The sequence below is a fragment of the Suncus etruscus genome, chromosome 7 (assembly GCF_024139225.1).
Source record: "Suncus etruscus isolate mSunEtr1 chromosome 7, mSunEtr1.pri.cur, whole genome shotgun sequence".
Classification (NCBI taxonomy): Eukaryota; Metazoa; Chordata; class Mammalia; order Eulipotyphla; family Soricidae; genus Suncus; species Suncus etruscus.
Window position 1 is genome coordinate 27,493,613 of NC_064854.1, and position 144,179 is coordinate 27,637,791.

Genomic DNA, 144,179 nt, shown 5'->3' on the forward strand with positions numbered 1-144,179 from the left:
CAGCCATACCTCCACATACTGTGGTATCATCTTGAGAAATTGTGACTTTCAATTAGATATCTACGATGAAAGTGCTAAAACAGAAGGAACATCTGAGTGAGGGACAGCTAGGGTGCAGAAGACACAGTCTTTCTTGATAAGGTGATCCAAGGTCATGATTCTCCTAGCTTTAGTAGGAGCTAAAAAGGCCATAGGATTGTAGATAATAACTGGGAACTCTCTTCCCACAGCTGTAACAAAATGTTGTTAAATAAAACATCACTCAAAAATCTGAGGTGAAGAAATAGTAATATATGGTTCATAATTTTAAAGAATTATTTTTGCACAATATGGAAGGAGAGTGAAAATTGGCAGATCAATTTGGAGACTATTGATAGTGTTAATAATAATGCAATAATAGGATTAATGATCTAGTACAGTGGTTTTCAACTGTTTTAACACCTGCAGACTGGCAGTTAAAATCCATAGGAGTACTGGTTATATAGGCATCTAAGACCAGGTGGTAACTATTGGGGAGAGTCAAGGCTAAGCTGATGACATGGGTTATAAGTAGAACCAGCAGAATTTGCTAATGGATTGGACTTGGAAATGTGAGAAAGTACTTAAAAATTTTTTTTTATAAATTTTTGGCTTGAGCAATTAAGTAACTGGTATATTAAACTTCTAAGTCAAGAAAAATGGTGCAATAAAGATTGTTACAGAGAAATTTAGAGAACAAAAGAAAGGAAGGAAAGAATGAACAATGAACGAACTTATTATGAATACCCAAACTATTACTACTACTATAATTAAAAAACAAAATTCGCAGCAGCCACTGGGGCAGAGGCAGCTCCTGGGCAGTGGTGATGGCCAAGTGCCACACCACCCCCCGTGCCCTTCCAGCCCAACCCACTCTCTGAGAACCCTCTGGTCCCAAGATGCAGGCGGTGTCCAAGGGGGACAGAATGTGGGTCCTGGCGGTTTTCATCTCCGACAGTTGCAGCTGTAAAAGTAGAGGCAAAAATTAAGAGAATAAACAAGGAGCTGGCAAACATCATATCCAAATTTAAAGGGGGAAAGGTCCTGAATGGCTACAGCAAGATGTCTGCAAACTGCTTTTCATCTTCCGGCTAGGCCACGACATTGGATTGGGATGCAGGGAGGCCATCAACCTGCTCAGCTCCAACCCAATACATGGAGAAGCAGATTGGCTATCTTGTCATCTTGGTGCTGGTGAACTCCAACTCAAGCTGATCTGCCTTTGCTAGGGAGATCCCCAAAATCCTGGTAGTGGGGATAGCATGAAGCAGAGTGCTATCCTGTGCTTGCTGCTCCTCTACCTCAAGTCTCCCGACCAGGTGCCCATGGGAGACTGGACCTCGAATATGGTACATTCAACGACCAGCACCTGGGTATGGTGACCACTGCCACCAGCCTCATCACCACTGTGCAGGACGACCCTGAGGAATTCCGCTTGTGTGTCTGGCTGTCTCCAGGTTGAGCAGGATTATGACTTTGGCCTCCATCAACCTCCAGGACTACTACTACTTCATGCCCGCGCCCTGGCTCTCAAATGACATTGCTGCCACTGCTGCAGTTGTATCCCCTGCCAGAAGAGCCAGCAGTGCGTGGCCACCTGACCGAGTGCCTGGAGACTATCCTCAAAGTGCAGGAGCTGCCCAAGTCCAAGAAGGTGCAGCACTCGAATGCCAGAAACACGGTGCTCTTCGAGGCCAACAGCCTCATCATCCACCACAACAGGGAGTCCAACCTTCTGGTGCATTCCTACAACCAGCTGGGCCTGCAGCTGGTTCCTGCAGCACTGAGAGACCAACCTGCACCACCTGGCACTGGAGAGCATTGTGCACGCTGGCCAGCTCTGAGTTCTCCCAAGAGGACATCAAGATACGTGTGGTTACTGCCATCAACACCCTCAAGACAGAGTGGACGTGGGGCTGGAGAGATAGCACAGCAGTAGGGCGTTTGCCTTGCATGCAGCTGATTTAGGACAGATGGTGGTTAGAATCCCAGCATCCCATATGGTCCACCTGTGCCTGCCAGGAGCGATTTCTGATTGCAGAGTCAAGAGTATCCCCAGAGCGCCGCAGGGTGTGACCCCAAAACAAAACAAAAAAGGAAAGTGGATGTGAGCATGCAGCAGCAGACCGTGGACCTTCTCTATGGAATGTGCAACCACAGCAACTGCGCAGCAGATAGTGGCCGAGATGTTCAGCTATCTGGAAGCATCCGACTACTCCATCAGGGAGTTGATCGTGGCTAAAGGTGGCCATCCTGGCCGAGAAGTACGCCATGTACTACGCGTAGTACGTGGACACCATCCTCAACCTCATCTGCATTGCAGATGACTATGTGAGTAAGGAGGTGTGATACTGTGTGATCCAGATCATCATCAACCACGACAACGTGCAGGGCTACGTGGCAAAGACATTGTTCGAGGCCCTGAAGGTCCTGAGCGTGCCAAAAGAACCTGGCCAATTGGGGAGCTACATCCTGGGGGGAATTCAGCAACTTGATTGCTGGGGACCCGAGATCCACAGGCCTCCTGGGTCTCCATGTCCTTCCTGCCCCTGCTGGTGCCACCCCTCCACCCTTAACGATGGGAGGGTTGTTGGTGGACTGTTCATGGACTTGCCCACCGTTGCTCCACTGGCTTTAAAGACAACTTTGCCAGATTAAGCGTGTTATTTGAGAACCAATTGCAACAGTTGGCCTGAAGTCAGCATTTCGGCAGAACTTAGGCTGCATGTTCATCTTCTACGGGAAAAGATTTCCACGCAGTTCCTGAATTTCACCCCCACGCTGCTGTGCTCCGACAAGCTCAGGTCAACCTGAGCCTGCAGACCAAACCCCTGAACTCCACAGTAAATGGGGGTGCACAGGTGCAGTAGATGATGAACATCGAGTGTCTCTCTGACTTCACGGAGGCACCTTTCCTCAACATCCAATTCAGGTTGCAGAATATGTCCATTAAGCTGCCAATTACACTCAAGTTCTTCCAGCCCACAGAAATGGCCTCTCAGGACTTTTTTCAGCGCTGGAAGTAGTTGAGCAGCCCCCAGCCAGAGTGCAGAACATCTTCAAGGCCATGCACCCAATGGACAGGAAGAGATCACCAAAGTCAAGATTATTGGGATTGGTTCCACACTCCTCATAGAGGTGGATCTCAATCCTGCCAACTTTGTGGGAGCTGGGATCATCCATACCAAGACCACTCAGATTGGCTGCTTGCTGCGTCTGGAGCCCAATGTGCAGGCCCAGGTTTACCATCTCATAGTACACGCCAGCAAGGAGAGCGTCTAGCTGTGCTTGTGCCAAATGCCGACCCAGCAGTTCTAGAAACCATTAATGGTGGCAGCGCTCGCCTACCTCCTCCTTCATCCTCATCATGTCTCATCTCGATTCTTCGTGCACACAAGCTCCCACCACACTCCAACGGGCTAGGGAGGGCGCCATGTGGATTTCCCCTGCCTGCCCACCAGCCTGAGGAGCCAACGGCTCTGAGCAGTTCTCCTGGAATCCAGGCAGTTCTGCGATTGTTACGCACATTAAAGGGAAATGACGCTATTACAAAAACAAACAAACAAAACTATTGAGTTGCTGGAGAGATACTACAGTGGGTAGGGCATTTGCATTGTGTATAACTGACCTGGGCTTGATCCCCGGCATTTCTATGCCTGCCAGGAGTAATTATTGAGTGCAAAGCCAGGAGTAATCCCTCAACACCACTGGATGTGTTTCAAAAAACAAAACAAGAAACAAACAAAAATACCTATTGAACATTTACCCCCAAAATAGAGGTCTGACTCAAAAATGACTATAAGCTCTGAAAGTGGAGAGACCACCAAGGCCACACCTGACAATGGTCACTGTCCATGCAGTGTTGGGGACAGACTCAGAGACTTGCACAAAGCATGTGCTCTAATCCTTTGAGCTAATTTTTTAGTTTAATTACCTGTTTGTTTGTGCTTTTTTTTCTGTTGTTGTTGAAAAAAATCTAGTATGTTGATTGCAAATCATTATTAACTATTTTTAAAGCCATCATTTAGGAATCATTTCTTAATATTATATTAGGACTCATAGCACTATCATTCAGTTTCTAAATCGTATTTTGGTTTTGTTTTGTTTTGGGGACACACCCGGCAATGCTCAGGGATTACTCCTGGCTCTGTGCTCAGAAGTCGCTCCTAACAGGCTCTGGGGACCATATGGGATGCCGAGGATTGAACCTGGGTCTATTCTGGTTCAGCTGCCTGCAAGGCAAATGCTCTACCATCACTCCAGCCACAGTTTCTAAATATTGTTATCTATCCACCACTCTCAGAGTTAAACTGCTGGAGCTGGGCCCTTGCTGCTGGTGTCCACAGGGCCTTGCAGGCAAGACTCTAACAAATCTGTCTGTCTGTCTTTTTTTTTTTTTTTAATAAAGGAAGCCCAGGGGCCTATGACAAGCCTGTAAGCCAGGAGAGAGAGAATGAGGGAGGAGAGAGGTGTTTTGGGACGAGGGTAAGGTCAGATTGAGAGCCAGGTGAAAGGAATAGGTATAGAATGTAAGCCAAAATGATACATCCAAAGGTAGCCAAAGGTCCATCCAAAACAGGGAGAAAAGCCACAGCCAAGGATAGAAACAGTTCAATCCGATTGCTCCTTCAACTGTCTCTTTTAACTGCCAACAGTTTTCCACATCAAGCCTTCCCCGATTGGTGGGTGGTGGGTATAGATTGAACCAGCCAATCACGATTAGGGTCTTATTAAAGGGGCAGACCCCTTTTATGTCTGGCTGGTGCTGGACTGTAGAACTAGATATTTTTTTGTCTTGCCCTACATAATGTTTACCGGATGAGATGCAAAATGATTTGCTTGGATATATATTGATGTATTTGTTGTTTTTATAAAAGATCAAATAATAATTTTCCTCACATGAATGATGACATAGCTAGACTTAAATTTTTAGGGTCACAAACTTTTCCTTCTGAATTCTGTTGTTTACTCTCTATAAAGAGTTGATTAAAGAGTGGGTTCAAGGTAATTTGTTGAGACCTCCTTGTTATTCATTATTTCTGCTTCCCCTTATGTATTTCTATTTAGTCTTGTTCCTATTTCATCCACTATGAATAAAATATCTCTTTCCACTTAACCATTTTGGAATTACTTTCCCCTTTTAAACATCCTTCATCTCGTCTCAGTTGATGCCATTTTTTCCATCCTTCATATCATATCCAAAATTCTACCACCCCATAGAACATTTGTCATTCACTTTAGTCCAACTAAAATAAATTTTCTCTTCCTCATTTTGTTTGTCATATGCTTTTGTATTTCATAATATCCTGGCATTTTTATATCTGAAAGACATCTAAGGGAGACAATCCAGTTTTCAGATAAAAAATCATAAAATGTGGTCAGTGAACCTTGTGGTCAGTGAGACCTATAAGTAACCCAATTGAGGACATTTGGGAGCTGACCTGGAATATATATATTTACAAATATATAAATATATATTCAAATATATTTATTTCTTTTTCTCAACAGGAAAAAGCTTTTGTGGACTTATGTGGCCGCAAAACACCCCCATAATTTTAATTCTGATTTCCCATTAGGAATACACAACATATTAAGAAATTTATTCCTATCTGCCAAGGAAGGGGCAGGTTTCAGAGAGGCTGGGAAATGGAGGACCAGGGTGGAAGGATTGTTTCATTGGTGATGGAATATTGAATACCAGAAATAACTGTATTCTGAACAACTCTGTAAACCCAGTATCTAAAAAAAATAAATTTAATTTAAAAAAAGATGATTTTTGAATGTCAGTCCCCAAGTACTTTCAGAAGACCTCCCTCATGTTTCTGTGACTGACTGTGTACTACATGTGCTTTCCTCCTTTGTACGTCTGATGTGCCCTTTGGATGTCATCTTCTCTCCCAGAATCATGTCCTAGAAACCTACAGGCTTAATGTATAAGATAGACTTTTCCTGAATACTTATCTCCCCAAAATTGGGAGTCTGAGAGGCTGGAAATACAAAACAGTGATAAGGTACTTGTACCTTGCATGCTGCTGACCGGGGTTCAATACCTAGCATTTCATATACTTCCCTCCACCCCAAGTTCTGTCAGGAATAATCCCTGGCACAGAGTCAGGAGAAAACCCTGAGTCTAAGACTTGAGAATGAGCAATGTGACCTTGGTGACTTAGATCCCTTCTAAATTAGATGTTACAAGCAGCAGGCCTGTTGAATAATAAGCCTGTTCTAAATTTAGCCCTACTGTCATTTTCACTCCAGTGGGAGGTCATGGTTCATTTCTCTGTCTTCTCTTTTCTAACCCTACAAATGATGTTACCTTATTTAGAATAATCTTTACCTCTGTACTGAGAGTATTTGTTTTCTCCCTGACCAAAGAAAACCCTGCATAGGAGTCATGAGTTGTATTATCCTTATAAGCCATATATGAATGAGTTCCCCAGGTTTTATAATAGTATTCATGACCTGCTTAGAGTCCTATAATTTTTTCTTATATTATAATCATTTCCCCAGAAACAGACTTTATCCAGCCTTATATTTTTTTTTCGTTTCTCTTTTGGGGGGGTGTAAGGGGAGGTTCATACCTGGCGATGTTCTGGAGTTAGTTACTCCTGGATCTGCAATCAGAAATTACTCCTGGCAGGTTCGGGGAACCATATGGGATACCAGGAATTTAATTGGGGTCCTTCCAGCATTGGCTGCGTGTAAGGCAAACGAAAACATCCTACTGTTATGCTTTCACTCTGGTTCCATCCAGCCTTATATTTTATGTGTTGTTTACTTATTTTTTGAGTATGTTTGTATATGTTGGGAGAGAGGGGGTACTAAGCAGTGGTGATTTTGGGGATACTTAGCTAACTGGTTCCAGATAGTTTAATGAGAGAGGCTGAGAATGTAGAGCTGTTTGTGTCCTGAGATGCCTTGAATCAGGGTCACCCCAACAATGCTGAGACCACTGGGCTATACCTGACAGTGCTCTGGGAGTTACATAGTTTTGATGATTCAACTGGGGTCCCACATATGCCCTAACCCCTAGTACTTCTATTGATTTTTTTCATTGTTTCACATGTGCATTTCCTCTTTTTACCAGAAAAAGTATAATTGAGGGGCCAGTGCAATAGTACAAATTGGTAGGAAGTTTGTCTTATATGCGACTGACCTGAATTTGATCCCCAGTATTTTATATGGTCCCTGAGTACCACCAGAAGTGATCTCTGAGTGTAAAGCCATAGTAAATTCTTAACACTGCTTGATGTAGTCCCAAAACAAAACAACAAAAGTGTAGTGGTTAAAAAGGAGATATTATCAGGATCACATACATGCTTGATTGTGGTGCCTGCATTTTTAGGGGGTCACACATATTCTGTTTATAGAACTGACACTCCTGACCACTGGGATTGCACATCTTTTCAGTTGTTATGCTACTGGGGTGGGGATGAGGTGCACTCTTTAGTTGCAAAATGGTAAACACTTGGTTATGGGATGGTTGGAAATCACTGGTAGCTCCAGGGAATCTCAGGCAGCAAAACTGCCAGCCACAATCAACAGAATCCAACAGGATCAATCTCAATGCGACTATTTAGTACCCTGGATGCTTAATTCACAGCTTCACACTTGTAACAATTGGTTAAGCTGCTAATCTATCACCGGACACCCCCCCTTTGCTACATTGATATCTGAAGTGATTATACTTTGCTTTTTATTTTATGATGAATAAATTTTGTTTATTTACCTTTTGGGATAAAAAAGGAGATATTAATTAATGAAGCTGTCAGGATATCTAACATATATAGTTATTCAAAGAGTCTTACATATTGACACATATTCTATGTATAACACATATATAATTTATATGTAATATACATATACTTCTTATGTATCACAAAATTATTTTATATGTGATATACATGTAATTCTTATGTATTATAGTGCTATATGTTATTTAATTAAAACCTATTACATGCCAGATGGAAGTGCTTGATATAAGTGGTTTCTGATCCTCTCCTTAATCCTTTGCAATAGGTATTGTTATTCATACTGTACAGAAAAGGAAACTGAAATTAAACCTGCTTATGTAACTCATTGAATTGCACATGGCAAAGCTGACAAACTAGATCTGTTCATTGCATCACCCTTCACTCTTCCTACCATACCTTAAGGGTTCCAAAGACACCAAGGTTGAAAACTGTCAGTGACAGTTTTTAAATGAAAATTTATAATGCACTTGGTGAGCAGTGATCACATCATTTTCATAAGATTAAATTATCTTTAGCTTTCAAAATGCCATTCATTTTTTATGATTTTAAAAAGTCAAATGTGGGGCCCGGAGAGATAGCACAGCGGCGTTTGCCTTGCAAGCAGCCGATCCAGGACCAAAGGTGGTTGGTTCGAATCCCGGTGTCCCATATGGTCCCCTGTGCCTGCCAGGAGCTATTTCTGAGCAGACAGCCAGGAGTAATCCCTGAGCACTGCCGGGTGTGACCCAAAAACCAAAAAAAAAAAAAAAAAAAAAAAAAAAAAAAAAAGTCAAATGTGAATGATTTTAAATGCTCAAGTCTTACATTTTTCTCTTTGCATTGTAGTTTGATCCAATAACAATTGAAGTCAAGAAAGCTGCAACAGTGGTGTTAATGCTTAATTCTCCAGAAGAGGAAATTTTGGCTAAAGCATGTGAAGCCATTTATAGATTTGCTCTAAAAGGTTTGGAATTTTTTCAGTTTATCTTTCTAGTCATTAATTCTTTAAAATATGTACTCTTGTCTTGAGTACTTCCCTCTCTATGTTTTAGCCAACTTTCTGTCAATTCTTTTAGACATCCAAACTGTCACTAAGGTACATTGCAAAGTAATAGCTCTCCCTCCACGTGCCTAACTAAGTCCCGCAAGGAATAATTTTAGTGACTGAGTAACTAAAATTTTATTATAGTTTTACAGATTGCCAATGTCACAGGAACTCCCTATAGTTAGAACAATTTGAGCAACAAAATAAGCAGTATTGGATTATAACCTGAAATAGCAAATACATTTCTATGAGTTGATACTGATAGAACTAAATGCAAAATAAATAAGTAGGAGAAAAAGGGCATTTGCGATGCACAAATTCCAAATAACTTATATTAGTATACCGCCTTTGAGGAAGCACAGTACCATTTCCTCCTCTTATCGTGAGCTATGCAGGATTACTTTTTCCTGGAATCAAGGACAAACACTAGATGGGCCAGAGAAATCGTTCAAGTGTCAGAGCATATGTCCGCACATCCAAGTCCGTGAGTTTCATCCCTGCCACCTCATAATCCCAGAAACTCTACCAGATATGATTCAGTGACCCCCAATATGATCTAGTGTACCATGGGCCTAAATACCACTGGTTTCAGGGGAGTAGCCTCGACCCTCTGAAGATTTTTGGATGTGAACTTTTTTGTTTGTTTGTTTTAAAAAATTACAACTTTCAGGCCAGAGCAATAGCATAGGGTAGGGTGCAATAGCAATTGCACAGGGCCAACATGGGGGTTCCCAATCATCTCATATGACCCCCAGAGCCTGTCAGAAGTGATTCTTGAACTCAGGACTAAGAGTAACTCTTGAGCACCACTAGGTATGACTCAAAAACCTAAATAAGAAAAAAACCGGGGCCGGAGAGATAGCATGGGGGTAAAGCGTTTGCCTTGCATGCAGAAGGTCGGTGGTTCGAATCCAGCATCCCATATGGTACCCCGAGCCTGCCAGGAGCAATTTCTGAGCATAGAGCCAGGAGTAACCCCTGAGCTGCCGGGTGTGACCCAAAAACCCGAAAAAAAAACCCCCACAACTTTTATACTAAATAAAAATACTTTAGAAATGATGAAATATTTTATTATATAAATCTCATAAAGTATACTGGTTATTTTGAGCAAAAGTATTATTGATCTATTTAGTCAGAAGTATATAGTATTCCATAGCAAGAGCACAAAGTTTGGAAGCAGAAAATGAAAGTATAACTTGCAAACCCTTGTATTATATGTGAAGTGGCATACTGCCCTTGAAAGTAGACTATAATAAATTAAGGATCAACTACAGACACTAGTACAACTAGTAAAATACTAAAGAATATTATTAAATAAGTCAACAAAGGTAATAGAATTGTGGGGATAAAAACCACGAAAATCATAAAAAGAAGGCAAAAATTAAGAAAAAAAAGACAAATAATAAACAGACCATGTGCTACAAAAACTATAAAATGGTAGATTTTTAAACCTAATTTTATCAAAAATAAAATTTACTGTAAGTGACCTAAAAGCCTTTATCAATAGGTGGAAAGAGTGTTAACACTAGGTAAAAAGCCAGGCTAAAGTCTAGGCCAACTTAGAGTAATATATAGAATATAATGACAGATAAGTAGAATAAAAAAAAAGGTGAAAAAGATAGCCTATGGTAGTACTATTCAAGAGTACTATTCAAGAGTTATTATTCTAATAGCATAAAAGTAGACAGAGAGAAGAGTGATTTTGTGGAGGAAATATTTAAAAAGGTTCTTTGAGTGCATAGGCACTGGCTGGCCCTTTGCAAGGCTTTGAGCACAGACTGCTGTATGAACCCTGGTGAGCTCACCACTCAGAATGTCTGCAAGCCCCCATAGCTAAAGGATGGCAAGCCCTAGTGAGTGCATGGAAAAAAAGTTACAAAGAAAGGGCGGCTTTCTATGGCTGAAGCCATAGTACAGCAGGGATGGTCTTTGCTTTGCAAGCTGCAAACCTCGATTCGATCCCAGGTACCCCATTTTGTCACCCAAGCCCTTCAGGCAAGATCCCTGAGTGCAGAGCCAGGAGTAATCCCTGAGCACTATCAGCTGTGCCCCCCCCCCCACATAGGGCATGGCCTCTGTGAGTACCCAGGGACACGTGTGTGGGCACTATAACCAAGAGTGTGAAGGGCTTGTACGATAAAGCACAGCAGGCTAGGACACTTGCCTTGCAAACAGCCAACCCCGAGGTTGATCTCAGACATCTCATATGGTTCCCCTGAACCCGCCAGAAGTGATTCCTGAGTGCAGAGCAAGGAACAACCCCTGAGCATGACTGGATGTGGCCTTCTAAACCAAAAGCAAACAAGCAAATAAATAAATAAATACATAAATAAATAAAAGAAAAAAGAATGTGAGTACTGCTATCACCCATATATGACACTACCACCCACAACATTGCAACAATGGAAGTATTAGGAAAGGGGCATATCAGGATATTGGAATATTGAATATTGGCTATAAGGATATTGGGAGGAATTATAAAGGGATTTGGTTGAGTAATTAAGAGCAACTGAAAAATTCTATGTTTCTATGTTCTATGTCAGACTTTCACAGTATACAAAGCTAGAAGTGCAAATAAAAATAGAAATCCTTCTTTGTGAATTTAGGAGTTCTGTTTCCTCAGGGTCATTTTAATCTGTCTTCTGTGTTTGGTGGTCTTGGCCCTTGTGCTGAACCTCGGATGGAGTCTGGGATATCGTCTTTTGTTATGTTTCCAGAAGACCCATTCAGTTGCAATTGCCTCAGTCAGATCTCTGGAATTAGAGATCATGGTTGTTGTGCAGGTCGTAGAACAAACCCTAGACTAGGGCTTTCTTGTTGGTCCCAGAATACATACTGCCCGGTCATGGTTCTATCAGCCAGTCATCTGTAGATCACGTTCTTGGCTTTTGCACAGCCCAAAGTGTGACAAGTCTTCTGATTTTGTCTTATCATTAGTTGGTGAGGTAGGATAACCTGTTCTTATGTCCATTTGTTCCCAATTTCCTCGTTGTCAGGTTATCATATTAGAGCTGGCTCATGTTGACCTGTGCAGAGACTGAGATCTCTAGATATAGAGGTCTGATTTTATTATTCAGATTGGAGCAGAAGTCTTCCATACACCACAAAAGCACCAAGGGGAGAGTAAATGAGTTCATTGAAACTTGTTTCAAGACACAAATTCCCAAAGTTCACTACACACACACACACACACACACACACACACACACACACACACACACACACACACACCTAAAAGCCCTAACCCTGTATCTATTACAAAAACTGAATGTGTGGTTATAAAGCCAGGTTAAAAATGAACTTGAAAGGAGTCTATAGATAATCCCATGACAATATGTTCCAAGGGTGGAGAAACTCTGTATCTCTTAGGCCAAGGGGATTCCCTTTTTGAATGAACCCAATATTTACTGTGCTATGCAGGAGGGGGAATAAAAAGAGACAAAAAGCAAAAAGTAATCTTTTTTTTCTCTTTTATCTAGTTTTTGTCGATTTCTTTGTTTTGGGGTGGATATTGAAGTAGTTGTCCACTTTTTATTTATATATTTACTTTTTCTTTCTTCTTTTCTCTTCTTCCTTTTTGCAGTCTGTCATGTTTTTTATCTCAAGACCATGGCAATTATGTGGTGCATATCTTTATTGCTGCAGTGCTCACTGGATATCTTATTTGATACTTCTTTCTGAACTGTTGTGGTGTTTCACCTTCTTTTTTCCCCCTTCGTCTCTCAAACTGAGGATGAGAGCCTCTAGAGAAGGACTCTGCCCATTGTTGACATAGTTGATTTTTACCCCACTTTATTACTTTTCTCTTCCTCAAACAAAACCACATAACTTGAACTATCTAGTCCCACCTCCCAATTAGAGGGGGAAGTAATGGAGGTACCAAGACCAAACAGTTATAAGACCATTAAGTAATAAACTAGACACAGAGGGGACCACTTGTTCTAGCAGCCCCTAGGATGAGGGTGGAGGATATGGGAGGCAGGATGGGAACGGAGGTGGAGGGAGGACAATTCAGTGATGGGATTTCCCCTGATTCAATGTTAATATGTACCTGGAATATTACTGTGAACGATATGTAAGCCACTATGATTAAAATAAAAATTATATTAAAAAAATAGAAATACACAGCTACATATCTGGGAATTTTAAAATACCCCTCTTAGGGTAAATAAAGAACTTATAGAAATCTATAAGGGTATAAAAGGTTTAGATAGCAATATAAATTCATTTAACCTAATTGGTATTTATAGAATGCTCCAAGAACAGCAAGAGCATACATTATTTTCAAGTGTGTATAGGACATTTATCAAAATAGACATTCTCTGGGCAAGAAAGCAAGCTTCAATAAATTTAAAGAATTCCAATTACACAAAATATGTTATACCACAATAGAATTAAATGAAAAATCAATACTGCAAAGAACTTGGAAATCATTAAATAGTTAGAAAGTTAATAATGTACTTCTAAATAACCCATGAGTGAAAGAAGAATTCAAATGGAAAGTCAGAGTTTAAAATGAAAACAGCATATAAAATACTTCAGGCTGCTCTGAATGAGTTAGTAGGGAAATTTATTGCATGCAAATGTCTTTTAGAAAAGGAGGACTCGAGTCAACGGACTCCGCTTTCTCTTCAGAAACTAGAAAATGAACAAATTAAAACCAGTTACTAGAAATAGTAATCTAATATCTACCAGAGTAGAAATCAATAAAATAGAAAACAAAGTTAAAAACAAAAAGCTGGGGCCGGAGAGATAGCATGGAGATTAGGTGTTTGCCTTTCATGCAGATGGTCATTGGTTCGAACCCCGGCATCCCATATGGTCCCCCGAGCCTGCCATGAGCGATTTCTGAGCGTGGAGCCAGGAGTAATTCCTGAGTGCTGCTGGGTGTGACCCAAAAACCAAATAAATAAAAAATAAAATAAAATAAAAATAAAAAGCTGGATTAAAAAAAAAGATAATCAAAGAACCTTATCACTACCTTTTTAAAACAAGGACAAATGATTTGTCAGATAGTTAAATAAAAAGAAGACAAATGATCAATATCAGTATGAAAGAGCGTCACTATGTAGATCCTACACATATTATAAGGATTATTTGACTTCCAAATGATTTAATTCTAATAAGTTCTACAACTTAGTTAAAGCAGTTAGTAGAAACTTGTTTCAAGACACAAATTCCCAAAGTTCACTACACACACACACACACACACACACACACACACACACACACACACACACACACACACACACACACCCCTAAAAGCCTAACCCTGTATCTATTACAAAAACTGAATGTGTGGTTATAAAGCCAGGTTAAAATGTTTTCACTGATGAATTCTATTTTGAAATTGAAAGAATCACTAATACCAATTGAAAGACAAGAGTTTCGAATGCTGACAGGCATGTAAGCACCAGGAATTCACTCATCCCCATTATCTGATGTAGAATCCAGAGAGTAGAGCTACGCTGGGAGACTATTCGGCAGTTTCTTAGAAAACTGACAATCAATTTAACCATATGATGCATCAATACCTCCTTGGTATTTGCCCCAAAGATTTGAAAACTTATGTGCACAGAAAAAAATCTTTTTGCTTATAACAGCTTTAGCTCTAATTGCCAAAACTGAAAAGCAACCAACTTGTCCTTCATTCAGTGAGCTGACAAACAAAATGTGAAACATTCATAGCAGCTAATTTTGTGATTTGGAGTGGGGGGAAAGAGAGGACATTCTTAACAGGGGGCCAATTTAGCCAGTTTGATTACAAGGGCAATTACATGGTCTAAAGGAAAATCAAGTTTTTCTTTGGATGACTGCTTTTCCAGAAGATGAGCCTATATATTGAAGTGCAAAATAATTTGGTGCAGTAGCTGAGGCAAAAAAAGAGATGGACTTTATTCTAGTCTCAAGTTCGTTTTCAAAGGGAAACGGAAATATTCAGAGTCCAGTGAAATGGAAAAGCTGAAATGAATCAGAGCTTCAAGTATTCCAGGATGTGGAGGATGAGAACCCACTCAGCAGGGGAGGGATAGATTGCTCTGGCCTTCACTGACCTTGCTGCCTTCCTTCCTCCTACCGTCAAAGATCCCCAACGTACCCCCAAGATGGATGCAGGCCCACCCATCTTCATGCCATTAGAGGACCTCTAACCCCACTGGTTCTAAAGTGATAAAGTGAACCCCCTACAAATTCCATCACACACTTGAATTAGCAGGAGGGAGATTATGTACTTCATTGATTTTTACAATTAATTATAAGTTATGCAATCCACTGCCTGACTGATCCTTTTGCAAGGCACAGCGATAGGACGAAATAGAGGGAAAAGGGTGTGTGCCTTAAGGGGAAGTTAAAGTATAGGGAAGCAGAAAGTGGTGAGATAGCACGAAGGAAACAAGGAGAATGAAAGGAAGACTTGGGTGACCTGTAGGCCAGGTGCAATGTGAGCCAAGGCCTGGATGGATGATAAGAGGAAGCCAGTGTTGTTTGTTACCACCTGTAGCAGCAAAGGGAAATCCAAAGGCAAATGCTAGGAAATTGCAATGACTTACAGAGATGACCAAGAGTGTGTGGTGGATGCCCATGGATGACACTATTCTGTATTTGTTTATTTGAGGGAGTGGGTCATATTCCTTGATGAGATTACTCTGGATCTGTATTTGGGGGTCACTCCACAAAGTGCTGTGGTAACAGTGTGGGGCTTAGAGGATCCAACTGGGGTTAGCTGCATGCAAGGCAATTGCCTTAACCCCTGTCCTATCTCTCTGGCCACCATGTATGATTTTATTTTACTGTGATTTCAGGTGAAGAAAATAAAGCAACCCTCCTTGAACTGGGGGCTGTTGAACCCTTAACTAAACTGCTTACTCATGATGACAAAATTGTTCGAAGAAATACTACCATGATATTCGGAATTCTGGCTTCTAACAGTAAGTATGAATTCTAAAATGTTATCATATCATTTCATATAATATATTTTATCTTTCCTTTAGATGTAAATTGAAAGGATTTTTTTAAAAAATTATTTGAAATAACTTTAAGGAAAAGTTAAATAAGCATACTGTAACAAGTTTAATTTTGAGTTTTACGAGATATTTATAATATAAAAATATGTGAACAGACTCATGAAAAAAATTTTGAAATTGATAGTACAATGTATTCCAGTCATACTGAAAGTTGGGAGAGCAATTATTGATTTTTAATTAAAATAGTTTATTTTTTGAGTCAGTATATAATTTGTCTGCTCTGTATGTAATTTCCACTTCATATATAGTTTATATAAATAAATCCCAAAGTAAAAAGCTTTGACATTTTTATAGTTTTGAAGCTACAAGCAACATTTTGCCAAAAACAGATTTAGGATTTTTTATCAGGCCTGCTGCTTCCTTGAGTATAGATACATAGGAAACATGATAAAGTAAAAATACGAGTTTGACCAAAAGAAGGCCATTGAAGGCAGCCACCTTTATTATCTGTGTACATGTTTGTGGTGTGTGCAAATGTGTGTGCATGTATATGTGCCATGTGTGTCACATATGTGTTGTGGTGGATATATGGATGTATGTGACATGTATGGGGTATGTGACATTTGTGTATGATGTGTGAATGTGTGATGGGATATGGGGGAGGCTGTAGATTGGATCCCTCCAAGTTGCTGATGTGGCAGCACTGGTGGAGGCTACCAGGAGGGAGCTCTTGGTGTTTCAGGTGGCAGATGAGGTCCCTGAGGGCAGTGATGAAGACCATAGGCCTTGACCGTGATCATGAATTAATCCTTTAGCAGGGTTACCAGTCCTGCATGCTGGAATTAAATCACAGAGTGGGTTTGTGTTGTTTTATTCCCTTTTCATCCTAGACAACTGAGGCTCAGCGAAGCCCCCCACCAAATAGCGATCATTGGTCCTTGTGAGGTCTTCATGAATTGATTTCAAGAATGGCCTAGGGGCCGGAGAGATAGCATGGAGGTAGGGCATTTGCCTCGCATGTAGGACAGTGGTTCGAATCCCAGCATCCCCTATGGTCACCCGATCCTGCCAGGAGCGATTTCTGAGCATAGATAGAGCCAGGAGGAACCCCTGAGAGCTGCTGGGTGTGACCCAAAAACAAAAACAATGGCCTAAAGTATATTTATAACCCCAAAATTTCAAATGTTCTCCTCCCTTTGTCTCCTCTCTCTCTTTCTCTCTCCTCTCTCTCCTCCCTCTCTTCTCTCTCTCTCACTCTCTCTCTCTCTCCTTCTCTCTCTCTCTCTCTCTCTCTCTCTCTCTCTCTCTCACACACACACACACACACACACACACACCCCACCGATTTTTATGTCACAGAATTAGGTGCTTTGTTTGAAGTGCCTCTTCGGCACATAAAGCTCTCACTTTATCATCTGTTGGGGTGGGGGTGGGTGGGAGTTTGGATCCACAGCACTCCTCAGGGGCTGTTCCTAGGTCTCTGTTCAGGATTGGACAATGGTGGGGGTAGGAGCACAGGGATCAAACTGGTGGTCTGCATGCAAGGCAAGTGTCTTACCTATCCAGTCCTAAGCCCTCATTTTAAAATTAGAAATAAACCCTTAAAAATCTCATTACTTTGCTCAGAATTCTGTAAGGTGGCTAGTGAGCAAAAGGCCATGCGGGCTAGAGCAAGCTCCTGCCTCTCAAGGTCACAGCCAGTGGCAACATCCTTACTGTTCAGAGGCCACTAAGTTCAGTTCGCCCTTTGTTTGACTCATGGTAGCCTGTCATGTTTGGAAAGGAGAGAAAGTTTATTATATAAATTGTTTCTTCTCATGTAATGTTTAGATCCCTTGAACCTTTCTTTGCTTAGTTTTGTTCTGAATTATTAGTGTTCGTTTTATTTAGTAAACGTTTACATATCTTGAGTTACAAACTATTTTCTCATCTTTCAAATAGGAGTTTATAACCTGTGAAGTTCTCTAACTGGTTCACAAAATTTTTATGAGCAGGGTTTAAAATAAAATTTCCTGAGTTTCTAAAGTAGCCAGATCGGAAGAAGCAATCTCTCTTGCAAGGGCCAATGTGTAGCTCAGTGGCAAAGTGCTTGCCTGGCACGTATAAGGTTCTGGATGTGAGCCCTGGAACTGCAAGGAATAAAAAATAAGAAGAAAAGAAATGCTGTTGTATTTGGATGTGACTGGGCTTTGCAAACCACCCTGCCCAGCATTAGGCCAGGCTCTAGGCAGTGCCAGAGGCAGACCGCACAGCTTGGCAAGGGGGCAGTACTTCTCTGTGCCTTCACCTTCTCCACTGAGTGCTTGGGTCTCCAGACTGATGAATGAACTTCCAGAGCTTTCTTTGAATTGCATAAATCAGGTGGGGGAAGAAAATAAAACCATTATTGGAATGAGCTGTATTTTCTCTTTGGCTTCTCAGTTGACACAGATAAAATACTGACCTCTTCAAGAGCTTGGAAAATTCCTTTTTGTTAATAGAGCCAACATACTGGGGCTGGAGAGATGGTACAGCAGGTAAAGTGCTTGCCTTGTATACAGAGAACCTGGGTTCCATCCCTGACACGATATGGTCCCTAGGCGTCATTCCTGAGCACAGAACCAAGGGTAAGCCCTGAGCATAGCTGATGTGACACATACACCAAAAAGAAAAACAAAAGAGCCAACAGAGTAAGAAAAATGATTTAACTTTTGATTTTTGTTCCAGGAAAGTTAATATTAAAAAAAATTGTCTATGGGGCCAGAGTGATACACAGTGGTAGGGCGTTTGCCTTGCATGCGGCCTACCCAGGACTGACCTGAGTTAGATTCCTGGCATTCAATATGGTCCCCTGAACCTGCCAGGATCGATTCCTGAGCACAGAGCCCTGCAGGACTAACCCCCGAGCACCACTGGGTGTGACCTAAGAAAGTCCCTCCCAAATAACGCCTAGGTGCCAGGCGGTAAGGCATTGGCCTTGCATGAAATTGTATTAGCCACATGCTGGTTTGAAGCCCTGGTACCACATATGCTCCCCATGGCCTCAAAACCAAAAAGTCACCATCCATTCATCCATCATCATCATCATCATCATCATCATCATCATCATCATCATCAGCTGTGCTTTTGGATGCAGAAGCAGCAAATACATTTCTGCAGCCTAGGTCATCAGCTTCAGGCAGGCTTCCTAGACAGATTTTTCTGTGGACACTTTTATCTTCTCCTACTTCTTGTAGTGGACTCAGAGCTAACATATATTCAAGAACAGATCACCTGGGGCAGGAGCAATGGGGCAGCAGTAGGGCATTTGCCTTGCACGCGGCTGGTCCAGGATCCCCAGTGTCCCATCTGGTCCCCAAGTCAGGAGCGGTTTCTAAGCGCATAGCCAGGAGTAACTCCTGATCGTCACAGGGTGTGGCCCCCAAAAGCAAAAAAGAAAAAAACAAAACAAAAACAAACAAAAAATAGATTACCCAATCAAATAGTGCCTCCCCCAAAAATTCCAGGTGGCATTTAAAATAAATGTTTTAAAACTTGCGATGAGCCTCATCCTTCTTAGCAGCCATGAGCCCGTTCTTCCTTCCTTCTTCCTTAAATTTTATTATTTTGTCTATAGCCAGAGTGACTGAACTATGCACCTCTATACCAAGTCTGACTCACTCAAGACATTTAAGTTCCTTTTTCCAAACTTTTGTAAAAAAGAAAATCAAAGTGCTACTGCTGTCCTCTTTGACTGTTGTTTGTATTTAGTTCAATAATGCCATATGATACTGCCTTTTTAAATGAAGCCCACTAAAATGAATTCATCAGAATCGTTGGGAGAAATATAACCTTTGAAGCTGAGACATACATTGCTTCTGCCAATCTGAATAGTTTGCCTTCCAAGGAAAAGTGTATGTGTGGGCTTGAATATCCTAGATGGTTATTACGATGAAATCAAGATTTATGAAGGTCCAGAAGGACAGTACAAGGGTTAAGGCACATGATCTGGAGGTAGTCAAACCAGATTTGATCCCCACACTACCTGGTCCCCTGAACATCATGGGTATGACCATGATAGTCTTTGAGGATTACTGTTTATGCTCCTGGAACTCCCTTGAGCACTGCCAGGGTGACCCAGGGTGTTCCCAGCACCGCAGGACCTAGGTAGCATGCTGTCCTTGGGTCCTCGTAGTGAACTGTCAGGATGGTCTTTTTTTTTTGTTTTTTTTTGTTTTGTTTTTTGTTTGTTTTTGGGTCACACCCGGCGTTGCTCAGGGGTTACTTCTGGCTGTCTGCTCAGAAATAGCTCCTGGCAGGCACGGGGGACCATATGGGACACCAGGATTCGATCCAACCACCCTTGGTTCTATATCGGCTGCTTGCAAGGCAAACACCGCTGTGCTATCGCTCCGGGCCCCAGGATGGTCATTTTTTAGGCATCACTTAGGAGACTAATAAAACAACACCAGAGTTCATGAAAGTTAACCAGGAAGTGAAGGGGCTGGCAGCTGAAAAACAATGTAAAATTGTCCATATCACACTGTTCAACTAGAACCACAAGTCAGAGTTTCCATTCAGTTCTCTGAACATCTGCGTGTTCTCTGCTAAGAAAGATGGGGACAGAGGTTAATATTGTGCTATGGAAGAGTAGTAGCTCATCCCAGACTTTTGCTGATTTAACTTCAGGAAAAAGATTCTTCGAACAAGCTGGTGTCAAAAGCCAAATTGGTCAACTGTGCCACCAAGAGTCAGTTCATACACTGATTCATAAGAAAAAGCCCGAGGAGAAAGATCAGGTCCAGTGTTGAACATCACTTGCTATTTGGACTTAATTATATCAAGAATTTATTTGGCACCAAGAAGCCTCTGTGAATGCTTTTCACATGCATCGATGGATCATGACCCAGGGACAGAAAAGAACCTAGCAAAGGGATTAGGCCACATGGGAGCAGATGCTACAGTGAGATGAAGAATCCATAACTCAGGAGCTTTCTTGGCCTCGTGGTGAGCACAGAGAAGTGTTGGGAGTAAAAGGAAGACTGGGATACTGAGTGCAGGATGTACTTGGAGATCTGACAGGTTAGGAATATTTCTGTGAAGCCAGGGAAATAAATGTTGGTCATGGGCCCCACAAAAATCAGCCAGTGATCTATGATGGATGCTCATGTGTGAAAAGAGAATCTCAACACACTTTTCCACTGTTTGCACCTCTGTAGAATTCATCAGCCCATAGAAGAGAGCGTAGTTTTATACCAAAGAGATGGGGCCCATGCTATAGAGGTAATGCTTTTTATTCTGAATGAGTTTATGGAAAATTGATGTTCTCTACTCTTGCCAGAAATTTGGTTAGTTTGTACTGCAAGGTTATTAATTTACATAGATTGGGCTGGACTTTGCTGGCCCTGTTTTAGTCATTTTGAGCAGAAGCAGAGAAATTAGAGATTTTGACAGATTCAGAAACAGCTACATCTCTGGATCCCACAGGAGAAGGTGTCCAATGAAAGCCATGTACTCTATATCCACTGCTGAATGAAGAAGAATTCATTGCGAGACCATCTGCTTCTGAGGCTGCAAAATGAACTTTTCCAAAATGCTGGTAATGCTAATCTTGGCTGACAGACAAAGAAGATTGACCAAGAAAGAAAATTGCAGAACTAAAGGAGCAATTATGCCTTGTTTCTCAAAAAAAAAAAAAGTTTGTGTGTGGGAGCTGGAGTGATAATACAGCAACTGGGAACTTGCCTTGCTCATAGCCCACCCAGGTTTGATATCAAGCATTCTATATGGCCCCTCCAGTCTACCAAGAGATATTCCCCCCAAAAAGGAGAGAGGAGTTAATAATGGCAAAAATAAACAGGGGCGTAGGTATATTTAATTTTCAAACATTAATGAAATGAACTTATTTTATTTTATTTTTTTGGCCACACCCGGTGATGCTCAGGGGTTAGTCCTGGCTATGCACTCAGAAATCGCTCCTGGCTGGAGATTATGTGGGACACCAGAGATTGTACCAAAATTCATCATGGATTGCCTCATGCAAGGCAAATGCCCTACTACTGTGCCACCTCTCCGGGGCCTACAAAATGAACTTTAAACAAAGTTATCTTAAAGCAATTTTGATATTTCCCAGTCGTCAATCATAAATAAATAATAAACAAGATATATTAATTTAGAAAAATGAAATATAAATCCTATTTGTATTCTGTATAAAATAAAACAGAGGATAGAAAGAAAGATAGCTCTGAGGATAAGGTGCTTGTCTTGCACATGGCTAATACAGATTTGAACACTGAAACTCCATATGTCCCCTGAGATCTGTCAGGAGTGAGCTCTGAATAGAGCCATGAGAAGCCCTAAACAACCCACACACCTACAGGATATGGCCAAATCCCTCCATCCCCAGCCAAACTTTAAAAAATTTAAAAATACCTTCCCAACAAAACAAAGAATGATTACTATAAAATTAACTAGTGCAGGTTCAATGATTTGATCTTGCCGAGAGGTGGTCTGGCATGCACCTCTGATGATCATTGTTCCTTGTGCTGTAGAATGCAGTAGAACTCAGTGGTCAAGAAACATACACTGGAGTCAGTTGGGTCAGGCAGATGTGGAAAGGAAATCTGAATCCATCATTTAATTTCTGGAAGAATTTGAGCCTCAATGTCCTTATCTATAAAATTGGATAATAATAGCACGGGTGGGGAAGGCAAAAAGATAGCACATCAGTAGGGTGTTTGCCTTGCAAGCAGCCGATCCAGGATGGATGGTAGTTCAAATCCCGGCATCCCATATGGTCCACTGTGCCTGCCAAGAGTGATTTCTGAAAGCAAAGTCAGGAGTACCTACTGATCGAGGCTGGGTGTGACCCAAAAGCCAAAATAAATAAATAAAGTGCAGTTATTTAAATATTTAAAAATAGCACTAAATGACCCTTATTCTATTGAATAAGGGTCATTTTTCAGAAGCTGTCATTGTGATTATTATCATACATAAAAGGCTAATATTTAGTACTTCTTTTGTAGGTGATGTTAAAAAATTGCTGAGGGAATTAGACATCATGAATTCTATCATTGCTCAGCTTGCTCCAGAAGGTAACTATACATCCTCTACTTTCTTTATTGATTTGTTATTTGGGGTTTGGGAGCTACTCTATGCTCAGTGGGGTCCCAGGAATCAAACTGGGACCAGCCATGTGCAGGGGAAATTCCTTCACCTCTGTACTCTCTCTCCCTGGCCATATGTTTCAAACATGAAACTGGTTGTTTTTTTCCACAATTGATTATATTTCTTGTAGATAATGTATTTATGAAAATCATTTGTGGTTACTTGTCATTAAAATCTCTAAGACCCAAGTGGGCTACAACCAAGATAAGACTTGAGCAGAGCTTTGGATCTTTGGCATGCTTTTGAGCATGGGTTGTAGAAGCAATTGGCATACTTGTGTTATTTATTTTTGATATGCAGAAGAAATTGTTATCCATGAGTTTGCTAGTCTTTGCCTAGCGAACATGTCTGTCGAGTTTATGGGCAAAGTGCAAATATTTGAGTGCGGTGGATTGGAGCCACTTATCAGACTGCTGAGCAGTCCAGACCCGGATGTGAAGAAGAATTCCATTGAATGCATTTACAACCTGGTACAGGTATGGGGCCTTCTGCTAGCATTTTGGGAAAGCCTAATTATAGAATAAAAGTCTTTTAAAACTCAAGAGTTTTCACTCATTCACTAATTCTTGAAACTACTTAGGAATTATTTTTTAGAAAATAAACAATTTCATATAAGTGTGTCTTTCTTCCCATGTTTTCCTATATTTTTTACCAAGTGGAAATGAGAAGAGTTACTCTACTTCCCTAGCAAGAATGGTTTAGCAGAGCATTCATCTCCTAGGGTGGGGTAACCAAGTGCTAGTCCAAGTGGCATCAGACAATAGTGTTTTCCCACCTAGTCTTAAAAGCTGGAAGTTTGTGATTATGGACTCTGTGGGGACAAGCTCCTTCCATGACACAGTTTAGCTCCTCTTTGTCTCTTCCTTGCCTCTGTTTCTAGCTGTCCACCCTCAGCAACTTTGCCATTTTTCCTTCTGTTGCTCCTCCTCCTCATGAAGACACCATCTTTTAGGGACACAACTGAGTGTCAATCCTTTCCAGATCTGGATTTCAAACAAAACCATCTTTAGAGATAAGGAGGATTAGAAATTCAACATTTTGGGCCTGGAGATATAGCACAGCGGTGTTTGCCTTGCAAGCAGCTGATCCAGGACCTAAGGTGGTTGGTTCGAATCCCGGTGTTCCATCTGGTCCCCAGTGCCTGCCAGGAGCTATTTCTGAGCAGACAGCCAGGAGTAACCCCTGAGCACCGCTGGGTGTGGCCCAAAAACCAAAAAAAAAAAAAAAAAAAAAAAAGAAATGCAACATTTCATTTTGGGGTGATATGGTTATTAACCTCCAATAGGAGAACAATGAACCAACAGAAAAGTGTGTGTTTGAATAAAGCAAGTAATAGAATTGTGTGTATTTGGGAATAGCATAAAATTGAAATTTAGGGAATATGTATTAAAGTTGAAATGTAAAACATGGCTGGGGGTGCTAGAGAAAGAGCTAAATGGGCTGGAGCACATGTTTTGCATGTAGGAGGCCCGGATTTGATCCCTAGGCCCACACAGTTACCCAAGCACCACTATGAGTGATCTTCAAACACTGAGTTGGGAGTATCTCCCAAGTACTACTAGATGTATACTCCCCCACCCTCCTGGGGGTAGTTCCAGGTTGAAGACAAGAGTAAACGTATTTTCTCAGCTGAGGCTTTCTTGTGCTGTATTTCAGTACGGTACCAGTTATATTGCTTTCCATGCATTGCAACCTTTAATAAAGATCAACCTATAAGTATACTATCTGAAGGAACAATACTGGAGCTCTGTGGAAGGCTGACTATAAAATGTTAAACAGTGGAACATTTTGCATTCCTTTACCTTGACCCTGTTTTGATGGAAAAGGTCATGACTGAATAGTTGGGGTTGGATGGCTTTGCATGCCTTGTCCATCCATTGCTCACCCCAACCACACCCTACTCCACCACACCCATAAAGTGAAAGGTACACAGTAAAGAGCTGCTTGTCTAGCTCCTGAAGAACCTCAGTAGTAAACGTTCCAACTAAAGGTCATGTGTCAGAACTCAGCCTGATAGAAACTCAAATTCACAGAGCTTGCCAATAGATGATTGTGTGCATGTAATTATTTCTAGACAGTCCATCTGAATGCAGATGGCCAGAAATTAGTGTCCACATTTTATTTTTATCAAGGACTATTTGAAACAAAATGTAGAGTGTAAAAAGCGTTATATTATTTATAGATTTGATTCTAGGCAGAGGAATTTCTATATTAAAACAATAACCACAAAGTGCCAACGTTCATAGTTCATGTCTATTTCATGTCTATTTTATGTCATGTCTGCTTTGTTTAAATATTTTAGTATTGCCAACTTAGAGTTTACCTACTTTTTTGTGTGTTATTTTTGAAGGGAATATAGGATAAAAAATGGGGATACTTATAAATATGTATTTCCTTTTAGAAAAGAGGGGTCCTCCATTCTTGGGAAAGTGGTCTGCTATTTTATTTTTTGTATTTTTTGGCAGGATTTTCAATGTCGAGCTGCACTTCAAGAGCTAAATGCAATCCCACCTCTATTAGAACTCTTGAAGTCAGAATATCCAGTTATTCAGTTGTTGGCTCTCAAAACTTTAGGTCTTCTTACATATGATAAGGAGACACGAACAATGCTAAGAGATAATCAAGGAGTGGAGCAACTTAACAAGATCCTAGAAACCAAGGTAATTTTACTTTATGAAGAAATGTGGTTATAAAGTGTGAATTGTCTTAAATAAAATTGTGTTCTAGTTGAATATGGAGCTATGAATATAAATATATAATTGGCTTACTGATATGTAATTAATATGCATAGTTAAGTTAGTACAAAATACTTTTTTAATTTTCTGAAAGATTCCTTAAAAAGTTAAAAATAGGACCAGGAAAGTGGCTCAGTGGTAGAGCACATGTTACATATGTAAGACCATGGGTTCAATCCCTGGCACCACATACACATTTAAAAAAAAGATTTTAGATTTAAAGTTTAAAATAGGATTCTGTGAATAGTACAGTGGGTTGATGCATATCTGGCACATACCAGTCCCAGATTTCCATCCTTGGTAACATAGGCCACCTAAGGCATTACTAGATGTGGCCCTGCAGGTCCCTGAACACCTTGGAATAAACTGAATAAACACCAGCACAGGGCCAGGCAGCAGCATATCTTCAGATCCTGGCACTGAACTAGATGATTGGTCAAATAGTGTGAGGGGTGATTGAATATATTTACCAAAGCCAGTATATGGAAACAATTGTGCAACTGATAGATGAATGAAGACAATGTGGATTATATGCTCGCTCTCTCTTTCTCTCTCTTCTCTCTCTCTCTCTCTCATCATGAATACTAGCAGCCACAGAAAGGACATTATGTCACCGCAACAATTTGAGTGGACCCTGAGAGTGTTGGGCTAAGGAAAATAAGGCAGAGAGGGGAAGACAAATAGCAACTAATCTCACTTACATGTGGAGCAAATGGTTAGGCAGGGTGATGTCACTTTAGAAGCAGAACAATCTCTTTGTGGTCTCTGTCACAACAAACTTAATCACACTGTGTTCTTTCTACTGTCCAGTAGTCCAATTTAAACTATGCAAATTTCTTTTCGCACAACTTTCTGAAGTTGTGTTTGCTTTTACTATTAGGAATGGAATGACCTTCATATAGAAGCCCTTGCAGTGGTGGCCAATTGCCTTGAAGATACGGAAACTATGTGGCTGATTCATCAATCAGGTGGTCTTAAGAAACTACTAACATTTGCAGAAAACTCTACAATTCCTGAAATTCAGAAGAATGCAGCCAAAGCAATCACTAAAGCAGCGTATGATGGTATGCTTCATTTACATAAACCAAAGACACATATTCCCCCTTATATTCTTGATTGTGATGATATTGGAATAATTACTTTTAAGTAATATTTACTTTTCATAGTATTTACTTTAAATTAATTTAAAATAACTTCATTTTTTAAACTGTTCATTCCTAAATTAAGTTCAAAACTCTTCCTTTCTCTTGGTGTTGAAAATATACAGAAAGTAGGCTATATTTGTGATACTTAAAATATTTCAATAAATCCACATTTGGAAAAATATCTATAGAGTAATTTCAAGTTTCAGCTGGAGTCTAGCAGTGCATGTTACAGAGCTGTGAAAAATAATATACTCATACTATGTACATAATGGAATTTTCATTTCACTGGCAAGCTGTGTTGACATAAATCTGTAAAATGAGAGAGATTAATTATGTCACAAGCACTGAAGATAAAATTGTAGTCTTAATTTATGTATATTTGGGGTATTTTGTTTAATCAAGGGCATGATTTTATTTTCTCTCTTCCATATAACTTCTCTTATAAATGATGACAATTTTGACTAGTCTAGTTATTTATAGCTAAACATATAGACTTACATTTGTGTATATGTCTACATGTATATGGTAGGAAACACTCCCTTTTCAGCCTATACTGGAGTCCCTCAAGGCAAAGTTTTAATTCAGGAAGCCATATTTTTCTGTCCAGTACATGGCTAATAAAGAGGACCTCACAAATTACAGTACAAATGCCAGGTCTAAAGATAGCCTATAAAATTAGATTTTTGGACCTTTTCAAAGATGATCAGTTCTGTTTTCCATCAACCTCAGTCCTTCTTGGCTCTCTCAAAGGAGAGCTCAGTTTTTTTCATCTTTGGTCCAGGAGATCTGTGCCATGTGGAGACTGTTCCACCCTTTTGGGGATAGTGAGTTTCTGGACTTTCTTACTCTCATGTGAAGTAGGAATGAAAAGAGCCCTGGATCAAGTTTCTGGTCTTCCAATGTGCTACTAATTTCACTAACTCACTGAATTATAGATTCTATGGTCTTAGCTAGTAATTCATTTATTATTTATGAAGCCCCCACTTCCTTTCCATAAAAACCCAGCAAGTAAAGAGGCAATCACAAAGTAATATTAAATTGTTTGGTGACAGAAGAATAGGGTCTCCCAGAGGGCCATGTAATACAGACTAAGAGCAGACATGTCTTCCTGGAATGGGTGATTTACAATTTAGTACCTAGAGGAAGTCAGAGAAATTGGAAGGTCCTGGTTGGATGGGGAAGCTCACTATTGTTCTAAGGACAAGACAGTATGCGTAAATACTAGAGAAGGAAGAGAATATGGAATGTTCCAGAAAGGAAAGCTTTCAAGAAAAACTTCATGAATAGAGGGCAGCAAAAAACAAAGTTAAGCTGTAGAAGTAATGAGGTACCGAGGCTCATGTGGCTTATCTATCAAGTTGAGGGCTTCAGGCTTTATTTTGGTAGTAACAAAGACTCATAGAAACTACTTAGAAATCTCACTCTTGAAAGAAAGAGCAATTTTTCTGCATAATGAAAAAACTGGAAGGAAGCAAGACAAAATAGACAAGGAAGGGAGAGGCTGTCAGCAATAATGTAGGTGAGAAGATATCATGAAACAAGGTGGAGTGATCAGGATAAATTCCCAGGCAGTTTCATGAAGAATCACCAGCTCAAGGCTTGGGAAGGGTCATAATTCCTGAATCCTGGGTGGAAAAGAAGAAAGTAATTTAAGGACAACTTCAGCGTTCTAGTTAAGGAAACTGAGCTCAATTCACAGAAACGAGGGATATCAGAAGAGGGGGCAGTCTTTGGTAATGGAAATAGATTCCTTTATAAACACTAATTAAAATATTTTAATACATTAAAGTTATCATCATAACTCTTTCAATGACATGAAGTACATTGATATTGTTGCAAATATATTAACCTCTATTTCACCACAACACTCACAACACTTTTTTTTTTAATTTTTGGGTCACACCCAAGAGTGCTCAGGGGTTACTCCTGGCTCTACGCTCAGAAATAACTCCTGGCAGGCTCGGGGGACCATATGGGATGCCGGGATTCAAACTACCATTCTTCTGCATGCAAGGCAAACGCCCTACCTTCATGCCCACACAACACTCTTTTAATCTTGCAAAACTGACATTGGTACCCGAAAACAATAACTCCCTACTTCTCTTTCCCTGCATCCCTGGCAACCAACATTCCTCATTTTCCGAATTCTCACCTAAGTGAAATCACTTAATATTTATCCTTTTGTGACTGTTATATTTCATTTAGCATGGTGGCCTCAAGATTCATTAATGTAGGCATATGTACCAGAAGTTTCCTCCCTGTTAAGACTGATTTATATTATACTGTATGTCTATGTTTTTTGTTCACTCATTCATCTGTTGATGATGAATACTTGTGTTGTTTTGAGTTTTTGATGTGTGAACAATGATGTACAAATAATTGACTCTCTAGTTTCAATTGTTTTAAGTAATACTCCAAAGTATGGCAATTTTATGTTTAACATTTGAGAAATTGCCATTCTATCTTTCCATAACAATTATGATCTTTTAAATTCTCATCAATAGGACAGACTTCCAAAGTCTTCACACACTTTATTCATATTTATTATATCCTGGTTCTTGATAGTAGCTTTCTTAATGCATGATAAGTGGTTTATCTTTGTGTTCAGTTTTGTAATTCTCGGGTGATTAGTGATGTTGAATATTGTTTTCCTGTTTTGTTGGCCATTTATTTTCTTTGGAGAAGAATTCAAATGAAGTCCCCATTTCTCAATGGGTGGAATATTATTGAGTTGGGGTTCTTCACATATTCTAGACATTGATTATTCCCTCTTCCTTTTCCTTTGCTGTTGTGATGACTGGGAATAACTGTGCATACAAACATATACACATACAGTTTTGGTGCTTAAACACATGGTTTAGTGCCTGCCCAGAGTTACACAACAGGTTGTGGTGGTTGCAAATTTGGCTATGTTGCTCACCAGGAGCCACATACTTTTATTTGTGGTGCTTATACATATGACCACCAGGGGCTGCACTCTTAGTTGTGATGCTCTCACACATTCTGGTTATAGAGCTTTTTGAAGCTCACTGTGATGCTCACTTCATGCCAAGTGAAGATCCCTCATCTGCTCATAGCTTCACACATATATTTCAGTTGTGCTATTGAGATTTCTCCATTACAATTGTCATGCTATGTGTACACACTTGGCTGTGTATTGGAGATGACATTCTCTACCACAATGTCAACAATCCCAAACAGCAGAGTCTGAAGCATATTTGATACATGGGAAAGTAATATGAAGAATAGAACTGGAGGCCTCATGCTTGCAAGACAGGTGCATTTTTGATCAATGACCTATGCTAGGACCCCAGATGTTGATTTCTTACCTGATAAATGATTTTACCTATTCATTGACCATATCAACATATACTTGATTTCACCTGTTCCTTTTCACTCATTTTTATGTGCGTTTGAATACATAAACATTCTTACTTTTGCATAGTTCAATTAATTTTTTTGGTTCTTGTTGCCTGTGCTTTGGGTGTTATATTCAAGAAATCATAACAAATACAATGACATTTTCTTTTAAAATCTTTATAGACTTCCTCCACTAGGTCTTTGATCTATTTTGACTTAGTTTTATGTCTGGTATAAGGATCCTATTTCATTCTTTTTGCACATGGATATTTAATGTTTTCAGCACCATTTGTTGAAATCCATTCTTTATTTGTAACACAAAGAAATTCCACCAGATAGTCTTTAAATCCCATCTGGCAGTTAATGCTTTATGAATCTACTTCCTTATGCTAGTTCTAAAATCACTAAATTTAGATTTCAAATTATATCACCTTCCTTTCTATTTTAGAATCTAACAATCAAATCTTTATTTGTTTTACTTGTGAACTTTCTTTATTTTTTTAATGTTCCTTCAACCATCTTTCCAAACTACTTTTTCCAAACTAAAGGGTACTAATTGTGTTTCCCCATATATATTGTGCTCAGAATATCCTACAATTAATCTCACTTAAAATATATTTCATTTTTGGGGCCGGAGAGATAGCACAGTGGCATTTGCCTTGCAAGCAGCCGATCCAGGACCTAAGGTGGTTGGTTCTAATCCCAGTGTCCCATATGGTCCCCCGTGCCTGCCAGGAGCTATTTCTGAGCAGATAGCCAGGAGTAACCCCTGAGCAATGCCGGGTGTGGCCCAAAAACCAAAAAAAATAAATATATATTTCATTTTTAATGATACATATAATAAATAGCATTTTAAAAGCCTGTGCCATATTTTGTATGGCATTTAAATAAGCTACTTAATACTGATTTTCCTCTTTAGTCTTATGAAGGTAAATATTCTTGTGAGCCTTTGACCATATCAGCACATTGAGTCCAACTATATGAGAGAAAAGCCAATGATGAACCCCAGGTCCCCATTTCTAGATTCTTCTTAATCAGGACCCAGACTTCAAAGTCTTTTTGTTCTAAACGCTAACATTTCTTTAACATGTAGCTTTTTTCAAATCGCAAGTTTTGCTTTGCACTTTTGCCAAAAGCTAGCCGATGATCTATGTATATAAGCATTTCTTCTATGAATTTTTGAAAAGATATACTCTCTGTTTACTATTTGGCAAATATTTATTGTGTGTGCTATGTGCAAGGCATCTTTCAGAAAATAAGGATAAACAAGGAATGATATCAATGAATAAATATTTGTTTAACAGACCAAAAATGGATGTCTTTCTTGTAGCATTTGCTATTTATCCTTTAGATGAGCTTTACTAATGATATTGCACAGTCCTTTGTGTTTAAATGTGTTTTATGTCAACTTTGAAGGATCACAGTGGTATGTGGGTAAGTGGTATAGTAGACGTTTTCTATGAGGTTATTTCTCTTGATAGTATAGTCTCTTGTAGTTTAAAATGATTAACTTTGCTTTAATATTACTATTTTAAAATCATATTACTTTTTAGCTTCAAATTTCAATGGGATTTTAAGATTTTCATGAGTGGGGTCTGAGCGATAGCACACAGCTGACCCAGGATGAACCTGGGTTCAATTCCCAGAGTCCCATATGATCCCTGAATCAGGAGCCATTTCTGAGCGCATAGCCAGGAATAACTCCTGAGCATTACTGAGTGTGGCCCAAATTCCCCAAAAAAAAAAGATTGTCATGAGTGTTCAAATACGGTCTTGATAAAATCAGCTATAATATACCAGATGGTTTAAATAAAGAAACAAAGTGACTATTTTCATAAAATATAACTAGAATTCAGGGAATGAGAAAGATGCCCATGAGCAATATAGGCAAAAACTTCATGGCTGGGAATCCAAAGGTAGGAGATGAAACACTGATTTTCTTTTAGGGTACTGTATTTGACTTTCTAAATTCATGTTTTTCCCTTTTAATTTTTCTATGCTGTTTTCTACATTTTCTTATATTTTCTTTTGTTTTTTTTTTCAGCTTTCTATTTTCAGTCACTATTTTGAGGAAAAGTTATAGCTATTTAAAATAAATTAGCAATTTAGCTTCCATGATTTTTTCCCTTTTTGATGTTTGTAAATATATTCTGTGTTTAGGGATTCTCTTATCAACTCTGTATTAACCTCTCTGAAAAATAAAAACACTTCAACTCTATTCTATTTTAACCACATTTATTATTTAGTAAATTTACCCACATTAACCCACATTTACATTTACCATTTAGAGTTAGGTTCTATCATATCAGTTTAAAAAAGTCTATTATAAATTATCATTAAAGAACATGCCCCATTCTTAAGATTTTATTTTTGATTAATTTCTCAAATTTCAGATTATTTTTCAATTTAAAATTTATTTTATGAACAATCAAGAATGCTTTTGTTTGTTTGTTTGTCTTCTGTTTTTCTGGGTTTGTTTGTTTGTTTTTTTAGATCTTTACCTAATTGTTGTCACTTGCCTCTAAGCATAAATGACAGATTGACTGAGTTGGTAATTGTTGCTTCATAATATTTTCTCTCTATTATCTATGGGAGACTGGGGTGTAACTTTGTATGATAGCACCTGCCTCACAGTTTTGAGGCCCTAAGTTCAATTACCCAAACCTACCTCCATCCCTCCCCATCCCATTGATTTAGTTATTTATTCTGCTAAGGTGGTTGCCTGGGGGTAGTTTATGGTTTTCTTTGGGATTCTGGTCCTGGCCTTTGTTCCTGAACTTCTCAGTAAAGGTTTCAGTCTTCTCTGGTCCTATAGTGGCACCAGCCCACCCCACCTGTGAACATTTCATTTGAGCATCCGAATTCAAGGGTAGCTTGATTTCTTGTTTTTATATAAAATATTGTATATGGGATAGAACGTTTTATCCTATGAATTAAAATTTTTTTGCTAATGATATGGGTCTGAACTCTCTCTCTCTCTCTCTCTCTCTCTCTCTCTCTCTCTCTCTCTCTCTCTCTCATTTGCTCTTTTTTTTCCCTCACCTTTTGGATCTCCAGAATAATTTTTTCTACCTTGGGGCCAGAGCTATAGCATATCAGTGGGGCATTTGCCTTGCATGTGGCCAACCTGGAAGAACCCAGATTTGATTCCCGGCATCTTATATGGTCCCTCCAGCCAGCTAGGAGCAATTTCTGATCACAAAGCCAGAAATAACCCCTGGGTGCTGCCAAGTATGGCACCCAAACAAAACAAAACACAAAGAAAAAAATTTTTTTTCTACCTTAACTTAAGACAGTCTTTTTATTACACCTTTGACTTATTGTTATTTTAATTATAATTTTCCCAGGAATATTTATTATATTAGGCTATTTCTTTCATACATACCTACTGCTGTACAGTTTTTATACTTTTGGCTTTTAGTGTTTAATAATATAATGGGGAGTGTGTGATCCAGGCCTGGTTGTTAATAAACAGATCAGGATTCTGAGCTGCCCTTGGCCTGTTTTACCATCGGAAGACTCTTGTCTCCCAGTTTTTCCCAAATGTGACATTGCATTTCTCAAGTCCTAGTCTCTCCAGGTCCTACATGCAGATCCATAGGAATCCCAAAGCCCTCACTCTCCACCTGCATCAACTTACCCCCACTTCTAGATTCCCCCTGCTTTGCTTCTCAGCCTGTCCCTCTCTTTCACAGCTCTGGTCTCTCTTAAGCTCTTGACTTACATGTTTTACTCTTACATCAAAGATAGAGCTAAACTCTAAATAATAATAAGGTGAACCAAGTTGTGTCCTAAAATAGTTATGCCAAAGTCAATGATCACAAAATGGTTTTGGTAAAATCATTTTCCACTCCAAAAACTTCATTTGTAAGTAGTTTTAACAGATGTAACCATCTGGTGTTCATTGGAGGCATTTTTAAAATTTTTTTCATCAGCATCAACAAATTCCCCCCACTCCCCATCCTCCGCTAAGCTAGGTCATAGTCAGCTGGGTCATCGTCACTGCCTAGCAAAAACACAGGTTCAGCAAACATCCTGGGAAGAGTTGCAAGATGCACGTCTTTACCATGGAAAGCCCAAACCAGTTGCCTTTGACTGGACACCAGAAGGAAGAAGGTGTTAATTACCATGCTGCGGGGCAGGCGGTTTATGAACTGGCATTAACATCTCAGCAGGAGCTAAGGTGGCTGCAACTAGCAACTTGCAGACTGGCTGAAGAAAAGCACCATTACATACAGATTTATTTTCAGTGACAGAGCCTCATGCTTTTTATTTGAGCAATACTGCATAAGTGTTCTTTTTAAAGGACATTACTCTTAGTCACACAATTACCTTGCCATCTTTATTATCTGAGTAATTAAAACACAAATACTTCTCAGTGTGGCAATTCAGAGAAGGTACTTGGTTAATATGCTAATTCATCTCCTAAATCTATTATAGTCACTCCGTAGCCAGCACTTTTGAGGTTTGGTGAACACAGCTGGATTTGCAGAACACTCCCAGCAGGGCTGAAAACCTAATTGCTTATATTTCTTTAATATTGTTTATTAAACTACATTTCCTTATAGTTTTTAAATCATAAAAATCTTTCCAATAATTGCATCTATACTGTTTTTTTTGGGGGGGAAGGGTGTTGGATGGGGTGATTTTCCTCATAGAATATCCATGTCCTTACTTAATATTTTGTTTTGGAGAGTTGATTAAGGACTATATAGAAAGAATTGTTTAATCTTAAGCATTAAAGTCAGAGACTCGAGGAAAGTTTTAAATCTTATTTGTTCCGAAAACTAAGATGACACCATACATTTTAAAACAGGTTTGGAGTCATCTACTTGAGATTTAAGTATAAATTGCAGCATTTTAATGAAACAGTTATGGCTTTCCTGAATTCTGATTTTAAACGAAAGGAGCAAGGGATTAAAATGATAGGATTACAGGACACGGTTCATGATTAGTTTAAGATGAATGAAGAGAAGTGTGAGTAACTTGTGCTAGTTATGGTCATATCGTGTGGCAGACATCTGGTATCTGATAATCAAAGGTCCAAAGTATTTGCAAAATGGGACCATCTGAATGTGATGTTGCTTCTATGGAAGGGCAATTTTGAAAAGTGCTTGCTAGAAGACAGAAGTTAGATGTTAACTTTAATACAGAAACCTAGTTGTAATAATTTCTAAGAATATTGCTAAAATAAAAGCCTCGGGCTAATCAAATTATATTTAAGGAACTGTTTATTGCAGGTTAGCATATGGTTGTTCTCTAAATTAGTAGTGGCAGCCCTTTGGGCAGAGATTTTTATTCTCTAGATAATATTTTTATTTTTCCAATTTCTATTTATAAACTTCCATTTATAAGTTGCCCTTACAAAGGTTAACTGGAGAATCAAACCTATGACAACTTTTAAGGAACTCTGTAAATAAATTAGTAAAGAGTTATTTATAAACTGTTTCTAGTTAAACTAGTCTCTGATGGATGGTGTTAAAATTAAGTTCACTCTCATGCCTTTTCCTAGTACTAGCTTCTAGTATATAGTAATATTTAAAATAAATCATAAAATACCAGACAAGAGTGGGCTTTTGGTTTATGTAATTTTTTTTGTTTAAGCAACTTCATTTCAGTATGTAGTAAAAAGTTATTCATTATTAAAATAGCAAGCTAAGTCATCTAGAAGCAGTTAGGGAATGAGAAGTACACTCTAAGAATTTTGACTCTTAATTTAGTGTTTTTTAATGAGATTAAGGTGGAATATACTTCAAAGTGTGACTTGGTTTCCAAAGAAAGAAAGTTATGCCATAATACAGGTTGAAATTAAATTTATAATAACTAAAGTGAAAAATAATTACTTATCTTTTACTTTGGCAACTGCACATTGTAACTAAAGATAAAAGAGGATTAGACTTCCTTTCACATAAGGTGATCGATCAATTTCTCAAATCTTGGGACCACCCATCATTGATCTTATTTTTACTCTCCTCTCTTCTCTTAAGCTACCAACTCACTAATTTGTACTTCTTAGATTTCCTTAAGTGTTGGCTTTTTTCACTTAAAAATTATCTAAATAAGTTTTGGTGGATGTTGGTATTGGTGCTGGTATTGAGGGCAGAATACAGAGCCTTGTGTAGACATGGTGGTACTTTACCACTGAACCAAAATCCTGGCCCTTAACTAAGTTTTTATGTTTAATGAGATGACAGGTCTAAATATGGCATCATGTCAAGCAAATGATTAGTGTTAAATAAGTTCTTGTGAAACCTAAACCCTGATATTAATAACCTATAAAGGAATAGAAAAGCAAATCCCATAATATCCATGATTCACTTTTTTGCAGAATTGCTTTACTTTAATGGAGAAATAGGTACATATTTTGCTTTGTCTGGACTGTTTATGGCAAACCTAGCAAATAGTCTGAATTCCTTCCATAGTTGGCTGAAGAATTAGCTATCCTTTCATAGCTTTTTGCAATTAAATAATTTTTTTTCTTTTTGTTTGGTGAAAGCTGAAAACAGAAAATTTTTCCATGAACAAGAGGTCGAAAAATGTCTCATAACCCTTTTGGGTTCTGAGAATGATGGAACTAAAATTGCCGCTTCCCAAGCTATTTCAGTGATGTGTGAAAATACGAGTAGCAAAGAATATTTCAACACTCAGGGTAAGCAGACTGGAGAAAACTCTTTGGAGTGCTTTGAAATTACTGCCTTCTAATTTGTGCAGGTGTTCTGTACAGTCATAGTTCACCTTTCTTTCTGTTGGTAGGGATCCCTCAGTTAATTCAGCTGCTTAAAAGTGAGAACGAAGAAGTGAGGGAAGCAGCTGCTCTTGCATTGGCTAATCTGACCACTAACAACCCAGCTAATGTCAAGTAAGTATGTCCATAGAGCCATTTAGCACTGACTCTGGTCGTTTGACCATCCTAGATATTTTCACTGCTACTCTTTTTGCAGCAGTTTCTATATTCTTTCACTTGGCCTAAGATTATTCCACAGCAAACCTTAGAACCATCTAAGGCCTGTTTCCAATTATATTAGAAAAACCTCAACAGTTTCTCAGCTCGTTGGGAAATTGTGGGGTCATTTGATGCAAGAAACAGGCTAACGTCTGTGGAAAGTTCCCATACAAATCACACTGGCTAATGCTGGAACTATCTGAGAGAACATTATATAAGCATTTGCAAAATCTAGGGAAAAAAATAAAGACCTATTTGAAAAGGACAAAGCATTAGATAAATCTAAAAGACTATTCAAAGGGCCAGTTGGAATTTATTCTGAATATGAAGACAGATTTTTAAAAAAGTCAGGTGTGTGGTATGTGATCTGTATTCACTTAAGTGGTATTTATCAGGATTATCTGCCAGCAGAGCAGGAAACTGACACTTTATCAGACAGCCTAATTTTTCTGGGTGCACAGAGTTATTAAAGTAGCTGAGCTGAGGCTGAAGTCATGGCTCAGTGAAGGAGCATTTTCTTTGCATGTATGAGATCTTAGGTTTGATTTTCTGGCACCGCAGAGTCTCTTGAGCACATATTAGCAGTAGCTCCCAAGCACTGCTTGTTGTGGCTCTGTATTAGCAACTCCTTCAAAATAAAACGGTTTTAAAATAACAATAGAATAACTGAGCTGGACATTATACCTAGGTCTATCGAATTCTCAAATTGGTGAGGTTTTTTGGACAGAAAACTACATTATTAAAAAAATTTTTTGTGTTGTTGTTATATTGTTGTTTGGGGGCCTCACCCAGCTGTACTCAGGGTTTATTCCTCCTGTGGCCAACTATCACTCCTGGTAGTGCTCAGGGTATTGTATTCAGTGCTATGAATCAAACTTGGACAGGCTGAAGCCTTACGCACTGTACTATCTAAAATATCTGGTTCCTAAAAAACATTTTTTGAAGACAACTTTCAAAAATATGACTTATTCTTTCTGTATTTTATACAGCTATTAGGGCTTTCTACAGAAATAGAATCAATGGGGTAATATTACAAATACAAAGTTTAAGGTTGCACGTTTGCCTGTGGGTTCTGCCCCCTGCAAAACAAAACTAAACTAAACTAATGAAGAAAAAAGCTTTGAGTGACTTTTAGAGATCAGAGTGGCTTTATTCAATGACTCACGAATCAGATAGCACCCATGACTAGCAGGTAGAAAGGAGCCTCTGGGCACCTTACAAAATAAAAGAGTTTTCTGGTAGAAGGAAATTGGAATCAGGAAGTTGCACTAGCAACAAGCAGATTGGTCATGATTTCACTAGCAAGGATTTTTTTTTTTTGCTGGAAGAGGTTGAAACTGGAATTAATTCTCATTGTAGTGTCATGGGGTATAAGCAGCTCCATTTGGGGCCATGCTGTACTGTTTCTAGGTAGGTAGGTAGGTAGGTCAGTTGGTTGGTGTGTCAGTCAGCTGAGAATAGTTACTAGAAATTAATAATAATTATGAATGTTAAGAAATCCCCAAATCTGTGGACTATGCACTATTACACTGTGGAGGGACAAAGTGGATGGGCACTCAGGTCACTAATTCAAAAGCTTATCTCATCTAGAAACATTGGCACAGACACACTCAAAAATTGTGTTTTACCAACTCTGCTTATAAGAGTCTAGTCAAGTTGAAACATACTGGCTGAAGCCAGAGTGCACCTGTCTTGTACCATATATGGTGACCTGAACCTGACCAGGATTGAGCCCTGAATGTAGTGTTAGGAGGAAACCTGGGTGTGGGCTACTTCCTCCACTCAAAAAAGTTGACAGGCCGGCGAGGTGGCGCTAGAGGTAAGGTGTCTGCCTTGCAAGCACAAGCCAAGGAAGGACCTCGGTTCGATCCCCCGGCGTCCTATATGGTCCCCCAAGCCAGGGGCAATTTCTGAGTGCTTAGCCAGGAGTAACCCCTGAGCATCAAACGTGTGTGGCCCGAAAAACCAAATAAATAAATAAATAAATAAATAAATAAATAAATAAAAAAAAAACAAAGAGGAATTTAAAAATAAAGTTGACACATATAATTAACATCAATTCATTATTAACTTTTATCTGTTTCATGGCATTGTGGCTAACATGATCCTTTCCTCATTGAAATAAATCCTTCTCCCACTACCATTACTTAATCTTAATAATTCACAATCATTATTTCCTTCTCTCCCACATAAATATTTCATAAGTCATTTCTTAATGGGATGACTTAAATATCTAGCATGCAGAATAAAAACAGCTGTAATGGTTAAACATCAAAACAAAATTGTGGGGTTTTTTTGACACAGTAATTTTCTAAATTCTGAATAATTGTCATCTTTATGAAAGCACACATTTTAGTATATTGAGTCATAGTAGAATTTGAAAATAGCATATTTGAAGTCCCCCCGTGGTGCAAAAATCTTATCAGCACCCTAAAACCTTCCTACTTTATCTAGAATGCTGTAGTGTGTGTAGATGTCTTGATTTGATGTGTGCTTGTCTAGATTATATCAGTTTATAGTTTCATAAAAAATATAGAATAAGAGGATGGAAACTAATTCTAAAAGAGGTTCTCTTAAAGTTTCCTTATAAATAAATGATTTGTTTCACAGACGTGTCTCATCTGGTTCTGTTTTAGTCTCATTTTATCAATACAAAGAGCCCAGTTCAGATTACATGGTGCCTAACTTTTCCTCTATCACAATCAACTTTAGCTTTTAATTTAATTTAATTTTTTAAAATATTTCATTGCCTTAACATATTATGCACTACCACCCATTATTTCTCCCTAAATTGTATTTAGACAGAGAAGCTGTTTTTATGAATGTCCTTAGGTGTCTCTGTAGTTTTTACTTCAAAATTTTTATATCAAAAAATGTTTTTTGAGGACTTAAAAAAGGTTTTTAATGGAATTAATATTTGACATATTTGTACCATACAATGAAGAGGACTTGAAAAAAATTCTATAATCAATCAAAAGTATAAAAACAAATAAACTACATGACTGCCTATTCAAGCAGAACTCAGATTAAAAAAAAAAAGCTAAACAAAACAAAAGAGGCAAGAAAGAGGATTGGTTGATTATTTTCTTTTAAAAATCATTTTATTGAAATAACATTGGTTTATAGCATCATATGTTTCATATGTCCAGTATTTGAACTTGACATCTGTGTAAACTACATATATCATGATCACCACCAAATGTTGAATTTCCATTAATCACTCATGAGCTCTTTCACGTATTTCACACAGCCTCTATCTCTCCCAACCTACCCACTATACTGATAGGTAACCAGACTGGTCAATAGAAGTATTTTCTGCTTAGATATTCTTAGAAAAGATGACTGGCTCACTTTGAGTGGTTCCAGTATCATCTTCCCTGGCAATGTTGCCTCAGTTCAAGCTGGAGTCCCAGCTCTGCCAGAATCCTAGTTAGATGGGCAGTTTTGAGGGGTGCAAAACAGCCTTTCATCCTATCCAAAGCAAGACCCCAGAGATAATGTCTTCCAGGGCATTTGACAGCTATTTGAATATCTGGTAGTTGCTGGCCTGATTTTCATAATGCAGGTAAGCATTACAGATAAATTTTGTGTGTTAATTCCTATTCCCTTCTCCCACACTCAAAATTCCTGTGTCTCAAAAATGCTTTTCTAGCACTAATTATCAGGGTTTATATAATAAAGTCAGGAATCAAAAAAAAAAAATCACCCAGAGGAAGAAAAGCCATAGATTACAACTGCTTTCAGAAAAACTAATGTTTTTTTAAAAATCATTTTATCACCTAATATCACATAACATACCAAGATAAATATATAATGTGAAATCTCTGTAATACCCCTGGGTGACTTAACCTACTGCTCAGAGGCCACAAAGAACCTTAGTACCACTGTGTAGATGAGATCTGACACTTTTCCAAGGTCCTGCCAGGGCTACAGTGCTTGTAATTGCACCCTCACACCCATCTTCTTCATCTTCCTTTCCTGCTTCCCTCTGTTTGGTTTGGTTTGGTTTGGTTTGGGATACAACCAGCAGTGCTCAGGCTTACTCCTGGCTCTGTTCAGGGATCACTCTTGCTTGGAGCCCTAAAGGGCCAGAGACCAAACCAAGCAAGGCAAATCCCCTACCACTGGGCTATGGCTTAGCCTCCTGCTGCCCTTTATTATTTCACAATGCTCACAGTGTACTAAAACACAATGTGACCTACCTGTGTTTGTTTCTATTTTCCCCCTCTTCTCACCTACACCCACAAAGGGAACCTCTTCATTTAATGCACTAAGAGACAACAATTATCTCAAGCAGTGGTACTTGTCCTCCCACAGAGAGGTATTGGTAGAAACCAGGCTTACAACACAGGACAACACAGGAACACACAAAGTAGAAAAGTTTGTGACATCAGCCAATGCCTATTAAATATGTTGTGTCATATGGAACATAGAAGCAGCAATAGAAGGACTGGAGAGATAGCATGGAGTAAGACGTTTGCCTTGCATGCAGAAGGTCGGTGGTTGGAATCCCAGCATCCCATATGGTCCCCTGAGCTTGCCAGGAGCGATTTCTGAGCATAGAGCCAGGAGTAACCCCTGAGCGCTGCCGGGTATGACCAAAAACCAACCCCCCCTCCCCCAAAAAAAGAAGCAGCAATAAAGAGTTGCATCTTAAGAAAAAAAAAAACTTCTCTTAGTACTTTTCATTCCACAATAAGAGACTAAAGGTAATTTAAAGCAGATTTTGAAATACAAAAAGGCAGTGAATAAGATAAAAATAAAATAACTAGTTGAGGGTATGAGAAAAGAAAAGAAGAACTGAATGACTACTTTAAAGTACTAGATAGTAAAAAATATAAAATTATTTTTACATGAATGAATAAAAAAAATGAGATGGCTTAAACTATTTCCATATATAAAAATAGTTGAAATCAGAAACCCAGAAGACTAAATGTTCTATTAAAATGCCATCCACTTAGTGAATTTGGGTTCCTTTCTTGGTTTACTGCTAATCTTTTTAATTTTTTCTTATCATTCTCCATTTATTGTACTTTTTGGGGAAGGAGAAGGTAGTTAATTTTTTAATAGAAAATATTGTTTTCACATAAATTGAATGCCATGTTCAACTTGTTTTTTTCTACCCAATTAGTCATATCAAATTTTTACACTATTTATTCCCAGTTCTGGGGGAAGTATTCTAAGAGATTTTTCTGTGGTGTAGAGCCTTCTTAAATTACAACACGATGTTAAACTATTCAATTATGCCATCACCGCCATCTGTTGGATTTAATGAGAATTAAGAGTTTCCAGTTTAACCCAAGAAGTACGTTTCATGTCCCTTCGCCAACACAAACTAAATTTGGGATTTTGCTAAATTATGAAAAATTAGAAAGTGGTGTGATTTTTAATTGGATGCCTCCCAATAAGTCATTATCTTGGGAAATAAAACGATAAATAAGCAAATAGAAAGTAAGAACTTTATTACCTATGTCCTTCTTAGCCTGTTGTTTTACATAGAATATGTAATTCAGTTTGTTGTTCCCACCTCAACCATAGCAACTCTGGTCCTTCACAGTGACTGAATTCAAGGCTGTGATTCTTTTCCGGTAACTTAGAGACCAATTACTTATCTTCATCACTTTTTTATTTTTAAATTTTTATATCTCTTTATGACTTCTTATAATAACAGTAAATCAAGATAGTTTATGATTGGCAGATATGTAGTGGTTGGTATTTTTGGGAGGAGAGGGGGACAGGGAGAAGGTAGGGGCCATACCTGGTAATGTTCAGAAGCTACTTCTGGCTCTGTGCCCAGTAGTGACCTCTGGAAGTGCTTGGGGAACCATTTGCAGTGCCAGGAATCATGCCATGATGGCAGCCAAGTGGCCTCAGGCAAGTACCTTCTGTCTCTGGCCCTAAAAATATTTATCTTGGGTGAATAATTGCAGGGCCCTTCTGGCCTTCACACCTCCTGGGTAAAAATGGCTTGGTCTTTAGGGATTGTCCTGCTGCTATTGTGTGACTTTCAGTCACAACCACAACAAAGGAATTGAGGACGTGTGTAAGCCCTCCCAAAGGGGTTCCATGAAGAGAGAATGCCCCCCAGAGTCGGGCACTTTGAATATCATGACATAGGAATGATTCTTCGTCTTGTATTCTAAGTACTGGTATTTTCCTGCACAAACATGTTGTTAAATGAAAAACACTGGCAGAATAAATTTAATGCCTAGCAGAATTTTTCATGAAGCACGATGCATGTAAAACAGCATGAAAAATGAAGAGAAGCTATTTAAAAATTAAGCTACATTCCGACGTTTGTATAGTTTTTTTTTTTTTTTCAAGAAAAGGCAACGCTTTGTTTATTCATAGCATTTCACTTAGTTCACTATGGACAGGGAAGGGCCTGCACTGAAGTGATTGACGGTTAAATCAATCTGATGGTGCAGAAAGCATTTTACATCTCTCCCTCCCCCATCCCTATCCCCCCCCTATTAAATAGAATTGTGGACAAAGGCACTATCATTTCCTATTTATGTGTAACATTTATTTTGTTGATTTCAATATAGACTAATGCTATATTCCTTAGAACCTCTACATTTCTTTTTTGTGCACTTGAAGCTATAATGTTTTCAGTGAATGAGTCATTTCGAAGGAGGAAATAAAAGAAAAATCTCTCAAAGAGGGCCAAAAAGAAAAAAAAAATACTGCAAGTTTCAGTTGTTCCCTTCTCCTATGGGAAGGGAGAGTTGCACGCCCGGAGATGCTAGAAGTGTGTATTGTCACCTTCTGAAAATAAATTTCAACATTCTCTTTCCATCCAATAAGCACAGATTTACTTAGAAGTAACCCAGTCGCTTGAAATACTATATTAAAGAAACATTGGCCAAAATGCAATCTCCTGGTTGAAAAAAAAATGCAAACTCGTGTTCTAGACTGGATGTATTGGTTGGATTTAATAACGCCAGACTTGTGCAGTTATTGTCTTTGTTGTTAAAGGGGTATTTTTCCACTGGGAAAAGGGTTGGTGGATTTTTTATTTTTTCCTTTTCTGACAACTGGGAGAGGAACTGCGTCTTCATACTGCCCCCCAGTGGCCTTGGAGTAGGAAGTTGGGGGAAGGGCAAACAAGGTGAAGGAAGAATGGCTCTGCATTTTGGTGAAATAAGGATTTATTTGGAAAGACTGTGCAGCGTAGCTAAAGAAGCCATTTGAAGCACGAATAAAGCAGGGCGAGCTAGAACGCATGTTTATGTGGCCTTCAAGCGCAGACTCTTCTGCTAAGTGATCGCTGCTCATTAGATGGTTTGTCTTTGTCCCCGGTTTCTCCTTCTCTCCCTGCCTCCTTTCTTCCATTGCCGCTGCTGCCTTGGTGTCGCTGTCATTGGTGTCACACACGTGTCTGCCTGTGGGGCTCAGGCATTTTTAGCTGTGGGCCCCCCTCCCCCCAGGAGTGGCTGCAAATATTTGCATGGCTGCAAATATGCACACAGGAAAGTCCCCTCTAGGTTGAGGCTCACACATTACAGAGTGGTGCTCCCAGGGGGTTGTACTTCTTGGCCTTTGGTGTTTACACGACTATTAGTTGTGGTGGTTGCCCTGGGGGCCAAAGGTATGGCTGAACATTGCTTGTGCTTCCAGGGATCACACATGCACAAAGGAGCAGCCAGGGCTGTGCTTGCTATGGGTGGGGTGCCAGGGATTTGAATACATGACCATAAATTTTCGAGGCAGTGCTCTAAACCATGAACCCTTCTTCCTTTATTAGGGTGCAGCCTAATATTCTTTACAATATTTGAACACATGCATTATGCTTCTGGCTGAATATATGCTAATTAACATGTCCACCTAAGGTGATATAATGTGCTTGGCATAATCAAATAATTTTGTTTTTGTTTTCTTGGGTGGGGCCACACCCAGCTATGCTCAGGGATTACTTGTGGTTCTGCACTCAGGAATTACTCCTGGTAATGCTCAAAGGAATCACATGAGATTCAAAGCATTGAATCTGGTTTGTCCACTTGCAAGGCAAGCTCTGTACTATCTCTTCAGCACCAATTTTTTTTTTTTGGTGTGTTTTGGAGCCACACCCAAAATTAGTCAGGGCATATTCTGCTTAAAGATAAATCCCAGCAGGTTCAGAGAATGTTGGGGATGTTGAACCCAGATGGGCTGCATGCAAGGCAAATACTCTGTCCACTGTATTGTTTTACCAGCCCCTTAAAAAACAAATTTAAAAATCTTTTTGCAACTATGCTAGGTTTGATTTTTTTTATATTATTTACTAGCAAAAGTACTTTTATTTATAAATTCTTCCGTACCACTTGGTGGTAAGATGCTACATTCTCACAGTATGTCCTGCAAGATCATCAAGCTAACTTTTAGGAATTTTAGTTTTGTGTTAAGACTACTTTAGAAATTTATATTAAGAACACAAAGAAAGGGGCCAGAGATATAGCACGGAGGTAAGGCGTTTGCCTCTTATGCAGAAAGTGGTTCGAATCCCAGCGTCCCATATGGTCCCCTGAGCCTACCAGAAGCGATATCTGAGCGTAGAGACAGGAGTAACCCCTGAGCACTGCCGGGTGTGACCCAAAAACAAAACAAACAAACAAAAAAAGAACACAAAGAAATTAAAATGTTGTCTTCCACTTTGAAAAGGGTTTGAAGTTAATAGATAAAGATCCTTGAGGTCAAAGAAAGAAATATTGCACTTTTCCATCTGGAGTTACCTAGTGAATAATTTCTACCCCTTGGAATCTTGATTTCTTCTTCACCTGATAGAATGTCCTTGCAAACATGGTTTTACTGCATTAGAAAACATTAGACTGGGTATGAAAAAATAAGTTGGTTCCCCATCCCATTTTGTGTCTATGGATACTGTATCCATTTCCATAATCATTTTGAATTTTATTAAATATCAGTATTGTGGGACTAGGTAAACCCTACAAAGTTTTTGATTAGAAAACTCTTCCTAAAACTTTTAAAATGAGATCAGAAACACACCTTGCAAAATCTAATGTTTTTAAGTTATTAGGAACTCCTTCAGGTTTAATTTCTAGTGTTACTAATTTTCAGAAGTAGTTATCAAACCATCTTGTTATCTTTATATGGTATGATTTCCCTCTCTCTCAAATTGAAAACTTTAAAACCTTAGCTTTTTATATCCTATTACAAGGATTTTCTTCCCTCTGAAAATGCTTTTTACTACTCAGATTAGAAGTGAACAGAAAGACTCAAGTGAACATGTGAGAGGCATTGGAAAGAGGTTGACCAGCTAAGAAACTGCCTGAAAATGAAAACTTCGTACATGCCCACAAATTTGCAAATAGCAATTTTCCCCCATGATCCGAGCATTTGAGACAGGAAAATATTTTTGAGTAAGAGGGAGGGAGGAGAAAAAGTTGGCCTATGCGGGATTGGCTTACAGCTCCAGTCTTAACATCAAATGTAACTCTCAGTGTTCTCAGCCCTTCTGGCCTGTAGTAAATATGGCTGCCACTTGCATTCACAGGCCATGAGACAGGCACAGTTCTTGCTTCAGGTCATGGAGGTGGGCACACACACACACACACACACACACACACACACACACACACCAGAGCAGCCTGGTGTAGACAAGTCACTCTCTTAATAGGAATACACTCTAAGATCCTACAGTTTTGATTTAAAAACTATATCAAGAGTCTAATACACCGAAAATGGGCGGAATCCTTCTAGAGGCTCTCATCATCGATTTGAGAGACGAAGGAGAAAAAGAAGGTGAAACCCTCCACCAGTACAAAAAGAAGTGTCAAATATCCAGTGAGGACTCCAACAATAACGATAAGCACCACAAAAAAAAATAAAATAAAATAAACAACGCCATGGTCTTGAAATAAGAAACATGGCATAGTACATAAAGAAAGAAAAGAAAGGAAGAGAAAAAAATAAGTATAACTGGGGACAACAACTTCAATAATCACACCCAAACAGAGAAATCGACCAAAAATAGATAGGTAAATAAAAATAATAATGATAGTAATAAATGAAGATAAAAAAATAATATATAAAAAATAACCAAGGTTTTGTGCTTTTTGTTTTTTTTTTCCCTCCTGCCCTGGCACAGTAAATATTGGGGTCATTCGAAAAGGAATTCACTTGGCCTAAGAGATATGGGGTTTCTCTGTCCTTGGAGTATATTGTCATGGGATTAACTATAGACTCTGTTCAGGATCAGTTACTCTCCCGGTGGTGCTTTTGTGGTGTTTGGGAGACTTCTGCTCTGTCCTGGGTGATACAATCATACCTCTGTATCTAGAGATCTCAGTATCTGCACAGATCCAGGGGTGGGACTTATGATGCAGTCAGTCTTTGTGGTTCTAGAAGTTCTGTTCCCTCAGTGTCATTTTAATCTATCTTCTGTGGTTGGTGATCTTGGTCTTTGCACTGAACCTAGGATGGCACCTAGGATAGCGTCTTTCTTTGTGCTTCCAGAAGCCCCATTCCATTACAATTGTCTCTTACCCCAGTTTATTATTTTTCTCTTCTTCAAACAAAACCACACAACTTGAACTAGCTAGTCCTGCCTCCCAGTTAGAGGGGAAAATAAGGGAGGCACCAAGACCAAACAGGTGTAAGACTACTAAGTAGTAGGCTAGATACAGAGGGGATCACATATTCTAGCAGCACTGGGGGTGAGGGAAGAGGATATGGGAGGTAGGACAAAAACGGAGGTGTAGGGAGGACAATTTGGTGATGGGAATCCCCCCTGACTTTATGTAAATATGTACCTAAAATATTATTGTCAACAATATGTAAGCCACTATGATCAAAATAAAAATTATATTAAAAAATCAAAATAAACAAACAATAAAAGTTAATGTTGAACACACACACACAAAAAAAAACTATATCAAACATCACAGATTGTTTTTCCCCCTCTACTTATCCCTGATTACATTTTATGTGTTAGTAACAGGAAGGGTTAATAGCCATTATAATCACATACTGTAATAAAAATTATGTGAATGTGGTCTCTTAAAACATGATAGGTGAGATGTTGGAACCATAGTTGACCCAGAAAATTAAAATTGCAGGAAATGAACCTGTAGACACATCTCCTGGGCGTTCTAGGAGTTGAAGCTCTTGATCTCCAGCCAGTCTTGCAGCTTTCCTCAGCCTCCTCTTCAGGGACTCCTTGACTCTGGTCTTCTCCCAAATCGAACAACCAAAATGTATCTTTATTCTTCTGGAACTTTCCGTGTCTACAGTCCAGACTGACCTTTGGAAGAATGAGCTTTCATCATTTCCTTCTCCTTTTCCCTTTCTGCTCTCCTTCTTACCCACTTCCCATCTTTTCCTCCAAGGCTTTTTCCCTCTTCCATGGAAAGAATAAGATTAAGAAAGGAGAATATCCAATGGTTATAAGAATTTCCCACTGAACATTCTGGAAGTGTAATTCGTGCCTTCAATTATTCCCTGAGGAATGATACAGCACTAAACAGCCTGGCTTGGGTTTTTGTTTGTTTTGTATTTTAATGCTTACCAGAAAAGGCCATACTTTCTTAAGCTCAAGAGACAGAGTTGTAAAACGGTAATGAACTAAGAAAAAACATGATTTCAATCCCATGGTGGTTGGCTGTTTGTGTATAAGTTTTAGCTTCTTTACATTTTCTTTTCCTTTTCCTTATTGTTTTTGGGACATACCCAGCAGTGCTCAGGGTTATTCCTGGCTCTGTGCTCAGAAATCTCTCCTGGTAGGCTGAGGGGGGTGGACAACCATAATGGATGCTGGGATCAAACCCAGGTTGGCCGAGTGCAAGGCAAACACCCTACTTGCTGCATACATTTTCTCTTTTATAAAGCAAAAGAGTGAATCAGTCCTAGATTCTCTGGGGTGGGGGTGGGGATAGGGTATCCTCTAAGGAATTCCTCCTGTTCTAAAGCACTGGCATGAAACTCAGATGGGCCAGTCTTTATCACTATGCTTATTTCATGGCCAAGATTAAATCATTCATTCCTTTGAATCTTGGTTGTGTTGGCCATTATTTCACTCTTGGGTGTGCTTCCTGTGCTAAGTAGGGCATTGCTCTAGCTTGTAGATAGGGAATAAAAGTTTCCCCTGAAACCTACTTTTCTGAGACTTTTTAGCATGCATGGGAGACAACTCATGAATGAGTTTAGAAAGGGGGTTTTAGAGGTGATAACAGTGCTGATTAAGTAAAAGCCACAAAGCCGGCATCCCATCAAGAATGGGGAAAGGGTGATGGGGAGATCCCAGAGTTCCTCAAACAGGCAGAGCACGGAAGAGGTGCCTGTATGAGGGTTTGACTTGTCTTTTCACTCCACAATATTCATCAGCCTCTTTATTGGGTCAAGAAAAATCAGCAATACATATCTCTCTTCAAACTTTAGGAAAATTTATAGATGGATAAAGAAACATCTGAACACCTGAAAATGCCATTCATTTTGTAATACTGGAACACATCAACCATTATTCCTACTTTATCAGGAGATAAAGTCGATCCTGTACACATGGAGACAGTTCTTCTCTCCAAAGAGCAGCTTACTGAAGACTGGCTGTTCCCCACTATGTAAACAGAGGAGTGACATGTGTCAGAGTGGCTGAACAGATCAGCCAAAGTAAATGCATGTCATGTAAGAGAAAGAAGTCTGATTTCTTTGAGATTCATAACCAACCACTGCGTGTTGAGTAAGGCTCTGCTGAGTTAGCCAGCACTACAAAAAGCAGGTAGGAGAAATCCTGATAGCAACAGCATCCTGGAACTCATTCCAGAAGTCTCTAGTCACATCTGCACCTTAGAGGGGTAGAAACAGTTAGATGGCACAGACCTTAAAAAACAACAGCAACAAGCTAGTACTTCTGCATTTTCTTCATTTTGTGACAGGAGGCAGAAATTTGAGCATGTGCTCCCAAGGCATATCACTTATAAGCTCCGTTTCATGTATTTGCCTGAGCTCCATTGCATCATCTTTACTGCTGATAAGTCTCTATCAATGATATTAAAAAAAGAATGTCCTGGATGCTGTAGTGATAGCACAGCTGGTAGGGCATTTGCCTTGCACATGGCCAAACTGGGTTCAATCTCCAGCATTCATATGGTACCCTGAGTAATTTCTGAGTGCAGAGCCAGGAGTAAACACTAGTACTTGTTGGGTATGGCCCAAAAACCAAAAAGGAAAAAATATTTTCTCGACTCCTGTTGTCAGCCCTGAAGTTCTCTAGAGGGATACATGTCACAGCTTCTGCGGCTGTGGGTACTGTGGCCGAGGAATCACAGTTGTGGCTCAAAAGTGGATCTAGTTTCCAAACACACTCGATCTGGAGATCACTGTTATTATAAAAGTGATTGGCGTGTCAGAGCAATAGCACAGCAAAAAGGCTGCTGCCTTGCACATAGCCGGCCAACCTAGGCTTGATCCCTATCATTACATATCACTCCAATCCCTACCACGACTGAACCAAAAGCACAGAGCAAGAAGTAAACCCTGAGTGCCACCAACTGTGGCCCAAAACAAAATGAAACCAAACTAAAAGAAATGGCTGAAACAGGAGTTGGAATCTTGTTGGCAAGATCCTAACTCTGGCTAGGGTAGCCTGGAGACTTGTTCATCTTAACAGCCAATTCCACTCCTTACCTATGTAAGAGCCAGCACAAGTGTAGCAGGGCAAGTGCCCAGCCTGACCACCTGCAGCATGCCTGCTGCCCGTGTCCTCCTAGTGGCATACCTCTGAGACAGATGAGAAGTCATGCTGGTGGGAATGGTTGTAATCACTGTTAACAAACAAGGTTCTGATTGCCAATAGCACCATCTGCTTTATCGAGCTGCTCATAGTGCCCTGTATGTGGGCTCTGTCAAACATATTTCCTTGTGTCCCAAGGTCACCCTGGATCTGTGCAACCAGCCTTTGCAGATGTGCCGCTAGCAGAATCTGCAGACTACAACATAACATCACAAAGGTGTGCCCTGAACTCTGGTGACAGCCACATCAGCCCCTGACAACAACTGCAGCAAAGGAGCAGGGGACAGAGTTCCACACAGTGGTGTGGGGAGTCCTTGGGCTTGATCCCTTACCTAAGAGGCCCCCTACACCAGCACCCCAGCACTGCTGGCCCTGAGTAGTACCCAGACTGAGTAATGCCAGGAGCAGCCTTGGTACACTCTGGAACTGCTTGAAAGACCGATCCTCCCTAAAAAAATTAGGACAATATCTGAATAAATAACTAGACATACAGAGTCCTGGAGAGTTCCCCAGAGTCATCCCTTGATATGGGAAAAGGATCTAGTGACCCAAAATTGTCTGAAGTAAAAGCTTTTACACAGTTAATTCTGGACAAATTTATTTCACTGCATAATCAGAGAAGTAGTGCCTAAGAGAAGGAAGGCATTTGTAGATTTTATGAGCAACTGTGAGAGGTGACAAAGGCAGGCACCTCATTTTTTTAAATTTTTTATTTTTAATTATGAGAACAAAGATGCAAAGAAAGAGGGCAAGGTAAAGTTACAGTGGAAGGACAATCAGCCATAAACAGAATTCTCAGTAGTCTTATTGCTGATATCTTAACTTTGAATTTTCAGCCAAAGAACATTAAGAAAAATAAAACAGAACCCATGTACAATTACTTTGTCCCTCAAGTGCCCAGATTGTAGTACATATTTCTTAGCACACAAAGCAATCTAAAGACATAACATTTATGTAACTCCTTAAACATTGAAGGCAAAGTAGTTTTTTATATTTCCATGCACATGCATATTAGTTTAAGTTAACCTCAAAAGTTTAAGTGGTTTGTTTCCCTTAAGGATTAGAGTCAAAGGAGCACAGTAAAAACGGTGTTAGAGTGGCAATTATTGTTTGCATAGGCCCACCTAAATATGAGGGACATGGATTGAAAAAGCTTTGCAGGCACCTCATTTTTGTTGGGGCCTTCCCCTTCTTACAAATTCAAATCAAGTTGGCTACTCTTCCCTCCCTCATTCTTCACCCTGAAAGGGCTTTCTTTATCATTCACCTTGCTGGCTCCAGTCAATTAAAATACAATTGATCTTGGGGCTGAAGCAGTGGTGCAAGAAGTACATGCTGACCTAGTATGAACCAAGGTTCCATCCCCCAGCATCTCAGATGGTCCAAGCCAGGAGCGATTTCTGAGTGCATAGCCAGGAGTAACCTCTGAGTGTCATTGGGTATGGCCCAAAAACCAAAAAAAAAAACCAAAACAAACAAACAAACAAAAACCCAAACCAAATAAACAAAAACAAAAAACAACCCCCCTCCAAATTAATTTTAGAATAGCTTAGGAAGGGGTCGGGTCCCCACAAATCTAACTGTTGCTGCTGGGAGCCCTGCTCCCCTTATCTGTGCCTACCCTAAGCACAAATTTACTTTTTTCTTCATTGAGTAAGTGGAAGTGGATTATCTGCAGGGCCTCCATCTTCATATCCCTCCTCACTCTCACACTGAGTGGGCTGTAATGGAGACAAATGAGGATTTGGTTTTCCTGCCTCAGGATGAAGAGGTAAAGAAAATGAATGGGAGCAAAGACACCCAGTCTCAGGATGAGAGTTCATGAGACATGGAACCTTGGATCTGGCTTTGTTGCCTTTTCACTTCTCTCATATGTTTCTAGCAGGTATCAGCACCGCTCCTTCCGCCATTTGTTTTAGTCTCAGTGCCCCTTCACAGAATATTCGTGTTATATAAGAAGCCAAAAGTTAACTTGAGCCACCAGAATTTCCAAGTTGGTCACACTATCTATTGCCAATTGATTTTCAGGCCCTACTGTGGCTTGGACCTTCTTCTTCCTCATCTGTTGTATTCTACTCATGCCTCAGAGGCTCTGTCTGACACGTGGAAGTCATCCCACAGAGTTCACCTCTGGGGATAGGAACTGGATTCAAAGTGCTGCATTTGAGAGGAGGTAACAGCTGTAGACACAGCCCTAAGATGGAATAATAAGCAGGCAGGGGGTGGTGATGTACATGATGACCAAGAAGAAGCAATAGTGAAGCAAGGGTTCAGGGCCCATTAGTGGTTCCTCAGAGGGGAGTATATGGGGTGAATGAAATGAAAATGCTAAAGTATCTGACAGGAAAGGGTCCAAAAGCTGTGAGTTGACCTTGTGCTGGTAGGTTTCTCCTTCCCCATGTTCTTCAGCTTTGTGCTCTTAGTGCTGCCTCATTGAGAACTTGGGGACTGCAGGAAAAATGATCGTGTTGAATATTTTTTTCTTATAAGTGGTATAAAATAATATTTCTGTCCCGTTTTATATGGATATGTGAACACATCCATTTGTTTGGGGGTCACACTGGGAAATGCTAAGGGCTTACTTTTGGATTTGTGCTCAAAAGTCACTTTTGGCAATGCCTAGGGGAGCCACAGAGTTGGCTCTGTGTAAGTTCAGTACCTTGACCCCTGCGCCCCCAAACCAATCACATTTTTTAGCAAACAGGAGCAAAAAAAAAAAAAAACAGGAGCAAAACAGGAGCTTATAAAAAAAAAAAAAAAAGCAGAAAAGACCTAACTAGTTTGGGATCTCTTTCTTGAGGAAAAGAAAATTGTGAGGGAGAGAAAATTTGAAAGTCAAAATATAAATTTTCCCAGGGGAAGGGTACAGCAGAAAGGGGAACAAGAACTGGGTACCCGACGAGGAGTTGACCTTTCTTATTGCTGATCACAGAGAAGCCTGGAATCCAGAGAAGTAGGAAGGAAGTAGCAGGGGTCATGGTGCTGATGATAGAGGGAGGGCCACTTCCCACAGGGCCTTGAGATCAGGTGAAGACTTTGGAACTTCATTCATTCAAGCTGTGAGAAATGGTCAAAGTTTTAAGTAGGGAAGAAATAGGATTCCACTTAGTTTTAAAGTCCATTTTATCTGTAAGAAAAGAAAAAATTAGGAAGGGGACAAGAGAGACCAGTTAGGAAAGCTAACAAATCATCACAAGAAGACAATGTTGTGTTGGCTTTGCTGGGAAAGACGGAGAAAAAGAGATCTGAAGACTCCGGAGGAGGCAAATAGAAGGGCTCAGTCATAAATTGGATACATATGACATGTCAAACTCGACTTCAATTTACATATATCAAACGCTATAAACAGATGTTTTACTTCGTTTCCTTTGAAATTTACATATTAAACTCTTACTTGATTTAACTCCAACTGGATGGAGGCTAATGAGAGTAAATATCAGAAAATATTTTCAGATCACTGTGATGACATATGGCCCTCCAATTTTGAATTTTTAACAGAGCTGGCTGACTACTGTCCCATTTATTTGGATAATGCCATAAGATCTAAGGGCATAGAATTGTGTTTTTCAAAAGATGACAGGTTTCGGCTTTAACATGGGAAAAGAAAACAAAACAAAATGTCTGGGGTTTGAAAGACATCACTTTAATGCATTTCTTAAAGGAAAACTACAAATTCTGCCATCTATGTCTCTAATTCAAATTATTTTTTTTTTGAGATAAGAATAACTTGGATGTTTTTCCACCATAATAATTTAATCCTGCTTGTGCTTTTTATATGTAAACAGAGCTGTACTTAAAAATTATGGGCAGAAGTGTATGTAGATGATGCAATTTCAGTGAAATCTGGGCTTTGCCTGTCTGATTTCTCTTCTCACACTAGTTTCATAAAAATGTGGTCCGGAGCTAGAAAGATGACAGGGAGCAAAGTCCTGGCCTTGCACATGACTTACACAGATTTCATGGCCCCACATATGGCCCACTGAGACCCGCCAGGAGTGACCACTGAGCACAGAGCCAGAAGTAAGCCCTGAGCACTACTGGGTGTGACTCCAGAACAAAGGAAGAAAGCTCTATACAGGGGGCTGTGTATCTAGAACTCGTGTTTTTTGTTAGTTTGTTTGTTTGTTTTTGTCGTTGTTTTGGTTTTTTGGGGGACTACAACTGGTGACGCTCAGGGGTAACTCCTGGCTATATGCTCAGAAATCGCTCCTGGCTTGGGGGATCATATGGGATGCCTGGGGATTGAACTGCAGTCTGTCCTAGGTCAGCACATGCAAGGCAAATGCCCTACCGCTTGCACCACTGCTTTGACCCCTCGAACTTGTGTTTTTAAGAGCCAGGTATACTCCATAGTCTTCCCATAAAGAGCAAAGAAAAGAGTGGAGGTAAAAAGTGAGTATGAACTCAGGCCCTGTTCGCCTTGTGAAGGAAAAGGGAAGAAGCAATTCCTGGCAGAAAGAGGCTATGAGCAGGGGCAAAAGTGATGAAAATCCTGTATCTCTAGGCCAGTGTTTTTTGTCTTTGTTTCTTTTTGTTTGTTTGTTTTTGTTATTTGGATAATACTCAGCAGTGCTTAGGGTTACTCCTAGCTCTGAACTCAGAAATTAACTCTGGCAGACTCAGGAAACCATATAGGATAGATCGAACTTGAGTCAGCTGCCTGCAAGGTAAATGCCCTACCTGCTATGTTATCGCTCCAGCCCCAGGTTTGGTTTGTTTTTAATAAAAAGAAGCTTAAACGATAAAGCACAGTGCTCTGTCTATTTAAAAATATCTTTCTCTATAAAGAAGAAAGAAGAAAAAAACAAGTTCTTTTGGTACATAAAAAGACCAAGGCTATGAGAATCTCCAGGCCTGTAGCTTCTGACACAGACCCTGTTGATACACTTTTGTTCTTACTTTGTCCTTCTTGCTCAAGATGGTGCCAAATATTGGAGGCCAGAGCAATAGCACAGCAGGTAAGGCATTTGTTTGCCTTGCACACCTCATACCCAGGTTCGATCCCCAACACCTCACATGGTCCACTGACCCTGCCAAGAGTAATCTCTTTAAGTGTAGAGCCAGAGTAAGCCCTGAGCATAACTGGGTATGCCCTCTTTGACCCCCCCAAAGTGATCATTGTCAGCCAGGTCAACCATGTCAGCCATGTCAACCATGACTGGGAGTAGCCCCCAAGGACCCCTGAACATTGCTGAGAGTGACTCCTACAAAGTGAAAGTAATTTTTAAAAGAAAGTAGTCGAAGTAAAATAAAACCATAAGGTGTCAAAGAAATCCTTCATTTTAGCCAAGTCATGTTTATAAAGATTAAAATCTATCAAGTATTTGGCTTAAGGGATTGCTGGCTTTAAGTGCCTGATAAATAAGTCAAAGGAGAAAAAAGTGCCTTTGAAAAAGGTTTGAGGTTTCAAACTCTTGGTGGTGGTTACATAAAGAAATTCAATGTTTGGGGCCAGAAAGAGAACAATGGATACAGGTCTTGCCTTGCATACAGCCAACCCATGTTTGATCCTGGGAAGCCCATATAATCCCCTGAACCTGCCAGCAGTGATCTTTGAACACAGATCCAGGAGTTAACTCCTAAGCATCACTGTGTGTGGCCTCAAAATGAAACAACAAAATCAAGAGAAATTCAATGTTTCCAACTCTAAATAAAAATCCAAAGTAATTTTGTTAGAGCATTTAATTTTTGCCTTATTCATAAAATCAAAGAACTATTCTATATAATGAAAAATAGAATTAAGAGAGAAATTACTGGGATGAAGAAGATAGCTCCTTATCTAGCATGAAGGAGGCCCCAAATTGTATCCTAGGACCAGGTATTACTCTTGTGTGATTCCTGGCACTACTATGCCTGGATGATCATCCTCCAAAGCATCCCAGGAGGCTCTGAGTATCTTGGGGAGGCTCCTTACTGAACAGTAAAACTACTTGAAGAGTCTTTATTTTACCCTCTACCCCAGGAAAATAAAGTAAGGGCAGGTCCCCAGAATAGTACAGTTAAGAGGCAAAGTTTTCCTTCCCACATACAAATTAGTATTTGTTTAAAATTTTGCTTATATGGCATCAAATCAAATTTTGATTTTAAGGGGAAATACCTTCAGAGTTAAAAATGGAAGGAGCCACAAGAAGAGTTGGTGTACAGAGGGGACTGGCATATTGGCCAGGCAGAACTTGTTGCCAAATCTGCTTGGTCTAGTCTCCCAGGATTTCCATATGGATTTTTATAAGCCAGTTCTGGGGAATGCCACCAAGGTTAACAGCATCTGAGAGAGGTCTCTCGAGTCCAAGCTTCCTGCCCAGGTCCTGCTGGTCCATCTCATCCAGAACTGATCCATACCTCAGCCCATTAGCAGCATCCTTTCTTCTAGAATTACCAGTCTCTGGGTGGAGGTTTTGTTGTTCTCTGGCCCCTAATGGGCCCTTGTGACAACTTCTGTTCTTGAGGTTGGCAGTTTTCCTACACAATCAGCAAATTGAAGTGACAGTATTCAGTTCAATCTAATTCGTCAGAGTTCAGAGAGATGGGCTAAATCCAATAGCCCGATGGCTGCTTTCACTTTGGGTTATTAATATGATCCTAAATAAAAAGAGGTGGAAATGTTAGGAGTCATGTTATTTTTTACTGTCTCGATTACCTTAGTTACCATGATAGATTTAAATGGATTTACATTTGAGGTTTTCCTTTAAAACCAGGATGTTCTATTTATTATATTGCTTAAAACATCTTTTCCTTGAAGCAGTTCCGCAAGAGGCTCCATTACAGAGCATAATTAAATCATCCTCTATTGGTAAAGTGATCTTTGAAACATTTTTTTGTTTTAAGTTTTTAAGTGATTACAAAGCAAGAGTTTTAGAACACATGGTATTCTGAAAAGAGTAGGCTTTCTAAAAGAAAAAATGCAAATATAACATTTATATTAATATTTAATTTATCACATTCTCATACAAGAAAGTTAGCAACTGAATATGTCTACATTACTACATTATTGATGTCAATATCATGACCTTGGCTCCTTAATGTTTCATTTGTAAAAGCAATATTCGCCTCCAGAATAATTTGCTGGTTTAAAATAATGCTCAGGCGTGCATTATTCAGCCACCTAGTTTGAAAAAAAGAAAGATGGACTAGCTTTTTTAACTTTAGTTAGGGGTTCCCATGAAACTATGAAACTCATTCATAATTTTGATTTCTTACTGGTTAGGAATATTTTAACAGAATTTCTCGAGTAGAAGGTCCTGGTCTTGGAATGATCCCCAAGCTGCAGAAGAGTTTATAACAAGGAGCCACTCATAATTTTTTTCCTTTATAAAGTGACCAAGAGGCTTGGGAAACGGAAAGAAAGAATTAATGAAAGAAAGAAAGGAAGAAGGAAGGAAGGAAGGAAGGAAGGAAGGAAGGAAGGAAGGAAGGAAGGAAGGAAGGAAGGAAGGAAGGAAGGAAGGAAGGAAGGAAGGAATGGAGGGAGGGAAGGAGGGAGGGAGGGAGAAAGAGAGAAAGAGAGAGAGAAAAAAGAAAGAGAGAGAGAAGAAAGAAAGAAAGAAAGAAAGAAAGAAAGAAAGAAAGAAAGAAAGAAAGAAAGAAAGAAAGAAAGAAAGAAAGAAAGAAAGAAAGAACGAAAGAAAGAAAGAAAAAGAGGGAGGGAAGGGAAGGAAGGAAGGAGGAAGAAGGAAGGAAAGAAGGAAGGAAGGAGGAAGAAGGAAGGAAGGAAGGAAGGAAGGAGGAAGGAAGGAGGAAGGAAGGAAGGAAGGAAGGACCTAGGAAGGAAGGAAGGAAGGACCTAGGAAGGAAGGAAGGACGGACCTAGGAAGGAAGGAAGGAAGGAAGGAAGGAAGGAAGGAAGGAAGGAAGGAAGGAAGGAAGGAAGGAAGGACGGACCTAGGAAGGAAGGAAGGAAGGAAGGAAGGAAGGACGGACCTAGGAAGGAAGGAAGGAAGGAAGGAAGGAAGGAAGGACGGACGGACCTAGGAAGGAAGGAAGGAAGGAAGGAAGGAAGGACGGACGGACCTAGGAAGGAAGGAAGGAAGGACGGACCTAGGAAGGAAGGAAGGAAGGAAGGAAGGAAGGACCTAGGAAGGAAGGAAGGAAGGAAGGACGGACCTAGGAAGGAAGGAAGGAAGGAAGGACGGACCTAGGAAGGAAGGAAGGAAGGAAGGACGGACCTAGGAAGGAAGGAAGGAAGGAAGGACGGACCTAGGAAGGAAGGAAGGACGGACCTAGGAAGGAAGGAAGGAAGGAAGGAAGGAAGGAAGGACCTAGGAAGGAAGGAAGGAAGGAAGGACGAACCTAGGAAGGAAGAAAGGAAGGAAGGACGGACCTAGGAAGGAAGGAAGGAAGGAAGGAAGGAAGGAAGGAAGGACGGACCTAGGAAGGAAGGAAGGAAGGAAGGACGGACCTAGGAAGGAAGGAAGGAAGGAAGGAAGGAAGGAAGGAAGGACCTAGGAAGGAAGGAAGGAAGGACGGACCTAGGAAGGAAGGAAGGAAGGAAGGAAGGAAGGAAGGAAGGAAGGACCTAGGAAGGAAGGAAGGAAGGACCTAGGAAGGAAGGAAGGAAGGAAGGAAGGACCTAGGAAGGAAGGAAGGAAGGACCTAGGAAGGAAGGAAGAAAGGACCTAGGAAGGAAGGAAGGAAGGACCTAGGAAGGAAGGAAGGAAGGAAGGAAGGAAGGACCTAGGAAGGAAGGAAGGACCTAGGAAGGAAGGAAGGAAGGACCTAGGAAGGAAGGAAGGACCTAGGAAGGAAGGAAGGAAGGAAGGAAGGAAGGACCTAGGAAGGAAGGACCTAGGAAGGAAGGAAGGACCTAGGAAGGAAGGAAGGACCTAGGAAGGAAGGAAGGAAGGAAGGACCTAGGAAGGAAGGACCTAGGAAGGAAGGAAGGACCTAGGAAGGAAGGACCTAGGAAGGATGGGAAGGAGGAAGAAGAGAGAAAGGAAAGAAAGGAGGGAAGAATGGAGGGAGGGAAAGAAAAACAAATTTTTTAAAGTGACCCAAAGCTGTGGACATCAGAGAGGATTTTTAAAAAAAAAAATGCATTTTTACATGCCACCCTCCCAGATTCTATTTAAACCCTGATTGGCTCACTCTGGAGTTCACGGCCTGTTAAATTTTTTTCTAAAACTGTAGTTAAGTACTCATTTGGCTTTCAAGCCAAGGCAGGCTCCCCAAAGAGCAGTTCTAGAATTGGAATGAATGAAGGTGTTTCTTCTTCCCTTCTTAGTGCTGCGGCCGAGGCGGATGGCATCGACCCCTTAATAACCATCCTGTGGAGCAAACGAGACGGGGCGGTGGCCAACACCGCCACGGTGCTGACCAACATGGCCATGCAGGAGCCACTGCGCTCCACCATCCAGAGCCGTGGCGTCATGCTGGCGCTGCTGCAGCCGCTGCGCTCAGCCAACACCGTGGTGCAGAGCAAGGCCGCGCTCACCGTGGCCGCAACCGCCTGCGACGTGGAGGCCCGAAACGAGGTCAGAGCCTCCCAGTTGTTCTACACTGTGCTTATGGGCCAATCAAGAGGACACAGTCGAGGGTTCGAAATGACCCTTCTTAAAGTGTTGCATCCCAAAGAACGCCAAGCGTTCGGGATGGCAAGTCTGTGTGCCCCAGTAGAGCAAAACACGACTGCAGGAGAGGCACAGTGCTTCTCTTAAATCTCGTGCTCCAGGAAGAGGATATTTTTGGGGGGTGGGGGTGGTGTAATTTGGGGGGGTTAGTTATTTATTTTTGGTAATCTCGAAACCTCTGAGACACACCACTTGTTCATTTAAGAGAATGGGTGATTACATTGGGAGGGAGTCTTAAAATGGAATTACAAATATCTGGGGCTGGATTGGTGACACCAGTGGTAGGGCGCTTGCCATGCAAGCGCTAACCTAGGATGGACTGTGGTTCGATCCCCCAGTGTCCCATATAGTCCCCCCAAGCCAGGAGCGATTTCTGAGCACATAGCCAGGAGTTACCCCTAAGCGTCACCGGGTGTGGCCCAAAATCCAAAAATAATAATCATAATCATAATAAAATAAAATGGAATTATGAAAAATGAACTGTACATAGCCACAGTGGAGCAAGGCATCTCAACGCACGTAATACTATGCAAAATAAAATGCAGCATATATAGACCCCTTACAAACACACACCTTACACATAGACACACACACACACACACACTCCATGACTCCAGGTTTTTAGAATTCAAAAATATGCCAAACTAAGCTAGCTGTTGTTACAGCTCTCATAGAAGGAGGTTCCTGGAGGTAGCTCTAAATCTGGGCAGTGCCACCAAATTTTTATTCTAGATTAATTTAAGGCAATAAGAAATGTTTCTCCTGGACAGGGCTGACCTTAGCTCCAAGGAATTCACAAGCCCAGTTGACTCTTCTCGGCACCCTTCCTCCCTCCCTCTGACCTCTGCTTGGCTTTCGGTAGAAAATTGTTCCTTTCTATAAGGCTTTGCAGTTGATTTATTTCCCCCTGAATTTCATAAAACTTATTAAGGACACATCCCTAAATGGTGGTGGTTTTTCTTTTTTGAACCAGTTTAAATAAACCTGATAGCAACCAATGAAATTTTATCTCCCCCCAAAAAATGGGGCATTTAAAAAAAAAAACTCTCTACTCTCAAGGCATGAAATGTGGTTGTCTACTTTCAGCTGAAAAACTCCGGGGGGCTGGAGCCCCTTGTGGAGCTCCTGCGCTCCAAGAATGATGAAGTGCGGAGGAACGTCAGCTGGGCCATTGCAGTGTGTGCTAGCGATGAGCCCATGAGCATGGAACTGTGCAGATTAGGGTGAGTGGCTGCCAAAAACAGTTACCTGGTTCAGGTGAAGATAAAGAAGCCTGAGGAGAGTCAAGGGCAATTTGTGCTCCCTCTCAGACGCAGGCATGGGCCTCTCTTCTCGGGAGCATCCTGTTTCCCTTTACGAAGTCCTTAACTCTTCCCTTCCCTTCCATTCTTTTCTCCTTAAAAATGTATCTTAGGGGTTGGAGAAATAGTATAGCAGGTAGGGTGTTTTCCTTGCACATGGCCAACCTGAGTTTGATCCTTGGGCATCCCATATGGTTCCTCGAGCACTACTAGGAATAATTCCTTAGTGTAGGGTCAGCAGTAACCCATGAGAACCTCTAGGTGTGGCCCCCAAACAAACAAACAAAAATGTATCTTAGACAGTCTTCATCATAGTTCCTACTGAGTAGATATTAATTAGTCCCTGATCAAAACAACCAGTGAAATGCAGAGCTGTAATAAGTCTCTCTCTTACTCTCTCTCTCACTCTCTCTCTCCGCCCCCCCCCCCCCCCCCCCCCGTCTCTCCAATGTGGTTTGTACTACAAGTGAAGGATGTCATGGATGTCCCTTTCATATTAGACCCTTCTCTACTCTAACTGCACTCTGCTCTTTGTGGCTAGCTTCCTACCGTGGACTAGTTCTTCTACTCCTCATCTCTATTGTGTCTGGATATCATCTCCACACTCTTATTTTTCTTGTATTCCACAGATAAGTGAGATTATTCTATGTTTATCCTTCTCCCTCATTTTACTCAGCATAATACTCTCAATGTGCTGGTGGTGGAAGGCTATGTGCAAGTAAGTGCCATCACCCCTTTGTTCTCTCTACAGCCCCTATTTGATACCTCTTACCTTACTTGACCATTTCTCTATCTTTCATTTTGATAAGAGCTTCTCTCTTCCTTTCCTCTGCTACTGGTTAAGAACAACCTGGTTTTCTCTCAACCCTCAAGGGCCAGCCAGGAGTTGCTTTTCCATTCCCTCTTCATCAGAGTCCTGGTTTTATCCACTTTGATCAAATCCCTTCTCCTCCCTAGTACCCAAGGAGATGATTGCTTATGATCTATCAGCAATTGGGTTAGACTGTCACCTGTTTAGCTGGAAAAACTTGGAGCTGAAACCAAATCCGCTTTAAATGAACAACTTTTCGGCTGTTTGAGTGTTAACACACACACAGACACACACATACACACATACACACACACACACACACACACTCTTATCCTTTTAAAGAGCTCCTTTGTCTTTATAATTCTGTCAGTAGCACATCATCTCCAAAGGTTCTGGATGGCTTTAAGCTTTCCTTCTCAAGTCTTCATTCCAGAGGTAAACTTAGTACCTAATTGGGAAATTAATATTGAATTTCTTATATGGAACAATTAATACCTTTTCCTTTTATTGACAGGGCTTTGGAGATACTTGAAGAAATCAATCAATCAGTCAGTCGAAAAAATAAATTCAGTGAATTAGCCTATAACAAATTGCTTAACTACAACCTATCCCTGAAATATAGCCAGCTCTGCTATTTGTCATCAAGTAACATAATAACAGATGGATTCTATGACTATGGTCGGGTAAGTGACGGCATTAAATGACATTTTAGTATGTATGATCATTATTTCATCTTTAATCATGATTCTATTATGTTACAATTTTACAACCAGCTAAGTTAAATATTTTTATAGACTGGAATTTGGGGATTAGGACGTCTTCTTTCACTTGGTCTAGTGATGACATTTTGCATTTGTGTGCAATTTTAACAAAAATATGATTCCTTAAACTAAATCAGTTTGCTAATGCTAGTCTTAATGTCTTAGATATAAAAAATGGATAATTTTCAGTTTCTAGGTTCTGTTACTTGTAAGGGTCAAGATTATGGATAAGATATGCATTTTAAAATTTTATTGTAATCTAATTGGAATGAACCAAATGGTACTACTAGATCTTGGAAGAGAGAAGGATATAATTTTAATTGGATTGGAAAAAGACCTTAGTTCTAATATTTCTAGGGGTCAGGATTATTGATAAGATATGCATTTAAAATTTTTATTATACTCTAATTGGGATGAACCAAATGATAATACTAGATCTTGGAAAAGAGAGGGATATGATTATAATTATAATGGGACTAGAAAAAGACCTTAGAAGGTAATCTCATCTGAACCTGCTCTGGCTGATAAAATCTAAGCATAAGGCTTTGCTAGTTCTGTTTTCACACTATCTCACAACATTTTTAGCCACCCATTTAGTCATTAATTTTGATAACAGATGATAAATTCTCCCTCTCTAGAAAGATAGACTTTCAAATTCAAATATAGTGAGAAACTACAAAAATATTTTCTTCTCAAAGGCAAGAGGTGCAGTTCAGATTCCTGTTTCTAAGTGTGCATGTGGTCTGAAATTAGACAGCTTCATAGTTGAGACCCCAATGTACCAATATCAATTTTTAAGTGTATCCCATGCAGATATTACTTTTCAGTCCTCTAATTCTTTGCAGATAAACCCTGGAACCAAACTTCCATCGTTGAAGGAACTCTCATCACAAGAGCTAAATGATCTACGTCCTATACTCTTAATTAACAGTAAATGTTCTGATGTGTATGTTTTGGTGGTGAAGAGGGATGTGATTCAATGAATCATGGGACATTTTTAATTTGTTCATCATCAAGTGACTAAAGGTTTCCAAGTACTCTCTTTCCCCTGGATGCATCACCATCATGAAAATAAGTTGCGTTCTGTAAACTTAGCATTTGATGTAGTAGCAGCCACTGAGTAGTCATGGTGATCTTCCTTCTGACTCCAGTTATCAAATCAATTCCATAGGTCCTATTTCAGTCACAACTCCTTAACCTTTTGAGAACTTAAAGAAAATATCAGTACATTAGAACAAATCAAGATAAACCATATTTACAAAGCTCCAATATTATTTCCAGGTGTATAATACTGTCATTCTTTTTTTAATAAAATAATAAATAGTAGAGATAAAAGTTTTGTCTTAACTTAGCCTCTCTTCTCTGCTTTTTAAATTTTGTTTTATTTTGGGTCCATACCTGGTGCTCTGGAGTTAATCCCGGCTCACTCAGGAATCACTCCTGGAGTACTGACTCCTGAGATGCTGGGATGGAACCCAGGTTGGCCATGCACAAGGCAAGCACCCTGCCCACTATACTATCACTCCAGCCCTCCCCTCTGTAAAATAGAATGCAAAATTCAAGTAAACCAAATCAATGTTTTGTAAGGCAGGAAATATTAACAAGTAAATTGTTTTCATTTGAATCTAATCTTCAAACGTGTAATATTTTAGTTCTTCACCTCAACCTACAGAAGAAAAAACACCAGATAGTGCTTATGGTCGAAGTGCCTCTACTGCATCTTCATTAAGGAAAGGAAGTAAAGAAAAGATCACGTAAGAGACTGCTTTTTGTCTAAACTCACAGAATCTTCCTCTAAACTCTGGGAGGAAAGAAATGGTATATTTAGGTAATTTCCTAATTATTTGTTTTGTGGTACTATAATTTCCTCTTGCCTTTTCATGGTGGAATGGGCTGGGAAGCCCAATAGAGACTCTCTCTGATCTCTTATTTATTTATTTATAGTTAGTTACTTTATAAAATTACAGAGTATCTAAGGTGTAGCTTGACCCATTTTATATGGCTGGGATCCACTGTGACTCCCACAAAATTCCAGTATAATCCCAGTATCAGAAAGACCTCTACTCATTTCTCCTATTCATTTCCTCCTCTTCACTAATCGCTAAGAGTTTGAGGTGAGTATGCTAAATAAAGGAAGTCAGGAAGTAAGAGAAAAGTACTGGATGGTTTCTCTGACAAGGCACACAGTGGGCTTGTGTGAGTCTCTGTGAGGTTGGTGACTTGTGCTTGAGATCACACTTCCCCTCCTTATGGTAGATGTAGTTGAGTTGGGACTCTGTTTTTTCAATAATGAAAGGAATAACACGAAAGTACAAACACGTTATAAATTGTACATGGTGATATATTGTTCAGCTGCAGTTTTCTTCAGACAACAAGACCAAAACCTTTACTTTTCATTTCAGTATTGGGTTTGTGTCTCCCACAGAAGAGAAATCAGAACCCACCTCTGGGAGAAATACTTCTGTTAGCAAAAGTGGTCCTAAAGATAAGACACCAAGGTAGGAACTGTTGTATTTGTCTTACAGAGTCTCTGTTGCCTTGTTCTCGCCCCGACACTTTCCCCTTCCCTCTCCCTTCTTCATCTCTCCTTCCTGGATCTTCCCTCCCTTTTCTCATTTGGTCTCCTTGGGCTATTTCTGGGTCCTTTGCAGAACAAATTGATCAAAATCTCCTCTTACTGTTTGTCTTTTGGTTAACTCTCCCTAATATGTACCAATTAAAACTTGGGATCTCTGGAGATAGAGTAAACTTTTTTAAATATAATCTGCTGATAGGTCCATTAATAATGTTTAATGTTAGGGACCAGGACTGTGGGTAAAGAACTTGCTTTGCATGCAACTGACTCTGGTTCAACTCACAGCACTCTAGAAGGCCCCCAAGTCCTGGCAGAAATAATTCCTGAGTGCAGAACCATGAGCAATCCCTGAACCAGGTGTGGACCCCAAACCAAGCAAACAAAAACTTGTTTAGTGTTGACAAAAATGCTAGTTTCTGACAAAGACTAGTGAAATATTTAAATCAGCCATCTGCTAATTTTTGTTTTCTGTTTTGGGGTCACACCCAGCAATACTCAGGGATTACTCCTAGTTCCATATTCCTGAGGGCACCAATTTTGGTTATATTTCTGAGTTAACTCTCAGACTTCAGCTAGGAGTGGAAAAGTACACTTTAAATAGGGTTTGGGCTCGTATTAGCCTAGAGTTCCTTATTATGGAGTTAGAGGGGGAATCTTGGTTCTTACATAGCAGGAATCTATTATGTATGTGGACCACAATTTTTTTATTTACATATATTTATCTAGTCATTCATTGAGTTGTTCAAGATCATGAGGCCTACCTGCGGAGACTCTCCCACCTTCTGGAATTTATTCATCCTTTAAGAATGTAGTGAACACTTTTCAGGTACTAGAAATTGTTCCTGTGTTAAAGATAAAGCAGAAAACGAAAACCTCTGCTTTCACAGAACTTACATCCTACTGGGGAAATAGCAAACAGACAACTTCCAAAATATACACACTCACATACATGCATTCACAAACACTGTATCTTCCTATGTGCAGAGTAAGTCATATCTCCATTTTTACAATACGCCCCTCTCATCACTTTAGAATAAATAGGGCTAAAGGGAATGCCCCACAGGAATAGATTTCTTTCTATATGGAACATTCTCCTTTATTTTTCTTCCTCACTTACCTGGAATTTATTAAATAGTTCCTGATATTGTGGTTTCTTTACACAAACATAAATCTAAATTGAAATACCAAGAGGGCTGGGTTCGTGATTTATATTTCTTCCTTCAGTCTTGCCCTGTGGTTTTTAACTATTTGAGTAGCTCATGGTATCAGAAAAGGAAAAGTCAATACACAATTTGAAGTCAGACAAATTTCTTTATCTACTCACCTACATAAGCCCACTTAGAAAATAATCGAAAATGTCCTCATTGTTTTGGATTCCTGCCAAACATCTGTTTTCTCAGTTGGTTTTGCTAAGTCTCCTCAAGAAATGAAAACAGTTCTGTTCTTTAATCAAAGACTGATGTTCTTCCTGAGTATTAATTGTTGCCACTTCCGAGCTCTTGTTTTCCTACTTAAAAATGAAAGTTCTTATTAACACAACTTGGCATGTGAAAGAAGTCCAAATAAAACACTTCTATTTATAGCAGCAGGAGACTACACTGAGGAGTTCCAGTCAGTTATCTCTTTTTAATCAGCTTGATGCATTTATCCCAGAGCACTGGATAGCATCTTCCTGGGACAAAATGACCCTCCTTACTTTAGACAATATAGTCAGTGACACATACAGCTGCTTAGTTTTGTAGAGAGCTCTGTAGAATCACAGTCCAGCATTTTCCAATTTTATGAAGCTATTCCTATTTTTAGCAAATTTATCTGTGCTTCCAACCATTCTACCTAATAATGGTTCTTTTTTTTTTTTTTTTTTTTTTTTTTGGTTTTTCGGGCCACACCCGTTAGATGCTCAGGGGTCACTCCTGGCTATACGCTCAGAAATTGCCCCTGGCTTGGGGGGACCATATGGGACGCCGGGGGATCGAACCGTGGTCCTTTCCTTGGCTAGCGCTTGCAAGGCAGACACCTTACCTCTAGCGCCACCTCGCCGGCCCCCTAATAATGGTTCTTAATTCAGTCAACTCTTACTATGTATGGAAAGCTATCATTTTTCTTTACAAAAATGAGAGGAGAATGATCAAGATGAAATAACTAGGAAATAAGCACCATTGCTTAGAATTTTAAAATCACAATAGACCCATTTAATTCATGATTAGACTCTACTCGGCTTGTAATAAATGTAATACAGAATTAAAATACATAAACCATTTAATATTTGTGATAATTATAGTTTTGTATGATTCTTCAGTAACAGTTGGTAGAATCATTTTTCTATTTTTCATCCTCAAAGTAGAGAGAAAACTCAAATAGACTTCAGTTAATTTTTCCTTCCATCTTGTCCTTCAAGTAATATCCAAAGATAGTTCTTACACCAGGACAATGATTCAAAAGGCCAGAGTGTGAGGAACTGGAGCAATAGTTTAGTGTGTAGGACATTTGCCTTGCATGTAGCCAAACTGAGTTCAATTTCTGGAATCCCATTTGGTTCCCCCCAGTACCACTTGGAGTGATAACTGAGTGCAGATTCAACAGTAATCCCTAAATACTGCTGAGTGTGATCCTAAAACCAACCCCAAAAAGTGTGTGTGTTGGAGGGAGGGAGGTAGCATGCATTTTTACATGCAAAAACCTGAATTCAGTCCCCAGTACCACATGGTCTCCTGAGCATTGCCAATTTAACCTTTCTTCCCCACACCCAAATTAAGATACAGTAATTCTCGCCTCTAATAAGACTAGTGAAATATTTATGTAGAACAGAATTTTTCATTCCTATGAATACATAACTTAGAGGATATACCAGCCTACCCTTGGTTTTTGGCCCACTTAGAAACCTCTGAGGAAAAAAAATCAAAGAATCACTAAGTAAGTCAAAAGATGTTTACTTATGTTCATAAATTAGACCCAACATGAAAAAAAAAAGTCAGTTTTCCCACAGCTGATCTGTAGATTTGATCAAATTGTCAAAATTTCAGTTGATACAGACATGCTAAATCTAAAACTTTTAAGGAAAGATAAGTAAGCTACAGTAACAAAAAGATTCTTTAAATCAATACAGTTGATAAAGCCGTGACAGCACAGTGGTAGTGCATTTGCCTTACATGCAGCCAATCTGGGACAGACCTGGATTTGATCCTCGGCATCCCATATGGTCCCCTGAGCCTATCAAGAGTGATTTCTGACCACAGAGCCAGGAGTAACCCCTGAGCGTTGCTGAGTGTAGCCCAAAACCCAAAATAAATAAATGAATATTGTTGAAAAAATTACTCAACCGTGAGGCCAGAGAGATAGTGAGGTGCTTGCCTTGCAAGCAACTGATTTGCATTTATTCCCCAGTAACCCATTTGATCTCCCAAGCTTGCCAGCAGTGATCCCTGTGCACAGGGCCTGCCAGACGTAAGCCTTGAGCACTATCAGGTGTGAAAAAGGAGAAGAACTCAACCTGGTTTTATGACTTATTTATAAAGCCTTAAGAAATTCACAAATTTAGTAATAAATATAGTACAACCTTTTTAAAATAGAAAGTAGAAGGGAAAAGTAAAAAACCTTCCCAGTTGGGAAAGAACTTAGTATAGGACTAAATATAGTATAATATTTATGAAGGAACATATAAACACATTAATAAACAAAATAGAATCTAATATTAAATTATATTAACATGTTTTTAATTTAAAATTATATGAGATAATTATATATTCACGAGTTATTCTAATAATATCAAGGATCCATATGTCCATAATTTAGTTTCCCAGAAAAGTTGTATGTTAAAAACATAAAAATATTATTTACTATGTAGAAACACAACTGATTTCTGTGTTGAGCTTATATTTTGAGATCTTGATGAACTCACTTATTACTTTGAGGACTTTTGTTATTATTTTATTTTGTTGTATTTTTCATTGAGGTTTTCTGCATGAATAACCATGTCGTAGACATGTCATTAGTTTTCAGACTTTTGATTTAGAGCTTGAGAATATGCTTGAGAGCATATTTCTTTTGATTTACTTTCTTTTGTAAAATTCTTCACTATTTAGATCATTGTTATCCAAAGTGAGCTGGAAATGCCTAGAGAAGAAGTGATAATTAGGGTGCAGTTTGGGGATGGTAGTGCTTTCTGCTTTCAAGAGGGAGATTTGGGGGACATCGAGTGATTGGGTTGAATAAACCTGGGGACTTCTGGCTTACTCTAAGATTTTAATTAATTGAGAAAGCCATATTAGCTCTAATTCATTAAGTATTTTTACTTCATCTTTTATCTCTTCTGGGTTTTTGATGGTGAGAATATTAGATATTTCTTGTGGTGCTACAGTTACTTGAGTCTCCATCAGTGGCCTATTCAATTTTTTTGTTCTCTGTGTTTTTTAGATTTGGACAACTTTTTTGGGTACTTTTTTCTGTTATCTTCATTCTGATAATAATTTGGTGATTTGTAAGGACTTTAAAGCAATTTTATCTATTTTTATTTCTGTTCCACATCTTATTTTGATAACTTCTACTACTAAGGCTTTCTTCCTCCCTAATCATTTCTGGAGTACTTGACCTTATAACATTTTATATGAGTTATCTTGGCTTTGGTGTCAATTGCCTTCTCCCAGATGAGCTGAGATTTTCCTTAATATGCATTGTAAGTTGTATTATATTATGAATCTTCTAGGCTTTATTTACAGGTCTTACAAATTTTCTAAGAAAAAAAATTTTTTTTGGCTTTTGGGTCACACCTGGCAGCAATCAGGGAGTTACTCCTTGTACACTCAGAATCACTCCTGGCAGGCTCTGGGGACCATATGGGATGCTGGGATTTGAACCACCGTCCTCCTGCATGCAAGGCAAACACCGTACCTTCATGCTATCTCTTCAGCCCGGAATGCTGCTTTTTTTGACCCAGTTGGTATCAGTTTTCAAATTTCAACCCAGGTCCTTAGGTTGTCACTCCACTATCCGGTTTTCAAATGCTTTTTCAGAGCTTTTTGTAGATAGTTTTTGTACTTGTTAAAGTCTGTCCAATTTTGTCTATCCCATATATCTATCTATCTTGGGCATGGTATTTCCAGTCAGTGCTATGCATGCCTGGCTTGGGAATAAGTGCAGGAGCTCAATAAATAAATTTACAGGGTTCCTTTCCTGGGATCTCCTATCTTTTTGTGTTGCCTTTATCTTTTCCAGCTCCTGAGGTTTCCCTTATGACTCGCAGGTCAGACAACTATATTTATCATGCCCTTCTTGCTCTTACATTGACCTGTCTCCTTATGTACAGTCCAAAAGTTAGTATGCAACAGTTTTAGGATCTTTTGGGAACCCAATATCACCACATCTCCCACAGGATTCTTTAGGGAGAAACATAATTTAAAAACAAACAAAAAAAATGCCTTCTTGGGGGCCAGAGTGACAGCACAGCTGGTAGGGCATTTGCCTTGAACATGGCTTACCTGGGTTTAATCCCTGGCATCCCAGTAACTTCTAAGTATATAATCAGGAGTAAATAACCCCTAAGTGCCATCAGATGTGCCCCCCCCCAAATAAACAAGCTTCCTCTATGTTTCCTCTTTCCTGTCTTTCAAGGGGTTTCTCCTTGAATTCTCTGCGCTGAAGCCTATTTCTAGATTTTGAACTAGGTTTTAAATCAGAGTAAATAGATAGAGGAGGAAAATAAACAGATAAATCCATGTTCAGTTTGACTAGCAACTCAAATCAGTCTTTATTAAACTTCTTTATACTATTTATTTTTCATAATCTTCAATAACTTTTACATACCTCTCGATCATGTTGTAAGATTTTCTTCAGACAGAGAGACAGATATGATTACTCAGTGTTACCTGGAGTATGAATCCATGTCATTATTTTTATTTAACTCATTAATTCAGGGTGAAATCAGTGAAATACTACTATTAGCTCAAAGAACAGTTGAGGATCAAGGCATTCATATAAAATTTAAACAAGGAATGTTAGGAAAAGGTTGCTGATTTACAGAAATAACTTGCATCTGTACTACACACCAATCTGTGTTCACAAGCAATATTCCAGATTCTTCATTAGGCAATATTATGTTTTTGGTTTTTGGGTCACATCAGGCAGCGCTCAGGGGGTACTCCTGGCTCTACACTCAGAAATCGCTCCTGGCAGGCTCAGGGGACCATATGGGGTGCCAGGATTCGAATCATTGTCCTTCTGCATGTAAGGCAAGTACTCTACCTCCATACTATCTCTTTGGCCCACTATTTTATAATTTACTAAGTAAATAACATTTTTCATAAATATAGAACTAACTTTATATGCCTACCACACTTTTAGATGCCCTAAAAACCACAGAAATATGTACCATTTGTTTTTTTCTTTACCAGCTGTGGATAAATTTTCTTTCAAAAGTTCTTTTGAATTCTAGTTGCCCTGGTATAGTGCTAATGTAAAGCATTTGGTTTACAAAGTTACTATACCTCTATCACCACCAAAGTGTCAAAGACACTTCACTGTTGTCCTGTTACTTCTTGGGTACCTCTCTTCTTTCTCCATTCATTCCTTTCCCCCACCACTTGGAAACTTCAGTTTTGCAGTCAAAGCCCAAGGATTTTATATTATGCTACTGAATGATAGTACGTCATATTTTGATACTATATATTCTTATTTTTTCTCATTAGGCATCATATGAGGAAAGCCATTAGGCATTTGTCTTTTTCCTTTTGATTTATTTTGCTAACATGACCCCCTCTAGTTCCATGTTAAAGCAAAAGGCAGTATTCCATTTTTCTTCCTTATAGCTGTGTAAAATTCCATTGTGCATATATACCACAACATATTGGGTAGTTTTGCTTAAAAATAAAGGTTGAAATTCTTCTTGCAGAAAGTCTCAACTGAAAGCAAAGATTATGTAAGACTGGCACAGGTCCCAGAGGAACAACATTTGTTTTTTGTTTTTTCCCCAATTCAGTAAATATTTTATTACATACCTACTCTCTGCTGTCCTATATTGCTAAGCTATTGTGCAGAGCTGTATAAGACTTTTTAAAATTCTTTAAGATTGCTCTTCTGTACGTTCAGAAATCTCCCAACTTGAACATTGTGAGTGGAAGATTGAAAATTTTAAGATTGTTGAGGCAGAAAATGCCAAGATTTTTGTGGTGCTATTCCAGTGAACTCAAGAATAGAATTAGTGCTTATTGGTTTGTGATTATGATGGTTGTTATTTGACTCAAGGAAAGGCAGAGGAAAAAAAGAAGAGGAAAAAGTGAAGGAGGAAGAGGAAGTCTCAACACCAAAGTTAACTGAAGGAACATCTGAGCGAGAATGGCATCTGCCTCCTGACCCCGAGTTCTGTAATTATGTAAATGAAGTGACAAAATCCATACTCCCCATCAATAATATTAAAGAACAGATTGTGACTCTTGCTAAGTAAGTTTGCATATAGCTATTTCTACATGTACATACCATCTTGTGTTTTGTTTTCTTTGGGGAAGGGGCAATTTAGACAAGTATGCCATAATAAAAGAATTTTCTAACACCTTACCTGCTGATTCTGAGCAGAAAAATCAGTGAATTGAAAAAAAGCCCCAGTTTCTAATTTTTGGTCATTTTTGTGCCAGGAATCAGGGCTACAACTTAGGATTTGTATACTAAAGAAGTATGCTGAGTCAGACAGCAATGGAACAGCCAGAAGCTGACCCTTTGACTTGACCCAAACTGGGCCGGACTGTGCACTTTGATGAAAATCTCAACTACCAGTCTTCTTCCCACTGGAAAATATTTTAAACCTCCCAGAGGGCATAGTAGATAATAGATAATCAAGGTTATCTGATGTTGTAATTGGCTCAGTAATTATCCCAGAACAAAATTAGAGATCAACTTTGCATAAGGATGCAACTAAGATGTTGATATTAAGTCTTGGGCTAAGTATAATGAGGAATGAACAATAAAGGATCTATATATGGCTTTCCTTCAACAATTTTTGTTTGTTTGTTTGTTTTTGGTTGGTTTTGGGTTTTGGGCCACACTAAGCAGCACTCAGGTGTTACTCCTGGTTCAGCACTCAGAAATAACTTCTGGCAGCCTTGGGAGCCAACCATATGGGATGCCAAGGATTGAACCTGGCTGGCCGAGTACAAGACAATTTTGTCTTTACCTATTTTGCTATGGCTCCAGCACCTTCAACAAATGTTTTGACCAGTACAACACTGTCCTGGAAAATGGTTAATAAGATTGTGGCCAGGTTGAAAAGGAACAAAAAGGGAACAAAATCAGCAAAGCAAAACAAAAACTTTTTTTGCAAAAGTATAGTGTCCCAAAAATGATTGAAATTAATAGACTGCAACCAAAGAAAAAATCAGGCATCTTAGGAATAACCCTCAAAGCTTCTGACTTGGATTTTATGATGCTATTAATTAGTAAGTGATGTATGAGCATATGGAAAAAAAATCATGTGAGTATGTGAGTATTGACCTTGTGCTATAGCAACTTTTATGCTTCCTATAAATAACTGTTGAGTCATTGTAAATATACTTGGTTATGCTATATTTTCTTCATAAATTCTTTTAGTCACATGCTTTTTATGGTTTTTGTATTAATGAGAAAACATCAGTAAATAAAAATAACTTTATATTAGGAGCCTGAGCTATAGTATAGCATGTAGCCAACTTGGATTCCATACCTGCATCCCACGTGGTCTCCAAACCCACCAGGAGTGATTCCTGACTACAGTGCCATGAGTAAATCTTGAGAACCACTGTTGTGGTCCCCACCAAAAATCAACAAAAAAGACTTGATTATGAACAATATTTGAATAATATTGAATAATATAATAAACTTGCCTAGAGTCTTGAAATTAAAATGTGAAAAATCAGGATTGACCTATGAGATGAAAATAGACTATAGTTTTATAAAGATTGACTGGACTGTATGTATCCTGGGACCAATAAGAAAGCCCTGGTCTAGGGCTTGAGTTACGACTGCACAACAATCATGATCTCTAGTTCCAGAGGTCTGTCTAAGACAATTGCAACGGAATGGGTCTTCTGGAAACATAAGAAAGATGCTATCTCAGGCCCCATCCTAGGATCAGCGCAAAGACCAAGACGACCAACCACAGAAGACGGATTTAAATGACACCGAGGGAACAGAACTTCTAGAACCACAAAGAAACACTTCATCATAATACAGATACAGAGGTCTGATTTTATCACCCAGGACGGAGCAGAAGTCTTCCAAACACCACAAAAGCACCAAGGGGAGAGTAAATGAACCTGAAAGGAGTCTATAGTTAAGTCCATGACAATATACTTCAAGGGTGGAGAAACCCTGTATCTCTTAGGCCAAGGGAATTTCTTTTCAAATGACCTCAATATTTACTGTGCCTGTGCAGGAGGGAAGAAAAAAGGAGAAGAAAAAAAAAAGCAAAAAGCACAAAACAATTTTTTTTATTTATTTATCTAGTTTTTGTCAATTTCTTTGTTTTGGTGTGGTTATTGAAGTTGTTGTCTCCATTTATATTTATTTATTCTTTTCTTTTCTTCCTTTATGTGCTCTGCCATGTTTTCTATCTCAAGACCATGGCTTTTATGTGGTGCTTATCTTTATTGTTGGAGTGCTCACTGGATACTTCTTCTTGTACTGTTGTGATGTTTTACCTTCTTTTTCCCCTTCATATCTCAAACCTAGGATGAGAGCCTCTAGAAGGACCCTGCCCATTTTCAGCATATTTGATTTTTTTCCCCAGTTTATTTTCTCTTCTTCAAGCAAAACCACATAACTTGAGCTATCTAGTCCCACCTCCCAATTAGAGGGGGAAATAAGGGAGGTGCCAAGACCAAACAGGTGTAGGACCACTAAGTACTAAGGTAGGCACAGAGGGGACCACTCATTCTAACAGCCCTGGGGTGAGGGAGGAGGATATGGGAGGTAGGATGGGAACGGAGGTGGAGGGAGGACAATTCGGTTATGGGAATTCCCCTGACGTTATGTTAATATGTATCTAAAATATTATTGTCGATATGTAAGCCACTATGACTAAAATAAAAATTATATTAAAAAAGATTGGTATATCAGTTATATTTCTACCATTTTGCTTGTTTCTAGGAGTAGAATAATTTGTCTTCCCCAAGGCATAATATTAATAACTGAGGAATTCTATTTTTTGCATTTTTCTGATTTTAGCCTTTGAGATGCTCGTAATAATCATACATGAGAAAAAATGAATCTAATTTTATATGGAGTTCTCTTATCTTGACAACATAGAATATAATTTACTAGATATAATAATTTTTGTACATAAAAACTGTAATTTTCTTAGATATGACTTGTTGAGTAGAGTAATACTATGGTTTAAAGTTTTCAGGAAGGGACTTGAGATGAAATTTAGTGGTAGAGCATGTGCCTTCCATGCGTGAGGTCCTAGGTTTGACCCCCAACACTAAAAAAAAAAATAAAGCTTTGAGGAAAAAAACCACTAAGCCTACTAGTATCTTGGAATTAATTTAATTGTATTTGTGCTATTAGTAATGAAATGACTTCACATATTATCAGATAATTTGCTTACTAAATAATGTAAATACCACTTGGCCTTTGCCCCTTCCATTGTAACTTATAGTACTAATGATGTCTTTTATATTTCTTATTAAACAGGTTCATAGTAAGTAGTTTTTGAATATATATTTCTTTTAAGGAATGCCTAAATAATTATGGTTCAGTCATTAATTTGTGAATAGTAAAGCTATTTGGAAAAATTTTGTTGTACATAGCAATAGTTGGATATAGAGCTACATGAAATGTATTACCAGTGGAAATATAGAGATAAAGGGTATTTGCTTTAGTTAACAATATAATAAGAGTGTTTTACAATTAAACATTTTACATATGCCTGTCTAATAATTTTTGATGTCATTATTAATAGTTATCTGTTATCTTCACTCGTTTTATTGTTTGTTTTTTTTGTTTTGTTTTTGTTTTTGGTTTTTGGGCCACACCTGGCATTGCTCAGGGGTTACTCCTGGCTGTCTGCTCAGAAATAGCTCCTGGCAGGCACGGGGAACCATATGGGACACCGGGATTCAAACCAACCACCTTTGGTCCTGGATCGGCTGCTTGCAAGGCAAACACCGCTGTGCTATCTCTTCAGGCCCTCTTCACTCGTATAATAAACTGCAAATTGTAAAAACTGAGGCCAGAAAGATAGCATGAAGGAAAAGCATTTGCCTTGCATGCAGAAGGATGGTGGTTCGAATCCCAGCATCCCATATGGTCCCCCGAGCCTGCCAGGAGTGATTTCTGAGCATAGAATTAGGAGTAACTCCTGAGTGCTGCTGGGTGTGACCCAAAAAACAACAACAAAACAAATTGTAAAAACTTTAATAACAAATTTAATTTTAAAATTAAAATAGATGGTGCAAGGGGGTCAAGGGGTGTGTGGTGGGGGAAAAAAATTAAAATAGATACTGAAATAAAGTTGACACTTAGAATATATACATAATGTCTATACTGTTTTCCCCAACTAAAACTTTCAAACCTTCAATGTGAAGAAGTAGGAAATGAATCAAAAGTTCGTAAATTAATCATTCCTACTGTAGATTTGATCTTAAAATATTATGAGTTGATTATAAATTTGTACGTTATTTTCTAATAAATAAAATAAATCACCATACTTCGCTGTCTTACCGTTCTAGGTCTGACATATTGTGCTTTGCTTTGCTCAGAGGTTGGAGCTTCTTCTAACCATTCTAAAAGATGTTTATTTGGACAGAGTCAGCACTCTCTAAGCCAGTGAAGTTGTCTTAATTAGAGCTTTTAATCCGATTCCACTAAGAGAAGGTTGAGGACTTGATAGTTTAAGGGATTAGGAATCACTAGAGATGGATTGTAATTCTTGCCTTCGTGATTGACATTAAGCAGTAAGTGAGCTACTAGATGGTGGAACAGCTGCAGTCTCCGTGGGAGCTTGGATCTACTCCAAAAAGAAGGGAGTTGCAGTCATCAAACCCAGAGGTGACAACTGCAAGAAACACAGCCGCCAGATCATTGGAATCTTGTCAGCCAGAACTGAAAAAGAACATTTCTGGCTACTGAAGTTTTCCTTGATGCCCTTGAAAAATGATGACTCAGGCAGAACTCGGATTCAGCCTTATTACATCATCTGTCAAATTTCCTCATGCTTTGTCCCTATCAGAAATACTTTTCATCATTCCTCAGAATGCTGTTTTTTTTTTTTAACTTGAACTCATATCAAGCTAGAGATGCATCTCATCCCTTGGGTTCCTGAGCTTTCATTACTGTACATCTGGCTGGGTGGAACCATGGGTTGGTCCATCTGCCATCTGCCCAAGTCTTTGGAAATCTCATCTTTTAAACCTTACTCTTTGCTTGGTTCCATATACAGCAAGAGGAAATGTCTTTCCTGGACATGTACACTGTGTGTCTTTAAGACTCCTGCAGTCTTAGTTGATGGAAGATGGATCCTTGCAGGTGCATTTGCTATCTTCCTGAGTAAGAGGCAAATATTGAAAGCAATTTGCAAAGATTCAAGTCACCCCACCAAAACTGGCTCATATATTTTCTTCTCCCTCTCCTTGAACTTCAGTATTACACAAATGCAACATATTTATCTAAATGAAATATAATGATAATAAAATTCAAAAGAAAAAGCTATAGCTTGAAAGCATTTTTGAGTCTAATGGGAAATTTTTCTGTATGGTTATCTTAGCCCATGAATTTAAACTCCTGGAAAGAAGGATTATATTGTAGTACAATGCCCTGGGCTTCAGATTAAAAGTTAAAAAATAGTTTCCAAGAGAAACATCAAATTTAAATGTGCACTTATAAAAAAAAACTAGTGTTATGTTGATATATTTATTGTTATTGCTTGTTTGTTTATGTTATTAACATGTTTATATATTACTGATATTGATTATTGTTGGAAATATTGGGAAATTAGCATTTATTTCTTTTGTTTTTGTCCTAATAGAATTGTTGTCATTTTACTTTCGATATGGTAGCTTAAATACAGTAAGCATGTTAATTTGGCATACAGTAAATATATTTTAAGAACTAAAGCAAATAGCAAAAATATTAGAAGAAATAAACTTTTTATAATTAGAATTACAAATAGATAATAATATTTTAAGCTTCCAAACTGAAATGTAGAACCTGATTTGATCTCCATACAATTGATACAGGTATGTGGCAGAAAAAATGGGTGGTAAAATTCTAAAAGAGAAACTACAAGATTTCAGTTGGGAACTGCATATTAGTGAACTAAAATATCAACTTAAATCCAACATAGTGCCAATTGGACTGGTCAAGAAAGGATTCTTCTACCATCGAGCCTTGCTTTTCAAGGTATGGGAGCTGTTTTGCCTCATTTGCTACAAAGGGGAAAAATGTTTATTTTAATCATCGAGTGAGCCAGTTGAGAATATTTAATTGGATAATATTAGTGTTAGTCTTTAGATTTTTGGTTGACATATATGTGAGTAACCTATGTACTTTCAGATATGCATGGGTATATGTTCATTAGACTACTAAAACACTATCTACTCAATAATTATACCTGCTGTCAATACAGGCTTCTTCTAGGATCTGAGAGTAATAGAGGTAATAGATAATAGTCTCTGAATGCCAGGGGCTTAATCTAAGCTAGGTTTGTAGGCTACAAGATGATGTCAAGGAAAGTCTTAGGGAAGGAAACAAATGATACATAAATCTTGAATATTGGAAGCTATGTAGAATTTCAGCAGGTAGAGAAGGAAGACAAAAGGATTCTAGGCAAAGCAAATATTATATACAAGACAACAGCTAAAAAAGTTAATGACTCATTTGAGAGATTTGGAAGCATTTATTGGACATGAAAGGGGCATTATGCTAAAGACCCAGATCATAAAACATCTCATTTGCACTTGCAAGTCTGAGAGTAGGCAGTGCAAGTTATTCAGGGGAAGGTATCACATAATTGTGAAAGACCATTCAGGCAACAGATTGGGGCATAAATTAGACCAGAGACAAGACTAGAGACAGCAGGATCAATTGGAAGGGAACTGAAGCAAGAAATGTGGATGCCCCGGTGACAGGCATGACACCAGGAAGGAGAAGATGAACTGAGTGTGAGTTATACCCACAATTGAAAGAAGATGCAGTGTAAGAGGTTGTATGAGAAGAACAAAATGATTTCCTTTCATTGTGGGTGGGACAGCTGCTTATGATGGGCACCATTCACTAAATGGGGATTCTAGAGAAGGATCAAGGCTTAGGTGATGGTTGGTTATTATTATTATTATTATTATTATTATTATTATTAGCTCCACTGTACCCAGTATCAAATACTTATAAATTGCATTGCATCTCTATGTCTTTTTTTTTTTTGTTTTTTCGGGCCACACCAGTTAGATGCTCAGGGGTTACTCCTGGCTACACGCTCAGAAATTGCCCCTGGCTTGGGGGGAACCATGTGGGACGCCGGGGGATCGAACCGTGGTTCTTTGCTTGGCTAGCGCTTGCAAGGCAAACACCTTACCTCTAGTGCCACCTCGCCGGCCCCGCATCTTTATGTCTTATGCCTTCAGTTCCAAATGAATTATACGTTTAAATCCAATGCCATTCTTTTACTGGATATTTTTGTTCAATCAATTTTTCCTTCTTTCCTATCCTAAGTATATTTCTGTTTTAGTCCCTTTTATTATTATTGTTGTTGTTGTTGTTTTATTATTGTTATTATTATTGTTACTGTCATCACCATCATTTGTGCTACGTGATAGGCTATGATTGATAAGTAAAATTGCAAAGAAGTCACATGTATTAAAAGTTTATAGGCTGGGCAGGCAAGGTGGCGCTAGAGGTAAGGTGTCTGCTTTGCAAGCGCTAGCCAAGGAAAGGACCATGGTTTGATTCCCCAGCGTCCCATATGGTCCCCCCAAGCCAGGGGCAATTTCTGAGCATGTAGCCAGGAGTAACCCCTGAGCATCAAACTGGTGTGGCCCGAAAAACCAAAAAAAGAAAAAGTTTATAGGTTGGGGCCAGAGCGATAGCGCAGGAGTAGGGCATTTGCCTAGCATGTGGCTGAACCTGGGTTTGATTCCTAGCGTCCCATATGGTCCCCAGAGCTAGGAGCAATTGCTGAGAGCATAGCCAGGAATAACCCCTGAGCGTCATCGGATGTGGCCCAAAAGCAAAGTTTATAGGTAAGAAAATTGATGCTTAGGAAAGGAATTTATTCAACATCAACCTGACATACTTAATTTGAACCCAGGTGTCTTGGAATCAAAAACTTACCATTTATTTTTTAAAATCATTTTTAAAACAGTTTATTTATTTACTAATGTACTGTTGATTGATTTGGGGGCCACACATGGCATTGCTCTGGGGTTACTCCTGGCTCTACACTCAGAAATTGCTCCCGGCAAGCTCAGGGGACCATATGGGATCCCAGGAATCAAACCTGGTCCATCCTGGGTTGGCTGCATGCAAGGAAAATGCCCTTCCGCTGTGCTACCTCTCTGGCCCCAGGTGCTTATCATTTCTTTCTACCCATAAATACATATTCCTGAGCAAAATGTTCTGTCTTCTCAGCTCCTTGGCGCAACTTCTCTGCCATCTGGCTTTTGCCCACCCTTATTAAGGATCAGTGCCAACTGCAAGCTCAGGATGTCACCTGTGTTTCTGATAGCAGAGTTGTATGTCCAGGATTGCTGTAAACTTTCTTCTCCCTGGAATTGATTATGTTACTAAAGCAACTCGCAGACCTCAAAGAAACATTATTGCTTCTTAAATTACTGATTTATTTCAAAGGCTAGAATGCAGGAATAGTCAGATAGAAGAGATACAAGGGTAAGGTACTAGGAGCTATTATGACCTAAGCATGCCATTCTTCCTGAATCTCCACTTCTGCACGAACCCAAACACTACAGTTGCTGTCTTTGCTATTATTTTTTTTATAGTGTCTTCCTACATGGGTATGATTGGTTAAATCCCTGGCTGTAGGTGACTGATTCAGCACCAACCCCTGGCCCTTTCTCCCAGAGCTGAAAGTACCAATCTGCAGTCACATGGTTGGTCCTCAAACCCCAAACTGCACCATCATCAGGTGCCTCTCAGACAATCACATCACAGTCAAACACTCTAGGATTTAGAAAATCCAATGGTTTTAGAAGTTGGGGGCACTCTTGTAGAGAGCCAGACATTCATCACCTGTTGTACTGTAGTTGGCTGTTTGCTGGGCAGAATCAGGCTAGACAAAAGGGAAGGCCTTGCAGTGCCAACTATTTCTCTAACATCTTGGCCTACTGGTTCCCTGGTGCCATCCTTCCATCATACAAATCAACAAGCTGCACTCAGATGTGGAAGAAGACCCAACACACTACAACCACAACAATTTCACCTCCTGGTCCTGAGCACCTTTTAAAAATACTTTTCTCTGCCAGTACTCACAGCTCTAAGCACTTGACACTGATTAACCTACTGCACCCTGGGAGGAAGGAGGTTCTATTGTCACCCTCATTTCACAGTAAAAGGAAAAGAAATGTGAGGAGCTGAGTCACTGACTGGAGATGACAACAGCTAGTGAGTGACTGAGTCAAAATGCAAACCCAAGCAGACTGAGCTGGCTCTTATCCATTGTCATACGGCTAAGACATTTCTAGATCATCTGAAAAGGTACATTCTTAATACCTTAAAAGTAGGACTCATGGCAGAGTCAACTTCCAAAGAACATTTAAGTAAGCCCCATGCAAGTGACAGCAGGCAGCCCACCAACACCCACTCACCATTCTGCTCCATTGCCCCTGCAATTCACACAGAATCAATTAGCCCAGAAGTAGGGCCCGACCCTTTGGTCCCCCCTGCACATCACACTCCAGAGTAGTGGAAGATTGATAGGTGCACCAGTGTGGCAAGCCTGCTGCAATGTCCTTATCAATCTTGTGTCAATACAATGCCTGGAAAATGACACTTCCCAGCAGGATCTATCTACACAGAGATTGAGTCCACAGGATCTGGAAGGATGCTGGACATTTTATCATTGGCTTCTCCCACAAAAGTCCACATTTACCCTCACTCCTAAGCTCCTTTCTAAGCATTTCTTGGCAAGACTTGCCTACTTCACCTCGGCCCCAGGAAAATTTAACAACTCAGCCATTTTCTCCACCCTTCACCCTTCTTTCTCACTCTTGGTTGATCTTGCAAATTTTCCCCCACAGGCTCTGGCGGATAGAATTGCCGTGGGCTGCTCTCTGGTTCGTGGGGAGTACGGCCGAGCTTGGAATGAAGTTAAGTTGATAAATGAATCAAGTAAGGGATTGACGGGGGTTTTACTGCCCCCTCAAGAATACATAGTCGATCTCATGTTCTCTCCGGGAACACTGTTGAAGCTAAGAAGCAAAGAGGCAGATCTTTACAGATATCTCTAAATTTCCACATAAATACAGACAGCTGCAAACAAGCCACCCAGGCATATACTCCTATGAAGTTCCATAGTTGTTATTGTTGTTTTATTTATTTAAATATAATCTTAAAAAAATGTTCGTTCTGTGTAAAAATGGCCTGAACTAATTCATTTCAGGTTTTTGGCAATAAGTTGACTTGTTTTCTAACTTTATGTCCCCTGTGTAACTGTCTGTTGTTAATCCACTCCACCGTTCCCTGAAGAGGCATCTTTGCTCCTGAGGAATCAGGTGTTCAAATGCCCATTAGTAGTAGCCTCAAAACTATCTGTCTTCATGCCCAGCATGTTTCAGAAATTCTTGCCTAGACAAAGTTCCTTTTCTGAGAAATGCCTTAGTCATCTAGTCTAACTTTCACAAAGTAAGATTACTGATAGAGTTGAAGGTTTATAGATCTATTGTCATTGTAAAAATGCTTTCTAAAATGTTCCCAAAATTTTCCTAGTATGCTTGACTGAGATAAAGTATTTTTAGCAGGTTTTTTCATAAGTTGTATTTGTCTTTTTGATGTCTATGTTGGCTTGGAAATACACCTTCAGTTCAAAAACAATTCTGATTTAATTTGACATATTTCATGCTGGGTAACAACAACAACAACAAACATTTAAATTACGATCACTTAAAAAAATTAAAAAGTCCTAAGGGGAAAAACCTGAAACACAGAAACAGAAGCAACCTAGGCTGAGAAATTGTATTTTCTATACTGCACGCAAAGTGGTTGAACACATTTCAAATGGTCAAAAGACAAGTGGATAATATGAGGACCTTGCATGAAATATACATTTCTTAGCCACGTTTTATTTTCCAGTTTATGTGTATAAGTTTTTCTAAATTGAGCTTGAGTTTAGAGATTAAATCTGAGATTTGTATTCTCTATGAATCAGTTCCTAATTTCAAAGGATATAGCATATTTTAAATTGTGCAATAAAGGTCTTTGTAGCAAATGGTGTGGCAGTGATCTTTATCGTGAGATTTCCTGAATCAGAGCATGGATTATCAAATACAAACCACTCCAGGCGTATTCAAGTCTGTTTTGATCCAGAAAGCATTTAAAGTGGATTACAAACACACATAGGAGTAATAAGAGAAAAACACAAATGACACACAGGCCTAAGTGTTATAAAAAAAGTTCTATCAGACCAGGCAAAATAAGCTTGGAATGAAAATGTCTCCACATTTGTTAGAGGAGACTGAAAATTTGACTCTAAGCTTTCTAGCAGCCAACGCAGAGGGAAATACTATCAGTTTCATGATTTATAACAGGGTCCATTGCTTAAAAGAGGCAAAGCCGTTTCTCAGGAGGAACAAAGACCTAGGGAATTCCTCTTTGAGAGTTTCATACAAATGAGAAATGTAATAGAGAAAAATAGCATCTTTAAAAAACAACCTCCTAGTAAATTCTAAAGTTTTCATAAACCGGTGGCCTAACATCAAAATGGCATAAGTTCCCCCATGCAATCGCTGTGACATGGTTCGCTAGATACCACATTTTTTTCAGTTTCATGCAAGCCCAAGACACGTTTGATGTTTTGCTGCACTTTTTAAACAATTAGATATACTCTCTCAGCTAGCTTCTAGGTAATTATTCAATAGGAATGAGAGTATATTCTCCGACAGGCCTTTGATGTTTATCTATTTTGTGTTACTAGAGAAGTGTAGAGGCATAAAATTTAATCATCGGGCAATCTATTTTTTTCAAAACACATCTACAATAACAACAAAAAATTATAAAATACGTATCAATAGATTTACCAAATATATAAGAAAACCTATAAAATCTTAATGAGATCTGAATAAATGAAAATACATTCCATTTTCCTTGATAGAAAACTCAGAAATATGAAGATTTCTATGTCCCCCATATTAATGTGTGCAGTTAATATAGTTTCAATTAGAATTTCAATATATTTTCTTTTCTGTAAATTTAATAATGGTATAATTTCTCTAGGAGAATGAATGCATATGAATGTCAAGGTTATTTTGGATAGAAAAATAGAAACCATGTCCATAATATATCAGAATATATACCTATAGCAATAATAAGTATAATTAGTATGACACAGTAATAAAATATTACAAGATACATATCCACATATATAGGTGGGGATTTAGTGTCAAGAAAAGTATCTTTTCTGCCAAGAGATTAGATTTATTGAGCTTCAGATGATGGTTCATAGAAAAACTGTTGTAATCTACATTATGGTGATAGTTGTTTTATCTCAGCTAAATACTAAGGGTAGGATAAGACTACGGAAAATACCACTACTTTTAAGGTTTTAGTTGTTTTGGAGCAATGCAGTAGTATCAAATTATTTTAAGTATTTAAAAGCACTTTTCTTTATTTCAAGTTAACTGAGTATTATTATTAGCAAAAGCTATGAGCATCTTAAAGACTGATGAGCTACCTAGAACACTAACAGTGCGCCTAATAGTATCATTTTATTTTTTTTTGGCTTTTGGGCCACACCTGGTGATGCTCAGAGATTACTCCTGGCTATGTGCTCAGAAATTGCTCCTGGCTTGGTGGACCTTATGGGATGCCGGGGGATTGAACCACAGTCCGTCCTAAGTTAGTGTGTGCAAGGCAAATGTCCTACTGCTCCGGACCCTATTATGATCATTTTATTAGTCAGTTGGGTATACACTAATATAGTGTATATAAGTAAAATTCTTTTGGGACTCACGTTATAAAAGAAATTTGTTGGGTCTGCCAAAAAATAAAGATATACTTAGGGCTGACCAATAGTACAGCATAAGGCATGTCTTGCACAAGACCACCCCGACATCCCATAGGGTACTGCAAGCCTACTCGCAGTAATTTCTGAGCACAGAGCCAGGAATAACATCTAAGTGTTGCCAGTGTGGTCCAAAAAATATATTGTTGGAAAAGATAAAACAATAGTGGGCTAAAGAGCTATTACAGTGGGTAAGGCTTTTGCCTTGCATACAATTGGCTTGAGTTCAATATTCAGCATCCCATATGGTCCCTTGAGCATCAACAGGAGTGATCCCTGAGTGCAGAGCCAGAAATAACCCCAGCACAGTGGGTATGGTCCAAAAACAAAACAAAAGAAAATAAAAAAATAGTAGGGTGGCTATTTTACTTATAAATTCTTTTATTGAGAGGCAATAACAATAACAATGTTCTCTCTTTATATATTTTTTTTTCTTTAAACACCTTGATTACATACATGATTGTGTTTGGGTTTCAGTCATGTAAAGAACACCACCCATCACCAGTGCAACATTCCCATCACCAATGTCCCAAGTCTCCCTCCTCCCCACCCGACCCCCGCCTGTACTCTAGATGGCTTTCTATTTCCCTCATACATTCTCATTATTAGAATAGTTCAAAATGTAGTTATTTCTCTAACTAAACTCGTCACTCTTTGTGGTGAGCTTCCTGAGGTAAGCAGTAACTTTCAGCCCTCCTCTCTTTTGTGTCTGAAAATTATTATTGCAAGAATGTCTTTCATTTTTCTTAAAACCCATAGATGAGTGAGACCATTCTGCATCTTTCTCTCTCTCTCTCTCTCTCTCTCTCTCTCTCTCTCTCTCTCTCTCTCTCTCTGACTTATTTCACTCAGCATAATAGATTCCATGTACATTAAAGACTAGATTTAGGTTTAAATAAAAGATTAAGTTCTAAATCCACTTTTTTTCTTCCTGGGCAGCCATGACAAAACTATTAAACCTATCTGTTTTCTCCTGGAAAATAGAGACAAATGACAGCAAATATTTGTGTATGGTTTGCTACATACCCTGGCCTATTTATTTACCTTTTAACTTACTCTTTCTAGTTGGCCCATGGCATACAGGTAAAATTACATTTGGCAAGTAAAAAAAGTAACTATCCATAGAGAAATTAAGTAATTTATCCCAGTTTCATTCAACTGGTAAGTGGCTGTTTACATCTGAACCTAGTTTGCCTCCAGAAGTCATAAGCCCAATTTCTATACCTAATAAATCTGCAAAGGATGAAATAGGGCCATGCATGCAAATGACAAATGTATATGTTCATGGAACCGGGAGAAATGTATACATGTATGTGCAATAATAGCCCTTAATTCTCTGTTTATAAAAAAAATTCTCTGTTTATACAATATCCTGGACAAACCTCTGACTCCTACATGTTTTAAGAGAATTGTTTTTTAAATACTATTTAAAATTAAACTAAACAATGAAGCTATGTTTTAGGTGTGCATTATTATAAACATCTGTACATAGTATATTAAGTTGACTACTAAAAATCTAATTCTACTATACACAGCACAACTAAATCCCTCTATTTAACACCCCCCTCCTCTTTCCCCTTCTGATAACCACAATTTTAGTTTTATGGACTAAGCATTTATTTTGGTTTAATTTCATGTATTTGTTGGGCGAGAGTGGTAGTGCAGTGGTAGGGCATTTGCCTAGCACGTGCCTTGACCCAGGATGGACCTCGGTTTGAACCCTTGCATCCCATATGATCCCCCAAGCCAGGAGCAATTTCCGAGCGCATAGCCAGGAATAACCCCCATGAGCATCACCCGGGGTGGCCCAAAAAACAAAAACAAACAAACAAAAAAAGAAATACTTAAATCTGAGTAGAGAGTTTCTGGGAAAGTGGGAAGAAAGGTGAGTAGGCATATTAATCCAAAACAAAAAAAAAATAGCTAAATAAAATTACATGTTATATTAAATCCAAATCTTTTTTATTTTTTTGGTTTTTGGTTTTTGAGCCACACCCAGCGGTGCTCAGGGGTTACTCCTGGCTGTCTGCTCAGAAATAGCTCCTGGCAGGCACGGGGAACCCTATGGGACACCGGGATTTGAACCAACCACCTTTGGTCCTGGATCGGCTGCTTGCAAGGCAAACACCACTGTGCTATCTCTCCGGGCCCTTAAATCCAAATCTTAATGAAGCCTCTCCTTCCCTAAACTTCTCAGATCCCTTTTGCTTATCTGACAACTCTTTGAGATACTCTCCTTAGTTCTTGTTTTGGCATTTCTCATATGCTTACTGCCTGGCAATACTTATAAATTTTTTTCCTAAAACAAGTGTATACCAGGTACAGAGTTAAGGGGCAAGCCTGGTGCTTGAAGTCAGAGAGTTTGCCACCTGTTTCTCCCATTTTTAACTGTGGGATGCTGAAAAGACATCTTGATTTCTTTGCCTTTACCATGGGGTTGTTTTTTTTTAATAGTAGTGGCCTAAAAATGTCACTCTGATGAATAAGATAATGAAAATACATTTGCTCTGAAGAATGCTAAACATCATAAGCAGCTGAGAATTGTTAGCTGTTATGCATGGGTCTCACCCAAGGAAGTGGAAAGTTTACTTCAGGGCTGGTGAATCTATTGGCAAAGTGACTGGCATAGCCAGGAGTAGTAACCCCTGAGTGTCACCAGGTGTGGTCCAAAAAGAAAAAAAAAAAAAAAAAAGGAAAGCAGGAACAATATTTGGCTATCTTGATACTGTAAAGCTGGCAGATGAAGTGGGACTTTTGCTAGCATTTATCTTCATTTGGATACTTTTGATGGTAAAAGAGGAAAATGACCCCCATCTGGGACCAGGATTTCCTCACGATTTCTGGTGTAGCAAGCATATGATTGCACATGCGTCTCTTGAACCTGGGTGGGAGGAAATGGAAATACACACATGCTCACTGTCTTTGCAACTTGTGTCTGAAGTTCTTTGCCACAATGTGTGCATGTAGCATGGCTGCTGCATTAGGGAAGCACACAGCATTATTGTCATAGTTTCATTATTTCATCTGGGGGCCTGGCCCAGCCAGTATGTGATTAGGAATGACTCATCTTGCCTGTGATATTTTCTGAGATCCCATTAATTTGTGTAGTTAAGATTATTGAAGTCCATGTTGACTTACTAACAATGTCCAGGGCTCCCCATCGAGTCAGCTTTTGCAACCAATCAGAACCTGCAAAGGGGCGGGGCCCTGGTATTCACCTGGTATTCACAGGCCCCCAGAAATGAGTAAGAGCTTTTAGAGTATATTTCAGTCCTAAGTCTGGATCTGACCTCAGAGTCCTGAGCTCATTTCCCCTTCTCAGCTCCTAGGTATCAGCCCCAAATCCTGCAGACAGTTCGACTCTGATTATCTTGAGAAAGTCCCAGTTTGTTTTACACAGGAACAGCTGGCATCCAAATGGAATCAAGCACTTTTAAGTAGTCATTAATCATCCTGATGAGAACAGCTGAAACAAACAGTGTTCTCTCTAAGTACTTACATATCTGACATACAAATCAAGTGATAGTCCAATTAGTTTATTTATAGGCTCCTTTCTTTGAAAAATCTGAGTTAGTGTCTATAGCTTTCCTTTTGAATCCAGAGACTTTACTTTTAAGGGAAGAAAAACTTTGAAAATTTCAGATAAAATGCATTTCAATCTGCATTATCAGGGCATTTATCTGCCAAATTGTTGATAGTCATTATCCTGCAGACGTAATTTTCTAGTTGTGTGATTTCATTTATCTGGCTTTCAGAAAAAAAATTAATCTCATAAATAAGAGCACATGAGAGACAGAACGAGGTAAATATACCGGTTCCTCACACTCTTACAAAACAAAAAGCTTGCCTGATATTCTTTCTATGCAATTATTTATCCCTCAGAGAATTATGGTGAGAGGAGAAAATTAACTGTTGGATGAGATTTCCTTATGCTGTTCTTTTCCCTAGCTCAGTAAGACTCAAATAAAAATCAAAAGAAGGAGATCAGGATCAACAGTAGTGAACTTCAGAACCCCACTCGGGAAATAATCATCAGGAACTTGCTCTCAGTGGCTTCCAGGAACAGCACAAATTTGTCACAAGTCTGCTACAAGTTGGGCATCCTGGCTGTTAGTGACAGACTGTCCAAGTGTGTTCAGTCCTCTGGTAGGGCACAAAATTCACCCCCCACACACACACACCATTTCTGTTCTGCAGTCGCTCCACCTTCCCAGAGATCAGGCTTAGAAATATGAAGTCCCCAAAAAGGAAATTTTAAAAAATAAGGAAGGTCTTGCTAAAGCTCAGAGTGCCAACTGTCTGACTCCTTGTAATCTTAGTATTAGGTCCCATTATGGGAATTGGCAGAGCGCTGGAGGCCTAGGCTGGGTAAGGGAGATTGACATGTCTGGCTCACTGCAACTTCTAGCTAGCAGGAGAGAAACCACATTGTGCCTTTGGATTATCATTAACTGAGCCACGAAGCTTTAAATCAGAGCCTGGGAGAAGAGGGTGGAGAGCGACCCCTTCACATTGCTGTCATGTCTGGCATTGCTGTCAAAGGTGCCTTATAAAAAAGACTCAAGGCCTAGGGTGATAGTACAGTAGGCAGAGTGCTTGCTTTGCATAGAGCCAACCTGGGTTTATTTCCCCAGCACCAAATATAGTCCCCAAAGCAACACCAGAAGCAATCCCTGAGCATAAAGCTAGGAATAGGTTTTGAGCAGGAAAGGACTCAAAATACCAGAGCTTGCTGCTGGTTACCAGACACTTCTCCAGTCAACTATTTGCAAGTGCTCTAAGATGTTCCCTTACTCAGCCTAGGGTTCCATGTCTAAAAGTGTTCATCAAATATTCATCTAGCAGACAGATTTGCATTTTACTACATTTCAATCTTTTGATTTTCATTAGAACCAACCCCCCCCCTTTTATTTTCTCAATGAGTACTTTTATTTCTCAAAAAAAAGTTTAAATAAAATGAGCTAAATTGTTGTGGAAACAAGGTTAAGATTCAGGTTAGATGGGATGCCCAGGTTGCAAGATGGTGCTAGCTTTCCAGGTTGATTCTTCTGGTTTTATTGCTCACTGCTGAGAGATTGGAGAACAAACTACTTCAATCCAGGATACCCTGATCTAGTGGGTGTTTTTAGCTGAAGGATGTTGGTAAAAAGAAGACAGGTCTCCTTCATATGCCATGTCGCCCCAAAGCAGATCATGAGACTCCCCACCATGGAAAGGGACATCTTTTACCTATAGAGACTGAAGAACCCCAAGAAGAATCCAGACAAACTCAGACTCCCCAACTTAACCTTTAACTCATCCCCTTTTCTCCCATCATGTTTCCCCCAACTTTCAACTCCAGAGCAAACCTAATAGAAAAACCTTTCGGGGAGCCAGAGAAATAGCATGGAGGGTAGAGTGTTTGCCTTGTATGCAGAAGGATGGTGGTTCAAATCCCAGCATCCCATATGGTCCCCCGATCCTGCCAGGAGCGATTTCTGAACACAGAACCAAGAGTAACCCCTGAGTGCTGCCAGGAGTGACCCAAAAACCAAAAAGAAGAAAAAAAGAAAGAAAGACCTTTTGGGGCAAAGAGATAGTACATATCCCACAGACCCCAGTTTGATCTCTAGCACTACATATGGTCTCCTGAGTACTGCCAAAGGTCACTCCTGAGCACAGAGTCAGGAATAGTCCCTGGCTACTACTGGGTTTGGCCCAAACCTCTCTTCCAAAGGCTTGACCTTTATTGGGGGTGGGGGATTCTAATTGCTTTACAAAGTTTTTCAGGCCATGAAAAAAATGATATGAATAATTCCCTTAGCTTTTCTCCTATTCATCTGAATATTGGGGTGGGGTAGTCCAATCTATGCGGCCAGGCCAGAAAAATCTTAGTGTGTAAAAAAACCCTCCCTCCTTGCACTAAAGTTGGCTCCCCCCCCCCCCCCATACACACACACCCTGTCCTGACAGATTTCTGCCACTGGACTATTTCATTACAGAAATCCTGGGCCCTGAAAGTGTCTCTGGGATGGTCTCCCCCACTGATGGCTCCCAGTCCCCGCTGCTGAGCTATTTTTATTCTTGACACTGGTGTGCAGTTCCACCAGGAGGAATCCGTGCGCCCTCCCCTTTCAAGCAACGAACCGCTCATTCCCCCATCTCCTAATTATGGATGTAAATTGTTAACTCATTATAATTAGCATAATGTCTGGAAAGGTATTTCATTATAATTACCTCTTAAAACAGATGTAAGCAAATTTGAAATGACCATCGGAAGATTTTGGTAAGTAGGTGGTAGGAAGGGGAGGCTGTGTGCGTGCGCATGTGTCTGTGTGTGTGTGTGTGTGTGTGTGTGTGTGTGTGTTTTAGCAGCTGCAGGCTGGTGTGGGACATGGGGTTCAGACCCAGCTTCCCTTTCTCTCCTCTCTCCCCTCTCTTCCGCACCTCATCCCTCTCCTATCTTCTCCTGCCATCCCCTTCCTTCTCCTTCTCTCTCTCTCCTCTCTTATCTCTCTCTCTCCTCCCTCCTTTCTTTTCTGTCTGTCATCTGCCTGCCTGCCTGCCTGTCTATCTGTCTCTCTCTTTCACCCCAGCAAATATCTGCCCAAATGATTGCCAGAAATCCTAGAACAATGATCCAGTGCTGCTTTTTTCTTGAGAAAACTCGCTTTTCGTTTATCACTCAGTGTTCGGAATTGGAACTTTCTGTTGTGTACCACCTGGAGACTCAGATTCTGCAGCCTGAGCTGGAAGGAAAAGCTTCCTGGCAGAAAATTCTGAAAGTCAAGGGCAAGGCAGGACCAGAAATCCCCTCTGTCCTGATCTCTAGGGCTCCAGTCAAAAGCTGGGCTGGTGTGTGTGTGTGTGTGTGTGTGTGTGTGTGTGTGTGTGTGTGTGTGTGTGTGTGTGTGTGTGTGTGTGTGTGTGTGAGACAGACAGACACAGAGAGAGAGAGAGAGAGAGAGAGAGAGAGAGAGAGAGAGAGAGAGAGAGAGAGAGAGAGAGAGATGGGAAGGTTTGAAAAAAAAACTGAAAGGTTTCTGCTTGAAATTCCTTCACTGACAGGTCAGCAACTTGCACTCTTGGTGAACCTCATCTTCTCTCTACCTTAATTCTTACCATCCCTCCATCTGCCCCCCCAAAACCTCAGTCTTCACTTTCCCTGTACCATTAAATGCAAAAGAAGGGTGTGTCCCATGAGGAAACTGTAGGAGACACATTCTAAAAGAATCTGCGTTTTGCAGGTGCACAAAACCTAAAAACTATTGAAACATTCATTCCGAACTGTGGGATTTCCAGCCTCAGTGAATACATAAAAATGTACTATTCAGTTTTAACAGGTACATGCCAGTTAATAGACAAAGTGGAAACACCTTAGCTGAGAAGAGCTTATTGTCAGACACAGCACATTTGTGCTTTGATAGACTTCTAGAATATTACTCTTTCTGGGTTTAAAAATTAAATATAAGGGGCCAGAGGGCTAGTACAGCAAATAAAGAGTTCACAGTTGTACGTGCAATCCCCCACACCACATATGAACTTTCGGGCACACCAGAAGTGATCCTTGAGCATAGAGCCAGGAGAAAGCCCTGAGCACTGCCCAGTGTGGTTCCAAAACAAAATTAAAAAATTAAACTTCATGAACTACTACTGTAGTCATGTTTCTTGTTCCAACCCAAGACTTATTTCTTTAGGAAAAGGGTGGTGACAAGCAGGCTGCATCCAGAGGTGGCCCCTGGCCCCTGGGAATCACTTCTCAGCCAGCTGACCCTGCCTGGATATGCACACTTGGTGAAAGCAGAACACGAAGACAGCAGCAAGCAGAGGAGAAAGAACTTGGCCCAGTTACATTTTTACATCTTTCTCCTGTCTTGGGAGTCACTGGCCCCTTCTCCAAGGTCTTAGCTTTGTGGAAGAGCTGCCACAAACCATGACAAGCTTGGGTGATAAATTGGATATTGATGGGCAATTACCTGACTCCAAATAGCTCTATAAATCAATGGGTGTGAACCTCACACCACCGCCAAGGGCAGCTCTAAGCAACTGCAGGCCCAGCAGGGGAGAACGGAGAGGTGAGGCAGGAGGTTTCCTTCTCAAGAAACAAACAACCTATCCCACAATGTGGCCAGGTTTGGAGGAACAGCCCACATGGACTGATGAGCTGCCTTAACACTTTTTTGCAATGACCAGCTCCATCCTGCTTTCTGATCCACTCTAGAAGAGAAAACTTCATTGTGGGGTTGGGGTTGGGTTCCACTGCAGACTGTATACACATATGGTTTGAGAGATTATACAGTACCAGGGATTGACCCAGGCCTTCTGCATACAGTGCATGCACTCAACTCTCTGTCTGTCTCTCTGTCTCTGTTTGTCTCTCTCTGTGTCTCACTGTCTCACTCAGGAATGAAGTTAAAAAATTTATTTTGCAAGATTTTATTTTTTTTCTTTTTTTTTGTTTATTTTGGGGAGCCACACAGTATTTCTGAGGGTTTACTCTTGCTTTGGGCTGAGGAATTACTCCTGCCTGGGCTAAGGGGACCATATAAGATCCCAGGAATTTAACCCGGATCAGCAGTGTGCAAGGCAAATGCCCTACCCACTGCACTATCACTGCTGCCCTATATTTTGTGAGATTCTAAAAGTAGCACATTACCTTTCTAGAGAATTTTTTAAATAAAGATGATTGTTGAAAGAAGCAATTTGGGTAAGCAACATTGGATAAGTCCCCATTCTCCCCATGGTAACTAGTTGACTTCCGTTAACATTTTGTCCTCGTAGAGGCTTTACAAACATAGTCCAGCTGAGGTCAGAGAGGTAGTACAGGAGTTAAGCTGCCAGCCTTGCATGTGGCTGACCCCAGTTGGATGCCCAGATCCATATGATCCCTGAGCATCACCAACTATAAACCTGGAGACCCGTCCTGGGATGGCCTGGCTCCTCAGGATCGGAACACTAACACGATGTGGTTCTCACAATGAACAACTTCCTTCTTCACCCCTAATTCTGTTGCCTCCTGAGCACAAACTGGGACCCTTTTCCTCAAACTGAATCTAATTTCATTTGAAATATAACTATCTAGAGCTGGAGTATATCTTTGTGGGAAAGCACATGCCTTGATTACAAGACACCTGGATTTGATCCCCAACATTGCAAAAACAAAACAACAAAAACAACCATTGTCTACTTCAACTCTGAATGTCAACATCCTGACCCACACAACCCCTCACACAGGCTCAATTCATCTTTTCTTTGTCCTGGAGGCAGGAACTCCAAATCCACCTTTTCTCAACAGAAGAAGAAGTAGTTTCTGAAAGTTTCTAGCTTCCCTGATGCCTGGGATGTACATCCCTGCTCATCTTGTTCACATCCAAGATGTACCCTCACTACCCCAAGTCACAGCCACAGTCAAGAAAGATTTTTATACCCCAAGAAACTGGCCCCCAAGCCAAAAGAACATAATCTGAAAAATAACTAGTCTTAAAGTGATATGCTTAAAATCTATCTCAGAGTGATACGTTTAAGACTCTCCACACTAGTTCTTACCCTTCTGAAGAGCACCAGAAAGTAGGCACATGGCACTCAATGGCAGAGTTTCTCTCTGGGAAAGGTGCCCTTAGCATTTCATGGTCATGAGAAAGTTTTAGAGTCATCACAAAGCCCTAGATAAATAGATAGTCACATGTTCTCATGGCACATCTGTTAGGATCATCCATGTTTGTTTTGAAGTCATCTTGGACCAAAACATTATTAGTGATGCCTGACGGAAAGTCAGGTCCTTAGCAACTTGGCTACCCTTCAGGGAGGGCTAGACAGAGCAAAGACCTCATTTCCTCACTCCTCCAAAGAGACAGACATAAAAGTCCTAAAAGAAGGAAGGTGAGTATAACTTAAAAACATTCCTTTGATATCGTTATTTGCAGGCAGCTCCTGCTCTTGAACATTTTAAATATGAAATAGTAATGCATTGTTCAAAAGGCATCTTCCTCAAGCTCTGCTCAGGCTTTCTTGGGAGTGTAAACCATTCCAGGCACAGATATTTGTACTCGCTGTGGGGATATTTCTCAATTCTCATAAGGGCCCTTATCAATTACTGCCTGGAAGGAATTTACCCTCAGTATTCATAGTCACACAAGCATGTCTAAGTAAAAAACACACCTCCTAGGGCCTCTCACGAAATCAGTCCCTCTGCAGGAGAGGAAGAGCTTGTCTGGGATCAGGCATTGAAATGCATATTTGCATGCTAATTACTCAGAAAGCTCCGCAATACACTGAGGTGTTATGGAAATGCTAGGATTCTAGAAGCCCAGGACGCTGCTGCCCACGAAGAGGAACAGGAATGGAGAATGGTCTAGGTGGATGCAACTTGGAAGCAATTTATTTTCAGTCATTTCAAAAAATCTACTTTTGTTGAATTAGTCCTGTTCAAATTTTCTTCTTTTCTTCTTTTATTTTTCTGCGTCTTTTGCAGCATAGAAAGGCCCATTCACTCAAATTCTGCAGTCTCTGTGCCTGAAGTCAAGAAAACACAAAATCAACCATCATGGATTTCACCCCCCCCAGAACCAATCACTTAATTCCCCTCTTTGAAAGTTCTGTCCAGGGGCTAAAAACATGGTGTTTGCAAACAGGGCTATCATCAGAAAAAATTATTTTCTGATCGAATAAAATAAAGCAACATCTGTTCCTCAGAGTCAATCTCAGTCTGTAAATGCAATTTGAAAACTACTTTCTTCCCCTGAAAACAGCAAGGTAAAGATGAGGAACAGAGCCTTCCTCATACATATAAATGAAAAGTCAAAAGCGCTTTAGTTATCTTCATTTTCTGCCCTTCTCTGTGCTTGAGCTTAAGTGGGAAGTTGTTTTCCCTTTTCCTCCTTTTTTAGGAAGATGCTTTGTTGCTTTTGTTTTGCCCTTTGGTTGTTTTGCTCCTGAAAGAATTTGGAACTCTGAGACAGAGGCCAAATGGAAGTGGACATTATTCTTCCTGATTCTTAGACTTTAGTGATGTTCAGACTTCCTTTTCCATGTGTTACAACCTTCTTGCTGTTGAGAATGTTTCCTCAGGATTCAGGATCCTCAGAAATGTTTCCCTATGGACAGGCCTCCACTGACTATCTAGAGCAGGCCCACCAAAGAAGTAAGACTTGAACTTGTGGATTATTTTGAGCTCAGGTCAGCCAAGACTCTCAGGCTCACAATATTTTTGTGATTTCCTTTACCTAGAAGTAGAAAAATTGGGGGTGTTAGCCAGAATTAAGATTTCTTTAACCGGAAATCACTTTTATGTCAAAGAAATAAAAAACAATTCTTGTAAAAATTTGAGCCTAGGAATTACTCCTGACTGCATTAGGAATCACTCACTCCCCGTGGTGCTTAGAGAATTTTATGCTGTGCCAGAGATCAAACCTGGGTTAGCTAAATGCAAAGCAGTTGCTTTATCTCTCCAGCCCCGATAACTCAAAATCACATGTTAGCTGGGCAATCATGTAATTAAAGACCACCTGGCCTTTGTCAGTTGGTCTCCTTCATCATGAGTTCCCTCTTCTTTCTTTCAAGTCTCAGATCCGTAATTCATTCTGTAGTTCAGGATAAATATCCTTATTTTGTACTATTGGCTTTAGAAACCATATCCATGTAGTTTTTTTTTAACCACTTATAATTAATTGTTCCTTCAAAATATGACATTATTTGATTGCTGGGCCAACCCACAAATGATATATGCACACCTATGTTCATTGCATTGCTTGGTGCGATAGCCAAAATATCAAATAATTCAAATGTCCAATGACAGATAAACGGATAAAGATGTTGTGGAATACATAAACAGTGAAATTTTATGCAGCTATAAAAAAGAAAAAGCTTATGATTCATTGTAAGAAAGAGAGGAAGAAGTGGGCCCGGAGAGATAGCACAGCGGCGTTTGCCTTGCAAGCAGCCAATCCAGGACCAAAGGTGGTTGGTTCGAATCCCGGTGTCACATATGGTCCCCCGTGCCTGCCAGGAGCTATTTCTGAGCAGACAGCCAGGAGTAACCCCTGAGCACCGTCGGGTGTGGCCGAAAAAACCAAAAAAAAGAAAAAAGAAAGAAAGAGAGGAAGAAACAAATGAAGGAAGGAAGGAAGGAAGGACAAGAAAGAAAGGCTTATGGTCCCCCCAAGCCAGGGGCGATTTCTGAGCACATAGCCAGGAGTAACCCCTGAGGGTCAAACGGGTGTGGCCCAAAAAAACCAAAAAAAAAAAAAAAAAAAAAAAAAGAAAGAAAGGCTGGGCCGGCGAGGTGGCGCTAGAGGTAAGGTACCTGCCTTGCAAGCGCTAGCCAAGGAAAGATCGCGACCGCGGTTCGATCCCCTGGTGTCCCATATGGTTCCCCCCCCCCAAGCCAGGGGCAATTTCTGAGCGCTTAGCCAGGAGTAACCCCTGAGCATCAAACGGGTGTGGCCCGAAAAACCAAAAAAAAAAAATAGAAAGAAAGGCTGGAAAGAAGAAAGAAAAGAAGGGAGGGAGGGAGGAAAGAAAGTAAGAAAAGTAAGGAAGGAGGGAGAGTGAGTGAGTTACCTTTCCTTTTAAATATTCAAAAACACCCAAATGTAAGAAATGTGTGTTCTGTTGTTGTAAATTATTTCTCTTTTTTCATAATATTTAAGATGTGAACAGGAAGTTTTTCTAGGAATATTCACAGAATGTCAGCATTTGTTTTCTGGAATGGATGAACCATTCTTTCTTTATGGTTTCCTATGTGATTTGAATTGTTTGCTTTTTTAAAAATTACATGACTAGGGAAATAGCTCCAAGAGCTGGATCATGTGCTTTGCAAGTGAGAGCCCCAAACTTCTCCCCAAGTACCACATGATCCCCCAAACACAGCTGAGAAAAATCCCAAGCATCGAGTAGTGTCTGAGTACTGGCAGGTGTTGTGTCTCTCCCAAATAACAATGACAATGAATTACATGGCAGAATATTACTCTCCCCTCAAATAAGGATCCTTCTTTAGACCAAAATAAGATAGGCTCCTCTGAACCTGCTTTCTTACTAGGCCTCCTTCTAGGGCTTGATCTTCAGTCTAGCTAATCCAAATGTGGCAAAACTCCTTTTAAATTAGCTTAGCAAGAATATCCCCACACTTATCTATCCTTTGATCACCCTTAAAACCTGACCAAATTCTCTAGAAGGATTCCGCCCAGTTTCGGTGTATTAGACCCTTACCCCAGTTTATTACTTTTCTCTTTTTCAAACAAAACCACGCAACTTGAACTAGCTAGTCCTGCCTCCAGTTAGAGGGGGAACTAAGGGAGGCATCAAGACCAAACAGGTGCAAGACTACTAAGTTGTGGGTTAGATACAGAGGGGACCACATATCCTAGCCGACCTGGGGTGAGGGAAGAGGAAATGGGAGGTAGAACAGAAACGGAGGTGTAGGGAGGACAATTTGGTGATGGGAATTTCCCCTGATTTTATGTAAATATGTACCTAAAATATTATTGTCAACACTATGTAAACCACTATGATCAAAATAAAAATTAAAAAAAAAACACAAAAACCTGACCAAATTCTTCATCTCACATCCTTGATGTCAACTGACTCCATACTTCCTCTAGCTGGGGGTAAATGAGTCCTGGTAAATGATATAGCAAGAATTCCTCATTAGAAACAAGACAACAGGCCCAAAATGGAGTCTCTTAGCGAAACTCCAAATCACCAGACCAAAACTTAATTACAGCTTCAGTTCTCAGTCTAGTCAGTCCCGAATGATCTGAATAGAAACAGTGAGAGATTCTGCCTGAAAAATTCCTGCCAGATCCTGAAAGAAAAGAATCACTTTGTAACAAGCAATATGGTTTCTTGCTTCACTTCCTGTTCCCATTTCCTTCTATCCTCATGCTTCACATATTGTCTAACTTCTTTCTCTGTGTTTGAGAACATTGCCAGACTAACTGAAGTAAACTACTAAGACCTTCCAGGTTTATTACTGACTTGCTTAATTAAACCAGTAGAACCTTCCAGATTTACTCAGCTGAATTCTTAACATGTACTACCCTGAGAGTCTCCTTTTAGTGATTTTTCCCAACTCTGATCTCCTCACTCAACTATAAATCTTTGTCTGTCTTTACTGTGTTCAGAAAGAGGCCAATCTTGTCTCTCTGGCGCTACTTTTAACACCTATCACAGTAGACCTGAATAAAGTCTTCCACACCTTTTACCCAATGTCATATTCAGTTTTTTCCTAGCACCTCCCAATCTACCTCTTAAAGCTTGTTAAGAGCTGTTCATTGGGCTGGAAAGCTAGCACAGGCATTATCTTATATATGACTGATCCAGTTCAAAGCACTGGATTGGGCCCCCAAACAAGGAAACATCTACTGATATGTCTTGTTTACATTTTCAGAAAGAACTTTTATAGATTATCTTCCTTACTGCAGACTATTGTAGACAAGTTATCATTTAATAGTCACCAATGGCCCTCAAATCTATAATAGGTGTTTCAAATCTAGAGTTGGGGCTAGAGAATTAGTTCAAGGGACTGAACACTTCCTTTGCATGCCAGAAGCTAGTGCTCACCATCATATGGTAAATGAGTTTAGCACCCATACCCCAGCAACACCAGGAGTGACCAGGAGTTGCCTTCACCAAACACTGCCAGGTGTAGCTCCACAAAGACCAACCAAAACAAACAAGTGTGATCTACAGCAAGTCAAGCAAAAGCTATTGGCCATAATTAGTTTAGTACCACTTTCCTGGAAACCATTATGTCCAGATTTTTTATTCACATTTTTTATTCACTGAAGCCAGAGAAACTAAGTGATTGGCTCACCACCTGTAGCCAGTTCTCAGTCACACTGTCTCTGAGATGGGTCCCCACATTCTTAGGGAGGAACCTCTTCAGCTCTTAGGCACAACAGCAACTCAAAAGTAAAGAAACCCAAGACCAACTCTTAGGTCTTTGCCCCACCCCCAAACCTGACCCCAGGTATCCATTGCCATTGAGTTAGCAGGACCACTATATCAGTGAGCAGCAGCCCTCCAAGTGCTTCCTGGGTCACCAAATCCTGTGTTGGTGGGATGGAGCTGGGAAGTGAAGGGGTTGTTCCCAGCCCCTTCCTCATACTTAAGAGGTACATTGTCACCCATCCCTGTTTTACTCAACCATAGGAAGCACTGCAGGCATGCAGTGTGCCCCAAAACCATTCTTTCTCCCAGTTCTGCCTCCAATGCCAATGATTTCAGAGGTGTTTTGCAGTTTGAGATGAAAGAGGAGGAGGACGGGGCTGGGCAGGAACAGAGAAAAGAAGGAGCCGAATTTATGGCTGTGTGTGAACATGTACCTTTCTACATCTCCTTACGAAGATGATTCATGGGAGCCCTGCTTATTTCATCCTGGGCACTGTGGAAAGGAAAATAATTTATAGTGATCAGAGTTGGACTCACAGTATTGTGTCCACACTATATATTTCCCCAAGGAGTTCAAAGCATCCAGAAATCATGCCAGACCACTGGCCTTGAGCACAAACATCGTGCCCGCCTAGTCCTTAGCCAAATCATGAGGAATTGTCCTGTGTCTGGGGGTACCAGCTGTCCCCTACCTTCTTCTCTCTTCCCTCCTCCCCTCCTCCTTGGGGATCCAGAGGAATTCTTCCACACCATGCCTAAATCAGGACCTTGCAAGTGGAGCTCTCCACATTGAGAGGAGCAATCTCTCTCTCTCTCTCTCTCTCTCTCTCTCTCTCTCTCTCTCTCTCTCTCTCTCTCTCTCTCTCTCTCTCTCTCTCTCTCTCTCCTCTTTCTCTCTCTCTTTCTCTCCCCCTCTCCTCTCTCTCACCCCTCTCTCTCCCCTCTCTCTCTCTCCTGTAGTGTGTAAAACACTAATGCCATCTCTGTAGAACAGCTCGTAAATCACTTATATTTTCCCCTTTACGATGCCATTGCAAATTAGCTATTTTTTGCATTTGTAATTAGAGGATGGAACAGATGGGGAGGCCAGAGTTCAGGAAGATAAATTTACAGGCATGTGGGGCTCTCTGCTTTTCCTCCCTGAGAGGATCCAAGCACCTCCCAGAAAGCCAGGTCCCAGGACTCAGGGTCTGTACCCCCAGTTCCCCCAATCCCCCACCAACTGCTCTTATTCTTTTGCCTTCAGAGACACTCCTGCTCCCCATAGAGCATCATCCTGTGATCCAAGGCTGCCCCAAAGGGAGAAGCAATGTTTCCCAACAATCCTCTCAGCCTCTAGCTTTACTTATTTAGAGCTGTAATAAAAATCATCAAAACTCACCTACAATTTTGTTTCTTCTCACCCTCAGCCTCCCTGCCAAAATATGTCTTTCCAAAGTTGAAAAAGCAAAGGTAGAGATAGATAGATAGATAGATAGATAGATAGACAGACAGACAGACAGACAGACAGACAGACAGTTAGATAGATAGATAGATAGATAGATAGATAGATAGATAGATAGATAGATAGATAGATAGATAGATAGATAGATAGATAGATAGATAGATAGATAGATAGATAGATAGATAGATAGATAGATAGTCAAATAGGCTGGTAGATGCTAAATGGATGGATGAAAACAAAAAGGGGGAGCTCAATGAGCTGAGTATTTCATGTAGGAAGATAGTTTTGATCCTCAACACCCCATGGTTCCCGATTTTGGTAACCAATGATTGTGGCCCAGATACAAGCCAAAAATTGGAGGTAGGAGGACTGGGCCACATTTAGTGATGCTCAGAGCTTATTCCTGGCTTTGCACTCAGGAATCACTCCTGGAAGTGCTTGGGGGGCCATATGGGATGCTGGGGATCAAACCCAGGCTGACTGCTTACAAGGCTAATTCCCTACCCTCTATTATTGCTCTGGTTTATAAAATGGAAAAAAAAAAAAAAAAAAGAAGGCAGCAGTGGTGCTCAAAGGTGTGACCCTCCACTCCTGGGTTGAGCTTCCAAGCTTTGAGTGTGCCTAGACACAGCCTGGCAGACACCATTCTCAGGAGGACCCACAAGCTCTGGTTTAACAGTGCTGGTCAGCAGAGACCCAGCAGCAAAGCTCTCAGTCACCCGTAGACACTTTCCCCACATCACCCAACTAAACACCACATTGAGAAGTTACTCAGCTCCTGTACACGCTGTGCATGTTCATGCATATGCTCACTGTATGTGCACTATGTGCACCCACTGTCCCCTCATGAACACGCACGTCTCCTGGAAAGCCTCTAAATATAGGCAGACTGTTTGTTACATCCCCTGTTCCTGCATGAACTGATCCTCTCCCAGAAGCACAGCTTCCTCATCTCAGTGTACAGAAAATGAACGCAGAGGAAAGAACCCACTGGCCTAAGGACCCCGAGCGTTAGTCCTGGTGTCTGGCCCTGAGTGATAGGGGCTGGGCAGGTCACAGAAAAAGGAGCTGGAAGGGCTTTTCCCATAGGAGACTAGACCTGGAGAATCTGACCAGCTTTAGGGTCTCAGGATGGCTAAGTGGGCACAGAGCTGGCAGCTGACAGGGAGCTGAGTTCCTGGGAAGCATCCTGGCCTGTGCCCAAATGGGTGGGGACCCCAAGTTCTTCTCTTTCCCAGAGTGTCTCGATGCTGGGAGAGTCACTCCAGCTGCCACCAAGAAATCATGAAGACTCTTTGAGGACTTCTGTGAAAGGCAAACTTGCCACAAGGCTGAGAGACAGAGGTTCCTGCAGTGGGTATTGGGTGTGGGCACACCCCTCTCCCAGCACAAATCACCTCCCCCACCTCATTCTCAGATAACAAGATGGGGTGTGGGGGGGTAAGGGGGAGAACATTCTTTTTGTTGAAATGTAAACCGAGGCTGGGAAACAGGCTTCAGGACTTTGCAAAGGAATCAGTCAGGAATGGGTCTAAAAGCAGGTCAGGATCCCGCTCTAGTTTCCAAGCTGAGAGGACCCTGGATGATTTATACCTCTGGGTAACACCACCAGCCCTGGTTTCACTTCCTTCATTGCCAACCCTACCTAGGGAGCTGGGGCTTTCTGAAGACACCAGGCTAGGGAGGAAGGGAGCATGGAAGGTTAGCTGCACTGCTAGATCCATGGGAGAGTCTCGGTAAAGAAAAATCCCTCACAGTTGTGCCCGCTGTGAAGAAAGAACCCAAGAAAGCAACAGTCAGCCATGCTTAGGACTTAGCTTCAGTTAGCAACCAAGGACATGCCTTTGTCCTCATGTCCAAGATACCTACCTCTCATCATTTGACGTTTCTTTGAGGAGATCCAGCATCTTTCTCTTCTATGTCTGGTGCTCAGGGCTTACTCCTGACTCTATTTCCCAAAATCTACTCGATTTTCTCACCTTCCCAACTGCTCCCACTCAAGACAACAAGAAAATAAGCCATGTACATGAGCAATAGTACAGCGGGGAAGGCACTTGCCTTATACACAGTCAACTTGGGTTAGATCCGCAGCATATATATGGTTGTCTGAGCCTGCCAGGAGTGATCCTTGAGTGTAGAGCCAGGAGTAACCTACAAGCACTGCTGGGTATAGCCCAAACCCACCACCACCACAATGAGTTGAATATTTGGCCCTAATCCAACTTCTCAATTCTCCACATATTACAGGAGGAGAAGGCCTTTTCCCTTCTACTATCCTATCTACCTTGGTGTTCTTTCCAATCTGATGGTGACCCACGTATCTGTTAGCTATCACCATGTAACAAACAAGTTCATCATAATGGCATAGAACCAGTAGGTCTCCGGGTAGCTCACATGTTTGTGGGTATGAGCTGAATGAGTTTCATCTCCATGGAGATATCTTCTATAGGCCTTTGCTGCTCCTTGGGCCAGAGGACTTGAGTCAGATTCTTTTGGAAACCAATGGATGACAAGAGTGAGCTCATGAGACTTTTTAACTCAGTTCAAAACTCACATGCTCCAGCTACAACTCTACCTTTTGGTAAAGGTAAGTCAATGGCCAAACTTGAGGTCAAAGAGTTGGAAAGAAAGCTATGCTGGGTATAATTCTACAAAGTTACATAAAAGAAATGGTGAATATAGAGAGGGGACAGGATCTAGGGAACAGTGTATGGCTGACCACTGTGTGAAATAAGAAGAGAGGTGACCTTATTGATTTAGAATGCCATTTGAGAATTATTTGATAAATAAAAGATCTCATTCACTTGCCTCTATTCCAGATGCCCAAATGCATGGCTACCTAATCTAGTAGGTACATTGTTGTTGGCAAATAGGTTTGCCCTTTCTTCTTCGCACTGCTGGTTTTAAAGTTTCATTCTTCACCAGCTTGATAAGGTCTACACTTAGGTAGCTTCTCTACAACAGGAACCTTTTTCCTCTGCCTCTTGTATGCCACCCGGAAGGGTTTCTAGCTTTAAACTATAAAGGAGGTGGCTCAGAAGGCAATACAGGGCCCACTATGTTTGAAATTTATAGTCTTTCCAGGAAGGTATAAAAATACTCCCCCAGTACTTACAGTGGATCTCTCTGCTGGGTGGGATGGAGGGGTTAAAATTTTAAGCCATTCTGTATCAAATAGCACATTTACATTTTGGAAAAAATTTGAACCCCTTTTCATTTTTCTAGTTTTCTCATTATTCTCTAATTGGTATAGAACCCCATATTAGTGCTTACAGCCTAGCAAAGTACAATGATTATTACATATCTATGTGATCAGTGGAGCACAATAATTGTATACACAGATAAATTATTATTACAATAATTCTGGTCAGCATTTGTCATCTTGTTTTGTTCTTACTGAAAATTATTACTGACTTTTTAATTATCTTGAAAGCTGCTTCTTTTTTTTATGAAATTAGTTATTTTGAAATGGGCAATAACTTGGTGGCTATGGTTCATTTGGGGGGCTGAGCATCCTCAGCAGTGTTCAGAAGACCAAGGGTCATGTCTGGAGATACTTGGTTTACCAGACTAGTACTTCAAGTGCTCATGCCCCATGATGCTGAGGACAACTGGATCATATCTGGTAATTCTGGAGGTGCTGTGAGGTATCAGGAATCTAACCTGGTACCGCATGATGCATCCTCTCCAGACCGCGAAGCTGTCTCCCCAGCCCTAGTTTCTGGAATTCTTTAATGAACTAATATTGAGCTTTCTCAGCTTTAGTCTCTAAAATAGTAGCTAAAAAGAGATCCATCAGCCAAATCAATCTCTCCAGATCCTCAACAAGTGAAGTAGAAAGGAACATTTGAGAAAGTGCATTTGAAGACTGAGTTTCCAATTCTAAGTCAACACTGCCAGGTAACTGCCTATGAACTTAGGTAAGCTATTTCTCTTCCTTTTTGTAGGGGGAGACTGGGATGAGGATCCCCAAGAGATGCTGTAGGATCTGTCTTGACATGTCACCAGGGCCTGTGATCGAATGTGCCCAGGCCCTTTCATATTGGGGATCAGGGTCTTTATAGCCACACTTAGCAGATCTTGAGGAGCAGTTGTGCCAAGGTTGATCCTGGGTGGTCATGGGCAAGATATGTGTTTAACCCTTGTACTCCCTCTCTGGCTTCTTAGGTATGAAAGATAGACTCCAAGGGCACACTTATTTGAGGCCATAATTTTGCTTCCCAGTCTATTAGTGGTGTGATATTGGATATATGGAACTATATTTCCAGTTTCTCTTTGGAAATATAGGGAAATAAGAGAATCAGCCAGAAGGAGCAGATGGCATTATTGTTGTTGTTGTTGTTGTTGTTGTTGTTATTTAAATGCTTACCACTCTTCTTTGAGCTTATCAGGAGCTCAGTCAACCCATGATAACTCTAACATATTTTTAATACAAAAATGTCTCTTTCTTTGTCATCCTTTTATGGGTCAAAGAGGTTGCTCCTAATTCCATGTGTTGATGAAGGGCTGGAAAATGACCAGTAGGAGGACATGAGCCAGGCAAACTGTGACTCTAGAGAACAAGGGAAGGTGACTCGGGAACCTGGAAACCCAGATCCAGAGAATGGCTAAGATCTTCTAGACTGGGCTGTCCCTTCATTAAGCACAAGCCAGATTCCTTCCCCACAGAGATGGGCCACAGAACTTGTGCCTCTTATCTCTGGGCCTTCCCAAACCTATATAGAGCAGCAAGAATCTGCGCAGACATGTGACTCAATAGCAGAGCACTTGCCTTGCATGCGTGAGACCCTGAGCTTGAGCCCTAGCAGCACGCTTGCAACACACACACACACACACACACACACACACACACACACACACACACACACACACACAGCAGTAGCAGCAGCAGCAGCCTCATGCATATCTCTGCAACCAGCTCTATAAAGCTCTTCTCCCTACCTCTGCCACTCCCCTTCTTTTACAGTTTTCTGTTCCTTTTCTCGCCCCATCCCCCGCCTCCCACTCCCATTTGGGGACTGTCAACAACTTCTGTTCCTTAAGACTAACCAAGACCTTCAGGATCTGCTCCAGCGCCCGCCAGAGTGAGATGCCTTAGAATACCAGGGCCAGCTGTCTGCCTGGTGGTGTTTAGGGATGAATCATTCCGAGGTACGCAGCGTCACCTAGTGGACTCTTCATTAAACCACATCTCACACACCCTAAAACCGTTTTTCAGAGTAGGGGTTTCCCTCTAAGAAGAGACTCTCCAAATGATGGTCCCATTCCAATAACACTACAAACTCATAGACGTCTTCTTAGGCTTCCTCTCCAAAAATATTTTAAGTGTGTAGATTATAAAGTTGTTAAGGAAAGAACTGCTGCACTTTTTAATGTCCAGTTTGTCTGCAGCTTGAGTCCCAAATACACAGACTAAGTGAAACCAACTGTGAAGAGTGATACAAGTGGCAAAAGGAAAGGACAGGATAGAAAGAGAAAGATCCAGCAACAAGGAGGCTGACCCAATTCTGAACTGGCTTATCTTTTTTTTTTTTTTTTTTTGGTTTTTGGTTTTTGGGTCATACCCGGCAGCGCTCAGGGGTTACTCCTGGCTCCATGCTCAGAAATTGCTCCTGGCAGGCTCTGGGGACCATATGGGATGTTGGGATTCGAACCACCGTCCTTCTGCATGCAAGGCAAATGACCTACCTCCATGCTATCTCTCTGGCCTCTGAACTGGCTTATCTTAAAGACAAGTTTAAGAACAATGAATGGAAGTTCAAGAACATTAGAATGGCCTGGTCTAGGATGAAGATGCCAATGTTTGCTCTTGGTGTAAAAAGCCGGACTGCTTATTGCACCAAAAAACATTAAAGCTTAAAAGCCTATGGTGAGCACAGTCTTTCTACTATCCATCAAAACCAGAAGTTTCCAACCATAGCAAATACCAAAGAGGCAATAAGTATTTTTGTTTTTGTTTTTGTTTTTGGGCCACACCCGGCGATGCTCAGGGTTACTCCTGGCTGTCTGCTCAGAAATACCTCCTGGCAGGCATGGGGGACCATATGGGACACCGGGACTCGAACCAACCACCTTTGGTCCTGGATCGGCTGCTTGCAAGGCAAACGCCGCTGTGCTATCTCTCCAGGCCAGCAAGTATTTTTTTATAGCCTTCCAAAATATTAACTATCGATTCCTAGCTGTTTTGTGCGGATCTTTGTTCTAATATTGCTTATACTAAATTCATAGGAAAATATTGGAAGTTGTAGGGAAAAAAATCTAGTTTATCCTATTCTGTACCCCAAGTCCTATAAAGAAAGGGTTACATGATTCCAGTAGACTATGTCTTGAAAATATCAAAAGCTTTTGTTATTTGATAACAAAATTGACAATGAAGAATTTGAGATAGACAGAATTTGGGGTTAGAACACAGAACCTGACTGAAGCTTTGATGAAGTAATGAATTGGTTTAAGGTGAAAATTTTAAGTAAATGAATTTACACACCCTTCCAATGTATGGAAGCCAGATAGTACAGCAGGTAATGTGCTTGCTTTGCATGTGACTCACCTAGGTTTTATTCCTGGCACTATGTATGGTCCTCCAAATGCCACTAGGAGTAATCCCTAAGCACAGAGCCAGGAATAAGCCCTGAACATAGCTGGGTATGATCACAAAACCAAAGCAAAACAAAAATGTCTGTTAAAGGTCAGAAAGATGATACAGTAGGTAAGGCACTTGCATTGCACTTAGTTGATCTAAGTTTGGTTTCCAGGACCCCATATTGTCCCCTGAGCCTACCAGGAGTAAATCCTAAGTGCAGAACTGGGAATAAGCCTTGAGTACAACCTTGAGAATAAGCATTGAAGCCAAAAAGAAAAAAAATAACAACAAAAAAACGAAATTAAAAATAGCAATAATGAAAACAAAAATGTATGGCAGGAGGCAAATTCGCCCAAATCCCATCTTGAGATTTCATTTTTTTCCCTTGTGGGGTTCTCTCTCTCTCTCTTGTTCTCTCCATATTTCCTAAATAAAGCTACTTCACTAAAAAACAGTAAGTAAGCATAAAATATAGATTCATAGCAGGCCCTCTAATGTTTCATTCATGTCATTTGGTTATAACATTGATGAGGAAAATTATTTCTGGCTGAACCACTGAGTCCAAGGAACTTTCAGTTATGATGAGACTTAATATTTTCAGATATTTTTTGGTTTTGGAGCCAGAGAAATATTCGACAGGCTGAGTACATGCTTTGAATACAGGGAACCCTAGTTTGATTCCCAGTGCCACACAGCGCCCTGAAGACTACCAAGAATCTCTCTCTCTCTCTCTCTCTCTCTCTCTCTCTCTCTCTCTCTCTCTCTCTCTCTCTCTCTCTCTCTCTCTCTCTCTCTCTCTCTCTCTCTCTCTCTCTCTCTCTCTCTCTCTATCTCTATCTCTCTCTATCTCTCTATCTCTCTCTCTCTCTATCTCTATCTCTATTTCAGGTTCAGTTTCTGATTCTTCAGAATAAAGTTTTAGGTTTTTAATTAATTTTCCATGTTTAATTATATTTTTTAAATAAATGTCACTTTGTTTATATGGGGATTTTACTTTTATTTGTTTAAAGCATCAGCATTTGGGGCCCACACTCAACAGTTCTGGGGTTCCTAGAGGAGTTCACTGGTCCTTGTGGTGCCAGAGATTGAACCTAGTTTCCATACCCAACATAAGTGTTCCAGGTGCTGAGTCATTGCCTGGCCCAGATTTTTACCTTTTTTTTTTTGTTTGTTTTTTGTTTTTTTTTTTGGGGGGGGTCACACCCGTTTGACGCTCAGGAGTTGCGCTCAGAAATCGCCCCTGGCTTGGGGGACCATATGGGACACCGGGGGATTGAACCGCGGTCCATCCTACACCAGCGCTTGCAAGGCAGACACCTTACCTCTAGCGCCACCTTCCCGGCCCCCAGATTTTTACCTTTTTTATTGTTAAATTATAACCCACTAAGTGGGAAATAGGTTAGTGGTGAAATGCTTTTAGCAAATATACTTGAGGCAGATCCAAGGAAATATCTCAAAGGGCTAGTGGACTGTGCTTTTAAAAAGTTTGTATGCAGGAAAAAGCGATATACATTCTATGAAACCCCACTATGAGCATTTCTGTAACCATGGTGCTTAAATAAATTATTATAGTAAAAATAGATAAATAATAAATAAAACATTTGTATGCAGCAGGCCTGCATTCCATCCTTCTTGGTCCTCCAAGGATCACCCAGGGTGACCTTCTAAAGCACTGACCTGAAAGCAACCTCTAAGCAATGCTGCTAGGGTGTGACTCCAAGATAAAACAAAAGATTGAGGCAAAGAACTTCCAGTGAATCTCCCAGAAACTGCCCTTGGCTGTCATCCCTCCAGTCAGCCCACCTGACAAAGAAGGTGGGTTTCAATGCAAGCATTGAGCAGTGGGTCCAGTTTCCTGATCCTGATTTTCTATTGTTGCAGATACCTTTGCACTGAGACTGTACTTTGGGAAATAATACAGATTTAAGAGATGGTCCAGTGTGAAGTAGTTCAACAGCATGAAGATTGCTTTCCCCTGAAAACTTAACTCTTTGGGAAGAAGAAATTGAGGCAAGGCACGGATGCAGAAATCCCAGGCCCAGCCCAGAGAAAGGTGAACCCTTCAGTAAAGAAAACACTAACAGGAGAGTCTTTAAGATTATGAAGAGGCCACCAACAGTGCAAGGGACTGAATTAAGCGACAATGCAACAGTGCAAGACTTTCTTGTGACAATGCCCAGATTAGTTTCTATATATGCAAAATTCCAACTAAAAGAACCATTTGAAAAAATTGTCTAAAATCTCCCCTGCAAGCTATTTGGCACTTTCTCTTCAAGCCCAGGTTCTCTTTCAACATGTATCTTGCCTGCTTATCTCTATGACTCTGATTGCTTTTTTCACTCACTTTTGAATATGTGCTTCCTCTCTTTATCCCTCCTTACATCTTTCTAAGTAGATTTTATTCAATAAAAAATAATCTCATTTCACTATGTGTCTCCTCCTGAAATTGGGGGGAGGTTTGGGCCACACCTGGTGACACTCAGGGGTTACTCCTGACTATGTGCTCAGAAATCGATCCTGGTTTGGGGGACCATCTGGGATGCCGGGGATCGAACCATGGTCTGTCCTAGGTTAGTGCATGCAAGGCAAACATCCTACCACTTGCACCACTGCTTCGGACCCTCCTCCTGAAATTATTTTATATGAGGAAGCTGACAGACCCGGAGTGCCTGTTCTGCAGTTAGGACTGACCTTCCTTTCTTGCAAAGAACAATTGCTATTTCAGCCTGAGCCTGCAACTCTCCAAGAAATTGCATGGCAGGAGTCCTCTCCCATCCTGTGCAAAACAAGTGGAATTGAGGTGCAGCTTGACAGTTGTCTTGGGGGGTATATGGCAGGACATGAGTGTAGGGGCCATGTAGGTATCCACAACTGACTTCAGACTAGTTATAGACCAAGTCAGGAATTTTCCAGAATGCTGCTGGTGTAGGTATATAAAGCAGAGAAATGGAAGCATGCTTTTCTCAAGGCTCCCTCCACCCCCACTTTACCAAGCCATGAGCAGTAGTATCAAATAGCAAGATGGAGGCCAGTGAGTACAAGGGGTAAGGCACTTGCTTTGCATGCAATCAACCTAGATTCAATCTCCAGTGCCCTTTACAGTTCCCCCAAGGGCTTCCAGGAGTAAAGCCTGAGCACAGATTCAGGAATAAGCTCAAACACAGCAATATGTGACCACTCCCAAAACAAGAAAAAAGTAGCAAAACATAAACACTGCACAGTTGGCATGAGATAAAAGTAGGCCTGAAAAGCTATTCTAAGAGAAAGAGCTTTGCAGTTCTGCTTCCTTTGTTGTGTTTTGTTTTTGTTTGTTGTTGTTTGTTTTAACCTTTTTTGCCCTTCCATGCATCTTCTTAAGGTTCTGAGGTTCATGGACACACTCCAGCTCTGGCTTGGAAATCAGCCTCCATCCAGAAGACTTGAAATTAAGGTTTTCTTGTGAGAATGAGTAACCATGAACAGTCCCTTATTTATCCAGTCCTTCTCAGATTAGATCACTTGATCAGCGAGCCAGAGACGATCTGAGAAGTCTACATCTGTGTTCTACCCTTACCCTTTTTGTTCAGCTCACTCTGTTCTTTCTCAATGTCTTTTCCGTAACGGTACAACCTAACACACATCCCATCTGCACCTGCAGCGAAGCCCAAGCCAGACCCTGGCAATAAACACAGTTTCACTTTTATACTCATTTTTTAATGTCAGCATCACCCTTTGTTCCTAAAGTCACGCGAGATTATGTTATTTGCTTATCTTAAACAATTCAGCAGAATGAAAGATAATTTTTCATTCCAATTCCCCCCAAACCAAAGGCAAAATACTAAAAGGAAAAGAAAAAAGAAAAGTATGACAGTCAAGGTGAAATTTTAAGCAAATGCACATTTAAAAAATAGAAATTCAAATTTATCATCTATATGCTAATATTATGAAATTCTTTTTTGTTTGTTTGTTTTTGGGTCACACCCGGCAGTGCTCAGGGGTTATTCCTGGCTCCAGGCTCAGAAATTGCTCCTGGCAGGCACAGGGGACCATATGGGATGCTGGGATTCGAACCGATAACCTCCTGCATGAAAGGCAAACGCCTTACCTCCATGCTATCTCTCAGGCCCCTGTGAGTGAACTTTTTAAGATGGTTTTGAAAAACATTCATTAGTAAAACAGAGACTTATACAGCACTCAAACAGAAAGAATAGAGTATCTATTCTTTATTCCATAGGTTTTTAATCACACAAGATCACTTTTCTGGAGGAAAAAAGCAGAGTTTACAAATGCATTTCATTGGAAAAATTGCTGTTTCCAAGACACTGGCAATGAGTGATAATGAATATAAATTATTTTTTTCATATTTTTTTGAGGGAAGGGTGTAGTTTGGGTCATACCTAGTTAGTGAACAGGCTAATCCTGGGTTTATCTATGCCCCTGAGTAACACCTACAGTGATGGAGATCCACCTGTGTCAGCCACATGCAAGGCAAAATGTCATCCTCCTTACAATCTCTCCAGGCTTTTCAAATATGTAGAAAGGGTTCTTTATAGTTAAAGAGATACTTTCTACTTAGGCAATTTTTTTTTTGCTGTGAACATTTTCATTGTAGATTCCAAAAATTACACCCACCTGTCCTTTATTTGGGGAATCACACTCACCCATGTTCATGGCTTAAACCTGGATCTTAGGAATCACTTCTGGCAGTTTAGAATATCATATAGGGTGCCAGTGATAGAACTTGGATTGGTCACTGGAAAGACTAATGCCTTGCCCACTGTTCTATGTTTCTGGACCCCCTTGTTCTGTATATTTTTTTGACAGATGGATAAAGCTGAACTCTACTAACCTTGCATTTCAGGAAAATGTTTTATAACTCAGGGGCCAGAGAGATAAGGTAGATACAGTGCTTGTTTTGCATGTACTATATGCATGCAACTGGAGATTTGATCTCCAATACCCCATATAATTCCCCAAGCCTGTCAGGAGTGATTTCTGAAAATAGATCTCTGAACACAGCTGGACAGGACTCCAAATATCTAATAACTCATAAACTAATTTCATATATAGAAAAACTGCTTCTTTAAAACCCCAAATTATGGGCTGGTCTAATAGCACAGTGGTAGGGTATTTGCCTTGCATGTGGCTGACCCAGGATAGACCCAGGTTTAATTTCCAGCATCCCATATGGTCTTCTGAGCCTGCCAGGAGCGATTTCTGAGCTCAGATCCAGGAGTAAGACCTGAGTGCCATTGAGTACAGCCCAAAATCAAAATAAAATAAAACCCTAACTTATTAAATTTTGATAAAAATTACCTGTCTTGGGACTGGAGATGCCATACCTGCTTAAGGCCCTTATCCTTATTCTTTTTTTTTTTTTTTTTTTTTTTTTTGGTTTTTGGGCCACACCCGATGGTGCTCAGGGGTTACTCCTGGCTGTCTGCTCAGAAATAACTCCTGGCAGGCACGAGGGACCATGTGAGACACCGGGATTCGAACCAACCACCTTTGGTTCTGGATCAGCTGCTTGCAAGGCAAACAACGCTGTGCTATCTCTTCAGGCCCTTATCCTTATTCTTTTTTTTTTTTTTTTTTTTTTTTTTGGTTTTTGGTTTTTGGGTCACACCCGGCAGTGCTCAGGGATTACTCCTGGCTGTCTGCTCAGAAATAGCTCCTGGCAGGCACGGGGGACCATATGGGACACCGGGATTCGAACCAACCACCTTTGGTCCTGGATCGGCTGCTTGCAAGGCAAACGCCGCTGTGCTATCTCTCCAGGCCCCTTATCCTTATTCTTATCATTACCTTACCTTGAACTCCCACTGTCTTTCATATGGTCTCCAAGCATAAAACTTATTTTTTATTGTTTTGTTTTGTTGTTGTTTTTGGGTCACACTCGGCAATGCTCAGGGGTTACTCCTGGCTGTATGCTCAGAAATTGCTCCTGGCAGGCTCAGGGGACCATGTGGGATGCCGGGATTTGAACCACTGACCTTCTGCATGGAAGGCAAACGCCTTACCTCCATGCTATCTCTCCAGCCCCTGGCACAAAACTTTGAAGCACCACTGAGTGTAGATGAAAACACTTCCCTCCCCTAACATTTCCCCCAAAAGAAGACAAAATAGACTATCTTGAAAGGCAGTCTTTCACAAATGAACTATTTGTGTAAGTATTCATCAAGAAATGTTAGTTCCAATAGAAGTAAGTCCATTATAGGAAGCTTGGCCCAAAGAGCAGAGAAGTGCAGTTAGGGCAGAGAAGGGACCACTATGATCATTGGAAATGACCACTCTGGACAAGAATTGGGTGCTGAAAGGAGAGAAAGTGATATACATGATACCTCTCAGTAACAATATTGCAAACTACTGTGCCTAAAAGGGATAAAAGAGAGAGAGAAAAACAGTGACAGAGGCAGGGAGAGACAGAGAGAAGTGGGGGAGTGTCTGATATAGAGTTAAGCAGGGGTTGGAGCAGGTAGGAGGGGCCTGGGACTTTGGTGGATGGAAATGAACACTGGTGAATAGATGAGTGTTGAAACATCATATGATCTCTCTGAAGACCCCTTCAACCATCAACAGCTTTTTGACTCTACATCTCATGGTGATTCAGTTTTAAAAAGAAAGGAATGTCAGCTCCTTAAAGTTAGAGTTCAGTTTTTTCCTCATCAGCATCATTCAGTGGAGTTTGATTTATTTTTCCATCTCCTAAGATATATTATGGAGAATGCACCGGTTCTGGTTACTCTGTTTATGGCAGCTGGACAGCTAACTTCAAAGTCCTTCTTTGTCACTCAGACAGGAAGGGTTTCTGCAGCCAAAAACCTGGAGAGAATGAATGCAACCATTGCATTGATACTTTCTCCCCATCACCACCTAGCCTGTTGACTTGGCTGGGGAGAGGGAATCCACCTCGACTGTTGGCTTGGCTAGAAAGAGGGGATGCTCCCTCTCTGGGTCTGCTGATCTCTGCTGGGGAGGCAGCAGGAGGAAAGAGCCATTCAGCTCTGTGTTCCCAGCACTTGATCAGCAGCAGTTGTTATGACAGCGAATTGTTTTTTTCAAGAGCTGCTGTTTGCCGGCTTTGCACTAACACTGTGTAGCTGAGGATTCGTCCAAGTGCAAGGAGCAGATGGAGCTGACACGTTGTTTCTAGAAATCAGAATGACGGTGCTGACTTGCCATTGGTTCTGTCTCATACTGGGGACTCGGACAGCTGGGAACACTGTGGTAGATTCCACAGAGAGGGTTTGATTGTTTTTGTTGGCGGATGCTTAGCTTCACCCCTGCTTTTCTGAAGATTCCTTAGCAAACAGTAGTCTAATCTCATTCTAATTCTTCCTGTGGTCCACTCCTCCTGCCCTCTCTCAGAATGGAGCAATTTGGCTAAGAGAATTCCAAGGAGTTCTGATCCCCTTCTCTCCAGATTCTTTTTGTCTTCATGTATACATAGGAAGGATGAGGATGCTCTTCCTTTCTCTCAAGGAGTGCACAGAGGTTGTTTGGGGTGACATTGGGGCTGACATTTTCTGCTACAGTGCAAGGCTTGTTGATACCAAATATTTTCCTGAATACCCTTGAGTAGAACTTGGTAACAGGCAGATGTTCTCAGACCCAAGTCCCCGAGAATTCTTCCCGAGTAGTTTTCAAAATTGTCATACCCTCCTCTCAGGAAAGCTCCAACTGGGGTATCAAAGTCACTCTCCTATTTTAGTGAAGTATACACTTGACATAAGAGGAAAAAATTAAGCTAAAAGAAGTATTATAAAAAGCAGAGTTTAAGTCCTACTTCAGAATACATCTGGCCTGAATATTATTTCCTGCTTCACTGAAAGAGAATTCCTTAAAAATAAATAAATAAATAAATAAATAAATAAATAAATAAATAACCTGGCTATGAGACAGAACAAGAGACATTCTGGCCCCTGTAGACTTGACTTGATATTTCCCTGCTTTATCCCTGTGGAAGTGCTGTGGTTTTCTTTTACGTTGCGTGGAAGGCACATACCGGGCTTCCAAAGCAAAGTTCCTGAAACATCATGTCTTACAACATAGAAGAATATGACCCCATGGCACACGAAGAACCTTCAGCCGGCTGATTGGCCAGGCTTTAATGTGTTAGGACTGATGGAACATTCCACTGGGAGAAATTAATGCATATGCATGCAAGATTAAAGCTTTTCATTAGTGATGTGTGTGAGTGTGTGTGTGTGTGTGTGTGTGTGTGTGTGTGTGTGTGTGTGTGTGTGTGTGTGTGTCTGGGAATCACTTTGTCTTACAGAGTTTGGTTAATGAATCAAGTACAGTTAGACAATTAAATTATAGCATTTTCTTCAGAAGAGCTGGCTTAACAAACCAAAGTTAGTGCAAATATCCTATATAAACTATTATAACTAAATATGTCAGGTCAGGAAGAGAGACTTAAATTGCATGTGGGATTCCCAGGACTTCCTGGATTTCCATTAGGAGAGACCTACCCAAGCACTCTCAGGTGTGCCTCCAACCCAATAAATAAATAAATAAATAAATAAATAAATAAATAAATAAATAAATAAATAACTTTCCTTCTAAGCATTGTGTGACACTCAGCAAATGTTGCTGATTTATTATTAATCTACCTGGACTCTTGCATTTTGGGTGTGTTTGTGTGTAGTGTGTTTGGATGTCATACCTTGTGGCTCAAATGGAATTACTTCCACAATGCTTAGGGAACCATTTGGTGCTAGGAATTGAACCCAGGGCTTCACACATGCAGAACAAATGCTCTAAAACTGAGTCACATCACCAGCCCTTAACTCTTACTTATGAGCACTAGAACCCATGTTAACGCTATCAAGAAATTTTGATAGAATAAAGTATTAACAAATTGATTATTTGACTGAGACATTAAATTCTTACTTCTATGGCAATCGAAAATGTTGATTTCCTCATATATTCTATGTGAGTTTTCCTCTTTGTATTTAATGTGACCTGCCCACAAAGGATAGGTAGATTTTCACATGGAGTTACAGCTCAAGTGTTATTCTTTGTCAAAACACAGAAAAAGGAGAACAGTGGAATTCTGGTAAAGTCACATGAAATGTGGGCATCCAGGAGTTCTGACCACTTGATCAGCTGGAATTACTTCAACACATCTTCCCCCAAGTATAAATTTTTACAGTGAAATAGAAATATGTTCCCACAGAAGTCATTATCGGGCAGTGGTTCCAATGCCACAGCTGGGTGAGGGCTTTCTTTTACACCTGCAATGCTTGTCTACATGTCCATCTCAAGTCCCTCAAGACCTCTTTCATGTCTAACCTCTCTGTACACTGGAAGTTCAATATTCAAAATTAAGCATTACTAAGCATGGTGATAATAAGCTGTTATAGCACATAATTTTTGGTGATAAAGGGTATCCAACAAGGGCCTAACACATGCAAAATATGTGACCTACCACTGAGTCATATCTCTGGTCCCTAAATATTAATATTAAATTCATAGAAGTCAGCAGTTAGGGGCACAAATCTGGGATAGGGTTTAATTGAGCTACTTCACGCAGAATGGAAAAATGGAACATGAATCAGGCCTAGGTTGTTTGAGCCTTTCAGGTTGCAAGACAGCTAAGCGCAAACAAGAATAGTTCTATTTGTAAAATCCCAAATAGAAATCAGCATGAGGGTGGTCCATAGTTAATAGAGAAAAACATTTGGCTTTTATATATTTGATCCTTTGTGCAGGAGCAATATCAATAATCCAATGGATAAGAAAAACATAGACAGGGAGCCAGATTATTAGACGATTTTTATCCTAACCACATCCATCACCCACTACTGGTTATGGAAACTGACCAATGGAAACAGTGCTTACCTCTGTGAATTTGAAGTTCTTCATCCTCAAAAGAGGGACTGGCTATAATGATATATATATATATATATATATATATATATATATATATATATATATATATAACCTACTGAAGTTGGAGAAACATTACCTCACTGTTAGGGAAGTGAAATTAGGATGCCCAGGGATCAGGGAAAAAGAAAAAAACACCTGAATTTAGAAATCCTGCATATCTAGTGCTTAAGTAAAGAAATTATATTAAAAAATAAATAATAAAAAAATAAATAGGAAAAAGAAATACTGCATATTGCTGTTTGGGGGAGACTGTTGGGTTTATTTATTTATTTATTTATTTATTTTTGGTTTGATTCCTCGCCTATTTGTTATCCCTATAAATAGTCTGCTTGCTCTTTGTCCTATTTCTGCTTGTTCGGCTACTTTACACTTATTCTGAACACTTTTCTTCAGGTTCATAAATTCTTTTGCCTGTGAAACTACCCCTGACTCTGCTGTGTTTCTATTCACGTAAACTTCCATCTTGGCTGCCCGCCATTGTTGGAGACCTCATAAAAACAGAAATATTGTCCTAGTCTTTGTTTTATGACATTTCAAATGAGGTATCCAATAGAGCATTAAGAGTTTCTAGGTGATGTCTCTTTAATTCAAAATTGGAACATATGAAGTTCTAGAATATCATAAATAAGTAATCAAGAGCAAATGATTGTAATTCAAGTAAAAAATTGTTTATTTACAAAAGGCATAAAAATAGATGGTACCCTGTGTAGATAATTGCCAGATTTATGTGAACTTGCCTTGCAGGGAAGTGGTGTGTGATGCTCTGCTTTTATCAGTTTGCAATCTAGTCATCCAAAAGCCCAGACAGATCTGGAAAAATAAAGAGAAATGAAGCAAAATGTAATTAAAATAGACTGCAACGACCTGCTTATTCGGCTGTTAATATAAGCAGCAAAATAGATACTTTGAAACAGGCTGTAAACATTCATTCTTACGAAAATGAATCTGTTCAATTAGAGCACGGACTTTTAACAGTCATAAATTAAGAAATAAAATTAGAATGTGCAATGTATTCCAGACAAAATAAGTATTATTTTTTAGGTCATTGATATTTCACTGTAGCCCTCCAAAAGAGTGCTTCAGGGATTAGAACATTTGGAAAACTGTAGATCTATCTCTAATGAGATGCAGAAATTGGGAACCAACGAGGTGTTACAGGAATTAAGATGCTGGCCTTGTATGCAACCGATCCTGGTTCAATTCTGGGCACCCAGATAGTCTCCCATTCACCGCTAGGAGCCAGTCTTGAGCACAAAGTAATGAATAGTCCCTGAGCACACAGGTCGTGACACAAACCTCTCCCACCCCCACCAAAATGAGAGGAACCAAAGCAGGTGAAATTTTTTATTTACATAGGTGAGTCATAAATATGCTACATCACTAGAAATGACTGAGAACAGAGCCAGGAGTAAGCCTGCCTCATCCCCACCACCAACAAAGATGTTCCATTAGCGTGGTCCCTATAACAAGCTCTGGAACATCTTGCTTCAAATTGTCTCAGACCAGAAGCCAATTAAACCAGCAAAGAGGAGTCCATTTATATCATCATTTCCCATACCCTGTGTTTTGATGCTTTGCTTTGCTTTGAAATGGGCCAATTCCAAATGCCACTGAGCTCATAAGCAAACTGAGAATAACAACACAAAGCAGCAGGCAACCTCTGTCATACTCAGAACACCATCCAATAAGATTCAGTTGACTGTATGCAAAAGGTCCCAAAAGAAAGACTTTTCACAAAGTCTTTGAGGTCAAGAAACCCAAAGCTATGTGAAATAATTTGTTCTTAACTACACATACCCCACTACCACCATCATTCTGATTTTTAAGTGTAGGGGATTAGGCACTACCTACAGCTCATTAATCATAGTATCTTTTGATTATGAAAAGTACAATCCAAAAGACAGTACTGGGAGGAATTGGCAGAGGGTTTTGATGCCCATCCCTTAAAGTGCCAGAATGCCCACATGCTGCCAACTATGATTACACTTGGCATTCATTGAAAATGCTGAAATCTATAAGCCTTCCTGAGTTGAGCCACATAGAGCAGATTAAAATCTGGATCCTGCTGGTGAGGAGGTCTTAGGGATTGGGAATACAAGGCTGTTTTAATCTTCTCCAAGTCAGGCTGTCTAGAAAAATCCATACATCAAATGTTCATGGGTCTCATATAATTTTCTTCTCAGGGGAGAATTCAATTACTAGAAACATGAAGTGGGATTAACTTGTGGTGAACCATCTGGAGATTGAAGAATCCCAACCCTGCAAATATATGTTTAGAGCTTTGCCACCCTGATTCTGAAGATGCTTCAAAGGCTCAAATGATGCTTCTTCAGTAAGTCTTGCTTGGTTGACTTAATGAAATTAAAATACAAGAAGGAAAATCTGAATCTCCCTCAGTGTTGATGGAGAATGATTTGGAGGATGTCAAGGGCCTATTTGAGGACTTGTAAAGGTATTAAGAGCCAATGAGAATTTTGAAGAAAATATATTTCAGAGATAGACAGGAAGTCCCATGACAAGGAAAGGGAAGAGAAAGGAAGAGAAGACAGCAAGAAACTTGACTATGTCAGAACTCAGCTTTCTGGAATCATTCTAGAATTTCAGCTCCCACTAAGAATATTAAACTTAAATATAGATTAGATTCATCTCAAAAAGTGGAGGACTCAAAGGAACTCAAAGGAACATAGAATGCAGAGAAAAAAACTTTCATATTTTAATGAAAGAGAATGAATTAGCAACATTGTAGGATAGAGACAGGATGATAGAAAAGATCAAAGGCCAACCCAAAGCACACTGAACCAACCTAGAATATGTGAAAGTGAGTCAATCCATCCTCTGGTGAAGGAGCCCAGCCTTGTCTAAACAATTTCACCAAAACTTTGTTCTACAGGGCAGGACTAGACAGATCTGGAACATAACAAATTATTTAAGTTTTCATTTTATTAAATAATTACTGATCTTCATACTAAAACTGACCACTCTATACATAATACTCTATACAAAATATCTTCTTCAATTTGTACATGAATTAAGATACCTCCAAGCAGCAATGAAGCCATTAAAAACATACTTGCATCAATTTATTCTGAATAATATGTACAAGACTTCTAGACTTTCTTGGGGGAGCAAAACTTTGTATTAAAAAAAATCAAGCAGGGGCCGGGAAGGTGGCGCTAGAGGTAAGGTGTCTGCCTTACAAGCGCTAGCCAAGGAACGGACCGCGGTTCGATCCCCCGGCGTCCCATATGGTCCCCCCAAGCCAGGGGCGATTTCTGAGCACATAGCCAGGAGTAACCCCTGAGCGTCAAACGGGTGTGGCCCAAAAACCAAAAAAAAAAAAAAAAAAAAATCAAGCAATGGCTATGAGAAAGAATTACAAAGTAAACTCAATTTTTTTTGTTTTGTTTTTTTGTCTACATCAAACTGTGTTCAGGGATTACTCCTAGCTCTGCTCATAGAAAATGCTCCTGGCAGGTTGGGGACCAAATGGGATGCTGGAAATTCAACCCAGGTCGACCCCGAGTCGACAATAAGCAAGGCAAACATCCTACCGCTGTGCTATCTTTCCAGCCCCCATAAACTCCATTTTTTAACATAAATGTGAAAATCCTAAATAAAATATGAACCCAACCTAAAAATGAATATAAAAATACATTATGACCAATTTGAATTGAGCTCAAGATTTCAGTGGAGGTTTGACATTGGTAAAAAAAAAAATCTGATTTAACACATTATATTAATAGAGAAGAGAAAGGTGATATGACCATCTCACTAAATAAGTCTATGATTAAATTCAACACTCATTCAAGACAATAATCTAATAAAATGAAATAGAAAAAACCTTCTTCACTGTCATGCAATTAACAAAACAATCTACGATAAACATCCTATGTGTTTGAAGAATACTAGAAACAGTTCTTTTGTAGTCAAGAACAAAATAATTATTCAAAATTATTACTTCCATTTATCATTTATTCAAGATCCAAGAGAATGTAATTATAATAAAAGGATATAAGGAACAGAAAAAAAGATAATTTGTGGATAAGATTGTTTTCATAGAAAATTCAAGGCAAATTTGTGAATATAAGCAAAGAGTTAACAAGATTACTAGATAAAATAGCAATTACTAAAATTGCATTTAAATATACAGACAATAAAACACTGCTAATCAAATACACAAAAGTAACAATAAATGCTATATTGTTTCTAAGAACAAATCCAACAAAAGATGTTTCCAGTGAAAAAAAACTTTTATTGAAAAGTAGCATGAAACTGTAAGAAAAGAACGCTATATTCATGAGACTACATTAAGTAAATACCAATAAAAATAATAGTTGTCAGGGGGCTGAAGAGATATCACAGTGGTAGGGCATTTGCCTTGCATGAAGCCGACCCGGGAGAGACCTGGTTCAATTACTGACATCCTATATGGTGCCTGAGCCTGCACTGGGGTGATTTCTGAGTGCAGAACCATGAGTAACTCCTGAGCACTGCTGGGTATGGCCCAACAAAAAAAATCAATAAATAAATAAAAAATAAAGTTTTAAAAAATAATAATAATTGTCTATAGACTTATAAATTTAATGCCACTCAAAGTAGCATTCCAATAGAACTGTTGTTTTGAGGGGCTGGAGAGTAGCAAAGTGGTAGGGCATTTGACTTGTAAGCAGCCGATCCAGGAGGGACGATGGTTCAAATCCCACATTCCATATGGTCCCCTGAGCCTGACAGGAGCGATTTTTGAGCAGAGAGTTAGGAGTAACCCCTGCGTGGTGCCACTGCTGGATGTGAGCCAGAAAAAAAAAAAAAAGACTTGTTGTCTTGAGTGGTTCTGTTTGTTTGTGGGAGACCACACCTGGTGATGTTCAGGTGTTACTCCTGGCTCTACATTCAAGAATTACACCTGGTGGTGCACTGGGGACCATATTGGGTCGAACCCAGGTTGACTACCTGCAAGGCAAACCTAGAGTTGTTTTTATGTTACAAAATTGTACATGAAAAGTGATCCTATATATCATTTGGAGAAGAAAGAGTCAAGAAAAAGGCAATACATTTTTTTTGAAGAGGGGGTTTTTATCTTTTCTAGGTATTTAGGCTTAGAAACCAGGGAGACAATCCAAAGGGGTGAGTGCACCTTTTGAATGTTGGGAGCCCTGGTTCTGTCCCCAGAACATCACTGGATATTGCTAAAGAAAAAAGAAAAAAAAAAAAGATGTGCTCTTTCAAGTCCATGTTCACACTAGAACATATATCACTTTCTTTCTGCTTGTCCCACTCTGAAGAAAACCAGTGTTCTCAAATATGTATTCCTCTGTTTCTCTCCCTCACATCTTTCTTCTTTTGTTAATTGCATTACTTTCCAAAACACCATCATTTACAAAGTTGCTCATAATACAGTTGTTGCTGGCATTCCACATTCCAATCTCAATCCCACCACCACCATCATAGCATTCCCTCCACCATTGTTCCCAGTTTCCCACCCAACCCCAAAATAATTTACTTTACATTGCTTGTTAAAACTAAATAGTAATAGGATTATCTAAAAAAAATCAGTCAAAGAAAATTAGTGAAAATTGTTCTATCAATGGATTAAATCATCGTCCGAAGGTTTACTAAGCTGTTTGTTGCTATTTGAGTATTCAGTGTTGATTTTGTTTGTTGAGCTTAGGCAGATTCTATGCAACTTTGACATCTAATTTTCTACCTTCTTACTGGGGAGTCAATATCAAAAGTTTCAGAAGTGAGGGCCAAAAAGAGCACAGTCAGTAGGGTGGTTGCCTTTCAAGCAATTGACTCACATTCAATCCCCATATGGTTCCTTGAGTACTGCCAAGAGTGATCCCTGAGTTTAGAGCCAGGAGTAACCCCTGAGCATCACCAGTTGTGCACTCCCAAATTGGAGGTGTCACACAGCTGCATGTGCATTCACATGTCCAGGAATTCCAGAATCTGTGGAGCTGGATGATGAGCTGCCATGGTAGTAGGAGTGGGATGTGCCTGTGCTATCAGGGCTTCCGGAAGTCTGGAATAGTAAAGGGAAGTTGACCACCTTCACTCTGAGAAGACCTTAGAGTTCTCAGTCCCCAAACCAGCATATCTGGAGTTGTTGGGGGTGTTGTGGTTTTTCTTTATTGGTCTTTTTTTTTTTTTTGGAGGGAGGGAGTTTCAGTTAAGTGTCTGCACAAATCAGTGGTAAAGAGGTTGAAGTTGGACCACTGGTGTGGCATTTCCTTCACATATTTCTAAATAAATGTCTTTTAATAAAAAAAAGATCTTGCTTCATAGAAAAAAAGGTTAATATAAAATTAAAGTTAAAAGTACAAGGATAAACAACAGAAGTAATATTTTGGCTTTTTTTTTTTTTTTTGCCATACTCAGCAGTTCTCAGGGATTACTCCTGGCTCTGTGCTCAGGGATTATTCCTGGCAGGCTCAGGGGATCATATGGGATGCCAGGGATTGAACCTGGGTTGACTGTGTGCTAGGCAAACTTTCAACCTATTTCTCTGGCTCTAGTAGGACTAATTTTGAATAAAACATTACAAGTTGTTTTAAAATGGTGATTGCCTAGAACACTCTTGATTCCAGAGTATAGTGAGGATAAGGAAAATAAAATAGACTTTGAGGGGGGAAAAGACAGTTGTGAGATAACAAGAGGCAGGAGTCAAGGGAATTCAGGGGCATTGGTGGTGTTAAGGATGGACAGAGTTAGATAGCCAAACCACGGAATCAACAACATGAGACCCAAACTTTAACATCCAAACTTAAAAAGGTTCCTGTTTTTGATGATAGGCTTGAGGGGTGGGGTGGTCAGGATGTATGGGATGGAACATTGGTGGTGGGATTGATGCTGAAACATACTTTAAATTTAAAAAAATGTAATGATTTTGGTCTCAGAGAGATAATACAAAGGGATGAGCAAATAATTTGTGTTTGGGAGGCACAGGCTCAATTTCTATCACTACTGTTTCCCTGAGCACCCTCAAGAGTAGCCCAGGAGTGACTCAAGCAAAACAAACAAAAAGTAAACAAAAATGGTTTTGTAAATGGTCTCTATTAAAAAAAGACAAATTTTGATCTTTCTTCATTTGGTACACAGAGGCTAATTACAAGGGAACCAAAAATTTGTTCATATGAAACATGGTAGTATGATTTGTAATAACTGAAAAATGCCAATACTCTACTGTATCTAGGGAATAAGAATCTAACAAATAATCTAATAATAAATAACCTAACAAATAAATAACAAATAATGGTTATTCTCTGGTGTATTTATGCAGTGAATTAAAATATATATAGTAGTTAAAATAATGAAGTAGATCTCTTTCTATAGCCACTCATCATCTATCCATCCATAAATCTTAAAAAAAAATAACTGAATGGTAGTCTCAGAGAGTTTAAGTATATTACACTGTGACATTGTATGTGTAAGATGAAAGCAGGGTAACAGTAGTTTAAAGTGCTTTAGGTTATAATCTATATAATCTATATTAGTGGCTCCCAATTAAAGATGATTTCATGCATACACACACACACACACAGAAAGAGAAAGAAAACTCCCCACCCAATCACCAACACACACACACACACACACACACACACACACACACACACACACACTTTTGACAATACCGCAACTGGAGAAAGATGTAACTATCCAACAGGTAGAGATAAAACACTGATAAAAATCCTATAATGTACTGAACACAATGATTTTTATCTTTTCCCAACACTCATCAAATAATAATTTATCCCCAACTGTCTAAAGTACTTAGGTTGAGAAATCTTGCTCTAGATCTATCCTGTCCAAATCACATAACTGAGAATAGGGATTTGACATAAGACTATATTCTTCTAAAAAATGTCAGAGAGGCTGGAGAAATAGCACAGCAGGAAGGGTGTTTGCCTTACATGCAGCTGACCCAGCTTTGATCTCTGGCATTCCATGGACCCCCAGCCTGCCAGGAGTGATTCCTGGGCATAGAACCAGGAGTAAACAAACAAATCAGAGTGTAGTGTAGGGAGAAAAAAGGGAATTAGATATAACAACCACATTAGATATGAAAAAGTAGGAAGAAGGCAGCTAAAGATTATCTTCAATGATTTGCGATAGTATATAAGCACCTTACTTGCCCCAAGATAATAATATTAATCTACTGTTAACATGTTACTTAAACTAGAGGAATAAAAAGAAGAAAAAAAACAAGAATTAAAGTTTCTTTTTATCAAACAAATGTTCTTCTAAAATATTATGCCTGGGAAGAAATTCCTTTCATGGTATTTACATGTTATTAGTCTAAGGTAATCACTATTTTGTATTCTACTTTCCCCCTTGACATTTTTTCATACAAATCACTCCATAAATCCAGATAATCTTCATATTTGATGTTTTAATGGCTAGCTAATGTTTTATTGTATCACTATAGCAAGATTTACTTAGCCATTTCCTGGCTGTTAATGATTTTGGATTCTTCTGCCATTATGAAAAGCACAGCGTTAAGTGGCGCTATAAAAATCTGCATCTTCCTTTATTGAATTCTTTCCTGGAGATTTGCTCCCTAAAGCAGATTTGCCAAATCAAAGGATGCAATGAGTTCTGTGATCCCTGGTACATTTCAAATTTCTTTCCTGACAAAGCATGTCACTTTTTCTACAAGCAATATAAGCCACACTCTCTGCAAACACTGTGTGTGTGTGTGTGTGTGTGTGTGTGTGTGTGTGTCACTTTTTCTACAAGCAATATAAGCCACTGTCTCTGCAAACACTGTGTGTGTGTGTGTGTGTGTGTGTGTGTGTGTGTGTGTGTGTGTGTTAACAAACAAAATCACTTATCAAGCTAGAGATGGAGCTTTATAGTAAGAACTTGTCTGGCTTGAGTGAAGCTCTGGGTCCTATCCCCAACATCACCAATAAGTAAAATCTATAAATAAATAGACAAAGATTTTAAATCTATATTAAAAATTTGACACACTGATTTGCAATTCTTTTCTTAGTAGAAAACATAAGCATTTCCTAAGCACTTGTTCACTATTTGCATTTTTCCTTTTTTTTTTTTTTTTTTTTTTTTGGTTTTTGGGTCACACCCAGCAAGGCTCAGGAGTTACTCCTGGCTTTACACTCAGAAATCGCTCCTGGCAGGCTCGGGGGACCATATGGGACACCAGGATTCAAACCAATGACCTTCTGCATGAAAGGCAAACGCCTTATCTTCATGCTATCTCGCCAGCCCATATTTGCATTTTTCCTATGTAAACCTCTTTCTCTGATCCTTAACCACTCTAAAGGCCTGAATATTGCCCATGCAGATAATATTAGTTTTTCTTTTATTTGTGATAGTCCATGTTTATATATGATTACAACTGTTTCTTGTGCTTTCTCTTAATTTTTTTTTATTTAGAAGTGTGATGATTAATTTTTGTCAGTTTGACAGGGTAGAATACTCAGACAACAGATTGAAGGATACCCAGAAATCTTCAAACATCATTTATGGGTGTTTTTGGGAAGGTATTTCCAGAAAAGATCAGTAATTGAATTGGTGAACTGAATAACGTAGTATCCACTGCCTTCCCCTAATGTGGGTGGTCTTTAGCCAAATCATGGATGGGCTTTTTTAGCAAGGCATATGGTTAAATTGACTCTTGATAGCAAGAGCTGCTAGCAGGGTCTTCCCCTGCTCTGCAAACTCCTAGATCTCAAGTAATCAGAACTAAACTGAACCAGTTTTTGCTCCTACACCTTCAGTACTACATAGATGTTCCTGAGACCCAGCTTTCAATCTTCTTTTTCCACTGTCACGTCAGCCAATATCTCATCATAAATCTCACTCTATTACATGTAACTCCTATTGGGTTTTTGTCCCAGGAGATCCCTAAATTTTACACATCGTTTTATTTTGTTTTATTTTTTATGTTATTATTTATATTTATTATTTCTTTATTATGTTTTATTTTACATAAAAGTCCACAGGTTGTGCTAATCACCCCAGCATCATGATTTCTTTTTTCTTTTCTTTTTTTTTTTTTTTTTTTTTGGTTTTTGGGCCTGGGCCACACCCGGCATTGCTCAGGGGTTGCTCCTGGCTGTCTGCTCAGAAATAGCTCCTGGCAGGTACAAGGGACCATATGGGACACCGAGATTCAAACCAACCACCTTTGGTCCTGGATCGGCTGCTTGCAAGGCAAACGCCGCTGTGCTATCTCTCCGGGCCCAGCACCATGATTTCTAAACCCCAAGCAAATGGGTCTAAAGAAGCATGGTAGTAGTGAAGAAATAATAAACCATGTCAGTCAGGAAAGAATGATCATGGTGTCAGTGGCCTTTTGCCTCATGCTCTCTGCCTGAGCCATAAGCTAGAACTCTTTCTTTATTAAACCAATTCCCAATACCAGGAAGGGGAAAAGTCAAGAGAGACAAAAGTATCTATCCAGTGGGCTTTTACATATCAAAGGAAGATGTTTAAGGAAGGAGGAAATTGGGGGAATACCTGTGTTTTGGATTAATAGCTGGGTGACATCTTACAATTCCACTCTTTCTGTTTAAAACAAAACAAAATGAGAAAAGCTATAAAAGATTTGTTCTACTTTACTCTGCCAGAGGCAGGAACACAGATCAGAACTTATAAAAGTGGTTGTTATTTTGCATAGGCTGTAATAGCATTAGAGGTCAAATTCTATACATCATTCTCAAAACAATCAGCTTTTTCCATATCTTCATCATATATATATATCACAAAATTTTTCATAGACTTTTCTGAACATAAACATTAGAACCTTTATGCAGATACACTTAATTTGAAAATCCTTAAACATTCTTACAACGAATACTATAATGGGAATCTATCTGAGTTCCTTTGCCATAAACTTCCTTGAACAAAATCACAAGAACATTTCTGCATATATATATATATATATAGTATGAAAATAAGTTTGCTATATATAAAATCTAGCAACATTAAGCATTTCTCTGGAAGTGTGCAAACTAATATTAAACCACTAAAGTTGGATACAAAATTTTCTGTTTGCAGTGGGGCATAGAACAAAACAGTAACGATAAAATCTATACAGGTAGGACACAGTTTAACCAGCACAGTAATGATCCATGCAATTAGGATCAAGAGATTAACCTTGAAAGTTGCAGGAGGTTCTAAAAAGAGTTGAACTTCTGATGGGCTTGGATCCTCAATCTTTTCCTCCATCTTCTCCTTCTGTGTTAGATTGCTGAGGAGGTCTGAAATAGAAAGGCCTTCAGTTTCTGGGATGAAATCTGGGTTGGGGGACCTGCTCATCTTTCTGCTGATGTGATCCCCCTCAAATGGAGCTCTCTCTTTGGCTTCTACCCCATCAGTGACTTCAAAAAACTACTGCAGGTTGGGAGGCCGAAGTCCTCGCACAAAGCAACTTTGGTAGAAGAAAGGCTGTGAGTCTAGGCCTCTGGGACGCTGCTCAGAGTCTTAAGCTCTCTTTCCTTCACTGGCCTGCTTCTGCCCCACCTGAAGGGGTCTATGCTACGTTTAGAACAGGGAATATGTGCATTGATGTTTCAGTGTAAGACACTGCACACTCAGTCCAGTTCAAGGAGGCCATGATGTTGATTATCCACCAGAGGGTCCAATAACTCACTATTGTTGGGGTCTTCTCAGGCTCTGGATCCCAGGTCACTGTTCGAGTGCCTGTTTGTTGTAAAATAAAAATCCATGGGTTGTGATAGTCACCCCAGGCATTGTGATTTCTAAACCCCACGCAGATGGGTCTGAAAAAGCAGGGTAGAGGCAAAGAAATAAAAAAACAAACCAGTCAGGAAAGGATGATCATAACATCCATGGCTTTTTTCCTTGTGCTCTCTACCTGAGTCAAAAGCCAGAACTCCTCTTTCTTTATTAAACTCATTACCAATACCAGGAGGGGGATGGGAGAAAGAAAGAGAGAGAGAGGAGAGAGAAATGTACCTATCCAGTGGGCTTTTACATATCAAAGGAAGATGCTTAAAGGAGAAAGTTGGGGGAATGCCTTTGTTTTCTGTTAATAGCTGGGTGTCATCTTACACTAATGTATTGCTTTTATCTCTTGTGGCTAGTATATATAATGTATGCTTATATTATATGTATATATGTATATGCATCTGCATGTACTTTATTTTGCACAAATCTGAACTTTTCAACATTATCATTGATTAATTGGTAATATTTTATTGCTTCCATTGCCCCCAAACTCTTTTTCTTTCAAAATGGTTATGAGTAATACTTATTTCTTTCAAGTACATAATTGCATATGGAACTACATTTCATTTAAAAATTAATTCTTTGGGTGGAAGTAAGCTATCAATCTGAATCTTAATATTGATAGTCATCTCAGAAAAAAATGTATTAATTTCTTGCTCCTTTTTAATAGATTGGATATGTAATACTTTAGGAAATTGTTACATACCTAAATTATGACATATATAATTTAGGCAATTATTTACTTTCTTGACCTAAGTTTCTATTAGATTATTTATTTTGTATTTGTTTTGATGTAACACCCTGGCTCTAAACTCAAGGATCACTTTTGGAGGGGCTCAGGAAATCATATGTGGTTCCAGGGATTGAATTTAGGTGAGCTGCATGCAAGGCAAATGCCCTAATTTCTGTACTTTCATTCTAGCTCCTATTAGATTCATTTTAATGACCATTTTTCCTTAAAAAGGCAATTTAATATCTGGGGGCTGCTTCTCCAGCATTATCTGTTTTCAAATGTATACTTCCCCAACACATACATTTACGTTAGCTGTTATTTTGTCCATTTTTATAAAGTAACCCTGTGAGATAATAAATGATATTGCTTACATCTATGAGTTTAAAACTTAGGGGCTGGGCCCCGAGAGATAGCACAGCAGCGTTTGCCTTGCAAGCAGCTGATCCAGGACCAAAGGTGGTTGGTTCGAATCCCGGTGTCCCATATAGTCCCCCGTGCCTGCCAGGAGCTATTTTTGAGCAAACAGCCAGGAGTAACCACTGAGCAACGCCGGGTATGGCCCAAAAACAAACAAACAAACAAACAAAAAACTTAGGGGCCGGTGAGATAGCATGGAGGTAAGGTGTTCGCCTTCCATGCAGAAGGACGGTGGTTAGAATCCCATATGGTCCCCCATGCGTGCCAGGAGCAATTTCTGAGCATAGAGCCAGGAGTAACCCCTGAGCACTGCTGGGTGTGACCCAAAAACCAAAAATAAATAAATAAATAAATAAATAAATAAATAAATATTAAAAAATAAAAGAATTTATTTAATTGTATTTTATTTGCTTTATTACAAAATCCAGTATAAAACTCAATTCTCATGCATGCAAGGCATGTCCTTTATCATTGAGCCAAATCTCATGACCTGAGTATTATTTTATTCTTCATTTTTAAGCATTCTAGTGGGCAGGAGAAAGTACTTGTTCCATTTTTTAGCAAAAGTCAATTGACAAAAAGCTCTTTCCTTCTTTTTACCATGGACTTACCATTTTTTAAAGAGAGTTTAACTGAAGACAGTTTAGATACCATTCAATTTCTAGTTATAGGGTGAATGGCTTGTTCCCTTATCACTTTACAGCTGATTAAACCAAGGCCCCAAACTAAAATCTGGATCTGGGTATCACTGAAACAAAACCCAGGGCCTACTTCATTCTATCCTTTTCTATCATACCATTATTTGAAGTCTTTATTCACCACCTTGGATATTTAAACCATATCTTATATAGATAGTGTATAGAGATATTCCAATAGGTTCATGTCTAAATGTTTTCTAGATTGTGACAGGAAATCTTGAATTTTTTTCCTACTACATTATAAACATTAAGTATGTGGTTTCTTCTATTGGGATGAATGCTTATTTTGTCTCCTAGTACTTTTGGTTGTGTTTTTTATTTTTGGAGTAGTTTGATTTTTCCCCCCCTAGGAAATAAAGCAAATTGACTTGATGTCCGATGTTCTAGTCACCCTATCTTATCTCCATAAAAATTTTATTTCCAATAATTGTCTACACACAGGAAAGTATCTAAGATCCACACAGAGATAGTTATAGAACACAAAAGACCTAAAATAGCTAAAATAGACAAAACAACCTTGCAAAAAAAAAAAAAACTAAAATTATAGTGAACACGTGCTGATTCCAAGTGATAACACTGTAATTACTAAAGTAAAAATAGAAAAGGATAGACTGGAGTTTATGAAGAAACAAAAAACCACAAATGGATTTAAAAGAAACTGGTTTTGTCAAATATTTAAAGACAGCTGGAGACTAGGGGTACATAGTTCAATAGTAGAGCATCTATGTACCTTACATGTGTGAGGTTCTGATTTAAATATTGGCAGTCTTCCAAACAAATAACAAAAACAGGTGGAAAAAGAGTATATTTTTCAATAGATAGTACCCGAATAATTGGAAACACCAAAAGCAAAAAAAAAAAAAAAAAAGAAAGAAAAGAAAAAAAGAAAATTTTGCCATCTGTATAAATGATCTCAAAATGAACCATCGATCTGTTGAAATCTGTTGAGGGGTCAGAGAAATAGTATAGTGTTCAGGTATTTTGTCTTGCTTGTGGTCAGCCTCAGTTTCCTCCTAGTTTCTTAGTACCACCAGATGTATTCCTTGAACACAGAGTCAGGAGTAAACCCTGAGCACTGCTGGGTATAGCCCCAACCCCCCCCTTTTAAAATTAAATACACAAATTTAGAGATCTAATTGGCTTTATTAAATAAATTTTGAATAGGGCAGGAAGAAAGCACAGCAAGGGATTGGGAAGAGCTGAGGGTTTTTATAGTCTGAAAGAGGGTGGCACAAGGTAATTTTCAAAAGAAAAGAAAGGTTTTTCTAGGTAAAGTCAACTTCCCACAGGAAAATGTAAGGGTAGAGATCTTTTACTGCAAAAAACCTCACTGGTAATAATCTAGATACTGCAGACTGAGTGGTTTAAGATGCCATTTGGGAGAAGTTAAAACAATAATTTTATTAGTCAATAAATCTGGATGGAGACCCAACATGAATATTTTAGACAGGTGTAACAGGCCAAAGTGTAAAACCTAAAAATATAAATTTTAACAATAAAACATAGGAGGGGCTACAGAGATAGCGCAGTGGGTAGGGAGCTTGCCTTGTACTCAGCTGTCCCAGGTTTGAATCCTTCAAGGTCTCACAGCCCTGCCAAAGTGATCTGATCCTTGAGCGCAGAGCCAGAAGTAAGCTCTGAACACTAACAGGTGTAGCCCAAACACCTAAAATAAAAATTAAAAAGAATAAAACATATGAGAAAAATATTGTAACCTTGAGTTAGACATGACCAATAAGTTAAGTATGACCAATAAACAAGTGTGTGTGTGGGGGGGGGGAGATCTGGATTGGACCCTGGGAGCATGAGGGAAATTGGAAAGCCAAGGCCCATTAATGGAGGGAAGCAGACATGTGAAAGGATTGGTGCACTTGAAAGTCCTAAAACTCAATCGTGACTAACTTTGTAATTCGGGGTGATGCAATTAAAATTTAAAAAAAATATGTATGTGTGTGTATGTGAGGCGATAGTTTTTATTGACACTTAGAAAGATTGAGGGGAAAGAGGAAATGTGTATTTAAGAGAGACAAGGGCTTCAGACAGATGGAAAAAAGCAGAGACAGAGATACAAGTCAAAATACATATTGGGGGGTGGGAGGGGAAACAGAACAGAACAAAAGGAAGGAAGGAAGGAAGGAAGGAAGGAAGGAAGGAAGGAAGGAAGGAAGGAAGGAAGGAAGGAAGGAAGGAAGGAAGGAAGGAAGGAAGGAAGGAAGGAAGGAAGGAGGGAGGGAGGGAGGGAAGGAAGGGAGGGGGGAAGAAGAAAGAAAGAAAGAAAGAAAGAAAGAAAGAAAGAAAGAAAGAGAACAAAGAAAGAAAGAAAGAAAGAAAGGAAAGAAAGAAAGAAAGAAAGGAAAGAAAGAAAGAAAGAAAGAAAGAAAGAAAGAAAGAAAGAAAGAAAGAAAGAAAGAAAGAAAGAAAGAAAGAAAGAAAGAAAGAAAGAAAGAAAGAAAGAAAGAAAGAAAGAAAGAAAATAGAAAAAAAAGAAAAGACAAGAGTAAAGTGGGTAAAATGGAGCCTGTGGGCGGGGGCCATAACTCTAAGGGGGCGTTTTCCGGGGCGGGGTAAAATGGAGCCCTGAGCGGGACCATAGCGCTGAGGGGCGGGTACGGGGCGGGGCTTGTTTAATGGGGTGTGGTCTTTCCGGGTGGGCGGGGCCTCCTGGCTGTCCTCGACTCCGCGTCATGGCGCGTCTCCTCCCGGCGCTCTGGGCCCAGCCCTGGCGAGGGGCGCCCCTGCGCACGGTTTGGAGCCGAGCTGCTGGCTGCGGCCTCGGCTCGAGAGCCAGACACGGGGACGCAGGTAGGAGGAATCGCAGGCCTGCCGCCGCCTGCTGCTCTTGGGTTCGCTTCTCTTGCAGGCCTGGGGTGCCCGAGCTAGTGCTTCTCTCCCCTCAGTGGTTTCAGGGCGCCCCTGTCCCACTCCTATAGGGCGAGGACCGCGGTTGTCAACCTGCGGGAGGGCGCAGTGGCCGTGCTGGGCCTTGCAGCCCCTGCAGCTTCCCTCGCTGCAAACTGCGTTTTCCTGGTGCGTCTGTCTGGCCGGCTACAGGTCACTGTGCATCGGGGAAGGGCCACTATCCGGCCCCCCGAGTTCCTGCAAGTGTGGCTTGAGGGAACGTGGGTGCCGATCGCTCCTTGCAACTCAGTGTCCTCTGATTTAAAACGTGGCCGTGACCCGTAGGGGCTGAGTGCGAGTGTTTTCTGCAGGACGCCCTTGGCACCACCGCTCCGTGGCCTTGGGGCCCCTTACAGGCCGCCTCCACCTCAACAGAGGTTGCAGGACACCGTGTCCAGTTTCCAGTAGTTCGGAAGCTTTAGTGCCCTAGGTGGATGGTCTTCCCCGTCTCTGTGTCCAGTTCTGTTCTACAGTGTCCAAAAGCCAGTAGGACATCTCCAACTGCCAGCAGGGCACACCCACCGCCTCCTGCAACTCCTGGTGCCGAAGGTTCCAGACTGTGATGTCACAGAGATCCAATATCTGGTGTCTGTCCACAACACTTCCCATGAGCCTCAGAATCCCTGTGGTCTCTACTTAACTCACTAGAGGCTGTCATTGATGGGCTGGAGACTCCATTTCCTTAAGATAGGAATTTCACCAGAAACATCTTCAGTTTTACGCCTGTCAGTCTTTCACATTCAAATGTGGCCAGCCACCAATACATTAACAGGAACTGTGCGATGAATCAGACAACCCTGTCCTGAGGGAGGAAAAAATATAACAACTATATGTGCAAAGACTTTTTTTTTTTATTCTCACTAAATAACAGAAACTGGCTATCACCCCAAATTGTACATCAGACTATACAGACATTCTGAGGTAGGGCTGGACAGAGACTACCAGCTGGAATTTGCGTGCAGGAGGTGAGTTTTTGATCCCTGGTACTACATTATCTCCCAGGCATCTGTGGGAGTAACCCGTGAGCACAGAGCTGGGACTTTTTTTCGAGCACCAAAGGGTATGACTGCCCTATAATAATAACAAAAACAAACAAACAAACAAACAAAAGACATGCTAAAGGATAGCACTGAGATTTCTGCTAAGAAGCAAAGCCCCTGTGATTTTGTCATCCAAGTTAATTAAAGAGTAATTTGGAAGAAAAAAATAAGTGTCTTAGAGAAAACACCTTATTGATTCGGAAAAACATTCTAGAGATTCTCCTTTTTAGAAACCACTTGGAGAGCATAGATTAAAAGTCCCAGTACTGGCTTGGGAAAGAGAGAAAGCAGTTTTTGCAGGTGAGCTTAGGCTGTGAATTCTTTTTCAATTTCTTAATAAGTTTTCTTCGTTTCTACAAGTATTTTTTTTTTTCATTTTTATTTTTTTTATTTTTTTTATATTTTTGGGGGGGGTTTTGGGCCACACCCGGCGTTGCTCAGGGGTTACTCCTGGCTGTCTGCTCAGAAATAGCTCCTGGCAGGCACGGGGGACCATATGGGACACCGGGATTTGAACCAACCACCTTTGGTCCTGGATCGGCTGCTTGCAAGGCAAACGCTGCTGTGCTATCTCCCCAGGCCCTAGTATTTTTTTTTCAACAAGTATTTTTTGAAATGAGGTTGGCTTGGATGTATCAAGTAAGACCTAAAGAAAGCAAAATCGGAAGAGAGTAGCCGATGGGCATGACCAAAAGTTGGTTTACTTAAAGATGAGAACATAGGGAGCCAGAGCACTAGTACAGAAGGTGGAGAGTTTGCCTTGCTTGTGGCTGGCCCCAGTTCTATTCCTGATACTGGATATAGTTCCCTCAGCCCACCAAAAATGAACCTTGAATGCAAAGCCAGGAGTAAACCTAAGAATTGTTGGGTGTGGGACCCCCAAACCTTTAAGAAAGATGATAGTATGTGGCCTGACCTCAACAGAACCTTAGCCAGAAAGAAGAACAGCTAATAAAAATCCCAAAACACACAGAGGAACCCCTAAATAATCTGGGTTTCTAAGACAGAGCTAGTTAGTGCAGCAGCAACACTATTTAAATGCCTAAGGACAGTCTGCACTATATGCAACAGATAAGAATGATTAAATAAAATGTAACAACCAAAAAATAAATAAAATGTAACAACCATGAGCAACTGACAACAAAAATTATGGAAATCATCTTATTATTATGCATAACTAGGAACTAGTGATGAAGATATTAGTCTTTTCTCGAGGAAAGATGATGGAGCATATTTTATTAAACAACAATGAATTTCAACTGATTATTGGTATAGTAAATGTAGGGATGGTGAATCACAAGTGTTCTTAAATTCATCTTCAATGCCACAGTCAGGTGACTAACTTTGGGCTTCTCATTTATAAGCTGAAGAATTAAATAGATTATAAGTTATTTTCATATTCTCAGTGTTGGATAATTAGAGCATTTATTATATACTTTGGGTTTCTGACCTACCCATTTTTGGCTAGATCGAGTATTGACCAAGTGACTTATCTTTTGTTCATCAGAATAAAGGTAGGAAAAAAGAAAGAGAAGAAGGTAATAGAAAAAGAGGAAAACAAAATGGAAACCGAAAGCATGAAGAATGATTGTAGTAGGTCTCAGTTTCCCCTTCAGGGGCATCAGCTATAGGAACTGCTTCTCTTTTCTACAGAGGAAGAATTTTTAATAAAGACCTCCCTTGACAAATGTAATCAGAGAATTCTTTATAAAGCAGCAAGGGAGTTTAATAACCCACTAGCTCAACGTTCTTTTCTCTCCAATCACTCAACCAGTCCCAGCTGTATCCTGACAGGAAATATTCCTTTGAAAGTAGAAATGGAAGAGAGGATCAATTTCTCCCCTTAGGTACCTGAGGAGAATTTATTCCACTTTCATATTTCAGCTGCCTCTTTAGCTCTCATGCCCCAAAGGGACAGCCAAGCTGGCTGTCTCCATATTACTCATTTCGTATTAAACTAATGAGTCAATTAAAGCGTTTTGTACTGGAGCTTTCTGGTCTCTGTAAAGAAGGCAGGCCAGGAGAGAAGGGAAGGTTCTGGCTGCTTCTCCAGGCTTAATGCACTTCAGATGACACGGGGAAAAAAAAGCAAGGGTCCTGGTGACTTTTTTTTGCTAACAAATTTCCTTACTTATCCAGGGTCTCTGACAAAGCCCGAGCGAGCTCTGTCCCAGAGTGAATGGAGAAAGAAGCTAACTCCAGAGCAGTTCTATGTCACAAGAGAAAAGGGAACCGAGCCGGTGAGCTATTGTGATCTGATAAGTACCTGGGGGAAGAGGGGGGCCTAGAGATCAGCTCTACAGATGTCTTTCTTGGCCTATCAGGACCTGCCTCATGTTGGAGCTGGAAACCTTCCCCCAGCAATGGACTCTCCTCCTCCATTCCCTCAGCATATGCTCAGCCTTTCAGTCACCATCATATCTCTCTGCCCAGCTCCCTGTGGTGTCTCTAGTTGCTGCTCTCCCTGTCCTTGCCCCTCACTTTGCCCTTCTCTGGCCTGATGCCAAAGACATCTGACTACTTGGCATTCCACTCCCATCTCTGGTCACTTCCACAGATTAGTGGTTAAGAAGGGAAGAGGTACTATTGACTTAATTAAGAGGTACTTAATGACTATTAAGGGGCTAGAGAGTACAGTGGGTAGGTCTCTCTCTCTCTCTCTCTCTCACACACACACACACACACACACACACACACACCACATTAACTGGCTAACTAGGCATCCTAATTTTCACCCATTCTCATACCCACCCAGTTCTCTCTCATCTGGGTCTCTGCCCCTTCGCCCATATGTTCATATCCAGCAGTCTGGGCTCCTCCTTTCTTTGGGCACCTTAGTGACTTAGTGCTGGCATCTGTCACTTTTCCCATCCTCGCCCACCCCCATGATTTAGTCAAACTTCCCTTTCAGCTCCCAGCTCAATCTTGCTTTCTTGAAGAAGCCTCTGCTCAGTCCCAAGTTGGGCTTCCTCCCCCCCGTACTTCTCCTTCAGAGATTTACCTCCCTCAGCACATGCCTAGCACACAAAAGGAAAGTTTTGTGATTCTGGGATGACTTGTGGGAGAATGATGGAAACATTCTTTATGCTGTGTCAAACACCTCAGCTCTCTGTCATTCCCTGACAGAACAGACCACAGAGGTTCCCAAAAAAACATCGTTTTCCCTTCACCCTAGCAGTGCCACCATCCTTAAACAAGTGGTCTGCTTTGGACCCAACCTCTGCTACTGGAATGCAATGGTTGAGCCTGGTCAGTAATTAGATGTTCATATTTGTTGAGCAGAACTCACAAAGTGAGGGGCCAGGTAGGTGGCGCTGGAGGTAAGGTGTCTGCCTGCAAGCGCTAGCCAAGTGAAGGACCGCGTTCGATCCCCCGGCGTCCCATATGGTTCCCCCCAAAAAAAACCAAGAACTCACAGAGTGAGCAACGATCCAGCGGTTTCACAAGTTGCAGCACATTTGTTGTCCTTAGCAGGCCCAAAGATGCTCCAGGGCGTTTATGTCCACGTATTTATGGCCATAACTGTCCTGGGCTCAGCCTCAGTTTCTCTAATGCTAAATATTATTAAGGCAGTCTTCAGATCCCCATAGCATTCAGTAAACACTGGCCCTTTAACACTCTTCCAGAGGATAGCAAGGGGATGAAGGAAGAGGTAGGACCCAATGGGTAGGAATTTATTAGCCTTACTTACTGTGGAAGAGACCTCAGTGGTTTTCAGTGTCGAAGCAACTCACAGAATAGGTCTGCATCATGGCAAGTGTTTCAGGCTAGTCTGTGCCCGCCCAAGACTTAGGAGCAATTCAGCTAGCGAGTTGGTGAGCTTGGTCAGTGTGCCCAGCCTCCCAGGGAGCTGCCAGATGTTTAGGTGGGGGAAGAAAGACCTCTGATTCTGAAACAGATGGTACTCAGTACTTGGTGCATTTGGCCATTTGACAAAATGAGCGCCATCCATTATTGCGACTAATGTTCGAAATCCCTTTCAGCAGATGCATTTGCACATTGAACTTTGAAGAATATTGCAGAAATGGGAGCGTTAGTTCAATACGAGGTGAAAAGAGGTCAAACATCCAGCATTGAGCCATCCCTAAATTTCCATTTAGCGGCTCAAAATTAGGGTTCAGCTGCACCTGTTTTCATTTGGGCAGCAATAAGTGGCCAGTGCTTGGTATTTACAGCCTGGTTGAGCAATCAACTAAAGTTAGAGATGACTAGGAGGGAGGCTTTTCCAAAGATCACAATTGCTGTGCCCTCCACATCTGCTCTCAGCGTGCTTCTCTCCATGAGTGCTGGGAAGAGTAAAAGGAGCTAAGGAGGGAGGCCAGAGCCTCTCTGCCTTGGTTTCTGCTCATTGAGTTTTGCTAGTGGAAGATCAGAGAGCAGTTTAGAGAAATGGAGGTGCAGGGTTTCCTTTGACACCACACCTCACCTTTGTCTCCTAGGCCTGTAGGGAGCGTGTTCTCAGTCACTGACCTCAAGTTGGTCCCCTCTGTGTTCCTTTGCTTGCTCCTGCCCTTTCCCTGGGGAGAGTTGCATAAGGAAATGCCTGCAGCTCATCCCTTCTGAGTGTTTCCAACTGTCTGTGTTGACACACAAAAGCCACTGAACAGTTATTGACCCAGACAGATACCTTAGTTTGAGCTACTGCTGCTTTCCGTCATAGACTAGGGAGCTTAAATGCCTAAACACTGATTTCTGTGTCCTGGCAGCAGGGAGATTCACAATCCAAGTGCCAGCAAATTCAGACCCTTGGGAGAAGCCTTATACTCATTTGCCAATGGCGTTTTGCTCTATTCACACATGGCAGAAAGCAGGAACTCTTTTTTTTTTTTTTTTTTTTTTTTTGGTTTTTGGGCCACACCCGTTTGACGTTCAGGGGTTACTCCTGGCTATGTGCTCAGAAATCCCCCCTGGCTTGGGGGGACCATATGGGGCGCTGGGGAATCGAACTGCGGTCTGTCCTACACTAGCGCTTGCAAGGCAGGACACCTTACCTCTAGCACCACCTTCCCGGCCCCAGGAAACTCTTTTTTGTTTTTATTTTTGAAGGCCATGACCAGTCAGGAGGTTCACCTATATAATCCTATGACTTCCCAAAGTCCTCACCTTCTGTTACTATCCCATTGGAGATTAGTACTTAAGCATCGATGGGAAAAAAAGGATAAACTTTTAGTCCAGGAACCCCTTTGAGAACCCAGATGCGTTTTGTCAAACATCCTTTCTCTGATCATAGTCATTTTGCTTCTCTCTCATAAACAATGTTTAAATATGTCCTCTTATTTTTATGGCTTCTGCTGCATAGGCTATGTGTCTTGTTTCTTGCCCTTGATCCAATCCATCCTTCACATGGATATTAAGTGACCTTTTTAAGAACCCCTCTGAGTCCTTGATACTCTCAGCCAGCAGCTGCTCAGTTCATAGGCTATGAAATGCCCATCTCCTGCCCCCATGCCTTCCCAGTTCTGCTTTTCCCTGTTCTTCACTTTGGTCTATTATACCTGAAACCTCTAGTTTCTGCACTTGATTAACTACTACTCATCCTAACAAATAAAGCTTTGTGTCATGGCACTTTTCTATAGTAAACATCAATCAATGCCATGCATTTAAAACAGGTGAATTTTAGAAGCCCAATTACAGATGTCACCTAGTACATGAAGGCATAGTGACCTCTCCAGTCATAGATGACAGTGACACGCACACTCTGTCCCAGATCTCCCCTCCACTGTCACTCTTGTGCGTTGCCCACTAACAGGCACATGCTTCAAGTATAGTTCCATGGGTTGGTTTTTTTTCTCTCTGTAGCCTGAGCATTCACATAGCCTAATGTGTCATTTTCAAGAAAGAGAAAGGTTTTGGGACAAATACATGTGAAAAGCTGAGTTTGGTCCTAGCACTGGTATAAAATCGGGGAGAGAAAAGGAAGCATATATAAATGAGGCAGGACCTAGTGGAGGCCTCTGGTCTTATAAAATACGTCAGCTAAGGTTTCCTTTTCCTGGGAGGTGTTCAAACCTACTATCAATTCCTCTGTCCAACTGCCCTGCTGCAAAATTATATTTTGACTCTTTTATCAGGCTGCTGAGATCAGGGAAGTGGATTTTCATAATCTCCTTCTGGACTGGCAGTTCTTTGGCATGTGTATTCCAGAAGTCCAACCCAGCCCCAATGTGTGTGGGTGGGGAGTGTGTGCTGGGTTGAAACTTCCTCTTCATTGCAGAGGATAATTTATGTTCATCTTGGGAGCAAGTACTCAAGAGAACAGGAGTATTACTCATTTATATAGGAGTGATAGCACAGAGAATAGAGTGCTTACTTTGTATGTGACCATCCAGGGTTTGATCCCCAGTATTCCATATGGTCCCCAAAGCCAGGAGTGGTTTCTGAGTGCTGAGCTAGGAGTAACCCCTGAGCACCACCAGGTGTGGCCCAAAAAACAGAAAGAATAGGCCCTAAGAAAACCAGTTAGTGAATGAAAGGAATACTCCAGGGCTATCAGAAAGACAGGATTATGCGATTTGCCACTATATGGATCTATAGAGTATCAGGAAGTTAGCCAGAAGAAGAGGAACAGATAGGGGATGATCTCCCTCATATCTGGGGTATAAGGAAACATGACAAGGCAATAACAAATGGACAAAGGCAACAGAAATTAAGAACTTAGCTTAGGAAGTATCTTAGTATATGGGGAGAATTGGACAATGGGGGGGGGTGATGGGACACTGAGACAATGGCAGAGGGAAACTGACACTCCGAGAGAGAGTATGGAGCTGCAGTGTTTTATGCACAAAACCCCACCATATCAGTATTGTAAATCATGGTTCCTAAAATGAAATCTCAAAAAGAAGACCAGCTTTCTGCTGCTTGGATTTCTGTAGCTAGTTTAGGGTTTAGAAAGAGAGAAAACATTCAAGTGTGCCTAGGTGGCAAGTAGGCTCAGAAGGTTAATTTGGAACTGGCCCCTATCATCTCACTAAACTGTGCTGTTAATGCTACCCCTAGCAGCCTGATGTCAGAACTCTGAGTTTGTTCATTTGGGAGTAGAGAGAGTAGAGTCTGGCTTATCCTGGAGTCAGCTCGGTGCCATGGCGACCCTGTTTGTGCCTCATCTTTTCTCCCATCTCATCTGACAGGACATATCTGCTGCCACACACTCATTGTGGGTCTTCTTAATTAAAAATTTTCCTGCAAGCATTTCCCCCCCTTTAATCATCTTTGACTGGGGACTGCAGCAAAAAGAATTAGGCTGAATTGGTCTTTTGATTTTAGCAGTTTTCAAGATAACATTTAAAAAAGACACTGGCTCTTCTTGCTTATACATTGCCTGTGTCTCATTTGCTGCTCTGGGGAGGTGCTTTGAAAGCTCACATAGTAAATAACAGTCATTTCATCTAAGTACTAGCCTAGGCACTGGGCAAATCTAGCTCACAATTTAACACGTATTACACTGCAGAATCTTAAATGCCATAAAAAACGTATTAAAGCCATAACCTGGATCTTACTGAGCTTTCTGCTTCCTGCATATTTATAGTCTGTCACTGTTGGAGATTTCGAAGCATTTTTGACAGTGGACTAAATCCTTGCTGTGTTAACTCTTTGGAAATATAGAGTAACATCGTCAACAATTCAGGGGACCATTTTTTCTGGCTTTCTCTGAGATTATGTAATACTCTAAGAGGAATAAGTAAATGCAAATTAGGATTACTGTCATAATTTGACTAGTTGACTCAACAAGGGTCATGATGTAAATAAGCCTGAAGGCTATTTCACTGGACACATCACTTTTTCTCTAATGAGATGTGTATTTTGTCGAGTTCGTACAATTGGATACTGTATGGGGTGATCTTGGACTTGCCTGATGTTTCCTTTCCTGCAGACATATCAAGAAACCTAAACTTCACATATCTGATTCCCTTGCAGCCTTTCAG

General features: G+C 40.1%; 2 protein-coding genes and 1 pseudogene across 2 annotated transcripts in view; all 3 read left to right on the forward strand.

The window, feature by feature from the left end:
• The first annotated feature begins 917 nt into the window (after positions 1-917).
• Positions 918-3,336, forward strand: LOC126014211 (AP-2 complex subunit alpha-2-like; annotated as a pseudogene).
• A 1,221-nt stretch (positions 3,337-4,557) lies between these two features.
• Positions 4,558-83,266, forward strand: ARMC3 (armadillo repeat containing 3). The gene is made up of 18 exons (XM_049777535.1): positions 4,558-4,707; positions 8,598-8,715; positions 15,597-15,722; positions 22,742-22,810; positions 23,184-23,359; positions 25,349-25,543; positions 26,499-26,682; positions 36,620-36,772; positions 36,877-36,982; positions 60,010-60,259; positions 61,442-61,578; positions 62,982-63,150; positions 64,074-64,174; positions 64,881-64,982; positions 65,631-65,726; positions 73,040-73,234; positions 79,000-79,162; positions 83,011-83,266. The coding sequence occupies exons 1-18, from the start codon at positions 4,558-4,560 to the stop codon at positions 83,218-83,220; spliced, it is 2,700 nt and encodes an 899-aa protein (XP_049633492.1). The 3' UTR covers positions 83,221-83,266.
• Positions 83,267-134,985: 51,719 nt separating this feature from the next.
• Positions 134,986-144,179, forward strand: part of MSRB2 (methionine sulfoxide reductase B2) — a 13,934-nt gene continuing 4,740 nt past the window's right edge. Inside the window, exons 1-3 of the mRNA XM_049777829.1 lie at positions 134,986-135,121; positions 138,397-138,497; positions 144,172-144,179. The exon at positions 144,172-144,179 is cut by the window's right edge and continues 69 nt beyond it. Coding sequence (XP_049633786.1) covers positions 135,004-135,121; positions 138,397-138,497; positions 144,172-144,179 — 227 coding nt within the window. The 5' untranslated portion in view covers positions 134,986-135,003. The remainder of the gene's footprint in view (positions 135,122-138,396; positions 138,498-144,171) is intronic.

What these genes read in the sequence shown, in the direction of transcription:
- ARMC3 (XM_049777535.1), top strand. Translation starts at nt 4,558, where the DNA reads ATGATACATCCAAAGGTAGCCAAAGGTCCATCCAAAACAGGGAGAAAA. An exon ending in CACTAAAGCAGCGTATGATG is followed by an intron (nt 26,683 to 36,619) that starts GTATGCTTCATT and finishes GTTTGGTGAAAG; the next exon opens with CTGAAAACAGAAAATTTTTC. An exon ending in GGAAGTAAAGAAAAGATCAC is followed by an intron (nt 64,983 to 65,630) that starts GTAAGAGACTGC and finishes TTTTCATTTCAG; the next exon opens with TATTGGGTTTGTGTCTCCCA.